This window comes from Chiloscyllium plagiosum, unplaced genomic scaffold (assembly GCF_037043375.1).
Source record: "Chiloscyllium plagiosum isolate Xiang-an unplaced genomic scaffold, Cpla_swu_hap1 HiC_scaffold_30, whole genome shotgun sequence".
NCBI classification, from domain to species: Eukaryota; Metazoa; Chordata; class Chondrichthyes; order Orectolobiformes; family Hemiscylliidae; genus Chiloscyllium; species Chiloscyllium plagiosum.
In genome coordinates, this window is record NW_028270168.1 from 3867987 (window position 1) to 4012165 (window position 144179).

Sequence of the window (144179 nt, forward strand, 5' to 3'; positions counted from 1 at the left end):
AATTTATTTCAAGCTTGCTTACAGTCAAAGGCTGAACTCCTATATCTACGTGGGGGTGGGGATTGATTTCCAGAGCTACACAATCCTTTGAGTGAATGCCTTCCTCCTCATTCCAAATGGCCAAACATCATCCTGATGCTGTTGTTTGCAGTCCTCTGTTCCCCAGCCAAGGGCAAACAGCCTCATGGAATGTGCCCGATGTACAATAAACATTTCGATGGCCTCTCGTTCTTCTAAATTCCTCAGATTACTGGCCCATTCTCCTCAATCACTCTGAAAGAAAGTGGCCCTGGAGAAAGAACATCCAGTATCCATGGTCCTGCTCATGGTCTCCTGTGATCAGTAGACACTACAATCTGCAGATATTGAATTGACACAGGCAACTTCTGATTTGAATTTATAAGTATCTTTAACTGGACTTGCTGCACAAACGGTATTAGAGATAGCTCTTTAACAGGAGACCTTTTGGATAAATATTCAGCTGGTTAATCTGGAGCAAGCCAACAGAGTCATAGAGTCAGAGAGCTGTACAGTATGGAAACCAACACTTCGGTCCAACTTGTCCATGTCGACCAGATATCCTAAGTAAATCTAGTCCCATTTGCAAGCATTTGGCCCATATCCCACAAAATCTTTCATATTCATACACCCATCAGATGCCTTTTAATTCTCATAATTGGACCAGCCTCCACCACTTCCTCTGGCAGCTCAAAGTTGCCCATAGGTCTTTTTTAAATCTTTCGCTTCTGAACCTAAACCTATGCCTTCTAGTTTTGGAATCTCCTATCCTGGGGAAAAGATCTTGTCCATTTACCTGTGCCCCTCATGATTTTATAAACCTCTTAAAGGCCATCCCTCAGCCTCTGAAATTCTAAGAAAAACAGCCTCAGCCTGTTCAGCCTCGCCCTATAGCTCAAACCCTCCAGTACTGGCAACATCCTTGTAAATCTTTTCTGAATTCTTTCAAGTTTCACAACATCTTTCCTATTGCAGAGAGGCACAAATGGTTAACAGTATTCCAAAAGTGGCCTAACCAACATCCTGTACATCCGCAACATGACCTCCCAACTAATTTCCTCAATGCATTGACCCATAAAGGCAAGCATGCCAAACACCTTCTTCACTATCATATTACCCATGACTCAATTTTCAAGGAACTATGAACCTGCACTCAAAAGTCCCTTTGTTCAGTCACACTCCCCATCACCTTACTATTACGTTTATAAGTCCTGCCCTGGTGTACCTTTCCAAAATGCAGCACCGCACAGTTATCTAAATTAAACTCCACCTGTCGCACCTTAGACAATTGGCCCATCTGATCAAAATCCTATTGTACTCTGAGGTAGCCTTTTTCAATGTCCACATCACCTCCAATTTTGATGTCACCTGCAAACTTACTAACTATACCTTGTATGTTCACATCCAAAATACTTATATAAATGACGAAAAGCACTGATCCTTGTGACAGTCCACTGGTCACAGCCCTCCAGTCTGAAAAGCAACCCTCCACCAACACCCTGTGTCTTTTACCTTTGAGCCAATTCTGCATCTAAATGGATAGTTCTTTCTGTATTCCATGTGATCTAATTTTGCTAACTGGTCTACCATGCATTTACTCCATCCTGAATGTCAGGAATATCAGCTGATTAGGGAAAAAAAATCTCATGATGAACTGCTGTTAGTCACCAGACAGAAACCAATTACAGTCCCCATCATTTAAGTTTCACTGTCCAAAACACAACCGAATAATTCTGAACTGTTTATTAATACACACCAACATGTAAAATAACAGCACATATAGTGGGGGAAGACCCCATTCGGCCCCTTGAGCCTGATCCTTGAGTTAATAAGATCACATTGCTGATGTGTTTGTGTTTTGAATTTCACGCTCCCATCTATTCCCAGTAAGCTCTCATTCCGTTGCATGCCAAGATTATCTGTCTGATGTAATACTACTCATCTTAAATAATGTTGATGAAACTAGTTAAAATTTTAAAATATTTATCTTCTTACTTGTTACTCATAAGTGATTAATCATGAGTCATAAAAACAGAGAAGATAAGAGAAGAAAATCAGGTGACCCTGTGAAACTGTTTTGCCAGTGATCTAGTTTGATGTATTTTACTGTAGTTACATGTATCTAGGTAAAGCACTTTGCAAGAGTTTCAGGCAGATAATAGTAAACAGGGACACATCCAGTCATTCCTCTGTTCCACTCTCCCACTGGATCCTCTTGTTATCAATTCTAAAATGCAATTTATTTCAAGCTTGCTTACAGTCAAAGGCTGAACTCCTATATCCATGTGGGGGTGGGGATTGATTTCCAGAGCTACACAATCCTTTGAGTGAATGCCTTCCTCCTCATTCCAAATGGCCAAACATCATCCTGATGCTGTTGTTTGCAGTCCTCTGTTCCCCAGCCAAGGGCAAACAGCCTCATGGAATGTGCCCAATGTACAATAAACATTTCGATGGCCTCTCGTTCTTCTTATTCAGCTGGTTAATCAGGAGCAAGCCAACAGAGTCATAGAGTCAGAGAGCTGTACAGTATGGAAACCAACCCTTTGGTCCAACTTGTCCATGTGACCAGATATCCTAAATAAATCTAGTCCCATTTTCCAGCATTTAGCCCATATCCCTTGAAAGCTTTCATATTCATGTACCCATCCAGATGCCTTTTAAATGTCATAATTGTACCAGCCTCCACCACTTTCTTTAGCAACTCAAAGTTGCCCCTTAGCACCCTTTTAAATCTTTTCCCTCACCTTAAATCTATGTTCTCTAGATTTGGACTCCTTGTTCATTTATCCCAGGCCTTCGTGATTTTATAAACTTATATAAGATCACCCCTCAGCTCCAACACTCCAGGGAAAAAAAGCCTCAGCCTATTCAGCCTCTCCCTATAGTTCAAGCCCTCCAACATTGGCAACATCCTTGTAAATCTTTTCTGAATTCTTTCAAGTTTCACAACATCTTTCCTTTAGGAGGGAGACCTGAACTGTACACAGTACTATATTCCAAAAGTGGCCTAACCAATTTCCTATAAAGCCTCAACATGATCTTCCAACTGGAGACTAAATGTACTGACCAATAAAGGCAAGCATGCCAAATGCCTTCTTCAGCATCCTGTTACCTGAGACTCAATTTTCAAGAAACCTATGAACCTGCATTCAAAGGTCTCTTTGTTCAGTAACACTCCCCAGCACCTAATCATTAAATATATAAGTCCTGCCCTGATGTACCTTTCCAAAATGCAGCACCTCACATTTATCTAAATTAAACTCTACCTGCTGCACCTCAGCCCATTGGCCTATCTAATCAAAATCCCATTGTAACCTCTGAGGTAACCTTCTTCGCTATCCACTACACCTCCAATTTTGATGTCATCTGCAAACTTACTAACTATACCTCTTATGCTCACTTCAAAATACTTATATAAATGATGAAAAGCAGTGAACCCACAGCAAATCTTGTAACACACCACTGGTCACAGGCCTCCAGTCTGAAAGGCAACCCTCCAGCACCAGCTTCTGCCTTCTACCTTTGAGCCAATTCTGTGTCCAAATGGCTAGTTCTCCCTTTATTTCATGTGATCTAGCCTTGCCATCCAGCCTACCATACCTTTTAAATATTGTAATTGTACCTGCCTGCACCACTTCCTCTGGCAACTCATTCCATACCCACATCCCCCTCTGCGTGGAAATGTTACCCCTTAGGTCCCTTTTAAATCTTTCCCCTCTAAAACCTCTGCCGTCTAGTTTTGAACTCCCCTTCCCTGGGGTAGAGAAACTATTTACCCCTTCCCTGGGGTAGAGAAACTATTTACCCAATCCATGCCCCTCATGATTTTATGAACCTCTATAAGGTCCCCCCTAGCATCCGACACGACAGGAGAAAACAACCCCAGCCTATTCAGCTGCTTGCTATAGCTCAGACCCCCCAACCCTGGCAACCAATGTTACCCTTTATTGCTTTATTTCAAAGTAAGCAAGATCTGCCAGACCCTGATATTGTTAAATTAAGCCTTGAAGTGTAATTGTGCCTAAATTCAGGAGAAGCCAGATCCCTGTCCTGCTATTTGCTCCCCCTACATCCCTCGCTTTGAAGAAATCCTTTAATTATTTAATTTTCTTCACTGAACAAAGTTAAAACTCACACAACACCAGGTTATAGTCCAACAGGTTTACTTGGAAATACCAGCTTTCAGAGCGCCGAAAGCTAGTGCTTCCAAATAAACCTGTTGGACTATAACCTGGTGTTGTGTGATTTGTATCTCTGTCCACCCCTGTCCAATATCAGTACCTCCACATCTTCACTGATCAAGTCAGCCATCTATCACTGGTAATGTTCAGGAACACCCTGTGCCAAAAATTGCTGGGGGCCAACACTCAATTCTGCCCAGCGGGATGGGAGGAGCTAATTGCAAGCTTTCCAATAGTTCACTCGGGGGTAGGGGTGGGTGTCATTGAACAGCAGTTCAAAAGATTGCAGACGGGGATGGGAAGTCAGTCTGTGAAGGAGGTAGGGAGTAGACTCCATGGGCAGAACTTTCCCAGCCCCTGAACAATGTGGACAATGATGAGTCAGTTGGAAAAATATGGTGAGATTGGTCAAATTAGGTTTGTGATATCTAGAAAAGAGATTCCTTGCATTACCTGCATGCTGGCTTTGTGAAATAAAACAAAGAACTCTAAATGCTGGAAATCTGAAACCAAAACAGATATTGGTAGAGAAACTCAGCAAGACCAGTTGCATCTGTGGAGAGAAATCAGAGTCAGTATTTCAGGCCCTGTGACCGTTCTTCAGAACTGAATGCTTTGTGCAGGTCTTCAGTGCAGGTTACTGTTTCTGGGGTGGGAGATGAATGATTTTACAACAGTTTGGATCATTGGTGAGAGGACGTAATGTTGTTTGTACAATTCTTGTACAACTAAGAGTGTCAGTTGTTGACACAATGAAGAATTTGTTTCGCTTATACGCTAGAGGTGGGGTGACACCTGATGCACTGCTTGTAAAACCAACAGATGAAGATAGTTTGAGTCATTTCCTAATAAAGAAATCCCTCCGAATGGAAGATGAAAAATTGTTTCTAAGAATGGACTTCAGTGGTTAGGTCATGAGGAGGGATATACAATGAGGCCTGCTTTTGTTAGACATTGGAAGGTTAAGGGGTAATCTGGTCAAAGTCTTCAAGGTATTAACTAGATAGTTAAGCCATTTTCCATTGTTTGGAGATTCTAGAACTCGGAGGCACAGTCTGAGAATTAGGGCCAGAACGGTCAGGAGATGTTAGGAAACAGTTTTACACACAAAGGGTGGGAGGGGTTTGGAACTCTCTTCCAGAAATTGCAGTGGATGCTGGATCAGTTGCTAATATTAAATCTTAGAGAGATGTGTTTTGTAAAGCAAAGATATAAAGGGATATGGGCTAAAGGCAGGTATATGGAGAGTTAGACCACAGAGTGACCATGTTTCTCATTGACATTGAAACAGACTCAAGGAACATTCTCCTGTTCCTATGTTCCTACATTGAAGGAATTGTTCTGTGGCACAGTATTGGCCTGACTTCAGTGGTACAATCCCTCTGAGATGCAGATCAACATAACATCTCTTCAGAAACAGAAGAATGTGCATGAACTAACAACTTTCAAAGGAGCATACACCCGAGATAAGACATTTCTGAGTTCCCTTTGTTGTTGGTTAAGCATTCATAAAATCGATCTATTTGATTCATAAATCTTGGTGGTTGCAGGTCAAGTATATGGAGGACCCCACTGAGTTTTTAAGGAAAAACATTTCATACCTCCCTTTATTTTAAAATTATGCCACACTCTCCGTCTATTTCTGGAGTATACAACTGGGCCATTGCAAAATGCACCTGGTTCAATTTTCTAATTGGAGTGGCTGTTTCATTCCCTTAGTGTCCCAGGCTGGCATAGGAATAAGTCAAGAGAAAAAAATACTCTTGTTTTTCAACGCTCCGCAGATGCTTTCTGTTTTCATTTTTGATTTCCAGGATTTGCAGCACTTTCCTTGTATTACTAAGGAATCTGAGCCTGGTTTGAGCTACCCAGTGACTATGGAGAGTTAATATTCCACCCAACAGCTCTGCTCACAGTTTCTAAACAAACAGCTTCTGCTGCTGCCCCACCCCCCTCCCAGCCCTGGAATGAGGCCATGTAGGAAAAGGAGAGGGTGGATCCTGTTGGTTGGTTCCCTGAGCAGACTGTCAAAGTCCTTTGGCAGAATGCCTCATCACCAGAACTTTCCAACAAGCTCCAAGACATTGCTTGGCTGGTGGTGAGAAGGGCACTGCCCGCACGCTGCCCTCATAGCAGCTGTGGGATGGGGGTAGACTATGTGACACATTCCTTCTGGAATGTGCTCTTGAAAAGGGAATCTGAAGGAAGATGCAGTGGTTTATTTATCGAGGTCCATCCCGAGCAGCTCCATGACACGGGACCTCATGCTCCACATTCCCCGAGATGCACATTGGGACAAACATCAACTGCACCTGGAGGACCATCAACTCGGTGAAAGACATTTTTTGTGTACAGTTCTGGTCACCATGCTACCAGAAGGATGTGGACGTTTTGGAGAGGGTACAGAAAAGGTTTGCCAGGATGTTGCCTGGTATTGGGGATTTTAGCTCTAAAGAAAGTTGAATAGACTGTGTTTGTTTTCATTGGAACGCAGGAGTTGGGTGGTGGAGGGGGGTGATCTGATAGAAGCTTATAAGATTGCGAATGGTATGGATAGAGTGGAATGTGTTAGGCCTTTTCAAGGTGGAGGGGTCAATTACTAAGAATGTGAATTCAAGGTGCGAGGTGGGGGAGATGTTTAAAAGAGATGTGCGTGGCAAATTTTTCACACAAAAGGTGGAATACACTGCCAGTGAAGGTGCCAAAGAGAGACAAAAAATACTGCAGATGCTGGAATCCAAAATAGGCAGGAGGCTGGAAGAACACAGCAAGCCAGGCAGCATCAGGAGATGGAGAAGTCAATGTTTTGGGTGTAACCCTTCTTCTGGTGATGGAAAGCAGACACAAAAGCAGCATTCAAAAAACACCTGGACAAATACATGAATAGGAAGGGAATAGAGGGATACAGATCCTGTAAGTGAAGGCAGTTTTAGTATGGAAGGGTAAAATGTGTCAGCGCAGGCTTGGAGGGCCAAAGGGCCTGTTCCTGTGCTGTATTGTTCTTTGTTCTGCCCAAAATCTGTTGGTCTTTCAGAACAAAGAGTTGAACTCAATTGAATGTTGCAGACTGGCACATTCCAAGGTCCAGGACTATGTGCTGAAGGACCCACTAAAGCTTGGGGCAATTAATTGAGGGCCCATTCTGTTATCAGACCCACATGTAAATATAGTCTTGTATATGTAAGGGAGATCTTTAGTTTGTTTGAATTGTCAATTTCAGTACTTATTTCTTTTCTTGATAGGCTACTGTATGGGATCGAACGGCATTTGTGACTGTGAAGATTTTTTTATGAATAAAGTATATTCTTGAAATAAAAAAAATGTCATCAATGAGCCAACAGATGAAAGATCGAGCCTATTGATGGCTATAATGCACTGCAGGCAGCTAAAGTAATGTAGAGTGGGATTTCTGCCCCTCAGTCATGGGACATTCACTCTGTAGATTGGCCAGGGAGGAGACCTAATGGGAGCCCAAGCTCAGTTGATCAGGGGCTTTGTGAAAGGATGTTTTGCCTGCCTTTGGGAATAAGCAAGGGGGCAGGTAGCAACAAAGGTAATGTTCTATCTTTTCAATGAGCAAAGGACATCCTCTGAAAATAGTACCTCATTTTCATGGAGTCATAGAGATGCACAGCATAGAAACAGATGCTTCAGTCCAACTCGTCCATGTTGACCAGATATCCCAATCTAGTCTTATTTGCCCCATATCCATCAAAACCCTTCTTATACATGTACACATCCAGAAGCCTTTTAAATGTTTAAATATCAAAAAAGGCTCCAACCTGACTGTTGATGCTAACCATGTGATGATGTAGGCAGTGTAATATGGTGCACAGTTGAGCTTTTAACCCGCTCCATTGACGTTAACTATTTATCTCCGCTGGTGGGGCAGACTGCTAGCTTCAGCACCTACCCAACCCCACCCCATAATCACAAGGGGTTGTGAAAAATCTGTCACTTTAAAAAAGCTCACTTTATCCTAGATTTTTTTTTACCAAAAGGTATAAAGGCAGAGGGGCCAAAGTGGCAACTGGAGACAGCTTGAGTCAATGACTTTGATGTTCTTTAATTTTGTTTACAGAGTTCTAACAACTGAAGGGGATTGGCCAGTTCACCCAGATCAGGCTTTCTCATTTTTTTTAAGCTGTAGCAGACAGAAGTTCTTTGGGTCCCAGAAGAGGAGGATCTTTTGTCAATGATTCCTAGCTGCTGCGTGTGAGAATCTGTGTCTGAATTTACCTTTTTGCCAAGGGTGTGTTTATGGGATGTCACTATACTGGAACAGTTCATTAGTAATAGGTACTGTATCTATTATTCAGTTAAGTTTTCCAGTAGTTACATTATTCTAAATTCCACTTTCTTTTGTTTGTATTTTATCTATGGTCTTTAAATAAATTGCGTTTTGCTTAACGTCAAGTAGTTTGAATAGACACATCACATCTGGAGCACAGCACTTCACATCTATCTTTAAAATAAGAAAATAATTTAGGGTCTAGGCTATCTTCTTAAAATATTCTAAGGGGATCTGGTCTGGTCCATAACAGGGTGAGTGAGAAGCTGGTGGGATAGCCACACATCCAATTTTAGCAGCCCTAGCCAAAACAAAAAGCACCCAGTAATATAAATATACAGGAATGTAATCCCCAGCCAGCAGATTTACTTAAGAAGCATGGTTTCCAAAACCAAGGCAGCTGGGTAGAAGGAGATCATGCTCAGTTTAAAGCACTAGGCACACAAAGCACTACATTAACAACAGTACAGTTGTGGATTGTAATAACATTTTATTACATTTTATCAGAAGGTACTTATTATGCTCATATATAATTCCTTTAATTGGAATAAAATTTTAAGGCATTTCAATAAATCCATTTGAGCATCCCTTATTCAAAATCTCAAATCTGTGATTCTCCACTGTCTACCTCTTTTACCATCAGCTCCTGAGTACAACATTTCTTGCCTACCTTACTAAATCCATCAATCGCATACTCCTATGTCAAATTTCTCCTCAGTCTTGTGTGTCCCAAAGGGATCAACTCTCAGTTCAACCTTACTGATAAAATCCCCTTTCCTGGAATTGCTGGCATCTGTTGAAAAGCTGTTTAAAGAGTTAAAAATGATGTCCAAAAATCTAGAAATGCAGCTATTCCATTGACTTTTAGGGCTGCGTGAGCCGAGCAGAAACTTTGCACATTCTCTTCCTGAATATTCCATCATTTCACGCAGCAGAATTGTTTTTGTTCGATTTTCAACTGAAGGTGTTTTTGATACACAACTGTCACCAGAATTAAAATAACTATAAATTCAGTCAGAAGGAGAGAGACTGTAATCCACCATCGGGTTCTTGTACAAACTTCAGCAGTTTTCGTTTCTGTAAAAGAATGAAAGATAACCACTGAACATTGTAGCAGTAGTTTCAGTGCTAGTTTGTTTTTTCATTTGCTAATATTTTAAAATACACCCCATCATACCAAATTGATCATATTGATGGGTTTAGTTTAAGGTATTGTTTATAGATACTACAATACTTAAAAGGCATCTGGGGAGGTATATGAATAGGAAGGTTTAGAGCAATACAGGTCAAAATGCTGGCAAATAGGACTAGATTATGTTGGGATATCTGGGCGGCATGGATGAGTTGGACCAAAGGGTCTGTTTCTATGCTCTACATTTCTATGATTCTATGATTAAAATCAGGAACAAAGACAACTGCATTAATACAGCACCTTTAAATGTAGAAAACAAATCCCAAGGCACTTCAGATTGTACAATCAGCCAGAAAGGCACTTTGTATTTATGGTGTTTTTCATTATGAAAGCATATTTTCAGCTAACGAAGTGCTATTGATGTGCAATCACTTGTGATTTAGGAAATTCAGTGACCAATGTGCACACGGCAAGCTCCCACTAACAACGATTAGAGGATGACCAGATAACTCGTTTTTCTTAATGATGTTGTTTGAAGGATAACAACAACCAACACTTTGGGAATAACTTCCCTAGTTCCACTTCACAATAATACCATGGGATCTCATTCATCTGTAGGAGGAAACAGCCTCAAAAGGGGTTTTGGCTTAATGTCTAAATCAAAATACAACATATCTGACAACTCAGCTCAGAGTACTGTTTGGAACTATCAACGAAGATTTGCTGCTCAAAGCATTTGAGTGGATTTGAATCACAACCGTCTATCACTGAAGCATGACTGACATCTGCAAAGAAATATTCGGGCGCATGGGTAAAGGATCATTGAGAGACATTGATTTAAACAGGTAAACCTAGGGAGGGAAATCCACTAGCAGCAATGCCGTAAGGAATTCATGGGCTTCCAGGATCCGCAGCAATGCGAGCAAGGGAGGGACTTAAAACAAAGATGGAATCTTTAAATTGGAGGTACTGGGGTGACTAAAAACAGGTGAGCAAGTATAGGAGAGATGAGGACTAGCCACTAATTACCTAAACTACAGAGCACTAAAAGGAAGCTTGACATAAATGAGGAGTGCCCTCTTTTGAAAATAAAAGATAAAATTCTTGTATGATTGGCTTCAAAGTGAGTGAAGAATTTTGATAAACCAAGAATGAAAAATTGCAAAGCTAAAACTAAACAAGATGCAGCTGTTTAAGCTTCTAAAATGGAAAGCAATGTGGAACAGAAACATCTTTCCGAAATAGAACTGAAACTGCTTTTTATTTTTTAGAATGCCCCAGGGCAGTTTCTGACTAAACATCCCCCACCACCACAAACCATCTGGAACAAACTAGAAAAACTGAGGTGGCTTCCTTTCATTGGCTCAGTTAATTAGATGTAGAAGAGTTTGTGGAAAAGCCTATCTCCCAGAGCATGCTCCCGATCCTGACTCTGCAAAAAAAAGAAAAATGGCCTGGAAATGAAAAGGAGCAAATAGACTGCCAGCTGAACTATTTTTAGCTCCTGTTTATCTCTGACCCAGACCCTAGTGGGTGAGAGATATCCGACGTAGAGCACTCAAGATGGAGGGGTTCAGCATTGTGTTACAAAGGCATACAGGAGGTTGAGAGTACCAACAATAGAGGATACACAGGTTAACTTACCTACAGAAAGGCCAAATGTTCGAGAAACCGATTGATGTAGCACATCATTCGTTAACTTAAAGGTATAGTTTGAACTTCTACTGGCATCAGTTATTTCCAGAATACTGTGCAGTGAGTATAGGCCATTGTCACTTTGTTGGTAATAAGTCTCAGACTGGGTAGAAATATCTTCATTTTCTCCATTGTGCCAAGATACAGAGGCCAGAGGATAACCTTGGGATTCGAATCTCAACACTGTCCCAGATGGTTGTAGTTGGATGTAAAAGTCAGGTTCCTTGTAATATGCTGGAAAATAAAAACAACAAGTCAATCGAAACAAGAAATAGACTTGACAACATATTGTATTGATAGCTGTAATTAAACAATGCAGTGAAAACTATAAATGTTCAAAATTGTTAACTCCAAGTACAAACAGACCAGTGGCAGTAATTGCTGTTGTATTTAATTTATAACAAATATAGCTGAAGGTGGAAAATCCTACAATGTTGTTTTATTCATTTGTGGGACTTGGGCTTCACTGGCTGGCCAGCATTGATAGCCCACCTGAGAAGGTGGGAGTGAGCTGCCTTCTTGAATCGCTGCAGTCCACTTGCTGTGGGTTGACCCACAATGCTGGTAGGGAGGGAATTCCAGGATTTTGACCCGACTGTGAAGGAGCAGTGGTATATTTCCCAGTCAGGGTGGTGAGAGGCTTGGAGGGGAACTTGCAGATGGTGGTGTTCGCAAGTACCTGCTGCCCTTGACCTTCTAGAAGGAAGTGGTTGTGGTTTGGAAAGTGCTGCTTAAGGATTTCTGGTGAATTTCTGCAGTGCATCTTGTAGATAGTACACACTGCTGCTACTGAATGCTGGTGGTGGAGGGATTGAATGTTTGTTGATGTGGTGCCAATCATGTGGGTTGCAATGTCCTGGATGGTGTCGAGCTTCTTGAGTATTTTTGGAGTTGCACCCATTCGGGCAAATGGGGAGTATTCCATCACACTCCTGACTTGTGCCTTGTAGATGGTGGATAGACTTTGGGATGTCAGGAGGTGAGTTACCTGCTGTAGGATTCCTAGTCTCTGACCTGCTCTTGTAGCCACTGTGTTTAGGTGGTGAGTTCAGTTGAGTTTCTGGTCAATGGTGACCCCAAGGATGTTGACAGTGGGAGATTCAGTGATGGTAATACTGCTGAATGTCAAGGGGCGTTGGTTAGAGTATCTCTTATTGGTGATGGCCATTGTCTGGCATTGTGTGGCATAAATTGTACTTGCTACTTGTCGGCCCAAGCCTGGATATTGTCCAGCTCGTGCTGCATTTGAGCATGCACTGCTTCAGTAGCAGAGGACTGGCGAATGGTGCTGAACACTGTGCAATCATCGGCGAATAACTTCACTTTTGATCTTATGAAGGAGGGAAGGTCATTAATGAAGCAGCTGAAGATTGTTGGGCTTAGGACACTGACTGACTCTCCATAACCACAACCATCTTCCTATCTGTCAGGTACGACATTAACCACCAGAGTGTTTGGCCCCTCACACCCATTGATTCCAGTTTTGGCAGGGCACCTTGATGCCACACTCAGTCGAATGCAGCCTTGATGTCAAGGGCTGTCCCTCTCCCCTCCCCTCACCTCTGGAATTCAACTCTTTTGTCCATGTTTGAACCAAGTCTGTAATGAGGTCAGGAGCTGAGTGACTCTGGCAAAACCCAAACTGGGCATCACTGAGCAGGTTATTGCTGAGCAGGTGAGGCTTGATAACGCTGTTACTGACACCTTCCATCACTTTACTGATGATGGAGAGTAGACTGATGGGGTGGTAATTGGGTTGGATTTGTCATGCCTTTTGAGTACAGGATATACCTGAGCAGTTTTCCAGTGTTGTAACTGTACTGGAACAGCTTGGCAAGGGGAGCAGCAAGTTCTGGAGCACATGTCTTCAGTACCAATGCCGGAACGACATCAGGGCCCATTGCCTTTGTAGTATCTAGAGCCTCTAGCTGTTTCTTGATATCACATGGAATGAATTGAATTGGCTGGAGACTGGTATCTGTGAGGCTGGGGACCACTGGAGGAACCGTAATGGATCATCCATTCGGCACTTCTGACTGAAGATTGTTGCAAATGCATAAGCCTCAACTTTTGCACTGATGTGCTGGGCTCCTCCATCATTGAGGATGGGGATATTTGTGGAGCATCCCCCTCCAGTGAGTTGTTTAATTGTCCACCACCATTCAGGACTGGATGTGGAAGGACTGCAGAGCTTAGAGCTGATCCGTTGCTTGTGGGGTCACTTAGCTCTGTCTGTCACTTACTGCTTATGCTGTTTGGCAAGCAGGTAGTCCTGTTTGGTGGCTTCACCAGGTTGACACCTCATCTTCAGGGTATACCTGGTGCTACTCCTGGCATACCCTCCTGCACTCTCCATTGAGCCAAGGTTGATCCCCTGGCTTGATGGAAATGGGGAGTGGGGAATAGCAGCAGCTGTTAAACAGAGATTTACAAAAGGAGAGTAGAGTGCTGTCCAGTTATTAACATGACAGTGAATGACACCGAACATATGAATGAATTAGAGGTGGAGTATGGCACTCTTCCCCTGAATGGATTGACCATTCAATAGGGCCATGGCTGATCCAAATGCAGCTTCAACTCCATCACTCTCGCCAGCCCTGAACCTTTCGCCTCTTATTAAGAGACAATCTCAATCAAACAGAATTAAAGAACAATTCCTCATGAAATTAAAATGTTTTTGTGTGACTCAGCAGTCAGCAAGGGTCCACCCTGGGAGTCAACACTGCTGTTTTGGAAAGTGACTCAGTAACAATTTAAAGAGAGCAGCACAAAAACAAAAACTAATTTTGGATTTCACTGCTTCTCCAGAGTGTCTCTGGATTAGCACCTTCTTTCCCAGAACTATTAGCTTCTGGATTGAATTTCTAGCACAAATGGATGTGTAAATGGGGAATCATAATTGAGTTTTGGCAAATAGAACTGATCACAGAATCCACAACATTCACCAAATTTTTTATCTTGAGATTTACAACATTATTGAAGCACATACTTCCTCTCTGCTTCTTGTCATTTTTTTCTCCTCCCGCTATCCTCGTGCCCCTGGAGAAGTTCAACTTATTGCTGAGGCAACGTGCTCTGCTATCAGCTCAAATTGTCATCATTAATCAGCTTGACCCTCAATTCTTTACTAACATTGGGCTTCTCATTTATGAAGAGGTCACATTTCAGCTAGATACCGGAGATATCAAAAGACAATTGGGTTCGGGAATAGCTAACAGGAGTGGCCATCCTCATTGAGATGTGGTGAGGTCAGGAATAGAGAGGAGTTAGACCTGCATAGTCTGAGTAATCTTCCTGGTCCATACACCGTGTCTTAGATAGGTAGACTCACTCAGCCATCTGGGGAGGCCAAGAAGTGGGATTTTAAATTTACAACTTCAAAGAACTAAAATGGACGCAAATACATACCTGCAAATATTAAAGACATGGTGCCCCAGCCGCTTCCTAAATCACCACTAACAAAGCACTTGTATTGTCCAGCATCCTCTGATTTCACTTGGTCCAGCTTCAGTGAAGCATTCCCTCGTTTTAATTCCTCCATGAATAAGCTTGTTCTTCCGGAATACTGAGGGCTTTGGTGAGTCAGTTGCTCCTTTCCATAATAATAACTATACACAACGTCCTCAGTCTCAACACGTTGCCAATTGATAACCAGTCGTTCTAGAGATGGAGATCCATGCTGAATGGTAAAGTTACATCTTAGCACAACGTACTGGCCATAGACAGCAGTGACCACTGTGTCTGGGGTATGGACCTTAAACCCGACTGTGAATAAACAGAAATAGATTAGTAACAGCACGCAATAGACAATAGGTGCAAGAGTAGGCCATTTGGCCCTTCCAGCCTGCACCACCATTCATTTTGATCATGGCTGATCATCCTTAATCAGTATCCTGTTCCTGCCTTATCTCCATAACCCTTGATTCCACTATCCTTGAGAGCTCTATCCAACTCTTTCTTAAACGAATTCAGAGACTGGGCCTCCACTGCCCTCTGGGGCAGAGCATTCCACACACCCAACACTCTCTGGGTGAAGAAGTTTCTCCTCATCTCTGTCCTAAATGGCCTACCCCTTATTTTTAAGCTGTGTCCTCTGGTTCGGGACTCACCCATCAGCGGAAACATGTTTCCTGCCTCCAGAGTGTCCAATCCTTTAATAATCTTATATGTCTCAATCAGATCCCCTCTCAGTCTTCTAAACTCAAGGACATACAAGCCCAGTCGCTCCAATCTTTAAACATAAGATAGTCCCGCCATTCCAGGAATTGACCTCGTGAACCTACGCTGCACTCCTTCAATAGCCAGAATGTCTTTCCTTAAATTTGGAGACTAGAACTGCACACAATATTCCAGGTGCGGTCTCACCAGGGCCCTGTACAGCTGCAGAAGAACCTCTTTGCTTCTATACTCAATCCCTCTTGTTATGAAGGCCAGCATGCTATTAGCTTTCTTCACTGCCTTCATTAACTGGTGTCCAAGAACACCCAGATCTCTTTGTACTGCCCCTTTACCTAACTTGACTCCATTGAGGTAGTAGTCTGCCTTCCTGTTCTTGCCACTAAAGTGGATAACCATACATTTATCCATATTAAACTGCATCTGCCATGCATCTGTCCACTCACCTAACCTGTCCAGGTCACCCTGTAATCTCCTAACATCCTCCTCACATTTCACCCTGCCCCCTGCCACACAGCTTTGTATTATCAGCAAATTATCTAATGTTACAATTAATACTATCTTCTATATCATTAATATATATTGTAAAAAGCTGCTAATCCCTGCGGTACCCCACTGGTCACCGCCTGCCATTCCAAAAGGGAGCTGCTTATCACTACCCTTTGTTTCAAGATCATCTTGAATCTCATGATCAAGTATTTATTTTGATGAATGGTTCTGATTATGTAATAATAAATTATTTACAAAGTAAGAAAAAACATTGAAAGGAAATCTTGCATGTCATTATCCACAATTTCAATATCTTGAGGCTGGGGGGAGATATTGAGAGGGGAGCTTCCAGGGGAATGAAGGTAAATAGACTCAGGAGCAGCCCCTGCCCCCAGCCATGGTCCCCCTTGCTCAGGTTGGCCCCTTCCCCAAGAGCAGTGCTGTCAGTGAGGACAGCCCCTGCCACTAAGTGGGGGAAGCTCCACTTCACCAGCCAGCTGAAGTCACAGGTCACTTCTGACCATATGTGGGAACCTTTTTTGGCCCCCGGACAATTAATCCATTGTCAAAACTTTAAAAATTACAACAGCGAGGCAAGAGAGGACAATAGGGAGGGTAACCTCAACCACGTGCTAAAGCCATTTTTAAATAGGATGCCCAAAGCTGAAAGTCAATAAATCCACAAGCCTTAAGGCAGTAACTATACATGCTCTAATACCACTGGGAGGAAAACCCAGCAATTCTTCAAAAGGGATATTGGGCAGTGAAGTTGCTTAAACACAGACTTTTCAATTCTGGGATCTATTTTATGAATCCAACCCAAGCTGAGAGAACGAGACAGTCTCCTCTGTAAAGACATTTTGTGACCAGCTTGGAGACTCTCACTCCAGTTCCCACTGGGCGTGGAAACATAATACAAAGTTGTCCCTAAATTGGCAGTCTCACTTAAAAACCCATAATATGACTGAGGTCATTGCGAGAAGGACATCAGTCATCCACGAGTGAAGGATTGTGAGATTAGGCTGGAGGCCCATCACTGGGGCAACAATTCACTTGTGAAGCTGGTTTTATCCTGTCAAAGTGTTCTGTACTGATTGCATTGAAATCAAAATGTTTTTTAAAAAACTAGAAAAAGTCAGCAGGTCTGGGATTTTTTTGTCAGCAACGTTTGGCTGTTTCACTTCCAAAGATGTTAACTGACTTGCTGAGTTATTTTCTCCCCCAGCAGTTCTGTTTCACTGCTGATTTCTCACATCCATGGTACTTTGCTTTTATGTTGAACAGAAAAACTGTACTTAAAAATGTACCCCCACAAAATCCAAAACTGATAACAAATTAACAATGGAATTGATCCAGATACTTCTCTCAAATATTTTGTACTTTTCAGTTTCATGCCTGTTGTTGGTCAGGGGAAAACCCTATTAAAATCACCAAACTTTACAAATAAAACTTATTGTTTTGATGCTTTGCTAACTGATGAAAAGAACACTTTAAATTGCACAGATTATTTATTAAAATGGAAAACAGTTTGTTTGAAAATCTTACCAACAGCTGTACTGTATCCAATTGTAAGAAAAATACCAAGCAGTCTTCTCAAAATACTTTGATCACTTCTCATAATACTTTTTGAACTCCTTCTCCTGGAACCTGCTGAAACACAAGAACATCAACATTAGTGGAAACTCACCTATCACAACAAGACAACTTGATTACAACTAAAAAGAAGCAGTTTACATTAATTGCCAAAACTGTTTTCACAGATGATTCTACTCCAATATCAACTGGGTTGAAAATACAATTCAAAATCCAGTGGACCATCAGTGGCTTGAGGGATAACTTGAAGTTAAATCAGTTTCAATACTTCTTGATGACAGCAGGTCAGGCAGCATCCATGGAGAGAGAGCAAGCTAATGTATCAAGTCTAGATGGCTCTTCGTCAGACTTCATCTCATGAAAAGTCTACATTAGACTGGTGCCGGAAAAGCACAGCAGGTCAGGCATCATCCGAGGTGCAGGAAAATTGACGATTTGTGCAAAAGCCCTTCATCTTGCCCAAAACGTCAATTTTCCTGCTCCTTGGATGCTGCCTGACCTACTGTGCTTTTCCAGCACCACTCTAATCTTGACTCTAATCTTCAGCATCTGCATTACCCACTTCCACCTAGTTCATCTCATGAAGAGTCATCTGGACTCGAAATGTTATCTTGCTCTCTCTCCCTGGATGCTGCCTGACCTGCTGTGATCTCCAGCATTTGTTGTTTTCGGTATAGATTCCAACATCTGTGGTAATTTGTTCCTTCAAATACTTCTTGGATTTGCTCAGGCACATCCCTGTCAATTCATTTGGATCAAAATGACCAAAATAACAACCACAACTTAAGGAGCTTGATCTTGCTAGAGAAGATGCAGGCAAAATATCAGAGGTCCATATTAAATCACTATCCCCAAAACAGTATGACATTAGTAAATACCTAGCCTTTTGGAATTTATCGTACTGACAACATATTACATGTAATAAGGCATGATACTTCGCAAAATGCCAATAGCTTCTGTGTCCATTTCTAGCTCATTAGTTTGCAGAACAACAAAACACACTGCACAAATTGGACATTGAAATTAGTTAGTTTTGTGAGGATTTGTAGCTCAGGTTGAGGTCCTGGATGTAAGTTTGGTCACTGAACTGGAAGGTCCGTTTTCAAAAATTTCATTACCATACCAGGTAACATCATCAGTGAGCCTCTGGTGAAGCACTGGTGTTATGACCCTGATTTGGAAATATATCACTGTTCCTCCTGTGTTGTTTGGAACTTCTTCCCTAAGGGTAGTTAGTGTGTGTCTACCTACAGCACATGGACTGCAGTGGTTCAAGAGGGCAGCTCATCCCCACCGTCTCAAGGGGCAACTAAGATGGGCAACAAATACTGACCCAGCCAGACACCCACAACTCACGTGAATAAACAAAACATATTAGTCAACAAGGTGGAATTTACAATGATTCATTGCCATATGATATAATACTCACCCGTGGGTGGTAAATGCCATGTAACAGTCACCATCCCCAATATTAACCAAGGAATGAGTCACCCTCTATCTATTATGTCTCCCGGGTCAGCTAGCGTTCCCCATTCCACAAAACGAAACACAGAGGAACAGGTCTATTCTCACCAGGACCAGCAAACCTTTCCTCCGCCCCAATGCCCCCCTTCTCCAGGCTGTCCCCCACCCCTAGCCTCTCTGTGCCGGTACTGGACCCCGCCTCCGGCTCAACCCGCAACAACTTCGCATCCCCGGAGAGACAGAGCCGTGTGCCCAGAGATGGGCTTTCCCGAGCCGCTCACCACAGTCCCTACCCTCCGGGTCTTACCTTTCGCCCCCACCGTCTCTGTCTCTGGGTCCGCCTTTCCCCTGGGTCACCCTCACACTGAGCTTTGCCTTTGCTCTCCCTCGCTGTCATATACCACATTGACAATGACGTTTTATCTGGGCGGGACTGGAACCTTCCGGAATTAATGCGGTTGTCATAGTTTCAGCAGAATGTTGTTATTCCAGTTTATCTTTTTGCCCAGAACTGTATATGGTCACACCGAATGGAGCAAGACGTCATGGACTTAGTTGCCAATCTGTGGGTTTATGGTCTTACAGAACCCTGACAATATGGTCATAAGGTCCCCCCTCAGAAACTGAAACTGGACTTTGAGTGGAACTCTATTTGTGGAGAGAAAGAGAGAGAGTTCATGTGCACAGTGGCAACACCATTTACTATCTACAAGAGACAGTCACTCACCAGAGACTCCTCAATCAGCACCTTCCGAACACACTGTCTCTATCACCCACACAATCTGCTCAAAGATACTGCCATCCCCATTTGGAATGATCCCCCCGTCCCACTATTATTACAGTGAGATTCTTTCTGTTGGGGAAGGTCACTGGATAACACATATTTTGACAGGAATGTTATCTGGCCCTTCTCAGCCCAATCGACATTTTGGGCAAAAGCCTTTCATCAGGAATGAGACCTCAGATGCTGCCTGTCCTGCTGTGCTTTTCCAGCACCACTCTAATCAAGCCTGGATATTGTCCATGTCTTGTTGCTTTTGAACATGGACTGCTTCAGTAGCTGAAGCGTTGAGAATGGTGCTGAACATTGTGCAATCATCCGTGAACATCCCCATGTCTGACCTTATGGTGGTGAGAAGTCCATTGATGAAGCAGCTGAAGATGGTTGGGCCGAGGGTACTACTCAGAGGAACTCCTGCAGAGGAACTCCTGGAGCTGAGACAACTACAACCACCTTCCTTTGTTCCAGGTGTGATCCAACCAGTGGAAAGATTTCAATTGGATTCCCACTGAGTTGCAATGAGCTCCTTGATACAGTACCTGGCCATGTGCAAACTTGATAGTGAGTGCAGTCACTCTGATCTCAGCTCTTGAGTGAGTTGGTTTCAGGTGAATAACCCTTTTATTAGAAATGGGAAAGGTTACAGCTTTCAGAGGATGGACCAATCACTGTAAAGCCACTAAGGGAAAGAGTATTGAGGATCAGAATTTTAAACTCAAAACTAATATCATGGTCTACTGGACAGCAGTGATGTTCATACCTGAGTCAAAGAGGTCTAAGGTACAGAAAGAGACCCTTCCATCCATCAAGTCTGTGTCGGTCAACAACAACTACTCCTATGATTCTAGGAATTCTAATCCCATTCCCTGCATTTGGGATACAAGTGCACATCTAAATAGATCTTAAATGTTATGAGTATTTCTGCCTCTACTCTCCTTACAGGCAGTGAGTTCCAGATCCCTGTCACCCTCTAGGTGAAAAAATAATTCTCACATCCCATGTAGACCTCCTGCTCATTGATCCTTCCATCAAAGGGTCAGTTACCTCCTGTCTTCTGTGTTTTTCTCCTTTGAAGGTTATACATCTCAATCATGCTCCCCTCTGCTCCAAGGGAAATAACTCCAGTCCATCCAATCTCTCTCCATAACTAAAACTCTTCAGCCCAGGCAGCATCCTGGTATTACTTCCATATGCTTTGGAGATTTAGACCAGCTACAGCAGGCACCTTCAAAGGAATGGAAGAGTCCCATTGTGGTGCCTTCATGAGATTCTCCATGTCCAGTTCGAGCATTCAAACAGTAACTTCTCTCCCAAGCTAACATATCTTCCACTGAGCCGCTAATCACCCAATATCAATTTGACTGGGCAGGAAATGTCCCCCCTGTGGTTGACACCAGATTCCAAAAGTAAATTGTCTACTCAGAGCTTTGATTACAACTTGGTCTCCATTTAGTAGTTGTCTTAGAACCCGTCTGATGGAGCACAAAAAAATCAATCCTCAATCTTGGGGACTGCCCCAAGGGGCCATAATAATATCATTGTCTCTCATAGAGTCTCAGAATTCTATTCTCCTCTCATTTTGTTGATTCAATTGAGCAGCATCAGCTCCCCATGAGCTTCTGAGCTAATGTTGCAAAAGCTTGGAGTGTGTATCAATGTTTTATATTGACAGTTTTATTTGCCAATAATTGGGCTGAAATAGATCTTGCTTGTAATCATTGGTCAAAACATTGAGGAGAGGTTTTGGGATGTCATGTTGTGGGTGCACAGACATTGATTAGGCCACTTGCAGAATACTGCATGCAATTCTGGTCTCTCATCTACAGGAAATATGACTTTAAACTTGAGAGGGGGCAGAAAGGATTTCCAAGGATGTTGCCGTTGGAGGGTTTGAGCTCATTTCCACCCATCAGGTCTGTGTTGGTCAAAAGCAACCACTTCAATGATTCGTTGATTCTAAGTATTCCACTCAGAACTTATTTCCAATTGATCTCCACTTATTGTCTGTCTTCAAACCCATCCAATGGAATGGAAGCAAGCCAGCCTCAATCCTGAGGAACTGCCTAAGGCGGTGGATTAGTAAACTCATTGGCTTTCACAGTGACTTTGACTATCCTTCCTGACCTCCCACCTCCAGTGTTTCCGCCTTGGTCCCATCTGCTCAAGCATGCAAGTTCCAACAATAACCCTCCCTTTCTTTATCAATCAAAGATTCCATTCCCAATCTATCCCCACACATCCAATCTATCTCGAATAAAGTCAGGATTTTGCAGATATTGGAAATGTGAAACAAATTAGAGAATGTTTGGATTGTACCGGACTTGGAATGTTAACCCTGTTTCTCTCTGCACAGATACTGCCAGATCTGCTAAGTTTCTCCAACATTCTCTGAGTTTGTCCCGGTCTATCTCTGCACTTCTACTCTCAACCCACTGCCTCCCACTCAGAACTGGGATACAGTTCCCCTTTCAGCACCTTCTCCCCCACCCCCTTCCAATCAGGCTCCATATTCAACACAGTACCCTTCACCATTTCCACTCCTTCCAGCGTGATATCATTGCATTTCCTTCCCAATCTCTACAGCTTCCTGCAACCCTCTGCCCTCATGGCCTTAGAACCCCCGAGCCTACATCCCTGTCCCTCTGCCTTTTGACGTTGAGCGTCCAGAAGAGAAGAATAATATTGGGGAATGAGGCACACTCAGTTCAAATGGAGGGCCAGTGTGACTCGTGTATTCATTTCCAAGTGTTCCTTTGTACTGCTCTGTCAGTTTGTGGATGATTTAACAAAGTTTTAGGAAGTTCTGTCTTTTTTGTTTTACAGTGGGATACCGGAGAGGTGTCAGTACAATTATCCGCCTCCTTCCATCTGACAAAGCTAAATAAACACCAGCGCCTGTTAACCATAGAATTGGCCTGGTAAGCAAGCAGTAAAACGTGTATTTATTCAGTGAATACAATCTAACCCGGAACAAACAACCCCACCCTCTAGCTTATCTCTCCACGCTTCAGCCCCCCCACCCTCCTCTAGTTTATCTCTCCACGCTTCAGCCCCCCCACCCTCCTCTAGTTTATCTCTCCACGCTTCAGCCCCCCCACCCTCCTCTAGTTTATCTCTCCACGCTTCAGCCCCCCACCCTCCTCTAGCTTATCTCTCCACGCTTCAGACTCTCTGCCTTTATTCCTGATGAAGGGCTTTTGCCCAAAACGTCGATTTCGCTGCTCCTTGGATGCTGCCTGAACTGCTGTGCTCTTCCAGCACCACTGATCCAGAATCTGGTTTCCAGCATCTGCAGTCATTGTTTTTACCCCGGAACAAACATCAGGTTGCTATGTAAAAGAACGGACATTACGTCAGAAACGATGTTAACTTCAGAACTGTGATCTGCAAAGTGAGCAGTAAATCAGTAGCTGAGTGAGGGGACACGACTGTAATCCCACAGTCTCCTTCCTTGGATTGTTATGGGCCGAAGCGACAGCGCAAGCGGAAACTCAAATTCAAATCCCTGGAGCCAGGAAAGAGAATGTTTTAATGAGCTTCATTGTGAGCAGATATCTTAATTAATAATGAAGCGATGCTGCCTTGTTCCTCCCTAGCTTTGCAATCTCCCACAACACCGTGAGATCTCTCTCTCATTCTGGCTTCTTGATCCGTAAGAATATTTGATTTGGTCGAAGCCCAATTAACGTTGAAGTTAGTGTCATAGAATCACAAGATGTTTTTCAATAGTTGAATGACCTGTCACCTACTTAACAGAAACAAGCTGACTCAGTAAAATGTTCCCGATAGTGTTTGCAGCGTTGAAGTTTGAAAGTTTGGAAAAGCTAGCTCAAACGTGTAGAGGTCTCATGTGGTACAATGGTAGTGTCCTACCTTTGGACCAGGAACCCAGGTTTGGATAGTGAAGAATATGCTAAGTGTGTTTAAGAAAATTTTCTTTATCAATATGTAAATGTTTGTACTAGAGAAGGAGCAAAACTTGACCTCTTGGGTAATAAGGCTGGGCAAGTGACTGAAGACTTAGTGGGGAAACACTTTGGGTGGAGTGATCATAATGCTTTATGTTTAAAAATAGTTAGGGTTTGGAGAGATATGGGCTGGGTGCTGGCAAATGGCACTAGATTTATTTGGGATATCTGGTCACCATGAATGAGTCGGACCAAAGGGTCTGTTTCTGTACTATACATCTCTATGACTCTTTAACTTTCAAAAATTGATTGGAGTCGACTGTTCGCATGTAAAGGGACATCTGATTAGTGGGAGGCTTTCAAAAGTGAGATAACAAGAGTTGAGAGGCATTATGTTCTTGTTAGAATGAAAGGTAAAGCTGGTAGATTAGAGAACAATGGATGAATAAAGATATTGAGGGTTCTAGTCAAGAAGTAAAAAGAATCATAATAAACAACTGTTTAAATGAATCACTTGTACAGTAGAAAGAGTATAGGACATTCTTAAGAGGGAGATCAGGAAGGCTAACAGAGGATATGAGATAGTGTTGGCAAATAAAGTTAAGGATAATCCAAAGAGATTCTACAAGTACACCAAGAGCAAGTGAGCAACTAGAGAGAGAATGGGCACCTTAAAGATCAACAAGCTCATCTTTGTGTTGAACCTCAGGAGGTGGGAGAGATATTAAATAGATATTTCATGTCAGTTTTTACTGTGGAGAAAGATATGGAGGCTACAGTACACAGGGGAATAAATATTGATGTTTTGAAACAGTTCACACTGGAGAAAAGGAATTGCTGGAGGTCTTAGAAAATATGAAGGTGGAAAAATCTTTGGGACCAGATCTAGTGTATCTCAAGACTTTGTAGAAAGTTGGGGAGGAAATTGCAGTATTGCTTGCAAAAATATTTGAACCATCAATAACCAGGGGTGAGGTACTGGAGGGTGACTAACATTGTGCCTTTGCTTAAGGGATGGAAGGAGAAGCCTGGGAACTGTAGACCTGTGAGTTTGACTTTGGTGGTGGCTACATTGTTGGAAGTGATTCTGAAAGATAGGAATTGGAAAGGCAAGAAATGGTTAGGGATAGTCAGAATGGTTTGTGCTAGGGAAGTCCTGTCTCACAAGCTTAATTGAGTTTTTGAGGAAGTAACTAGGAAGATTGATGAGGGCAGAATAGCGGATATTATTTACTTGGACTTTAGTAAAGCCTCTGACAAGATTCCACATGGGTGACTAATTAGTAAAGTTAAACCACGTGGGGTTCAGGGTGAGATTGCCAATTGGATAGGTAATTGGCTTATACACAGCAGACAGAGTGATGGTGAAGGCTATGACCAGAGGTGTTCCACAGGGATTGGCTCAGAGTCCTCTTTTATTTGTCATTGTATAAATAACTTAGAGGAGAATATAGAAAGAATGGCTAGTAAACTTGTGAAAGACACCAAGATTGGTGATATAGTGGATAGTGAAGAAGGTTATCTCAGATTACAAAGAGATCTTAATCAATTGGGTCAATGAGCTGATGGAGTTTAATTTGAATAAAGATGAGGTATTGCGTTCAGGAAAAGTAGATAAAGGCAATACTTTCACAATTAAAAGCAGTGTCTTGGGTAGTGTTAGAGTCATAGAGATGTACAGCACGGAAACATACCCTTCGGTCCAACCCATCCGTGCCGACCAGATATCCCAACCCAATCTAGTCCCACCTCCAGCACCAGGCCCATATCCCTCCAAACCCTTCCTATTCATATACCCATCCAAATGCCTCTTAAATGTTGCAATTGTACCAGCCTCCACCACTTCCTCTGGCAGCTCACTCCATACGCGTACCATCCTCTGAGTGAAAAAGTTGTTCCTTAGGTCTCTTCTATATTTTCCCCCTCTCACCCTAAACCTATGCCCGCTAGTTCTGGACTCCCCCACCCGAGGGAAAAGACCTTGTCTATTTATCCTATACATGCCCCTCGTGATTTATGAACCTCTATAAGGTCACCCCTCAGCCTCCGACGCTCCAGAGAAAACAGACCTAGCCTATTCAACCTCTCCCTATAGTTCAAATCCTCCAACCCTAGTAACATCCTTGTAAATCTTTTCTGAACCCTTTTAAGTTTCACAACATCTTTCCAATAGGAAGCAGACCAGAATTGCATGCAATATTCCAACCAATATCCTGTACAGTCAGAGCAAGACCTCCCAACTCCTGTACTCAATACTCTGACCAATAAAGGAAAGTATACCAAACATCTTCTTCACTATCCTATCTACCTGTGATTCCACTTTCAAGGAGCTATGAATCTGCACTCCAGGATCTCTTTGTTCAGCAACACTCCCTATGACCTTACCATTTAGTGTATAAGTCCTGTGAAGGTTTGCTTTCCCAAAATGCAGCACCTCACATTTATCTAAATTAAACTCCATCCGCCACTTCTCAGCTCATTGGCCCATCTGATCAAGATTCCATTGTAATCTGAGGTAACCTTCTTTGCTGTCCACTACACCTCCAACTTTGGTGTCATCAGCAAACTTTCTAACTGTACCTCTTATGCTCACATCCAAATCCTTTATATAAATGATGAAAAGTAGTGGACCCAGCACTGATCCTTGTGGCACTTTACTCACCACAGGCCTCCAGTCTGAAAACAACCCTCCACTGTCACCCTCTGTCTTCTACCTTTGAGCCAGTTCTGTATCCAAATGGCAAGTTCTCCCTGTACTCCATGAGATCTAACCTTGCTAACCAATCTCCCATGGGGAACCTTGTCGAATGCCTTACCGATGTCCATACAGATCACATCTACCGCTCTGCCCTCATCAATCCTCTTTGTTACTTATTCAATAAACTTAATCAAATTTGTGAGACATGATTTCCCATGCATAAAATCATGTTGACTATCCCTAACCAGTCCTTGCTTTTCCAAATACATATACATCCTGTCCCTCAGGATTCCAACAACTTGCCCACCACCGATGTCAGGCTCACCGGTCTATAGTTCCCCGCTTGTCCTTACCACCTTTCTTAAACAGTGGCACCGGTATTCTGGCACCTCACCTGTGACTATCGATGATACAAATATCTCAGTAAGAGGCCCAGCAATCACTTCCCAAGCTTTCTACAGGGTACACCTGATCAGATCGTGGGGTGTTGTAGAACAGAGAGACTTAGAGGTTCAGGTGTATAATTCTTTGAGGTTTACAACACAAATAGATAAGGTGGTTAAGATGGCATTTAGAACTCTTGCTTCTGTTGCTCAGTCTTTTGAATATGGGAGTTGGGATGTTATATTGAAGTTGTACAGGATGTTGGTGAGACCTCTTCTGGAGCACTGTGTCCAGTTCTGGCCTCCCTGTCACAGGAAGAACATTTTTAAGCTGGAGAGGGTTCAGAAGAGATTTACCAGGATAATGCCTGGAATGGGCAATTTGAGTTATAAGGACTTTTCACTGGAATGTAGAAGGTTGAGAGGTGACCTTGTCGAGGTTAATAAAATAACAAGGGCTATAGACAAGGTGAATGGCAAGTGTCTTTTTCCAAAGGGAGGAAATTTCAAGATGAGCGAGCATACTTTTATGGTAAGAGGAGAAATACTTGAAAAAAGACAGGAGGGGAAATTCTTTTTACACAGAGAGTCGTTCGTGTGTGAAACGAACTTCCAGAGGAAATGGTGAATGGGGTTACAGTTACAGTGTTTAAAAGACATTTGGATAAGTACATGAATAAGAAATGGTGGGAGGGATATAGGTCAGGAGCAGGCAGGTGGAACTAGTTTAGTTTGGGAACATGGTCAGCATGGACTGGTTGAACTGTCTGACTATGACTCGGTCGCACCGTCTCTAGATCTGTGTAATAATATCGCTGACCAGCTTGATAAGAAAAATAGGTTAATTAAAGGAAGCTCTACTTTCACAAAGTAGATGGTGCTTTACCCTATATTTACCCCTGTGCTGTACCTATCTGGGGATTGTTTGAAGGGGGCAGTGGAGTGGAAGCTTTACTTTCAATTTAAAACAGTAGCGGGAGCTTTGCTCTGTATCTAAACCCCTGCTGTCCCTGTCCCAGCAGGTTTAGAAGGGGAAAGTTTATAGGAAGGTTTAAATCACTTTAAAAGAGTCAAGAAAGCTTTACTTTTTGTTTAAAAGAGCAAAACAAACCCAAGTGACTCCTGTGGGGGGCAAACCTCCAGGAAAGGGCAGAATGAGGAAGGGGAAGCAATTCTCCCTTGTGATCCCTTGATAAATTAATTATTTTTCATTTTACGTACCTCTGTTCCTTTTATGTAATTCTGTTTGTCCTGGTCATATTACACTCTCTGATTACACAATGTAATGGCTACGGGATTACAGGAATCCTATCTGGGATCATTCCTCACTGAGCTCAGTAAGTACATACATGCAATAGCTTCAATTATTGTCCTTTTTAATCACAGAAATGTTACTGCACTGACTTATTAAATGTGAGTCATTATCTCATGCCTACCTCCTGCTGTTTTCTCATGACATGTTATTTCTGTCAAAATAACCACCCAATTCCCTCTCAAATCTGTCAGTTGAACCCACCCCATCACCTTCCAAACAATGCATTCCATAACTCTCTGTTTTCCCCACTTTACCCTTCTTCTTTTATAGATTGCTTTAAATCTATGCCCCCTTGACCATAAGACATAGGAGCAGATGTAGGCCATTCAGCCCATCAAATCTACTCTGCCATTCAATGAAATCAAAGTTGATCTGAGAATTCTCTGTTCCACTTACCTGCCTTTTGCCCATAACTCTGCATTCCCATACAGAATAACAACCTGTCTATCTCTGCCTCGCATGTACCTATCAACCCAGCCTCGACGGGCCTCTGCAATAAAAAATTCTACAGATTCACTGCCCTTTGAGAAAAGAAATTCCTCCTCATCTGTTTCAAGCGTTGGCTCTTATTGAAAATGTAAAAACAACAGGGTTTTATGGTAGGTGTTTTTAAGTTCCCCTATATTGACTGCAACTCCCTTAGTGCCAGGGGCTTGGTTGGGAAGAATTTCGGAGGTGTGTCATTGAGTCATACAGCATGAAAACAGACCCTTTGGTTCAACTATCCACGCCATCTGGACTTTTTTTTAAACAATAGGTAAATAATCCAACGCGGGCCTTTCTAGAGCTAGTATTGGGGAATGAGCCAAGCCAGGTGATTGAAGTTTCAGTGGTGGAGCATTTTGGGAAGAGTGATCATAATTCTGAAGCTTTTCAGTTATTTATGGATAAGGTTCAGAGTAATCTCTGGGTGAAAGTACTGAACTGGGGGAGATCTAACTATGACAATATTAGGCAGGAACTGGACAATGTAGATTGGGAGCTACTGTTTGAGGGTAAATCCATATCTGGCATGTGGGAATCTTTTAAAAGCCAGTTGGTTAGAGTTCAGGATCAGCATATTCCTGTGACAATGAAGGATAAGTATGGCAAGTTTCAGGAACCCTGGATGAGAAGAGAAATTAAGATTTTAATCAAAAAAAGGAGGCATACATAAGGTTAAGAAACTGAAGGTGGACAGATCCCTCAAAGAACACAAAGGTAGCAGGAAAGGACTCAAGCAAGGAATTAGGAGGACTAAAAGGTTCCTTGAAATATCTTTGTCAAGCAGGAAAATCCCAAGGTGTTTAAATGTATCTAAGGAGCAAGAGGGTAGCGAAGGAAAGGGCAGTTCCATTCAAGGAGAGAGGAGAGTATTTATGTTTGATACCCCCGGAGAAAGTGGATGAGGTCCTGAAGGAATACTTTGCCTTGGTATTTACTAAGGCGAGGGACAGAGTGGATGGTGAGTCTGGGGAGGACTATGTTGATATTCTAGGACATGTCAAATTGAAAAAAGAGGAGGTGTTGTGTGTTTTGAAAAGCATGAAGGTAGATGAGTCCCAGCATCCTATGGGATATATCCCAGAATGCTGAGGGAGATAGGTGAGGACATGTCTTGTATTCAAAGTTTGTGAGAAGATTTGTAGCTTGGGTGCTCGTTGTTGTGGTTCTGTTCGCCGAGCTGGGAATTTGTGTTGCAAACGTTTCGTCCCCTGTCTAGGTGACATCCTCAGTGCTTGGAAGCCTCCTGTGAAGCGCTTCTGTGTTGTTTCCTCTGGCATTTATAGTGGTTTGTTTCTGCCGCTTCCGGTTGTCAGTTCCAGCTGTCCGCTGCAGTGGCCAGTATATTGGGTCCAGGTCAATGTGTTTGTTGATAGAATCTGTGGATGAGTGCCATACCTCTAGGAATTCCCTGGCTGTTCTCTGTTTGGCTTGACCTAAAATAGTAGTGTTATCCCAGTCGAACTCATGTTGCTTGTCATCTGCGTGTGTGACTACTAAGGATAGCTGGTCGTGTCGTTTTGTGGCTAGTTGGTGTTCATGGATACAGATCGTTAGCTGTCTTTCTGTTTGTCCTATGTAGTGTTTTGTGCAGTCCTTGCATGGAATTTTGTACACTACATTGGTTTTGCTCATGCTGGGTATCGGGTCCTTTGTCCTGGTGAGTTGTTGTCCGAGAGTGGCTGTTGGTTTGTGTGCTGTTCTGAGTCCTAGTGTTCGCAGTAGTCTGGCTGTCAGTTCAGAAATGTTCTTGATGTATGGTAACGTAGCTAGTCCTTTGAGTTGCGGCATGTCCTCGTTCTGTTGTCTTTCCCTTAGGCATCTGTTGATGAAATTGCGGGGGTATCCATTTTTGGCGAATACATTGTATAGGTGTTTTTCTTCCTCTCTTTGCAGTTCTGGTGTACTGCAGTGTGTTGTGGCCCTTTTGAACAGTGTCTTGATGCAACTTCTTTTGTGTGTGTTGGGGTGGTTGCTTTTGTAGTTCAGGACTTGGTCTGTGTGTGTGGCTTTCCTGTATACCCTTGTGGTGAATTCTCCATTCGGTGTTCTCTGTACCAACACATCTAAGAATGGGAGTGGGTTGTCCCTTTCTTCCTCTCTCGTGAATCGGATTCCTGTGAGTGTGGCGTTGATGATCCGGTGTGTGTTACCAGCATTTGCACTTATTTAGGAAGTACTGCCACTCCCGCCCCTCTCCCCCCCACAACTCCATGTTACAGCAATATCAAGCTGTAACAACAAAACCTACAGACACACCAATGGAACACCCATGGGATCTCCGATATCAGGGTTCTTAGCAGAGACAGTAATGCAGAGACTCGAACAAACAGCTCTGCCAACCATCCAACCCAAACTTTGGGTCTGCTACATGGATGACACCTTTGTCATCACTAAACAAAATAAATTAGAGGAAACCTTCAAGACCATCAATAATATCCTTACTGGCATAAAATTCACTAAAGAGGAGAAAAGAACAACAACAAACTGCCATTCCTAGATGTCACAGTAGAGTGAAAAGCCAACGGTGAACTTCAAACCAGCGTCTACAGGAAAACAACACACACGGACCAAATACTGAACTACAGAAGGAATCATCCCAACATCCACAAACGAATCTGCATTCAGACATTATTTTAACAAGCCACCACACACTGAAGCACAGAGGAACTACAAAGAGCAGAAGAAAATCATCTATACTGCGTATTCAAAAAGAATGGGTGCCCAATGAACACAAACCACTGATTTCTCAGCAACAAACCCAAACAAGTAGACAAAACACATCCAGTAACCCTAGCCACTCTCCCCTACATCAAAGACATCTTGGAAATGACTGGCAGACTACTCAGACCCCTTGGCATCATGGTAGTCCACAAACCCACCAACATACTAAAACAGCAGCTAATGAACTTGAAAGACCCTAAACAGACAACAAGCAAAACTAACGTCATTTACAAAATACCATGCAAGAACTGTAACAAACACTACATTGGACAAACAGGCTGAAAACTAGCCACCAGGATACATGAACATCATCTAGCCACAAAAAGGCATGACCCCCTCTCACTAGTATCCTCACACACAGACGAGAAAGGACTCCACTTTGACTGGATAATGCATCCATCCTCGGAGACTCCAAACAGAGAGACGCACGAGATTTCCTAGAAGCATGGCATTCCAACCGGAACTCTATCAACAAACACATCAACTTGGACCCCATTTACCACCCTCTGAGAAAAAGAACAGGAAATGATAAGCTCAGAACCTCAACCTGAGCTACAAATCTTCTCAAAACTCAATAAGAAGCAGAGCACTGGAACTTGGTACAAGAAGTTCTGAAGAAGGGTTACACCTGAAATATTGACTTCTCCACCTCCTAAAGCTGCCTGGCTTGCCGTGTTCTTCCAGCCTTCTGCCTGTCTACACAAGCAGTTCATGGCAATGTTCCCTCTGCTGGTTAAGTGTGAAACAGCATCTGCAGGAAACAAATTCTGGGACAAAAACTGAAAATACTGAAGAAGCACAATGGATTAAACAATGGATTTATTTCAGAAATCCTGGTAATAGACTGACTTCTTTTCCCGGGTTGGGACAGAATCCCTGAATATCCTGGATAGACATTACCAGAAAAACCATTAGCTCCATGAAAAATTACAATTGAAACGTGCAACACTCAGAGAACAAGGTGGGAGAGTGATCCTGTTTTGTTTTGTTTTAAACTATATGCTGTAAATTTCTTACATTTTCTTTAAAAAATGGACACTTTACTGGGCTGGTGACATAAATGTCAGTACACCATAATCTCTATGAAGTTGTGACCAGAGGATAAACTTGGACGTTACCCTCGGGGATTGTGACAGCTCTTGTATTGGATAGAAATTCAAACCACACAAAGGACAAGGAGGTGAAAGGTCAACTTCAGCCACGGACAAAAGAAACTATTAAAACCCATTTTGCCCGGACTGGGTCGAGGTGAACTTATTGTTTTCTGTTCTAAAACAGGCCAGCATGGCAAACCCACCTTGTTCTTTTTTTTTATTATCCAGAAGTTCTCTTACACACAACTGAAAGGTCTTTAGTTCCCTATCAACAAACCATCCCTGGTATTTTATCCAACCACTAACCACCACCAGTAACTCACCCATCTTTCCAATTGGCTAATTTACATGCAAAGCCCCATAAGGGCAATGGGAACTATGAAAGGTGAGAGAGAGGAACGGAGAGGGCGAGGTATTAAATCAAAATGACGTTGGAACGGGTGATCAAGTATTCTGCACCCTACAGTGCCCACCTCTTTCTAAAGGCAACCAGTGTATTAATGGACACTGCATGCTCCCAATCCAAGGACCCTCAGATAGGAAGAAAGGCAGACAGTCATTAGCTATGACCCCCTTCCGCAGCCCGCTGCATGGACCTGTTAAAAACCAAATTAGGCAGGTCCAGGAGCAGACCCACAATGAGGATACTTGTCCACAGCCCTCCACACCAGATGGGGAACCTCATTAACTCTGTGGCTAAACCTGAAACTCCAGTCATATAACTCTTGTTTAAATTATCCCTAACTGTACATTTTTGAGTATTGTTCACTGATCTGCTGGAAACATCTGTAGAGTAAGCAGCTCTAGCCTTACCTAAATTCTGCAACCTCATAAAAGACTGATTACTGGGAAGAGACGCGTCAGTTGTGAAATGAATCAATTCCCAGTTTACATTTCGTCCACCTTCACCAGCATGCAAGAGTTTCTACAAAAGGGAATTCTGTGCACAACCAACTGACAACTGACTTAGTGGATTCAGATTCATGTGCACTCATCCTGACCTTTCTCCTTTCACTCATTTACAAGATACGGAGGTGCTGGTGTTGAACTGGAGTGGACAAAGTTAAAAATCATGCAACACCAGTTTATAATCCACAGATTTATTTGGAAGTACAGCTTTCAGAGTGCTGCTCCTTCATCAGGTAGCTAGTTACCTGACGAAAGGTTTTTACAAATACATTAAGGATAAAAGGGTAAGGAGGGAGAGAATAGGGCCGCTCAAAGATCAGCAAGGAGGCAGCCTTTATGTGGAGCTGCAGGAGATGGGGGAGATATTTTGAGTGGGAGCAGCGTCGAAGTAAAAGCGAACCCGGGAGACTACAGCAAAGGTAAGACAGTTTGTTTTAAAATTGCTTACCTGTAGCGGGCAGCGGTGTGTTTTTTTTACTCTCTCTCCACAGAAAGAGCGGGAGCAGCAGAGGAAGTGACGGCAAGCAGAGGGGCAGCCGGGAAGGAAAAGTGAGTATATAAGTCAGGAAGGCGGCTAAACCCGAGATTCTACACCTGTAGTATCTCCCACCCACCCTCCTCCTCTAACCTTCTTAACTACTCTGCTTTTTCTTTTAAGGTAAGGATTTTTATTTCTTTACCAGGGACTAGTTAAAAATTTACTTCGTTTTTTTTTGTGTGTGTTTACATCAAGTCCTTATTTAGGGTAAAAAAAAACTATAGCAGAGAGGTATCAGAAGGTATTCTAACTCATACTTGTACAAAGTAAGTAATTAACTAACTAAGCAGAGATGGCTGGGCAGGTGATGTGCTGTAGCTGTATGATGTGGGAGCTGGCTGATCCCATTGTGAACGGCAGTGACCACATCTGCAGCAAGTGTTGGTTGCTGGAAGAACTCCGGATCAGAGTTGATGATCTGGAATCTGAGCTTCAAACACTGCGGCGCATCCGGGAGGGGCAGAGTTACCTGGATGCTTTGTTTCAGGAGGCAGTCACACCTGGGAGATTAAGTAATTCACATCCAGTTAGTGATCAGGCACAAAAGAGTGTGGCTGTGAGTGAGGCAGGTAGGGGGAACCGGAGTTCAGGAGTGCAGGAGCCTCGACCCTTGACCTTGTCCAACAGGTATGAGATTCTTGCTCCCTGTTCGGATGAGGAAAAGGGCTCTGGACAGGATGAGCCAGCTGACCACGGCACCATGGCCCAGAAGGCCATTCAAGAGGGGGGAGCTAATAGACAAGTAGTTGTTATAGGGGATTCTATAATTAGGGGGACAGATAGTATCCTTTGCAAGCCGGATCGGGAGTCTCGCATGGTGTGCTGCCTGCCCGGTGCCAGGGTGCGAGACATCTCCGACCGGCTTGAAAGGATATTGGAGCGGGAGGGGGAGGATCCAATTGTTGTGGTCCACGTTGGTACCAACAACATAGGCAAGACTAGGGTGGAGGACCTGTTTAGGCATTACGAAGCACTAGGCAGGAAATTGAAGCACAGGTCCTCAAGGGTCATAATCTCCGGATTACTGCCCGAGCCACGTGCCAATTGGCATAGGGACAAGAAAATTAGGGAAGTAAACACGTGGCTAAGGGATTGGTGTGGGAAAGAGGGATTCCACTTCATGGGGCATTGGCATCAGTTTTGGAACAGGGGGGATCTGTACCGTTGGGACGGTCTCCACCTGAACCGATCAGGTACCAATGTTCTATCGAAGAGGATAAATAGGGTGGTCAGTAGGACTTTAAACTTCTGAGTTGGGGGGAAGGGAAAGTGAAAGCGACAGGGAGTATGGAGGTAAATGGCAAGATAAGCAGCAGGATAGCATGTTTCCAGGCGGATTTAAAATTGAGGCAGACTGAGAATACAGTAAAAAGCAAGGATAATTTAGGACATATGACTTCCAACATCTCTAATGATAAGGAAGTTAGCATTAAGGCACTTTACCTGAATGCTCGTAGCATTCATAACAAAGCCGATGAACTAATGGCACAGATAATAGTGAATGATTGATGTAGTAGGCATCACAGAGACTTGGTTACAGGGGGGTCAGGACTGGCAGTTAAACCTCCATGGTTTTTCAACTTATCGAAAAGACAGAGAGGTGGGCAGAGGGGGTGGGGTTGCCTTGTTAGTTAAGAACAAAATTAAATCTATGGTATTGAATGATGATGTGGAGTCGGTGTGGGTGGAATTGAGGAACCACAAAGGCAAAAAAAACATAATTGGAGTTGTGTATAGACCTCCTAACAGTGGTCAGGACCAGGGACGCAACATGTACCGGGAAATAGAGAAGGCATGTCAGAAAGGTAAGGTTACATTGATCATGGGAGACTTCAATATGCAGGTGGACTGGGTAAATAATGTTGCTAGTGGATCTAAAGAAAGGGAATTCATGGAATGCTTACAGGATGGCTTTTTGGAACAGCTTGTCATGGAGCCCACAAGAGAGCAGGCTATTCTGGACCTAGTGCTTTGCAATGAACCAGACCCTATAAAAGATCTTAAAGTAAGGGAACCCTTAGGAAGTAGCGACCATAATATGGTAGAGTTCAGTCTGGAGTTTGAAAGGGAGAAGGCAAAATCGGATGTAATGGTGTTACAGTTGAATAAAGGTAATTATGAGGGCATGAGAGAGGAACTGACTAAAATAGACTGGAAGCAGAGGCTAACCAGGAAGACAGGAGAGCAAAAATGGCAGGAGTTTGTAGGTATAATTGAGGACACTGTACAGAGGTTCATTCCCAAGAAAAGAAAGATTAACCGGGGAGGGATTAGACAACCTTGGCTGACAAAGGAAGTCAGGAAATGTATTAAAGAAAAAGAGAGATCCTATAAAGTGGCTAAGAACAGTGGGAAATCAGAAGATTGGGAAGGATACAAAAGCAAACAGAGGATAACAGAGTGTAATAAGAAATGAGAGGATCAAATATGAAGGTAGGCTAGCCAGTAATATTAGAAATAATAGTAAAAGTTTCTTTCAGTACATAAGAAACAAATGACAGGCAAAAGTAGACATTGGGCCACTTCAAACTGATGCAGGAAGCCTAGTGATGGGAGATAAGGAAATAGCAGGAGAACTTAACAAGTACTTTGCGTCAGTTTTCACAGTGGAAGACATGAGTAATATCCCAAAAATTAAAGGGTGTCACGGGGCTGAGTTGAGTATGGCTGCCATTACGAAAGAGATAGTGCTAGAAAAGTTAAAAAGTCTTAAAATTGATAAATCTCCTGGCCCCGATGGGATACACCCTAGAGTTCTGAGAGAGGTGGCTGAGGAAATAGCAGAGGCATTGGTTGAGATCTTTCAAGAGTCACTGGAGTCAGGAAAGGTCCCGGATGATTGGAAGATGGCTGTTGTAACCCCCTTGTTCAAGAAAGGATCAAGGCAAAAGATGGAAAATTATAGGCCAATCAGCTTAACCTCGGTTGTTGGTAAAATTCTAGAATCCATCATTAAGGATGAGGTTTCTAAATTCTTGGAAGAGCAGAGTCTGATTAGAACAAGTCAACATGGATTTAGTAAAGGGAGGTCATGCCTGACAAACCTGTTGGAATTTTTTGAAGAGGTAACAAGTAGGTTAGACCAGGGAAACCCAGTGGATGTGGTCTATCTAGACTTTCAAAAGGCCTTTGATAAGGTGCCACAAAGGAGGCTGCTGAGCAAGGTGAGGGCCCATGGTGTTCGAGGTGAGCTGCTGGGATGGATTGAGGATTGGTTGTCTAACAGAAGGCAGAGAGTTTGGATAAAAGGTTCTTTTTCAGAATGGCAGCCGGTGACGAGCGGTGTCCCGCAGGGTTCGGTGCTGGGGCCACAGCTGTTCGCATTATATATTAATGATTTGGATGAGGGAACCGGGGGCATTCTAGCGAAGTTTGCCGATGATACGAAGTTAGGTGGACAGGCAGGTAGTACTGAGGAAGTGGGGAGGCTACAGAAGGATCTAGACAGGTTGGGAGAGTGGTCCAGGAAATGGCTGATGGAATTTAACGTGAGCAAGTGCGAGGTCTTGCACTTTGGCAAAAAGAATAAAAGCATAGACTACTTTCTAAATGGTGAGAAAATTAATAAAGCCAAAGCACAAAGGGATCTGGGAGTGCTAGTCGAGGATTCTCTAAAGGTAAACATGCAGGTTGAGTCCGTAATTAAGAAAGCGAATGCAATGTTGTCTCTTATCTCAAGAGGGTTGGAATATAAAAGCAGAGATGTACTACTAAGACTTTATAAAGCTCTGGTTAGGCCCCATTTGGAGTACTGTGTCCAGTTTTGGTCCCCACACCTCAGGAAGGACATACTGGCACTGGAACGTGTCCAGCGGAGATTCACACGGATGATCCCTGGAATGACAGGTCTAACATATGAGGAACGGCTGAGGATACTGGGATTGTATTCGTTGGAGTTTAGAAGATTAAGGGGAGACTTAATAGAGACGTACAAAATAATACATGGCTTGGAAAAGGTGGATGCTAGGAAATTGTTTCTGTTAGACGAGGAGACTAGGACCCGTGGACACAGCCTTAGAATTAGAGGGGGTCATTTCAGAACAGAAATGCGGAGACATTTCTTCAGCCAGAGAGTGGTGGGCCTGTGGAAGCCGGGACACTAAATGTCTTCAAGGCCGAGATTGATAGATTCTTGTTGTCTAGAGGAATTAAGGGCTACGGGGAGAACGCTGGTAAGTGGAGCTGATAAGTGGAGCATCAGCCGTGATTGAATGGTGGAGTGGACTCGATGGGCCGAATGGCCTTACTTCCACTCCTATGTCTTATGGTCTTATTAATTGAGTATTTTGCATCAGTGTTTTTACTCTGGAAAAGGACTTGGAAGATATAGAATGAAGGGAAATAGATGGTGACATCTTGAAAAGTGTCCATATCACAGAGGAAGAAGTGCTGGATGTCTTGAAATGCATGAAAGTGGATAAATCCCCAAGACCTGATCAGGTGTACCCTAGAACTCTGTGGGAAGCTAGGGAAGTGATTGCTGGGCCCCTTGCTGAGATATTTGTATCATCGATAGTCACAGGTGAAGTGCTGGAAGACTGGAGTTTGGCTAACATGGTGCCACTGTTTAAGAAGGGTGGTAAGGACAAGCCAGGTAACTATACACCCAATGAGCCTGACCTCGGTAGTGGGCAAGTTGTTGGAGGGAGTCCTGAGGGACAGGATGTAAATATATTTGGAAAGGCAAGGACTGATTGAGGATAGTCAACATGGCTTTGTGCGTGGGAAATTATGTCTCACAAACGTGTTTGAGCTTTTTGAAGAAGTAACAAAGAGGATTGAGGAGGACAGAGCAGTACACGTGATCCATACGGACTTCAGTAAGGCGTTTGACAAAGTTCCCCATTGGAGACTGGTTAGCAAGGTTGGATTGCACTACTAGAAAGCTGTTTTGAACCATGTGTCTATCACAGATTCAGCTCCACTTGCTTTGATTTTTAAAAATGTGAATATGAAATGAGTGTATATAGTTTATTTTAAATGGGTGTAAGTTTTGAATAAAAACACTCCTTTCCATTTTAACACTGAATTTTAACTAAATAGAAGAACAAACTGGTGAAAGGATACATACTCACAAATGTACATATCTGAATTTGTAGAACATTTGTGTAAATGGCAAAGGAAAGAAATGCCAACAACACTCGAAGGGATACAGAAGTACAGAAGCAGCCTCGCAATGGAACTCTTGTGGCTGCAACAGGCCATTGCTAGTCGTAAAAATGTAAGTATTGAGTTGGAATGTGATTGAAGGAATGTATTGTATCTCTATGCTACAATATGACTCTAATTCATCGAGAGAAGGACTCAGAGCAACTGTCAGTACGTTTAAAGGCTGTGAAAATAACAGAATAACAATCCTCACACAAAGCAAAAGCAGCTGAAAAAGTTATGGGTCAGCTTTCCTTTCATGGGTCAGGAGATATAAGCATAACAGTGGAAGCACTATATTAATTGGGTCCAACTCTCCTCAGGAGAAAGTGAGGTCTGCAGATGCTGGAGATCAGAGCTGGAAATGTGTTGCTGGAAAAGCGCAGCAGGTCAGGCAGCATCCAGGGAACAGGAGAATCGACGTTTCGGGCATAAGCCTGAAGAAGGGCTTATGCCCGAAACGTCGATTCTCCTGTTCCCTGGATGCTGCCTGACCTGCTGCGCTTTTCCAGCAACACATTTCCAGCTCCAACTCTCCTCAGCTCTGGAGGATTTGAGCTGTAGGGAGAGGCTGAACAGGCTGGGGCTGTTTTTTCCTGGAGTATCGGAGGCTGAGGGGTGACCTTATAGAGGTTTACAAAATTATGAGGGGCATGGATAGAGTAAATAAGCAAAGTCTTTTCCCTGGGGTCGGGGAGGCCAGAACTAGAGGGCATAGGTTTAGGGTGAGAGGGGAAAGATATAAAAGAGACCTAAGGAGCAACTTTTTCACACAGAGGATGGTACATGTATGGAATGAGCTGACAGAGGATGTGGTGGAGGCTGGTACAATTGTAGCATTTAAAAGGCATTTGGACGGGTATATGAATAGGAAGGGTTTGGAGGGATATGGGCCAGGTGCTGGCAGGTGGGACTAGATTGGGTTGGGATATCTGGTCGGCATGGACGGGTTGGACCGAAGGGTCTGTTTCCATGCTGTACATTTCTATGACTATGACTCTATGACTATCTCATGGCATAACAGGGAGAACTAGCCATTTGGATACAGAACTAGCTCAAAGGTAGAAGACAGAGGGTGGTGGTGGAGGGCTGCTTTTCAGACTAGAGGCCTGTGACCAGTGGAGTGCCACAAGGATCGGTGCTGGGTCCATAACTTTTTGTTATTTATGTAAATGATATGGATGTGAGCATAAGAGGTACAGTTAGTAAGTTTGCAGATGGCACCAAAATTGGAGGTGTAGTGGACAGCGAAGAAGGTTACCTCAGATTACAACGGGATCTTGACCAGATGGGCCAATGGGTCGAGGAGTGGCAGATGGAGTTTAATTCAGATAAATGCAAAGTGCTGCATCTTAGGAAAGCAAATTTTAACAGGACTTTAAACATTTAATGGTAAGGTCCTAGGGAGTGTTGCTGAACAAAGAGACCTTGGAGTGCAGGCTCATAGCTCCATGAAAGTGGAGTCACAGGTAGATAGGATAGTGAAGGCAGCGTTTGGTATGCTTTCCTTTATTAGTCAGAGTATTGAGTACAGGAGTTGGGAGGTCATGTTGCGGCTGTACAGGACATTGGTTCAGCCATTTTGGAATATTGCATGAAACTGTGATCTCCTTCCAATCGGAAGGATGTTGTGAAACTTGAAAGGGTTGCGAAAAGATTTACAAGGATGTTCTAGGGTTGGAGGATTTTTGCTATAGGGAGAGGTTGAATAGGCTCGGGCTGTTTTCCTTGGAGCATCGGAGGCTAAGGGGTGACCTTATAGAGGTTTATAAAATCATGAGGGCATGTACAGGGTAAATAGGCAAAGTCTTTTCCCCAGTGTAGGGGAGCCTAGAACTAGAGGGCATAGGTTTAGGGTGAGAGGGGAAAGATTTAAAAGAGACCTAAGGGGCAACTTTTTCACTTAGAGGGTGGTACGTGTATGGAATGAGCTGCCAGAGGAAGTGGTGGAGACTGGTACAATTGTAGCATTTAAAAGGCGTCTGGATGGATATATGAATAAGAAGGGTTTGGAGGGATATGGGCCGGGTGCTGGCAGGTGGGACTAGATTGGGTTGGGATATCTGGTTGGCCTGGACGGGTTAGACCGAAGGGTCTGTTTCTATGCTGTACATCTCTATGACTCTCTGACTGACTGATTCTCATGAACTATTCCCCGCATATCTGCACAATTACTTTTAAAACCAACCCATCACATTCCAGATCTCTTTATTGTTCATGACAAATGGAAAACATAGGGAAAGTTCACTGAAGACAATGTAAGAAGATCGACTTTGTCAGGAAAGTAATTAAAATGATAGGAAGTTAAGCATTTTGGTGAATTTGTTTGTTTTACATCTTGCCATGGAGAAAGTGAGGACTGTAGATGCTGGAGATCAGAGCTGACAAATGTGTTGCTGGAAAAGTTCAGCAGGTCTGGCAGCATCCAAGGAGCAGGAGAATCGACATTTTGGGCATAAGCCCGAAGAAGGGCTTATGCCTGAAACGTCGATTCTCCTGCTCCTTGGATGCTGCCTGACCTGCTGAACTTTTCCAGCAACACATTTTTCAGCTTACATCTTGCCATGTTTGATGAACAACAACCTCAATGTATCTCACATTGTTACCACAATGAACTATCCCAGACCATCGGGATAGAAACCTGTCACATTGGATATCAGAACAGAAAGATGGTCAGAGAGAGATTTTAGGATTGTCTTCAAAGAGGAAATGGAGCCATACTGAAAAGGAGAGAATTTTGAATTTAAAATCTCAGCAGTTGAAGGCACAGCCCCCACTGGTGGAATAATTAAGCAAATACTGCTGGTGGTCAAATAACTCCACAGAGGCCAGCTTCCTGTCACAGGAACTGTCCTTGTCTCCAGTACAGTCTCCTTCAGAGTCAGCTCTCAGAGTGACAGTATCTCTGACACTCCCTTTTTTATCCGTCAGCCAGGACTCCCTGATGGGACCAGGTCAACAGCCCCAGTCAGGGAACTTGTATTCTATGATGTCCAGCGCTGGCTGACCACATTCCGGTTTTCCTGAGCCCTATCCACAGCATTTAGATCCACATATTGGCTCCCAGGATTTCTGACTCTCAACTGCTCTGACCTTCTACAGCAGCACCATTTTCGGGATTGCTTCTCCAATCCCTACTCATCGAGTCATACAGAATGGAAAAAGACCATTCAGTCCAACCCATCCATGCTGACCATAATCCCAAATTAAACCAGGCCCATTTGCCTGCATTTGACCCATATCCTCTAAACCCTTCCTATTCCAGTACTTGTCCAAATGTGTTTTAAATGTTGCAATTGTACCTGCAGTGACCACATCCTTCGGCAGTGCATTTCACAAACAAACTATCCTCTGTGTGAAAAAGTTGTCCCTTACGTCCCGTTTAAGTCTTTTCCCTCTCACCCTAAAATTCTGCCATCTAGTTCTGAACTCCCCTACCCAAGGGAAAAGACCTTTGCTGTTTACCTTATCTGTGCCCTGCACGAGTGTATAAACCACTCCTCAGTCAGTGACTGACGTGTAGCCTGAAGGGAGCAAACTTCACCTTAGTCTGTGCCCACCCAAAAACTCTCTGCTCTGTGACTCTTGAACTGTGTGGAATGACCAACTGAAAGCCTTGTTGAAAGCCCCATCAATGTGCAGAGGCAGAATGCATGTAGCTGCGCTTGTAACACAATGTTCCCTGAATGTTATACTGTGTATCCCCAGCTGACATCCTCACCACAGCCACCAACTCTGTATCCATTGGTGCTCTGTGTTCTATCACTAGGGCTGCAATTTTAAACTAAAACTATTGATTCCCCATGGACACAAACTGCACAGGGCCCAAAGCAGCTTCCGAGATCATTAGACATAGGAGCAGAATGAGGCTATTCAGCCCATTGTGTTTGCTTCACCATTCAATCATGGCTGTTATGTTTCTCAATCGCCGTTGAAGAGTGTGGTGCTGGAAGAGCACAACCGGTCAGGCAGCATGCAAGGAGCAGGAGAATCGACATTTCAAGCATGAGCCCTTCATTCCTTCAGCACCACACTCTTTGACTCTGCAGTCCTCACTTTCTTCTGATATGTTTCTCAACCCCATTCTCCTGCCTTCTGCCCATCACCCTTACTCCCCTTAGTAATGAAGAACCTGTCTATCTCTCTCTGTCGTTATAAGACCGTAAGAGATAGCAGCAGCTGGTTAGGAGGAGCTCTGATTGACGGTTGACACAAAAAGTGGCTGATGAAGGACATACGCAGAAACCAAAGTAAAATTCAAACTCATTCGCGCCTGTAGGGTAAACAGGAAAGCTGAAAACCAGGACTTTGGAACCTCTTGAGGAAATGGTCAGAACACCAGGGTGTTTAATCAAATGTATCAGTAGCTGGTCACATTCCTTTACCCAGCCATTCCCCGTCTGCTGCCAAATATCCAAAGACCTCTTTTGTACCTGACCTTGATGATGACAATGATTGGAGCTTGAAGATACCCAGGACAGTGCCAGCTTGAAGCAAGCTCTCTACAGACAAGCTGCAATTGTGGCCAGGAGGAGGTGGTAGAAGGCATATTCAGGAAAGAGTGTGTGATCTACCAGCCGTAGAGGTAGTGTGTGACACAGCAGCTGTTTGTTAGCAATGGAGTTCTGAAGCTAGGTCTTTCCCAATGAAGATTTAGAATCCCTGACAAAATTAAAATTACTTCCATTGAAACTTTGAAATAAATTGTATTTGTATGACTGACATGATATTAGGAATGGCTGTGAATTGAAATGAATTGAATTAGCTTTATTGTCACATAGGGTCATGGAGAATTACAGCATGGAAACAGTCTCTTCAGTCCAAGTGGGCCATGCCGACCAGATATCCTAAATTAATCCAGTCCCATCGGCCAACATTTGGCTGATATTCCTGGAAAACTTTCCTGTTCATATACCAATCCAGATGCCTTTTAAACATAGTACAATTACAATCCTACGCCACTTCCTCTAGCAGCTCATTCCATACACGCACCATGTAATCTTATGAGTACGGCGAAAGGATCACAAGTCAGTACTTACAACCTCATCTTAGGTACAAGGTACCTGGGTACAACTTCTTCAGTACAAGTTCTTAGGACAAAAACTATAGAAAAATAAAGAAATAAAAAGCCCAGCGGTATGGATCATAGGAATAAATTAGAAAATAGAGAAATAAAAGATTCCGAACAACAGTCCTTCCAACCCAGTCCATGCTGACACCTAGCCTCCAGATTACACTGGCCTTGACTCCAGTCCATGCCAGGCCTTGACCCCAGACAACACTGGGCCTTGACTCCAGACCACACCAGGCTTCTCCTCAAAGGCTGTTGAAGTTGGGAGACTACTCTGGAATCACAAGAGACCAGACGCCAACGCTGAGGCCAAGCCGGGTGAAAGACCACCCCACTGGGCTGAGAGGACAACTCGCCAAGTACACGCTGAGGTTGGGAGTCCGAGGCCAAGTAGAAAGAAAGAAGAGACAGATGGGGAAAGAAAAAATACAAAAGGGAAAAAACAAGGAAATTAAATAGATGGAGCGAACAAGCACAAATTGAAGAGATATTCTCCACCAACATTTTACGCTGCAAGGTGCGAGATTTGTCTTGACCACATTTCCTATTGAAGTACCATATGGGCTTTTAAACGCTGTCTGGATCTTTACCTCATTGTCTTACTGTTCTAACCTTGCTATCTATTCAACAGTATTTATACCATAATATCCAGAATGAACAAAGTTTATTTTGGTTTGTTCAAGATGTGGAATCTTGCAGCTTTAAAGCATTAAATATCTGAGGTCTCACACTTGTCCACTGTCTTTTATAAAAAAAGTGGTAAAATGCCTGGGTCAGATTGAAACATAACATTGCTGATCTGGTCCCAGTACCTACACACCTTCACATTTCTGATGCCAGTTCCCTCAGAGCAGGAAGAGGAAAAAAATCAATGCAAAGTTCCCACCAGGAGGCAGCAATCCACATTCCACATTCCAATCTTTCAGGTAGGAGTCCAAAATGCAGCTTCAAATTAATTTCCAGAAATACATGTAGAGGATACAGGTTCAAGCTAGTTAGGGAAAGCTCATCTTCATTAGGAATGATCTACACATGAAATAAAATACGGCAAACAAAAAACAACTTTGGAAACAGGATGGAATGACATGAGTGTTTCAGAAACAACGTTTAACAAATTCAAGCATGCGAGTCAGTGGTACATGGAAATGTTTATGGATACTCACAAGGGCAATAAAGAGAAGTGATAAACATGTACATATTCACTGGGTGTTAATTAGCTCAGTTGGCTGGAGGGCTGGTTGTAATACAGAGTGATTGTAACAGCATTAGTTTAATCCTGTACTGGTGAGGTCACTTTCCAGTTCCTGCCTCCTCAACCAAGGCATGGTAACCTCAGGTTAAACTCTCCACCAATCATCTCTCTCTAATGAGAGGGTAGTCCTCTGAGACCATGGTGATTTTACATTATATACTCATGTTAAAGCCCACTTGAGACCCATATACTGTAAACAGCACTGGAGACTGCAGTGCAGGTACTCCACTTTCATTATAGTCACCTGTGGGCTACTGTGTTATGAGCTCTCTTTATAAAGAGACTCACCAGCTTGCTATATTAATTAATACCAGGTTCCCGTTCATTCATTCATAACCCTTGACTAACCTGTTATGTATAATAACATGGTTTCTTTCATTACTTCATAAAACTATAGTTCTGTAGTGTCCAGGTTTCAAAGCAGCCCTTTCAAATCCATCACTGCATTCCCACACCTTCTCAGCCCCTGTTACAAGCAGTGTTTACCTCAGCATACAGAACAATACCATCCCCATCAAGTCTCCACTAAACACTACCTGTTAAATACCTTTGAATTGGGCCATTATCCCTTTAAAAAACTAACTGACAAAACAGCGTTTGCATGAAGTTGCATGAATGAACCTCATATCGGCAAATTTTACTGCTCCTCGGACACTGCCTGAACTGCTGTGCTTTCCAGCACCACTAATCCAGAATCTGGTTTCCAGCAACTGCAGTCATTGTTTTCACCGAGTAAATAAATCTCATCACACAGCTGCAGTTATCAGTTTCATATCCTTTATTCTTTTATTACAATTTCTAACTTAGAGCATATAGACAGTATTTTTATTAATATTTACTAACTCAAAAGACAATGAACTAACCCCTCCAATTATTCAAGCAGACCAGATGGACATCCCATTAGGAGTAGCAGCCAGCAGCACATTTTTAACCCATCTCCTGTCTCCAAGGACAGAAGCCCTCCAAATCCTTCGGTACTACAGACAAAAACTGTAACACGACAGTAATGATATGTAAGAACTGTGTATAATGAGGCTTTTGTAAGATCTGTATTTCAGGATTCTATGACTGTCTCAGACTTGTAGTGTGATTGCTGAATAAAGAGGCGATTTTCACCACTCACCGATTTGGGACGTTATTTGAACACAATCCCACACTACAAACAGTGACACAGGTTGGTGAATAGTGTAGCTGAAGTTGATTGAGAGTCTTTGAATTTTCCAGTCAACTGCTACCTTTTCCATCATGATTCTGGGGCTGTAGGGTATGGTTGATTTTGTTCACTTATTAGCTCCTCTTTAGCTCGTTTTATTTGTGTTCATGAATTCACCAGTATACTTTTCCTTTTATTCCTTAAATAGGCAACTCTACAGTCAGTTTAGCAATTTTCAATGCTGTGGACCCTTATGTCAAGTGACCATTCGAAATGAAACTCCAGATAATATGCTTCATGTCAGTGTTTCCTTGAAATTATTTTATTCCTTATTACCTGCAAATTCTCTGGCAGTCAAACACCCTCTATCACTATTGTACTGAAACCAAGAATTGTTTCACCACTTTCCAACGATAAATGCATTTGATTTTTAACTTTTTCTTACCTGGAGAAGATGCAAACTGCATCCCTGATATAAACCAATCCGCAGAGTCGCAACAGGACAGAGAGCAGTGAACAGGTCCCTTCCTGTCCTTCTGGTCTGGAAATCCACAAGGTAACAGTAATTCGCACTATTTTCATCTTTCCCCATGTGCAAATTCCATCAAACAGAAGCAGTATTAAAAGTATTTGGTGTGCAACAATATATATTGAACTGATCTCAAATAACCCTGCGAGTCTTTCACCCTGTTTTATTTCCATATTCACAACAAGGAAGTCAGACTGAACGGGAGCTCGGACACATGGTGAAAGCTGTTGCATTTTAGTCACAATTCTCACACTCCACTTTTCAACAAACTGAGATCTTTCGAGTATTTTTCATCATCTCAGCTGCTTACAGGAGTGTTAACAGCCACTCACTCCTACCTGACAGAAATGTATTTGCTTGTGGAAATATGGAAGTGCTGTCCCTCCATACGCAGTTGCTCAAAGGCTGGCAGCTCGTGTAATGTCATTGTGCTGGTGAAATGGATTTCTTGCTAATCAAAATTCCTATAATTACAAATCCAGCTACCATGAGAAGGACAGTAAATAAAATCCATTGGTGTCTTTTTTCAATTCCATTGTCAGTATCTGTTGAAAACATATTTATATCGTAGTTCAGTGAAGTTTGGATTTTTTTTGCCAACACATTTCAAATCAACAATTGGACTTCAGAATGCTCATTGTGTGATGCACCAAATGTGGCAATGAACACAGTGCAATCAACGAGAACTTTAAAAATGTGGAAAAGCATCAAATGTAACTTGTGGGATATTTATTTGCATGTCAAGTGCAAAACATTTAGGTGAGAGTTTTGCTCTATTGCTCTGGAGTGGAGTTATAAATGGAGGTAATCAACTGCTGTTCCAGATATGTTCCTCTGGCATTCTCCTGGACATGGTGCCAGAGCAATGATGCTCTTAGGTTTTCTACAAAATCTCATTTACAAGAGGAGAATTACTCTTGACAAGGTCAGCATTTATTATTCACACTCATCTGCCCTTGAGAAAGTGACACTGCGCCACCGTTTCAAACTGACTGATAAACGGACACGATTGTGACCCAATCTCATTGAAGGAATGATGATAGACTTTCAGGACAGGATGGGGAGTGGCTTGGAGAGGGACTTGCAGTTTATGAGGTTCCATCAGTTTTCTCCACTTGACCAGCTAGATGGCAGAGGTCATGAGTTTGGAAGGTGCTGTTGAAGGAGCCTTACAGAGATTTAGAGAGTTGCTAACCGAGCTAAACCAACAGCTGGTGTGTGATTCAAAGTAATGCCATCGGCAGGGATTCAATCACCATGCCAGATGAAGAGTTCTCATTCTCAACCTCTCCCCTCACCTGAGAGGTGGTCACCCTCAGGTTAAAACCATCATCAGCTGTCTCTCTCTGTCTCGTGAGAACTTAGACTTCTGGTCTGGTAAAGACAATGGTGACTTTACCCTTAGCAAGTTGCTGCAGTGCATCTGTGTATTACACAGCTGCCACAGTGGAAGGAATGATGTTTGAAAGAGTGAATTCGGTGCCAATTCAGCAGGCTGATGAATCAGGTGCAAGCTGTGTGTCTGTGCAATTCAAAGGGTTTACATTGAAGCTTGATACCATTCAGGGCAAAGCAGTCCACGTTATTGGTTGTGGATGTGGTGCCATTCAGTCACTCCACTATCGATGCTCAGTCCACACTGTTGCTACTAACAACAAGATGCGCTGCAGATATTTACCAAATCCCTCAGACAACATATTCCAAACCCACAACCACTTCCAGCTAGAAGGACAAGGACACGGTGGGTGGCACAGTGGTTAGCCTCACAGCGCCTGAGACCCGGGTTCAATTCCCACCTCAGGCGACTGACAGTGTGGAGTTTCCACATTCTCCCCGTGTCTGCGTGGGTTTCCTCCGGGTGCTCTGGTTTCCTCCCACAGTCCAAAGATGTGCAGGTCAGGTGAATTGGCCAGGCTAAATTGCCCGTAGTGTTAGGTAAAGGGGTAAGTGTAGGGGAATGGGTGGTTTGTGGGTCGGTGTGGACTTGTTGGGCCGAAGGGCCTATTTCCACACTGTAAGTAATCTAATCTAATCTAATCTAATCTGACAGCAAATACATGGGAACATTACCACCTGCAAATTCCCCTCCAGGTCATATTACCATCCAAACTTGGAATATATCACTGGACTAAATTCTGGAATGCCCTCCCCAAGGGCATTGTGGGTCTACCTATGGCACATGGACTGCAGCAGTTGAAGTGGGCAGCCCACCACCACCTTCTCCATGGCAACTAGGGACATCCAATAAACATTGGCCCAGCCAGCAACACCCACATACCAGGAATGAATAAAAAATGCCAAGGTGCAACAGTTTCTGTTCTCGGTCAAGAGTGTGGTGCTGGAAAAGCAGCGCAGGTCGGGAACATCCGAGTAGCAGGAGAACAGACGTTTTGAGCATAGGCCCTTCATCAGGAATCTTGCCTGAAATGTCGATTCTCCTGCTCCTCAGATGCTGCCTGACCTGCTGTGCTTTTCCAGCACCACACTCTTCTCTAATCTCCACCATCTGCAGTCCTCACTTTCTCCTCGTTTTCTGTTCAGCTGCTTTTAAAATTCACTTTTAACTGTATTAAAAATCTACCAGCCCCTTTATATTTCAAAACAATCACCCACAGTGTTTTGCTTATGATAAACACTGCACGGTGGCACAGTGGTTAGCACTGCTGCCTCACAGCGCCAGAGACCCGGGTTCAATTCCCGCCTCAGGCGACTGACTGTGTGGAGTTTGCACATTCTCCCTGTGTCTGCGTGGGTTTCCTCCGGGTGCTCCGGTTTCCTCCCACTGTCCAAAGATGTGCAGGTCAGATGAATTGGCCATGCTAAATTGCCCGTAGTGTTAGGTAAGGGGTAAATGTAGGGGTATGGGTGGGTTGCGCTTTGGCGGGTCGGTGTGGACTTGTTGGGCCGAAGGGCCTGTTTCCACACTGTAATGTAATCTAATGCAATCAAATCTAATCAACCCCACTCTGTAAAATGTGATGCTGCCGAAGGAGCTGGAAAAGGAAGTGTTTAAAGTGATTTGAGTAGGGCCGGTAAAAGAATGTTTCTCTGTAAACCAAAGGAGGAAAATGTCGGCCAATTTGTCCTACGTTTTCACTTGAGAAAATAAATTCAGTCTATAAACACTCAGATCAATTAACTTACCAGAAGATAGCTCAAAAGTCCAAGAAAGGGACTGCTGTAAAACCTTGTTCATTAATGTAAATATGAACTTTGAATTCATACCGCTACCATTGATTAGCAGACTGCTCTGTATTGAATACAGTCCATCTTCACCAGGTTGGCATAGAGTCACAGATAGTGCAGAGATATCCTGGAGTTTATCTTTTAACCAGGAAACAGCAGATTTCAGGAAGCCACGAGACTCAAAGATAAAGTTTATTCCATTTGATGTTTGTTTGATTCTTAGGCTGGGCTCGGTGTAGTGTGCTGAGGAATGTTTGAAAACTCATCAATAGATATTGAAAATACAAACTTCAGTTTAAATCCCTGTTGTCTCTATGTCAGGTGGGTGGGGGAGAAACTGATAAGCAATACATTTGAAGGCAATAACACAGCACAACACGGTTCCACAAAACAGTTTAGATCAGCCATGCTGTTACTTCCTTCATTACCTTCAATGATATGTTTACAAGCCCATGGATCACAGAGGGATAACTCAGGAATAAAATTAGCTAAAGCCAAACTTGATACTCTGATTATATTAGATACGTTCATTGACAAATGTTATTAATTAGTAGTTCTGTCGATAACAAGATCCTACAGTGCAGTGAATACCATTCCTGGCCTGGATCTAGATGCTCTGGTTCAACCAGGTCTTGATGACCAAGAAAGGAGAATACATAACAGGGCCTAACAGGTTGAGTATTGACCTTCAATTCCATTCAATACATTCCAAAGACAATGCCAGATGGTAAACGCAGGACAGATTCCTGTTCAGCCATGTGAAGGAAATAAATGAGAGCCTCTACCATCACTACCCATAGCTACAGGTTACACAGAGTGCATACTCGAGTACAGGATGCCACAGAAGGTTGGATTCCTTGGCAGGGCCAGATGATTAGATGGCTGCTGTGGGTCCAATTGATGCCAACAGCACAGGGTTTGATCACTGATTCAGCATGGTGAATTCCAAACTATTCTCTTTGTCCTACTCATGGTCAAGGCTGTGGCAGTGTGGGTCAGATCCACAGAATGTCAGAACTGGAGGAAGTCTGTTTTAAGTGAAAGTAAGGGGTGGCATGGGGCCTAGCACTGCTGCCTTACAGCACAAAGCACTTGATTTGATTCCAGCCTCCACTGACAGTATGGAGCTTACACATTCTCCATGTCTGCAGGAGTTTCTTCTGGGTGTTCCACAGTGCAAAGATGAGCAAGTTAGGAGGATTGGTCATGCGAGTTTGCTCAGTGTTGAGGAATGTACATGCTAGGTGGATTAGCATGGAAAAATGCAGGAATGAGGTGGTCTTCAAAGGTTCAATGTGGACTTGATGAGCTAAATGACCTCATTCTGCATTAATGGGATTTCATAATTAAAATATTTTAAGAAAAACAATATTTCACTCCTGCCTTTTCTTGAGATGCATTGGTTACATGCACACATGTTCTACATGTCAGCGTGTGGAGATGAACAGGTTGGTGGATGGAATCTTAAGGCAGTATTCAGAATTCCAGCTGCACCCATTTGCACCGGTGTACTCAATTTCGACACCCTATAATAATCCTCATCCTTGTTTCTCTGCAGCCGGGAGAGAATCCACATGACTGTGTAGCCTGCCTGGTGCCTGGTGCCTGGCTTAGGGACATCTGCTCGGAGTTTTGAGATGAAACTAGTAACACCAGCTGGGAGACTCTTTTTTTGATTTTTAAGGACACATTGCTTGGTGTGTAGCAGCACTTAGTTATTATTCTTTCATTTCCCTGAAGCTAGCTTGTCCGTTATAATTTATGTTTTTTCTTTGATTCATACTCATAGATAGAAATTCATGTCATAAACTAATCCTCACTAAAGTGTTAAATGTGATACATATCAGTATTGCCCAAAAATGCATACACGCATACTCACACACATACATTACAATCTCAAATAAATGAAATACTTTTGTAAGTCTAATCCCTGTTCACTTGGGAATCTTGGGTTAACAACTCATCTGAAGGACAGGACATTGACCAGTGCAGTATTGAAGAATACTGCACTAAGTTCTGAACCATGGAATTTTACAGTTTTGCGGAGGCGTAGATCTAGATAATGTTTGTAATGAACACTAAGCAATTTCAAATGTGTGGAAAGCAGCTATCCCCATTCTAGCTCATTATACGGATAAACTAGATCAACACTGAAATTCTACACAAAATAGGATCATACCTGCAATTTGAAGGGAGAGAATTCCTGTGCTATTTTCCAGTGGAGTTCTGACAGAGCACATGTACTTTCCAGTATCATTTAGCTTCACATTTTCTAATTTCAGGGAAGCATTTCCCCTTTTCAACTCCTCTGGGAAGAGGCTCACTCTGCCTGAATATTCAAGACTCTGCTGATTTAATTGGTTTTCTCCGTGGTAATAACTCCATAGAATCTCTTTGGTTTCGACACGTTGCCACAAGATGATAATCTGGTTGGATAAGAAGCCACCAAAGAATTGACATGGCAGTATGGCGTTTCCATTATGGATGGCCAGTACAGATCCATCCCAAACACTGATTTGCAATTGATCTGTAAAATTGGAGATAATTAATGTTTTTCATACACAAGAAGCATTTTAATAGATCACAATTAAACATCATGGGGCCAGGTATTCCTACCACATTTATTTGTCCAAAACATGTTCGAATGGAACTTGTATCCATTCCAAACTCTCGCAGTTAATTGGCCAACAGGAACAAGCCAATATTTCAAGATATACAAATTCTGTCCAAGGGTAAAACAATCACTTGTATTATGGTCCCGTGGATTTTATTACTCCTTTAGCAAAATGAGCAGTATCAATTAATTGAAAACAGTCTTGAGTTTATTCTTTGTTCTATACTTGACAAGAAAACTTCATTCACTTTAAAAAAGGGAGAAACAAACAAGTTAACTATAGGCCAGTTAGTTTTGCATCTATTATTGGGAAAAGGTTTGAGTGTTATTAAGGACGTGATAGCAGTGCATTTAGAAATACATATGTAGTATGATCAAGCTTGTCTTCCTGAAGGGGAAGTCATGCCTAACAGATTTACTAGAATTCTGAGGAGGCAACAAGCAGAACAGCAAACACGAAGTAGTGAATGTAACATGCTTGGATTTTCAGAAAGAATTTGATATGGTTTCACATTATCGGCTACTTTATAAGATAAGAGTCTAGGGTGCTGGAGGTAGCATATTAGCATGAAAAGATGATTGGACAACTGTTAGAAGACAATTAGGAAAAGTGGGACATTATCAGATGTCAACCTGCAACTGGGAGAGTGCTGGGTCACATTTTATTTCCAATATAAATTAATGACTTAGATGAAGGACACAAATGTACAATTGCAAAGTCTGAAGTTAAAATAATTATTGGTAAGGCAGTTGGTGAGGACAACAGTCTGCAAATAGATACATAGGCATGCTAAACAAGTGGGCAAAACCTTGCAGATGGAGGAAAATTTGCAAAAGTCTGAGAGATTATGCACTTTGACAAGAGTAAAGAAGCTGAACATGATTCAAGTACAGAAAGACTTCAGAAATCTCCAGAAGAGGGATTTGACAGACCTTGTGGGCAAACATTTTAAAGATTTATGCACAAGTGCTGTAGATATTAGGGACAGTAAATGGAATATTGGCCTTTATTTCAAAAGTTACTATAATTCCCTATTAAAAAAAATGTACTACAAAAATAATGATGCCTTCCAACATTCTACAGGGCATTAGTCGGACCAGAGCTGAAATGTCGAATAGGTGTGGGCCCCTTATCAAAAGAAAAATACTGGCATTGGAGACAGTCCAAAGAAGATCCTCTAGGCTGATCCCAGATGTGGAGTTACTATACTTGGAGTAGTAATAGGTTGGAACTGTATCACTGGCATTTGGAAAAATGAGAAGTAACATTATTAAAACACAAGGCTCTTTGGGGAATTGACCGTGGTTAAGGATGTCAATATTCAACTCAAAATCATGCAAATAAAGTGCACTGATAGGATGATAAGTGAAGTTTTGAGTTATTAAAATTGTTTTAAATCTTAAACATTCTGAAGGAATGAAGAAGAACTACATCTGTAAACCTTACTACTCAGGGCTTTAATATAGTCAAGATTGAATACAGCAGTGGTTAGCACTGCTGCCTCACAGCACCAGAGACTCGGGTTCAATTCCTACTTCAGGCAACTGACTGTGTGGAGTTTGCACATTCTCTGCATGGGTTTGCTCCGGTTTCCTCCCACAGATCAAAAATGTGTAGGTCAGGTGAATTGGCCATGCTAAATTGCCAATAGTGTTAGGTGAAGGGATAAGTGTAGGAGAATGGGTCTGGGTGGATCAGTGTGGACTTGTTGGGCTGAAGGGCCTGTTTCCACACTGTAAGTAATCTAATCTAAAATACACTGGCCTAATCCTTTTCTGGGGTGTTCAGCAGGTTGGTCAAAGAGTTTGCACCAATGTAACATTATACTCCAGCTTACATGGCACTATAATCTCCTGATATCAGAATTTAAAAACATGTATAGAATGCAGAAGTTGCTGTGAAACTTATCCCATAATAAAGATAATTGTCTCACATTGTTTCTACCACAAAGTCGAGACGAATATCTATAAAACCAAGAAAGATCCAAAATAGTCACAGAAATTTACTTCAACAAATTACAGAAAATAACTCATCAACTTTATAGAAAAAGATGTTTTAAAAACTTACCAGAAAATAAAATCATATTCAAAACCATCATGATCACAAAGGACAAATGTTGAAACATCTTGTCAATCTAATTCTGTGGGAAAAAAAAATGTTTATCTGTCATTTTATGACAATTTGCTTTTTTTTTTCTTCTGAGGTGATGACTATTCCTCAATGGACTTAATCCAAAACTTTACAAAGTCTTTAATATTCATGCATGAATAGCAACAGTTAATGTTACCAGACTATCAAACAGTAAAATCCAATCACACTCCTCTCCTCAGTCAGCACCCATCAACCACTGTAGTTCAGTAGTCAGAAGGAAACTATGTCCCAGAAAATATTGATGTCTCTCCTTCCTAGGTTAGCCAATGTCACAAAGCTTTTTTTTCTAAAGGCATTCCTTGGCTCAAGGATACTCTTGTCCTTGATTTTTTTCGGAGCGGTATTTGATCAGTCTGGTTTGGTGCAGAGATGTTGAGGTACCTTTTGTTTATATGTAAACATGTTTTAGAAGTGACTTGTATCAAGAAAGGGGAGTGGTCAGCTCTCTAGCTGAGCTAAGCAGTTTAGTTCAGTCTTGAACTGGTGAGGAGTTCAACAGTGAGTTGTGTGGAAACAAGCTCTCTCTTTTTTCTGCCCTTCAACATCAACCTGTAAGCATTTGTTCCATTGATACTGGGTTTTAAAGGGAGTTTGCTTATTGATACTGTGGTGTATATTCAGAACAGCATAATTAAGTCCAGTTTGGATAGATTGAGTACTGTAAAGGTTCTTTATTCTGTTCTTTGTGTTTCATTGTGTAATCTTTTGAATACATTTTTGTCGATTTCAAAATCTAGTGGTCAACCTAGCGAACTTCGGGTAATTTTCACTGTGCACTTACTGAAACAAAGTGGAAAGTTATGGTCTGGGGCTGCCTGCTTAAGAATGTTTTGAGTGGTCTGGCCTAGTCCATAACACCGAGAATTGAAGGAAATCCATTTTTTGGGCTGTACGACTCAGCAATGGAGACTTTACAAAGTCAGCATTTTGGTGAAATTAAACTTTAATGAAAGTGGTAATTCTCTAAAACAGAACTATGAAAATATTAGCCACATAACCTTCTTGTTTCCTGTTGATGTTACTAACAAAGAACTCTCTGGTCTCACCTGGTCCAGCTTCACTGAGGCATTCTCTTGTTTTAATTGTTCAGGGGAAGCTAGTCATCCCTGATTACAGAAGGCTTTAGTGGCTCTGTTCCATAATTAATTATTAACAACCTCATCCAAATTGCCATGTTGCCAATTGGGTGACCACTCATTCCAGTGACATTTCATCCTGTACTGAAAGGCTTCATCTCAACAGTGTATTGGCTGTAGACACCAGTGATCGTGCTTCCAGGATGTGGACCTTGGTCTTGCCTGTGAATAAAGAAAGATATAGATTAGGCTCAGCACTGACACAAGCTCAAGGATATTAATCACTGAGTCCAGATTGCATATGCTGTTCTTCAAAAAAAAAACAGGCAAAGTGACAATAACAAGACCTACTGAAGAGGATGGCGCCGTAGGTAACTGTCGATTTCAGGAACCAGTTAGGCAAAAGTGGCATCTGTCAGTGTCCTTCACCCTCAAAAGCCAGTAAGAGATTGGTCATGCATCCTTTAAACTGTTTAGCAACAAGTCTTACTTACATTAGGCCAATCAGAATGTGCTGCTACAATTAATGATGCTGTAGGTAATGGCTTAGGAAGAATGAATAAGCAGCATCTTTCGGTGACCAAGTGGCGATGTGAATGTTTCAAGTTCCCCTGCTTCCAGTCGGGAGTGGAAGGCACTCAAGGCTTTGGTGAGCAATTGAAAAACCAAGTGTCAACCTTCATCCTTGGTGAAACTGTAAAACAAATGCTGTAGTACACCATTAAAGTCAATCCCCTCACTCAATGGGCATTACTGAAAACCTGGATAAGATTTCCAGGGTTACTGCACTCAACTTTTCTCCTTTTGCCTAATTGGTTAAAGTCTCAAATGAACAAATTAATTTGGGATTTTGATTTTAAATTAAAGATGACCCCTAAGATTGACAACACTAATTATAAAACTTTTCACTGTACTCCTAAAGTTGAGTACACGTGACCATAAAGAATATTCTATTCTAATTAATCAAAGGAAACTGCATTAACTTTGTACAGTCTCTTCTGGTTTTGTATCCTGCATCTTTTACATTTTAGACCCTTTCTTCCCTTCAGTAGATAAGCAGGACAGTTGGAGGTGGGGCAGAATCAGTTTTCCTTGCTCTAATACATTTTGAAGCCTTTTATGATGCTGCGAATTGGATTGCATTTTGAGATTTTGAGTTGTTAACATAGAACTTGTTGCTCGCAATGTAGTCTCCTCTACATTGGGGAAATGAAGCAGAGACACAAGGTGACCACTGTGCAGAACACCTACATTCTGCACACAAGACCCTGAGCTTCCAGTTGCTGCCACTTCAACACACTGTTCTCAGGCCAACATCTGTTTCCGCTTGGGAACGCTGCAACTTTCAAGACTCAATATCAAATCCAATAAGTTTTGAGCTTGAGCACTTTCTGCCACATCCCTACACGCACCCCCCCCCCCCCCCCACCAAGCCCAACACACCAGGCCTTTTCATCACATGGACTGCCACTACACACAATAACAGCCAATAACAATCCCCATTAGCAGCTATTCATTCTCCCAGGCTGATTGTTACCTTTCCCCTTTGCCTTGTCGTGTGTTCTCTCTCGTTGGACTGTATCTCCACTTATCATTTACTCCACCCACCCCCCATCTTCTGCACAAGAACCAAGCCATATCCCAGGTACTTTCGGTTCTGAAGAAGGGTCGCTGGATCTGAACCATTAACAGATTACTTTCCACAGAGCTCTGTTTTCTGCCAGTCCTGCTGAAATTCTTTCCAGTAATTTATGTTTATGTTTATGTTTAAGTTTCAGACTTTAAACATCTGCAGTTCTTTTGGTGTTTCATTCACCTTTCATCCTTTAAAACTGGAACTGGATTTCCATCAGTACACATATTCCCTGGGAATATGTTCTACACAAAGCCAGGTATCAGGGATCGGGTTCCAACAAATTCCAGATGGAAAGTTGTGCGGCACTGGACAGTGAATGTCTCAGCAGCAGAAACCGAGGAAGCAGAATAATTTAAATTAGATTAGATTCCCTACAGTGTGGAAACAGGCCCTTCGGCCCAATAGGTCCACAATGAACCTCCGAAGAGTAACCACCCACACCCATTTCCCTCTGACTAATGCACCTAATGAGAAAGTGTGTAGCTGTAAATGTGACACATTTGCTGCAAAGAATGTGGGAAAGGGCTTGTACAAAAGAATTAGGGATATCTATTCTTAGTGTCAATGTGTCGGAGTAAATAAGGTGATAATATTTGTTCACTTGTGGAATGTGCGGCAGTACTTCCTACTCATGCCAGAGGCACATATTTCACAATAGGATGTAGAATAACTAAATTGTTGGATTATATCAAAGACTCTTAACAAAACTCATAGGAAAAGAACTTATAATTCAATAAGCTGAGTGGAATATGCACATATTAGAACAATGATACATTTTCATGCATACCACATTGAGCAGATTTGAATTTGTGAAGCTCAGTTCCCTCATCTTGAGGGTGTTGGAATATGAATGCCTCATTACCCTTACAGGTTAGGGAAAGACTGACATAGTAAGGAAGTTGGAAGATGTTTATGTGTAAAGGAAAAAAGGATTGGCAAGCTTTAACTATTTGTGGTCTGATTTGAGTCAACACTGGCTTGTCATGGATTGAATATTTGTGTGGAATGTTATGAATTTAATTTGCATTCTGGGAATCTAAGATGATTTTAAAAGAAAAGAAACAGCCATTTGGTAGAACAATGATACTTGACATGTTAGCTGAGCAAGGTGACCCCATGACCTTTTTCACATTGTTTAGACTAGTCCCTCCTTGCTTTGGCTAGTACATCACAATCAGCCATTCGACCTGGCTGGATCAAGGTTTCCCCTTTGATGTGCTGTAGCTTAATTCGTCAAGTGTACACCGACCTGTCAATGAGTTTCTCTTCTTCTACAAACTTCTGTTGTTTTATTGCTGCTTATCAGATTAAGGACATGTGGTGTTTTTGTAACTTTAATACCAATTTCTGTATAGAGACAGCTTGTTTGCAGCAATAAGGAGACTAGCCTGAGAGCTCTTAGTGGTAAGAGCTGGCACTGCTTCTGCTGATGGTTTTAGAACCTTAGCTCAAGTTGGGCTTGTAGGTATCTATGTTATCGTATAATAGTGATGCTATTGGTAAATAAAGGTAATTAATTTAAACTAATTGTCTATAAGAGTTTTATATTCCAGACTGCCACAGAGTATGATCTCCAGGACAAACCAAGAGAGGCCACAGGTAGAGTCCATCAGGGATTCCCTGAGCCATTTGGAATAGGTACTTTAACACTATCACTGCAGGCAATTGAGCATGGCCAATTCACCTCACCTGCACATCTTTTGGACTGTGGGAGGAAAGCCACGCCGTCGCAGGGAGAATGTGCAAACTGCAAACAGGCAGTCGCCCGAGGCTGGAATCGAACCGGGACCCCTGAGGTAGCAGCGAAAGTGAGGACTGTAGATGCTGGAGATCAGAGTGGAGAGTGTGGTGCTGGAAAAGCACAGCAGGTCAAGCAGCATCCGAGGAGCAGGAGAATCGACATTTCGGGTAAATGCCCTTCATCAGGATGAATAAGCCCCCGGTGAACAGCTTTTGCCCGAACCATCGATTCTCCTGCTCCTCGGATACAACACACACTCGACTCTGAGCCACCGTGTCGCCCCAATCACTGACATAACCACAGTTTTTGGATTAGTGGTGCTGGAAGAGCACAGCAGGTCAGGCAGCATCCAAGGAGTTTCACAGGACAGTTCCCCATTCCACAAAACACAGAGGGACAGGTCTATTCTCACCAGGACCAGCAAACCCTTCCTCCGCCCCAATGCCCCCCTTCTCCAGGCTGTCCCCCACCCCTAGCCTCTCTGTGCCGGTACTGGACCCCGCCTCCGGCTCAACCCGCAACAACTTCGCATCCCCGGAGAGACAGAGCCGTGTGCCCAGAGATGGGCTTTCCCGAGCCGCTCACCACAGTCCCTACCCTCCGGGTCTTACCTTTCGCCCCCACCGTCTCTGTCTCTGGGTCCGCCTTTCCCCTGGGTCACCCTCACACTGAGCTTTGCCTTTGCTCTCCCTCGCTGTCATATACCACACTGACAATGACGTTTTATCTGGGCGGGACTGGAACCTTCCGGAATTAATGCGGTTGTCATAGTTTCATCAGAAATGTTGTTATTCCAGTTTATCTTTTTGCCCAGAACTGTATATGGTCACACCGAATGGAGCAAGACGTCATGGACTTAGTTGCCAATCTGTGGGTTTATGGTCTTACAGAACCCTGACAATATGGTCATAAGGTCCCCCCTCAGAAACTGAAACTGGACTTTGAGTGGAATTCTATCTGTGGAGAGAAAGAGAGAGAGTTCATGTGCACAGTGGCAACACCATTTACTATCTACAAGAGACAGTCACTCATCAGAGACTCCTCAATCAGCACCTTCCGAACACACTGTCTCTATCACCCACACAATCTGCTCAAAGATACTGCCATCCCCATTTGGAATGATCCCCCCCCCCCCCCCCCCCCCGTCCCACTATTATTACAGTGAGATTCTTTCTGTTGGGGAAGGTCACTGGATAATACATATTTTGACAGGAATGTTATCTGTCCCTTCTCAGCCCAATCAACATTTTGGGCAAAAGCCTTTCATCAGGAATGAGACCTCAGATGCTGACTGTCCTGCTGTGCTTTTCCAGCACCACTCTAATCAAGCCTGGATATTGTCCATGTCTTGTGGCTTTTGAACATGGACTACTTCAGTATCTGAAGCGTTGAGAATGGTGCTGAACATTGTGCAATCATCCGTGAACATCCCCATGTCTGACCTTATGGTGGTGAGAAGTCCATTGATGAAGCAGCTGAAGATGGTTGGGCCGAGGGTACTACTCAGAGGAACTCCTGCAGAGGAACTCCTGGAGCTGAGACAACTACAACCACCTTCCTTTGTTCCAGGTGTGATCCAACCAGTGGAAAGATTTCAATTGGATTCCCACTGAGTTGCAATGAGCTCCTTGATACAGTACCTGGCCATGTGCAAACTTGATAGTGAGTGCAATCACTCTGATCTCAGCTCTTGAGTGAGTTGGTTTCAGGTGAATAACCCTTTTATTAGAAATGGGAAAGGTTACAGCTTTCAGAGGATGGACCAATCACTGTAAAGCCACTAAGGGAAAGAGTATTGAGGATCAGAATCTTAAACTCAAAACTAATATCATGGTCTACTGGACAGCAGTGATGTTCATACCTGAGTCAAAGAGGTCTAAGGTACAGAAAGAGACCCTTCCATCCATCAAGTCTGTGTCGGTCAACAACAACTACTCCTATGATTCTAGGAATTCTAATCCCATTCCCTGCATTTGGGATGCCAAGACATACAAGTGCACATCTAAATAGATCTTAAATGTTATGAGTATTTCTGCCTCTACTCTCCTTACAGGCAGTGAGTTCCAGATCCCTGTCACCCTCTAGATGAAAAAATAATTCTCACATCCCATGTAGACCTCCTGCTCATTGATCCCTCCATCAAAGGGTCAGTTACCTCCTGTCTTCTGTGTTTTTCTCCTTTGAAGGTTATACATCTCAATCATGCTCCCCTCTGCTCCAAGGGAAATAACTCCAGTCCATCCAATCTCTCTCCATAACTAAAACTCTTCAGCCCAGGCAGCATCCTGGTATTACTTCCATATGCTTTGGAGATTTAGACCAGCTACAGCAGGCACCTTCAAAGGAATGGAAGAGTCCCATTGTGGTGCCTTCATGAGATTCTCCATGTCCAGTTCGAGCATTCAAACAGTAACTTCTCTCCTAAGGTAACATATCTTCCACTGAGCCGCTAATCACCCAATATCAATTTGACTGGGCAAGAAATGTCCCCCCTGTGGTTGACACCAGATTCCAAAAGCAAATTGTCTACTCAGAGCTTTGATTACAACTTGGTCTCCATTTAGTAGTTGTCTTAGAACCCGTCTGATGGAGCACAAAAAAACCAATCCTCAATCCTGGGGGACTGCCCTAAGGGGCCATAATAATATCATTGTCTCTCATAGAGTCACAGAATTCTACTCTCCTCTCATTTTATTGATTCAAATGAGCAGCATCAGTTCCCCATGAGCTTCTGAGCTAATGTTGCAAAAGCTTGGAGTGTGTATCAATGTTTTATATTGACAGTTTTATTTGCCAATAATTGGGCTGAAATAGATCTTGCTTGTAATCATTGGTCAAAACATTGAGGAGAGGTTTTGGGATGTCATGTTGTGGGTGCACAGACATTGATTAGGCCACTTGCAGAATACTGCATGCAATTCTGGTCTCTCATCTACAGGAAATATGTTGTTAAACTTGAGAGGGGGCAGAAAGGATTTCCAAGGATGTTGCCGTTGGAGGGTTTGAGCTCATTTCCACCCATCAGGTCTGTGTTGGTCAAAAGCAACCACTTCAATGATTCGTTGATTCTAAGTATTCCACTCAGAACTTATTTCCAATTGATCTCCACTTATTGTCTGTCTTCAAACCCATCCAATGGAATGGAAGCAAGCCAGCCTCAATCCTGAGGAACTGCCTAAGGTGGTGGGATAGTAAACTCATTGGCTTTCACACTGACTTTGACTATCCTTCCTGACCTCCCACCTCCAGTGTTTCCGCCTTGGTCCCATCTGTTCAAGCATGCAAGTTCCAACAATAACCCTCCCTTTCTTTATCAATCAAAGATTCCATTCCCAATCTATCCCCACACATCCAATCTATCTCGAATAAAGTCAGGATTTTGCGGATGTTGGAAATGTGAAACAAATTAGAGAATGTTTGGATTGTACCGGACTTGGAATGTTAACCCTGTTTCTCTCTGCACAGATACTGCCAGATCTGCTAAGTTTCTCCAACATTCTCTGAGTTTGTCCCGGTCTATCTCAGCACTTCTACTCTCATTTCCCCTTTCAGCACCTTCTCCCCCACCCCCTTCCAATCAGGCTCCATATTCAACACAGTACCCTTCACCATTTCCACTCTTTCCAGCGTGATATCATTGCATTTCCTTCCCAATCTCTACAGCTTCCTGCAACCCTCTGCCCTCATGACCTTAGAACCCCAAAGCCCACGTCCCTGTCCCTCTGCCTTTTGATGTTGAGGCACACTCAATTCAAATGGAGGGCCAGTGTGACCCGTGTATTCATTTCCAAGTGTTACTGTGTACTGCTCTGCCAGTTTGTGGCTGATCTAACAAAGTTTCAGGAAGTTCTGTTTTACAGTGATATACTGGGGGGTGGGAGGGTGGTGGGGATGTCAGTACAATTATCCATCTCCTTCCATCTGACAAAGCTAAAGCTAACTAACCCAGAACAAACATCAGATTGCTCTGTAAAAGGATGGACATTACGTCAGAAATGATCGTATCTTCAGAACTGTGATCTGCAAAGTGAGTAGTACACTTTGGTCAGTGAAAGTATTTAATTTTGTATGAGGCACGATAGCTCAGTAGTTAGCACTGCTGCCATGCAGAGCAGGGACCTGGTTTCAATTCTGTCTGTCTGACCCTCTGTGTAGAGTATGCACATTCTTCCCGTGTCTGTATGGGTTTCCTCCCACAGTCCAAAGATGTGCAGGCTCGGGTGGATTGGCCATGCGAAATGTATGGCTATGGGGATGGGGTGGGTCTGGGTGGGAAACCCTTTGAAGGTTTGGTGTGGGCTGAATGGCCTACCCTCATACTGTAGGGATTTTATGAAATAAACGATGAGGTCATTTCATTGAATCAGTATAAAAGAGGAACAAGATAAAATTATTTTTCATTGTTGAATGACCTGTCCCCTACTTAATAGAAACAAGCTGATCCAGTAAAATGTCCCAGAAAATGTTTGTAGTGTTGAAGTTAAATTTAAAAGCTTAGAAAAGCAAGCTCAAAAGTGTAGATGTCTCTTGTGGTACAATGGTATCGTCACTACTTTGGATCAGGAACCTGGGTTCAAGTCCCACCTGCATTAGATGTGTGTAATAACCTCACTGAACACGTTGATTAGAAAAATAGGTTAATTAGAGGAAGTGTAGAGGGACCTTCACCCTGTATCTAATCTGTACTGTAGCTGTCCTGGCAGTGCTTGATGGGGTCAGTCTAGTGGGAAATTTATTTCCAATTTAAAAGAGTAGAGTGAACCGTACTCTGTATCTAAGCCTTTGTCCCTGCTGAAGGAGGTAGGTGAGGAAATTGCTGGGGCCTTGTATGAAATCTTTAGTTGCAGGAAAGGTTCCAGAGGACTGGAAAGCAGCCCACGATGTTCCTTTGTTTAAGAAGGGCACCAGGGATAAACAGGTATGGAAATTATTGGAGATTATTCTTAAGGATAGGATTCATTCACATTTGGAAAAATATTGACTTATTAGCAATAGGCAGCATGGTTTTGTGTGGGGATGTCAGTCTCACAAACTTGGTTGAGTTTTTTGAGGAAGTGCCAAAGATGATTGCTGAGGGGAGGGCGGTACATGTTAAGACCATAAGAGACATTTGCAGAATTAGGCCATTTGGCCTGCCAAGTCTGCTTCACTATTCGGTCATGGCTTATATGATTCTCAATCTCATTCTCCTGTCTCCATCTCCTCTATGTAAGTAAAATGTTGTTCATTTACTGTTTCTTCTGTCAACCTCTCATTCCGGTCTATTCACTTCTACTTCATTTGGAGGTCAAAATATTTGCATAGAAGTTTGAGACCATCAGGGGAAAACAGGCCATGTTATTGGTTGTGGATGTGGTCCAATTCAGTCACCCCACTATTGACACTCAGTAATTACTGCTGCTAATGTCTACAAAATGCACTGCAGAAATTCACCAAAGACCCTTAACATTTGTCTTAATTTTTTACTTGGGGAAGAAATTCAGTCTATAAACACTCAGATCAATTAACTTACCAGAAGATAGATCCAAGAAAGGGACTGCTGGAATACATTGATCATTAATGTAAATGTGAACTTTGAACTCATACTGGTGCCATTTATTTGTGTTTGCAAGCTAATTGACCACAGAGAGATAACTCAGGAACAAATTAGCTAAAACTAAACCTGATACTCTCTCTGATTATATTAGATATGTTCATTGACAAATGTTATTAATTAGTAGTTCTGTCGATAACAAGATCCTACAGTGCAGTGAATACCATTCCTGGCCTGGATCTAGATGCTCTGGTTCAACCAGGTCTTGATGACCAAGAAAGGAGAATACATAACAGGGCCTAACAGGTTGAGTATTGACCTTCAATTCCATTCAATACATTCCAAAGACAATGCCAGATGGTAAACGCAGGACAGATTCCTGTTCAGCCATGTGAAGGAAATAAATGAGAGCCTCTACCATCACTACCCATAGCTACAGGTTACACAGAGTGCATACTCGAGTACAGGATGCCACAGAAGGTTGGATTCCTTGGCAGGGCCAGATGATTAGATGGCTGCTGTGGGTCCAATTGATGCCAACAGCACAGGGTTTGATCACTGATTCAGCATGGTGAATTCCAAACTATTCTCTTTGTCCTACTCATGGTCAAGGCTGTAGCAGTGTGGGTCAGATCCACAGAATGTCAGAACTTGAGGCCTGTGACCAGTGGAGTGCCACAAGGATCAGTCATTTACATAAATGATTCGGATGTGAACATAGGAGGTATAGTTAGTAAGTTTGCAGATGACACCAAAATTGGAGGTGTAGTGGACAGCGAAGAGGGTTACCTCAGATTACAACAGGATCTTGATCAGATGGGCCAATGGGCTGATGGGTTGCAGATGGAGTTTAATTCAGATAAATGTGAGGTGCTGCATTTTGGGAAAACAAATCTTAGCAGGACTTATACACTTAATGGTAAGGTCCTAGGGAGTGTTGCTGAACAAAGAGACGTTGGAGTGCAGGCTCATAGCTCCTTGAAAGTGGAGTCAGAGATAGATAGGATAGTGAAGAAGGCGTTTGGTATGCTTTCCTTTATTGGTCAGAGTACTGAGCACAGGAGTTGGGAAGTCATGTGGCGGCTGTACAGGATGTTGGTTAAGGCACTTTTGGAATATTGCGTGCAGTTCTGGTCTTCTTTCTATCGGAAGGATATTGTGAAACTTGAAAGGGTTCAGACAAGATTTACAAGGATGTTGCCAGGTTTGGAGAATTGAGCAATAGGGAGAGGCTGAACAGGCTGGGGCTGTTTTCCCTGGAGTGTCGTTGGCCGAGGAGTGACCTCATAGAGGTTTATAACATCACAGAAACAGACCCTTCGGTCCAACCCGTCCATGCCGACCAGATATCCCAAACTAATCTAGTCCCACCTGCCAGCACTCAGCCCATATCCCTCCAAACCCTTTCTATTCATAAACCCTCTTAAATGGATGCCTCTTAAATGTTGTAATTGTACCAGCCTCCACCACTTCCTCTGGCAGCTCATTCCACACACATACCACCCTCTGCGTGAAAAAGTTGTCCCTTAGTTCCCTTTTATATCTTTCCCCTCTCACTCTGAACCTATGCCCTCGAGTTCTGGACTCCCCCACCCCAGGGAAGAGACTTTGTCTAGTTATCCTATCCATGCCCCTCATGATTTATAAAGCTCAGCCTCTGACATTCCAGGGAAAAACAGCCCAAGCCTATTCAACCTCTCCCTGTAGCTCAAATCCTCCAACCCTGGCAACATTCTTGTAAATCTTTTCTGAACCCTTTCAAGTCTCACAACATCTTTCAATAGGAAAGAGACCAGAATTGCATGCAATATTCCAGCAGTGGCCTAACCAATGTCCTGTACAGCTGCAAAATGACCTTCCAACTCCTGTGCTCAATACTCTGACCAATAAAGGAAAGCATACCAAACGCCTTCTTCACTATCCTATCTACCTGCGACTCTAATTTGAAGGAGCTATGAACCTGCACTGTAAGGTCTCTTTGTTCAGTAACATTCCCTAGGACCTTACCGTTAAGTGTATAAGTCCTGCTAAGATTTGCTTTATGCAGTACCTCACATTTATCTGAATTAAACTCCATGTGCCGCTTCTCAGCCCATTGGCCCACCTGATCAAGATCCTGTTGTAATCTGAGGTAAACTTCTTCGCTGTCCACTACACTTCCAATTTTGGTGTCATCTGCAAACTTACTAACTATACCTCTTATGCTTACATCCAACATAATCCCTACAGGCCAATCAGCCCATCGAATTCAGACCGACCTTCCAAACAGCATCACACCCAGACTAACCTGTTTCCCATATAGCCCTACAGTTCCCCATGGCTTACCCACCCTAAACTGCACGTCCCTTGATATTTCAGCATGGATGATCCATCCTAAGTTGCAGATCTTTGGACTGTGGGAGGAAACAGGAGCACTCAGAGGTAACCCACACAGACACAAGGGGGAGAGAACATGCCAAAGTCCACACAGACAGTCGCCTGAGGCTGGAATCAAACCCAGATCCCTGGCGCTGTGAGGCAGCGGTACTGACCACTGAGCCACTGTGCCACCCTTGATTCCACCTTTCCGAAAGTGAGAACTGCAGATGCAGGAGATTACAGTCGAGTGTGTGGTGCTGGAAAAGCACAGCAGGTCAGGCATCATCCAAGAAGCAGGAGAAACCATGATTCCACCTTTCGACGACTGTTTGCGCATTCTCCATGTGTCTGCATGGGTTTCCTCTGGGTAGTCTCAGAGTCCAAAGACATGCAGGCTAGATGGATTAACCATGGGAAATATAGGGCTCGGATGGTATTCAGAAATTCAGTGTGGACTCCATGAACTGAATGAATTTACTCTGCACTGTTGGGATTTTATAATTAAAATATTTTAAGCAACACAACACAATGGGTGGCACAGTGGCACAGTGGTTAGCACTGCTGCCTCACAGCGCCAGAGATCCGGGTTCAATTCCCGCCTCAGGCGACTGACTGTGTGGAGTTTGCACATTGTCTGCGTGGGTTACCTCTGGGTGCTCCGGTTTCCTCCCACAGTCCAAAGATGTGCAGGTCAGGTGAATTGGCCATGCTAAATTACCCGTAGTGTTAGGTAAGGGGTAAATGCAGGGGTATGGGTGGGTTGTGCTTCGGCGGGTCGGTGTGGACTTGTTGGGCCAAAGGGCCTGTTTCTACACTGTAAGTAATCTAATCTAATCTAATATTTAACTCCTGCTTTTTCTTGATGATCCATTAATTAAATGCAGGACAAAGTGAGGACTACAGATACTGGAGTTATCAGAGTCGAGAGTGCAGTGCTGCAAAAGCACAGCAGGTCAGACAGCAGCTGAGGAGCAGGAGAATTGACGTTTCGGGCATAAGCACTTTATCAGGATGCCTTCAATAAGGAAACTTAATGCACACATGTTCTGCATGTCAGTGTATGAAGATGAACAGGTTGGTGGATGGAATCTTAAGGCAGTATTCAGAATTCTAGCTGCACACATTTGCACCGGTGTACTCAATTTTGACACCCTATAATAATCCTCATCCTTGTTTCTCGGCAGCCGGGAGAGAATCCACATGGCTGTGTAGCCTGCCTGGTGCCTGGTGCCTGGCTTAGGGACATCTGCTCGGAGTTTTGAGATGAAACTAGTAACACCAGCTGGGAGACTCTTTTTTTGATTTTTAAGGACACATTGCTTGGTGTGTAGCAGCACTTACGTTATTAATTTTTCATTTCCCTGAAGCTAGCTTGTCCGTTATAATTTATGTCATTTCTTTGATTCATACTCATAGATAGAAATTCATGTCATAAACTAATCCTCACTAAAGTGTTAAATGTGATACATGTCAGCATTGCCTAAAAATGCATTTATACACACATGGTGCAATGTATTTTATATAAACTACAATCACAGGTAACAAAGTACATTTGGAAATCTCATCCCTGTTCACCCAGGAACTCTGGGTTAACAACTCACCTGAAGGACAGAATCTTGAACAGGGCAGTATTCTTCAATACTGTACTAAAAGGAGTCATGATTTGGAGATGCCGGTGTTGGACTGGGGTGTACAAAGTTAAAAATCACACAACACCAGGTTATAGTCCAACAGGTTTAATTGGAAGCACACTAGCTTTCGGAGCGACGCTCCTTCATCAGGTGATTGTGGAGGACTCGATTGTAACACAGAATTTATAGCAAAAATTTACAGTGTGATGTAACTGAAATTATACATTGAAAGCTTGATTGTTTGTTAAGCCTTTCACCTGTTAGAATACAGTGATAGTTTCACTTCTTTCATGTGTAAATCACAAAACCTTTTTTTAAAAGTTGCTTTCTCGGGCTCATGCCCGAAACGTCGATTCTCCTGCTCCTTGGATGCTGCCTGACCTGCTGCGCTTTTCCAGCAACACATTTTCAGCTCTGATCTCCAGCATCTGCAGTCCTCACTTTCTCATCGATGAGTGCCCCACAGAATCCCAACAGTAAACTGTTCATGTACTTCTTCCCGGGGAAATATATACAAAATGTTGAGAAAGCAGCAGACTATGACCTGGAATATACAGCCTGAAAAACAGCCGGAAGCAGATTCAACGTTAACTTCCAGAGAGAACTCGGCGCACGCAGAAGAAGTACACAGAGTTATAGGCGAAGAATGGGGATGTGGGATGAACAAAGTGCCTCCTTCAAAGAACCAGCACACACTCGATGGATCAAGTGGCCTTCTTCTGTTTAAGTGGATTGTTTGAATGTCGATAACATTTGTAATAAACACTGAAAAACAATTTCAATTGCGTGGGAAGTAGTGATCCCCTTTTTAACTCGTTATACTGTTAAACCACATCAACACTGAAATTCTGCACAAAAACAGCATTTGTTATTTGTGCCGTATCCAAATGGGATTGTATCTGCAATTATAGAGTCATAGAGTCATAGAGATGTACAGCATGGAAACAGACCCTTCGGTCCAACCCGTCCATGCCGACCAGATATCCCAACCTAATCTAGTCCCACCTGCCAGCACCCGGCCCATATCCCTCCAAACCCTTCCTATTCATATACCCATCCAAATGCCTCTTAAATGTTGCAATTGTACCAGCCTCCACCACTTCCCAGCATGAGCAAAACCAACGTAGAGTACAAAATCCCATGCAAGGACTGCACAAAACACTACATAGGACAAACAGGAAGACAGCTAACGATCTGTATCCATGAACACCAACTAGCCACGAAATGACACGACCAGCTATCCTTAGTCGCCACACACGCAGATGACAAGCAACATGAGTTCGACTGGGACAACACTACTATTATAGGACAAGCCAAACAGAGAACAGCCAGGGAATTCCTAGAGGCATGGCACTCATCCACAGATTCTATCAACAAACACATCGACCTGGACCCAATATACCGACCACTGCAGCGGACAGCTGGAACTGACAGCCAGAAGCGGCAGATTCAAACCACTACAAATGCCGGAGGCAAGATCACAGAAGCGCTTCACAGGAGGCTCCCAAGTACTGAGGATGTCACCTAGACAGGGGACGAAATGTCTGCAACACAAATTCCCAGCTCAGCGAACAGAACCATAACAAACTTCTTTACTACCCTATCTACCTGTGACTCCACTTTCTAGGAACTATGAACCTGCAGTCCAAGGTCCTTTTGTTGATAAAACCAAACATAATAAATCAAGCCATTGAAATTTGGGAATCAAGTTCTACCCTGGAGCATAGCCATTGTGCAGATCTTTTAAAATATATAAAAAAGAGAGAGGGGTCAAAATGAATGTAGGTTACTGAGAGAACAAAGCTAGGGAAATAAAAATGGGGAACCAGGAAATGGGAGAAGTGAATACACACTTTGCGTCAGTTTTCACAGTAAGAAGGCACTAATCGCATTCTGAAATTACTAAATAAAATCAAAGAGCAAAAGGCGGAGAGGAAATAGGTACAAGAACTATTACTGGAGAAAAAGTATTCGGAGATCTAATGGGACCAAAAGTTGATGAGTCCCCTAGACCTGATGGATTGCATCTTAGGATGTGATAAAGATGTAGCTACAGAGATAGTGCACGCACTAGTTGTAATCCTCAGATTCTCTCTCTCTCTCTCTATGCTAAGATATTGGAATAGGCAGTTTTCAGGCTGTAAGCCCAGGGCATGTCCAGGTGTAGAAAATAATCAAGAGGCTAATGGAATGCTGGCCTTCATGTTTAAATGACTGGAGAACAGGGATGCAGACATTACGCTGCAGTTGTACAAAACCCTAGTTAGCCCCCACTTAGAGTATCGGGAGCAGATGTGGGTGCACACATTGGGAAGGATGTTTTGGCCCTGGAGGGAGTTCAACAAAGATAAGGCCTGGACTTCAGGGGTTAAACTATGAGGAGAGATTCGACAAATTAGGCCTTTTTTCTCTAGAATGCAGAAGGTTAACGGATGATTTAAACAAGGTCCTCAGGATATTAACAGAAAAAGACACCACTCCCTCACCACCCGATGCCTGGAGAAAGAACGCCTTATCTTCTGTCTCAGGACCCTTCAACTCCAGGGCATCAATGTGGCCTTCACTATTTTAATAATTTCCCCTACCCCCACCTTACCCCAGTCCCAATTCTCCAGCTCAGCACTGTCCTCATGACCTGTCCTACCTGCCAATCTTCCTTCTTACCTGTCTGCTCCACCCTCCTCTCCGACCTATCATTACCCGCACCTCCACCCATCCAATGCACTCTCAGTTACGTTCTTCTAAGCCCCATCCCCCTCCCATTTATCTCTCCTCCCCCGAGGCTTATTCCTGATGAAGGGCTCCTGCCTGAAATGTCGATTTTCCTGCTCCTCAGATGCTGCCTGACCTGCTGTGCTTTTCCGGCACCACGCTCTCAACTCTGACCTCCAGAATCTGTAGACCTCACTGTCTCCAGGTTAGATAAAGAACCAGGGGCAGAGTCTAAGAATTAGGGCCAAGTCATTCTGGGGAGATGTTAGAAAGCATTTTGACATGCACAGAGTGGTGGAGGTTCAGAACTCTTAAATGGCGATCAATACTAATTCAACTGGCAAATCTGAATCTGATATAGATAAAATTTTATTCAACAATGGATATCAGGCCCAAAGCTAGGCCACAGGTCTTACTGAATGTTGTCTCTATATTCCTATATTACTTTAAACCAAGTAAGAAGATGCTTGCAAGTTTGGAAAAAAAAGACCCACGTAGTGGGTTGTATATACCATATTACTTAATTAGTGCTGTGAGGCAGAGGTCTAAATAGATTGACACCAACTGTATGTTCTGGGCAATTCTGCCCATGGACAATTTTAGAGTGGCTTCTGAATTGGCACCAGTTATGGGGGGTTTAAGAGAGCTCAGCAATCGATCGTTAGTCTAATCTTAGAATAGGATAAATGTTCGGCGCGACATCGAGGGCCAAAGGGCCTGTACTGATATCTGTTCTATGATTGGTCCCTGACAGGACACTCCCGGCCTTGTGTATGTACCTACAGTAGGAACATCTAACCTGCAAAAAGAAAGCCTCCAACTATCTTTCTCTTCCTTCTGTTATGGGGATGGAAAATAAAATTCCTAGCAACCAACTATTCTTCTTTAGCTGCTCTGTCTAGGAATCCCCAGTTGAAAGGAAAAGGGTGTGTCTGAAAAGGTGACGAAGGAGGTTGATGAGGGGAAAGCGGTAGATGTGGTATATATGGATTTTAGTAAGGCGTTTGATAAGGTTCCCCATGGTAGGCTACTGCAGAAAATACGGAGATATGGCATTGAGGGTGAGTTGGAGGTTTGGATTAGGAATTGGCTGGATGGAAGAAGACAGAGGGTAGTAGTTGATGGCAAAGTTTCTTCATGGAGTGCCGTCACTAGCGGTGTTCCGCAAGGATCTGTTTTGGGACCATTGCTGTTTGTCATTTTTATAAATGACCTGGTAGAGGGGTTAGGTTGGGTGAGCAAGTTTGCGGATGATACGAAAGTCGGAGGAGTTGTTGACAGTGAGGAAGGATGTGGCAGGTTACAGCAGGATATAGAGAAGCTGCAGAGCTGGGCAGAAAGGTGGCAAATGGAATTCAATGTAGCTAAGTGTGAGGTGATTCACTTTGGGAAGAATAACAAAAAGATGGGGTACTGGGCTAATGGTCGGATACTTGGTAGTGTGGATGAGCAGAGGGATCTTGGTGTCCATGTACACAGATCTCTGAAAGTTGCCACCCAGGTAAATAGTGCGGTGAGGAAGGCATATGGCGTACTGGCTTTTATTGGTAGAGGAATTGAGTTCCGGAGTCCTGAGGTCATGATGCAGTTGTATAAGACTCTGGTGCGGCCGCATCTGGAATATTGTGTGCAGTTTTGGTCGCCATACTATAGGAAGGATGTGGAGGCACTGGAACGGGTGCAGAGGAGGTTTACCAGGATGTTGCCTGGTATGGAAGGAAGATCGTATGAGGAAAGACTGAGACACTTGGGGCTGTTTTCATTAGAGAAAAGAAGGTTTAGGGGTGACTTGATTGAGGTGTACAAGATGATTAGGGGGTTAGATAGGGTTGACAGTGTGAACCTTTTCCCGCGTATGGAGTCGGGTATTACAAGGGGGCATAGCTTTAAATTAAGGGGGGGTAGATATAGGACTGAAGTTAGGGGTAGGTTCTTCACTCAGCGAGTCGTAAGTTCATGGAATGCCCTGCCAGTAGCAGTGGTGGACTCTCCCTCTTTATGGGCATTTAAGCGGGCATTGGATAGGTATATGGAGGATAGTGGGTTAGTATAGGTTAGGTGGGCTTGGATCGGCGCAACATCGAGGGCCAAAGGGCCTGTACTGTGCTGTATTCTTCTATGTTCTACGTTCTATGTTCTATGGTAAACCATAATCAGAGAAACTGCAAAGGTGAGTTCTCAATCAATGAATGAAAGACTGAGGCTGGGTGTAGAATGGAGAGTGTGGAGAGGAAAAGCACAGCAGGTCAGGCAGCATCCGAGGAGCAGGGGAATCGACATTTCAGCCCTTCATCAAGAATTCATCAGACTGGGTGTATCCACAATGTCAGCATAAAGTCGGAAGGAATTGCTGCATAATTCTCACCATTCAGAGAAATCTGGCACGCATCTTATTGGATTTCTGTTTGAGGATTTGCAGGACAGTTGTTGATTTTTTTTTGCTCCTGTTTGTTTTTTTACACCTTCCCGTCTTTCTTGATCTCAGCCTTTGTTGACATATAAAGAATCTTTGAGGAGAAAGTGAGGTCTGCAGATGCTGGAGATCAGAGCTGAAAATGTGTTGCTGGAAAAGCGCAGCAGGTCAGGCAGCATCCAAGGAGCAGGAGAATCGACGTTTCGGGTATAAGCCCTTCTTCAGGAATATAAAGAATCTTCCCTACCTTTGATTTCTTACATTTGCCTCATGTAATTTGTTAGAAGTGCTGTATAAATATGTTCTTGTCGTTGTTTCAAAAAGCTTCTGGTCAATCCATGTTAGTATTACCAATTCAGACCAGAACCAGATGCAAATCTTTCTGCAGGTTGACAGGAAAGGCAGCAAGCGGCCCTGATTTGGGAAACGGGGAAAAGATCTCCAGTTAATGAGCCCAGGAAAGGGAGAAATGAGAAAATACGCGCATATATAAATAAACACCGATGGGAAATGTTTTTAAATAAAGCTGGTGCAGCAACATGGATTGTAACGCTTCGTCCTACCGCTTCCTGACTCAAACACAAGGCTGTCAGTTAGACCCGTGCTATTTCAGGGATTCCTATAAATAATCAATTCGGACAGCTGACAGCTACAAGAAATGTTGCGTTTTTAGGCGGATCCTGTGTCCAGCATGTTTTAGATAGTATGACCTGGAAATGAACAAATTGAAGGAATAGAATCATAGAATCACTACTCCCCTCGTGTCTGCGTGGGTTTTCTCCGGTTTCCTCCCACAGTCCAAAGATGTGCAGGTTAGGTGAACTGGCCATGCTAAATTGCCCGTAGTGTTCAGGGATGTGTAGGCTAGGTACATTAGGGATAAATATAGGGTCGAGGGTCTGGATGGATCAGCGTAGACTTGTTGGGCCAGGGATTCTAAAGACTGCAGCCTGCAAATTGTTTCGACGTCTCGTTGTTTGAACTGCAGATTCAAAAGAGATTATTTTGTTTTCCTTCATACACCACTAACAGTTTCTTGAAGTGAGTCGATGAGACCAAAACTGCGCACAGTACTTACATTTTTGGTTACAGGTTATCAATGAAGTGAGCACTGATTTATTTTAAATACGCGATTGCTATTTATAGTGGCAATTGGGTGGTTCGTTTATAAGTGAAAAAAAGACAGCTATAACGGAATCCAAAGGAAAAAAAACCCTGCTTGCGTAATTTTGCAACAATATTATGAATAAACCAAGTATCTTGTTGTGGATTCTCATTCTTTAATAAGGCTGTAATACTTGACTTCATAACCACCTTGGTACACTGCAATAAATAATAAGTAGGAGAAAGTGAGGACTGCAGATGCTGGAGGTCAGAGCTGAAAAATGTGTTCCTGAAGAAGGGCTCATGCCCGAAATGTCGATTCTCCTGCTCCTTGGATGCTGCCTGACCTGCTGCGCTTTTCCAGCAACACATTTTTCAGCAATAAATAATAAGTAGTGGGCTATGCTGAGGATGTGAAAACGATAATAAAGTGCAAGTTCATAATTGCCTGGTAATGCAGCAAAGTCTCTCACTGACAGGAAGTGCCCTGCAGGGAATGTTCCATTCTTACAGCTCACGTCTGACACGGTCTTAACGTTTGTGGTTTCCGCTGATTGGTGGCGGTTTAATGAGATGCTGTTTATATTTTAAACTAACCAATGAGATTGAACAGGCTAAAATAAATGCAAAAGCTCGGTCAATAAGGAGAAGAGCCATTTTGGATCGTGAAAAGGATATCGCGAAAGAACCTAAGGAGCAGCCTGATGGTAAGAATGATCATAAAATAATATGATAAATAACTCAAATACCAGCGGCCGCCGCTCCAGCCCGGGAACGGATTGGCCACCGTGATGTCTCCGTTAGTGGCTCGGGCGCTGATTGGTTAGGGCGGTGTATCCGTTGGTAGCTACGTGCGCGGTGATTGGATGGGACGGTGTAGCGAATCGAAGCTGGAGCGGTTCTGATTGGCTGCCAGGCGGCTGCTTGTCGCCAGGTTCCATTTTCTGCTACATCGAGGGGGCGGAGTTTGGGGCAGTTTCACTGTCGGCAACTGATGGGCAGAGTGACCGGGGACATAGCTCCATGTGTGGGTTTTCAAGTTAGACAGTGCCGAGGATTGTGTGAGCACCAAGTGGGTGAGAGTTGGTGTCTGGGAGGGTTGGTGCTGGGTAGGAAAGAGGAGGGTTAATGATCCTCTTTATCTCCCTCTGCCCCAGATCTAGGTTCTGTCTTTTGTTTTCTCTCTCTCTCTTTCGTCCAACCTACCCGTTTGTCTCGATCGGGGAAATTTTCTTCTGTTCTGGTCGCCTGGCTTGACTGGGACCAGAACAGAATGTTGCTTGCTCCACTTGTCAGGAGCTCAAATCCCCCTCAAAAGTAGGAAAGAATTCGGTGATGTTAAATGGCCGTTTTCTAGTCCCGTGATCAGGAAATTCCGCCGCAAAACGGGGAGGGGAATGTTGAAACCTGTACGCAGTTATCAGTATTTTTAAAAAAATCTGTTTCTTGGTCGAATATTTCCTGTAGCTTTGTTGTTTTTTTTTGTTCAGTGCTTTGTTTTCTAAGCTTTCTTCTTGCTTCCGAAGGGTGTGACTTACACTGAGCCTTGTGTGCCGAGCAGACCCATGTTGTGCTTGGCTGCACCATCTTCTGTCGGAGTTCTGCTCATGCAAATTCCTGGTTGGGAAAAATCAGCGAGATTCACCAGAAGTGAGAGGTTTCCGATACCCTGGAGCCGAAGTTTCCTGAAAACTTTTGACAAGATCGACGAGTTTTGGGATTTTTCAACGAAGAGGTAGGTGAGAGTCTGAGGTCGGGTGGGAAGGGGAGGAAACACGCCTGCACAGAGGCAAGGACTGAATAAACTCAACGTTCCTGTTAAAAGTTGTTAATCTGTTAACTTCAACTCTTCGAAGTAATCCTTTCTCTAGCTTGAATGGTAGTTTCTATTCCATTTTTGACAATCAGATGGTTACATTCGTTAGTGGCCTTCAATCTTTCACAGGATATGGAAGTAATTGGAGAAATGAGTTTGTATTTTTCAGTTTGTTCTCATTTGAAATTCATTGTTCCAACAGTACTAATGTTTTTGTCTGGGAAATCTTACCTTGGAATTGCAGTTGGAATCTTTTAGACTTTGTAGTGTATTCATAACAACACGTTTTAAAATCAATTTTGGTGCCTTAATTGTCTCAAGTCCAATGGCTGTAAACCTTCAGTTGTTTCATGGGCTTTACGTTGTCAGTTTAAAGAACATTATTCCAAAACACGACTTATAAAGTTACATCTCCCTTTCGAAACCCAGAGACTTTAGTTTAATTATATCTGAACACTGGGTGACTAAGGATTAATTTAATTTTTTTTTGAGGAAAGGACAATAGTGCCATTTTTACTGATCACAATTGCAGCAATGCAAGGTTCTGTGTCCTAGTATGTGGTTAATGTACAATTGATGCAGTTTGTAGTCTAAAAACTGCATCGTTTCAAGTATTTTAAAATATACAAAAATTATGTCTAGGCCCACATTGAAATATTGTGGTATCAGTTTTTCCCTCCAGGGTACCCATTTTAATTCTAAATTTGGTGAACTTAAGAGCTGGAATTAAAATTGACCTTTTTTTTTCTTTGTACAGGTGATAGTCCATTTGGAAAAGAGAAATGGGAGGTGTGGAAAGATTAAACATCCCAATATCCCAACCAAGCCATGGGACTCCAAAGAGGAACCAGCACTTAAACAATAGCAGACAAAGAAACAAGGATGATGATCTCTCTCATGTGAAGACAATATACAAGAAAGGGCATGGACGATATCCATTTATTTCTGAAACGTGTCAGGTTGTACAGAAAGAAGGAAAAAATGTTATGCACTTTACTGCAAACGAACAGAGTTGGGAGGCAGTTCTGTGCAGCTCAAATACACTGTTAAGGTCTGATCAAAATTATGCTGGAGCCAAGTTCAGTGAGCCACCATCACCAAGTGTACTACCCAAGCCTCCAAGCCATTGGGTACACATGCCCCTAGAGTCTTCTGACCCCAGTGAAATGGCCTTTCAGTTGAAGACCATGCTAAAAGTGCAGGCATAGATGTCTGTAGGCTTAAAATATGAAAGGACCACACAGCTGGAAACAACAAAGTTTCTAATTCTACTATAAAAACAATTCAAAGCTTTTTTTATAAAAGCACTGCCTTTGATATCCTTCCAAGCCGGATGTATGTTTGGTTTTTATTGGACCAGTTTTGTGACTAGCAGTTGCCTATTGGAAATTTGTTTCCTCTTTCTGTTCTTTTTCCTTTTCCTGTGAATAGGAAAAAGTTCAATTCTAGTATAATTCTGTACAGTCAGTTCTGCTATAACATGGTAGTTCCATTCTCATAAAATCCTGTTATAAGAAAATTGCTTAATAGCAGCACCATTTAAACTAATGGGGCCAGAATCTCACTATAATCAATATAAGCTTCATGCTTTAGGAAGTATCCAATTGGTCAATTGTGTTGTACCAAATTCTCATTAATGACACCTGCATTATAGCAGAATGACCTGTGTATTTGAGTGAAGGATATTCCTGTCTTTAGATGTCTTTGGTTCTACCCAAAAAGTGTTGAATCAGAAATTATGTTGACCACCTTGTATTTGCCCAAGCAGTTGGGCATATTCAGCAATGTGTTTCTTCCTGTTTAGAAAAAAAGTTTCATTGCCTTTTGTTTTTGAACTTCTGATATGAAATTGGTTTTGCCTTGGTTATAAAGGACAACTCTTATGATGCCGTACCCTATGAAGAATGTTTTTTAAAAGATGAAATCACAACTGCTGGTGGTACATATGTTACCATATTGTTAGGAGGCTTTGTTTTAATCTTTGAAGCAAAACCAACTTGTGTACTGTAAAGGCAACCATTTAATACTCAGTTTTATTTAAAAATTGAGCATACATTGCCTGCTACTGAGATTAAAATGAGACTTTTTAAATCATTGTACTCTTCACCCAGTTTTAATGTAAAACTGGAATACAAAACTCATTTGGCTTAATTATTGTCTTCAAGAAAAAAACTTCTGTGCAGAAGACAAAGGTCTGGTTGAATTTCAGATTATGTAATTAAGCTATTTAAAATTGATGTGCAAGTTATGAACTCTTGGCCAGTTTTTAAAAAATAACCTTTTTAACCTGTAGAAAGAGCCACAAGTGTAAAACTTGTGGCATATGTATATTAAAGCAGGACATACCTGCTGAAGAAAGTATTTTAGTACAATAGCTAAATGTATAAATACCACCTGTTTCTTGGTGTGTCAAACCTAAGAATATTTTTTCTTAAAAAGAAAAAGCACAAGTATTTCAAGATGCTACGTGTTGCAGTGAGCTTACATGTTTTAAAGGAATGACTGATTTTTCATTGTTTGGTGTAAGGGGATAAAAGCTATAGAAAGTGTCTTTTCTATGTAAAGAATTTTATGGTTGCTCCATATCCTGAAATGGTCATACCATTTCATTTTAAATGAACAGAAATGAGCAATCTAATAGTACTGCTGTTTGCACTTAATCCAGTTCCCCCCCACTGATGTCTTGTAACCTTGTAATATTAGGATTGTGGCTAACCTGATAACTGACAGCATTCTGATGTTGGCACACTTATACTGACTGCACTGTGTAACATGCTTTTAAGAACACCATCTCATCTGTAAAGTTTGTTTTGGCAGTGGTGGTCCAGAAAGTGGTGTTTATTCTGTTACCAATGTCCCTTTTTTTTCCCCCCTCACGTACCAGGCTTGGTTAATAGCAATCATGATAAATTAAGGTGAATTGACTTATGCATTCTTATGGCTATCACTTCTATATGGTAATCACAATTTTGTTGGGGAGGAATGTACAGCCATTTGGACCTCAATTGATTAAGCTATTGAAACAAATAAGTATGATTCTTGGTTATAAATTTTGTTCTCGTCTCAGGTAACATATGAAGAGTAAAGATTCACCTGAATAAATCTATAATGTTGTATTGCCCTAGAAATATGTGCTGTTTAATTTAGCAGCCCTATGTATTCAACAAAATTACATCCTAATACAACTGTGGCTTTGAATTGTTTAACAGCTAAAGTTGTGAAATGATTACTTAAGTGTTTTTTTTTTAACAAATTCCCAAATAAATTGACTTAAATCTGCATTTGTGTTGTAAATTGATTTTTACCCCCTCTTCACTTCACCCATCAAAAATTGTACTTTTACAATTCTTTGTCCCTGTAAGTGGTTTTGTTAAAATATAACTTCAGTGGCAGCTGAGATATGGAACAACTCAACTGAAAAGTAAACTGCACAACCTCTAATTTGTCAAGACCTTTTTGATATGCTGGTGATAAACCTTCAGCTGCTGCTATGTCTACTCATACATAGAGGAATTTGGAAATCCAGTGCAAAATGTGCAACTTCAAGAAAAGTTGAACTTTGGATATAGATAGACTGACACTATAACCCATTCTTCAGTGCAGACAATAGAGATGCTAAATATAAACCAAGTTGTAATTTGCATCTAGGAACACTTGTTTTATTTCTGTTGCTCCATTTAGGAGCTACAGTGCTGAAATCATTCTGGACTATTAACAACAATTTAGTTTATTGACTTGCTTCCCTTGCCTAACTTTCCCCCCCACCTTTTTACTGAAGTTTGAACTGAATCAATTGAGTACCCTGTTGCAAAGATGTCATTAAGTTAATGGGTGAGATTTTTGACAGCCTGAGAAACTACAATGAGCTCAAGAACTAAGTATCCATTCTTATGCCTGAAATGTCAATTCTCCTCCATCTCAGGTGCTGACCTACTTTGCTCTGATCTGCAGTCTTCAGTTTCTCCTAATCCATCTTTAACCAAAACATTTGCTCAGTTGTAGATTTAACTCCTGTTGACACATTTCTTTTAACCACTTCAATGTCAGATTCAGATGTGACACTGATACAAGCTGAAATTTAGACTTCCTTTAGAGACATGCTCCTAACCTAGTCTTTACCCAGGTAAAAGTGAACAAGATAGTCCATGATTTTTTTTTTTAGATAGAGTATCACTGGGGTGGGAAACCTTGCATTCATTTGCCTGTTTTGCAATTAAGCTAATTCAAAAGGAAAACCCAATACTTAAAAGATTAAGTGCACATTGATTGGCACAAATGTTGCCAGTACATGCAAGTAAGCCCCATTGACACACTGAAGTTAGTAGTCAATGTAATTCTTTGCATGTGAAGCAAATGTCCAAATACAGAAACACATTTAACATTAAGACACTTGCAAGCTGAGACTGGTTGAATATGATTAGTATCTTGCTTTATGCAAACAGTTGAAGAAAGTTTATGGGTGACTGCTTCACTGAACACCTTTATTCTGCCTAAGTGAGCTTTTAGTTGCTTGCCACTTAGTGTTGTCTGGCTAAATCTGTGTCTTGGTTATTACTAGTGTGCTCTGGCAAAACTCAGCACAAGCTAGAAGAACACCTCATTGTCCATTTAGGAACCCCTGTTTGTGGATGGCACAGTGGTTAGCACTGCTGCCTCACAGTGCCAGAGACCCGGGTTCAATTCCCGCCTCAGGCGACTGACTGTGTGGAGTTTGCACGTTCTCCCCCATGTCTGCATGGGTTTCCTCCGGGTGCTCCGGTTTCCTCCCACAGTCCAAAGATGTGCAGGTCAGGTGAATTGGCTATGCCAAATTGCCCGTAGTGTTAGGCAAGGGGTAAATGTAGGGGTATGGGTGGGTTGTGTTTCGGCGGGTCGGTGTGGACTTGTTGGGCCGAAGGGCCTGTTTCCAGGCTGTAATGTAATGTAATCTAATCTGTTATCCTTCTGAACTATATCAACTGTTTTAGGGCATAAGCACCTTTCCCCTGCTGTGGTTCTGTTCGCCGAGCTGGAAGTTTTTGTTGCAAACGTTTCGTCCCCTGGCTAGGCGACATCATCAGTGCTTGGGAGCCTCCTGCAAAGCGCTTCTTTGATGTTTCCTCCGGTGTTTATAGTGGTCTGTCCCTGCCGCTTCCGTTTGTCAGTTTCAGCTGTCCGCTGTAGTGGTTGGTATATTGGGTCCAGGTCGATGTGTTTGTTGATGGAGTTTGTGGATGAGTGCCATGCCTCTAGGAATTCCCTGGCTGTTCTCTGTCTGGCTTGCCCTATGATGGTAGTATTGTCCCAGTCGAATTCATGTTGCTTGTTGTCTGCGTGTGTGGCTACTAAGGATAGCTGGTCGTGTCTTTTCGTGGCTAGTTGATGTTCATGTATGCGGATTGTTAGCTGTCTTCCTGTTTGTCCTATATAGTGTTTTGTGCAGTCCTTGCATGGTATTTTGTACACTACATTAGTTTAGTCCACTACAGCGGACAGCTGAAACTGACAACCGGAAGCGGCAGGGACAGACCACTATAAACACCGGAGGAAACATCAAAGAAGCGCTTCGCAGGAGGTTCCCAAGCACTGATGATGTCGCCTAGCCAGGGGACGAAACGTTTGCAACAAAAACTTCCAGCTCGGCGAACAGAACCACAGCAACGAGCACCCGAGCTACAAATCTTCGCACAAACTTTGAACCTTTCCCCTCTCACACACACCAGGACTTGTCACCACACTGGCTGCTACCACACACTACCCATTGTCAATCTCTAATAGTTCCCATTAGTAGCTAGTCATTCCCTAGACTAACCATTTCCCATCCTTTGTTTGTTCAACTGTTTCTTTTTGGGCTCTATCTTCACCTTACAGATGATGAGGGAGGAGAGAAAAGTATGAAAATATTTTAACTACCATCTGTTCTGAAAAAGAGTTACACCAAAACATTGATTTCTCCATTGATGCTGCTAAAATGTTGGGAGATTTTCCAGCAATTTGTTTTTGTTGAAGGAATTGCAGCTTGATACAAACTGCCATTTTTGCACAGTTCAGTTACACAACTAGTATCACAATGGCACAAATCAGGTAACATTTGAGATAGGGGGTCTTCTTGGCTTGACAGCAGCATATGGTGGTGGTAAATGTCACTCATTACTATGGCATAGTAGCAGCGTGAAACAGCTAGCTTCACCTGTTGCTCAAACATGAAGACATTTTACCTTCACAGGGAATTGGAGACAAACTCATGAAAGACATTAAAGCAGTCTATGCTATATACAAGTGATGAGGGTAGCCATTCCAGAAAATAGCACTGATGCACCCTATCTCAGTATATTTGTATAGCGAACAAACAGCATGGGATTTATTGAGATAGTTTCTGATCAGAATCTTTTAGATGTGTAGTATTTTTTCCTGCTAAATCTCTATTAGATGTGATTCTGAATTGGATAATCTTGCTGGAATTATTTTGACAACTAATTTAGGATTGTCAAAGAAACAAAGAGCGTATATAGTAAGTTACTTCCTTGTTCATTTCTTAGGTCCAGAGTCAATCTGTTTCATTCAACATTGAGCACAACTTGGCTGTATATCAGTCAGCATTAATGGATGCCTTCTCCATGGTAATGTCTTGAACAGAGTTCACTTGCCAATCAATGAGCAGTCTCCTCATGCAACATAAATGTTGCTTTTCTCTAATTTCTACTCTGAGAATGTACTCGACATGAAAAAAGTTAATGTCATTTGGTTATTGGCATATCAGTATGACTAAAAGCCAGAACAACAATATCCCTGAAACCTTGACTCAGCAACATCAGGAAAAAACTAGCAAGTAACTTATACCATGAGCACTGAACAACTGCACATTACTTTTGAAATACAGTAAGTCTTGACAAAACTACAATTTGTCAACAAGTGGGAGAAAAATTATACTGTCATCAGTCACTAAGCATGATGTCACTTACAGGCTGCCCTACCTTATGCAGGACCCAGAATAACATATCTTACAAAAGGAATTTAGTTAAATGGGAAAAAATACAGGGGAACAAGATTAAGTGGATTGTTCTTTGAAGGAACCAATACAGATTCGACAACCAAATGGGCTTTTGTGCTGTTTTAACTAGCAGAGGAACCTCGATTATCCAAAGGACATGGGGAGGGAATATTTCATTTGGTTAATTGAATTCCGGATAACAATCTAGCCGAACATCGGTTCATTGTGATCTTGCCGGATAGTCCGATATTCAGATAATCTGTTTCCTCTGTATAACACAGATATAATTCAGCTTATACCCTTTGGTGTTAGTGCACATAGGGTTCTGACTGAAAAGTAAGTCATTCCTTTAAGAAAACACACCTGAGATGCTTCATTTTACAGCACAGATTTATTTACAAGTATGAAGTTACAATCAGCTATCATGAACAAAAAGGATGAACACAACATCCATATTTGACTGAAAAAAACCCAAATGATATAGATTTAGTTGATAACTGGTGCTAAGTCTGCAAGTGTTTGTTTGCACTGCATATCTTGAACTGAATCCTGCAAAAGTTATGAAAAGGCATACCCTGTATACATTGTTAAGTGAAGAATCTTAATCACTTTTGAGGAAAAGCAAGAAACAAACTGGACTGTAAAACCAAGACACACTGAACCTACCCTGGCTCAAACACAGTAGGCAAGACCGAAAACTGGCAAGAATTAAAATAAGTTTAAGCAAGACTTGTCACATAACCCTAATGTGATTGAACACAGTTAATTAAGTCACTTACATCAGATTACAGACAATTTTATTCCCAGTTCTGCTTATCCAAATTCACAAGATGAATGGCTAAATATGACCACTCTAGGGGCCAATGTTCTTTATCTTCAGAATATACTATTATTACTTGATTTCAAACGTCACATTTTTCTAGTCATGCAAAGACCTAGACAACTTAGCATTTTGAAGCTTAAACTGAAAACATTTCTAATATAGATGAACTTTTACAAACAGCTTTTATTAAAAAGACGCGGTATAAAAATCCCTTTTGTTTTTACAAGCTTCTACATGAAAAAATGTTTCAGCACGAGATAAATCTGTTTTGGAAAAACGTCCAATTTCTGCATAAGATACAAGTTCCTGCATTTATCTTACAATAAAAAAAATGCAGGTAGTTTGTCTAACAGCATTAGCAAATTATATCTTTACAGCCAAGAATGAAAAGAAATATTCATGCAAAATGCACAAATCAATACTACGGAAAGCATGCCAGACTACTGCATTGCATAAACACACATGAAAAGAACATAAGGTTGTGGGCAACAAATTGCCAATACTTTTTGATTGTGCTTAATGTGACCAGTTGGGTAAAATAAGGAGAATTTCTATAAACCAATCCCCCAAGCAGAGTGTTTCAGGCAATTATGAATTATGTAAAACCCCACACTGAAGTTATGTTAATACAGCACTGCATTGATGACATGTTCTTTGTTAACAGTAGAATATACAAAGTTTGAATTCACACAGTTTTGATTTGTACCAGCAGCTTTATTAATCCATCAGAATATTAAACTGGGAAAACAATTTAGTATCTATTTGGACAATTAGTATAGAGGGCACTGCTTTATAAAAGAATTACTAACAGTAACATAGCCGCGAATCAAATATACCTTTCTAAATTTGCCTAAAAACAATAGTGAACAAGTTGACTTTCAATGAACCAATGAGTAACATTAATGTTAATGGCACTTTGAACCTTATTAACTGGTCAGTTGTAGTTACTGCATCATTCAGTTTAAAATCTTTCAAGCACCATCAACAAATTATTCTCGCACACTAAGTTTTCCTGTAGTCATAAAACAGTACCCACCTTCTCTTAACTACAAGACCCCAAAAACAAAAAGAAAAGCACAAATGGAAGCTGCAAGTTGATGAACGACCATCCATCGCTTCAGTCCTCATGGTGACTATCAGACTTGTGGCCACTCAGTGACCTGGATTTAGATCTAGATCTGGACCTTGAATGGCTGCATGACCTCGATTGTGAACGTGTCTTAGAATCCTTTCTGGATGCTGATTTTGATCTTGATACGGATTTTGATCTGGATCTTGATCGGGATCGAGATCGTGACCTGGATCTTGATCTAGAATAGGAACGATGGCGACGTCTGTGCCTATAAATAATTGCAAATGTAATTAAGACGAGCACGAGATTACATTTAAGGAAAACAAATCAAATCAATTTCCCAGGAAATAAAAAGGCATCTCTTCATTCTGCTTTCCGTCTATCTTTTGCTGGTTTGTGTATAATTTATCATTGTAAAAAGCACCTTACCTGAGTATTTAAAAACCAAAAAAACAAGATGGAGAAAAATAAGAATGGCGGAAGAGGCAAGAGTATATAATAAAGCATGCAGGAATATGGGACAGAGAACGTATGGTAAACAGCTTAACTGTTAAGTGCACAAACAGCTGTACAAGTCAGGATAAAGCCACTTGGTGCCTCAAACCTGCATCATAATTGAAGGTGGTCATGGGTGATCAAATTGTAACCACAACTTCAACAACTGTAAGTCAATGTGCCACTTATCCTTGTATTAATTACAACAACATGTAAGGAGCAGGGAATCAAGAATAATTAACAAATTAAATAAAACAAGATATGGCAGAACAGATGGTATGTCCCTGCTGCAGCACGTCAGAGCTGCTGGACACCAAGGTGATCCAGGGAGAATGTATTTGTAGTGTGTATTCACAGCTCATCAAACTTTTGGTCAGAGTTGAGATGCCAGAGTCTTGGGTGTAGACCTCCTGTACACTGGAGGTTTTGGAGAGGGGGGTGGGGGGGCGGGCTACCTGGACACTTCACTTCAGGGAGTACTCACATCTATTATATTAGGTAATTCAAATTTGGCCATGATCAGGGACAGGAATGTGAGATTTCAGGTGACATAGGTACGGTGACTCGGGGTGTCAGGCTATTTTGGATTGGGGTTGCATAATGAAGCAAAAATAAACAGAGTAAAAGATTGCTTTGGGAACAGTGACCATACATGGGAGAATTTAACATTCAACCTGATTGCGAGAAATTTGGGTCAGAAATAACTACACTAAAAGTAATTACATAAAGATGAGGGCTGAGTCAACTGGACAGGACCTGGAAAAGAGTTCAGCAGAAAAGGCAGCTGTTGAACAATAACAGACATTTAAGAAACTAGGTCATGGCTCACAAAGCTATATAAAGGAAGGATTCTTGTAAGAAGGTAAACCAACTAAAGCTAACCAAAGAGGCTAAGGATGTCAAATTGAATGAGAAAACACATACAAAGTGGCAAATATTAGTGGTAACCCAGAGGATGGGAAAGCCTTAGAAGTTGAAAGATGAGTAAAATGGGGAGAAAACAAACTTTGAGGATAAGCTAGCAAGTAGCATCAAAACAGACAGCATGTGGCTGTTTAAAAAGGAAGACAGAGGGAGGCCAAAGTGAACAAAAGCCCCATAGCAAATGAAGCTAGAGATATAATAATGAGGAGCCAGAAAATCACATTAATCTTCACAAGACATTAGTAGCATTCCAAAAATACTAAATGACTCAAGGGACAAAAGGAGTAGAGAAAATAAATACAACTATCACTAGAATAAAAGTGCTAGGAAAGCAAATGGGGTTAAAGGCATATAACTCCCATGGACTTGATGGATTCCATTCTAGGATAAATAGATATAGAGATAGTGGATCGATTGGTAATAATCTTTCAAGAAATCTTAGTCTAGAAATCCTCCAGAATCTAAAAGGATGTACTGACAGAGCATTTAGAAATACATAATATTAATCAAGCAGAATCAACATGGCTACACGAAAGGGAAACTTTCATGCTCAACAAACTTATTAGAATTCTTTCAGAAGGTAACAAGCAGGATATATAGGGAAATATTAGATGGAATATATCTGGGCTTCCAGCAGACAAGTGAGGTTATATGTTAGCATGGAGAAAGGAATGCTTAACTCATAGAAGACATTTGGGACTACAGGGCAATTTCAGGATGGCAACTTGTAGCTAGTGGAGTGCATAGGGATCAGTGCTGCAGCCACAACAATTTGCAATATATTAAAAATGATTTTGGTGAGGAAAGTGAATGCTTTATTGCCAACTTTGCACAAAAAACAAATACATGGGAAGTGAGTGGCAAGAATGACAGGAATACTATTAGGTTCTGTGAATGGACAAAAACTTGGCAGATGGACTATAATGTGGGAAAATAGGTGATCATGCATTTGGCAGGAGGAGGAGAATATTATGAAAATGGAGAAACATTGCTAAAAACTGCAACACATGGATTCCTTCTGCACAACTAAAAAGAGCTAGTATCAAAGTTCAACAGGTAAGTCTTGTTAAAATAATACAAGATACTAGTTAGCCCACTTTGAAAATATAGTGAATAGTTTGGATACTTCATCTAAGGAAACATATACAAACATTGGGGGCATCCATAGAAAGTTCAATAGGCTGATCACAGATATGGATTGACTTTCTAGTGAGAGGTCAAGTAGGTTGGGCCTGTACTCACTGGAATTTGGAAGAATGAGAGACGGCCTTACTGAAACATACAAGATTGTTAGATGGCTTGATAGGGTAGGTAGAATTTATTTCCCTGTGAGGGAAGAGTACATAATCAAAGAGGAGAACCTGAGAACAGAGAACATGTAGTCAGCTCTTTAAAACAGAGATGAGTAGGAATTTCTTCTGAGGTTGATGACTTATGACACTACTCAAAGGGTTGAAGCGGCTGGGCAATTAGGTTTATTCAAGGCTGAGAAACTTCTAATCAACAAGGCAATCAACGGTTATGAGGAAAAGGCTGGAAAGTGATGTTCAGAATTATTACATCAGCTATGATCTCCATGAATGGCTAAGACTTGATTAGCCAAATGGTCTACTTCTGCTTCTATGTCATAATCACTTCAAATATGTAATTGTGTTTTCATTTCTTTCTTATAAATGAATAATATAAATGGGTTGTGGAGGAGGTCTGCGTGTTGAATTATTTCCAGGGTGGTGGAAATGAACGGTGAAGAAATGTAACTCTCGCTGAAGAAATGCATGTGGAGTCAGAACAGGAAGACAGCATGGGTAAACATTGTTCAGGGAAATCTTACTGAAGTTTGCCAAGTAATGTTTAAACTGTGCTGGAGCTAAGCAAACTGTGGCCATAAAAATATCTCATTCACTGATATGAGTTTTGAAGATAATAACCTAGACAATTGCTTATGTTTCTTCAAACAAAACTTTGAGGGGGACTTAGCGAACATATATCCAACAACAGCTATGGAGGCGATGATGTAATTTTAAAAAAACTAAATGGGTCAAATGTAGGAATGGCAAACAAACAAACAGTCATTAAGAAAAAAAAGGCATACAAGAGAGAAAAAAAAATTAGTAGAAAAGCTCAGCAGGTCTGATTGCATCTGTGGAGAGAAATCAGAGTTAATCTTTTGGGTCAAGTGACCTTCCGAACTGATTTCCTTTCAAAGATACTGCCAGACCTGCTACATTTTTCCAGCAGTTTTTATATTTGTTTCTGATTTACAGCGTACAGCTCTTTTGGTTTTTATTAGGTATACAAGAGAATGGAGACAACTCACTACAGAAAAGTAGAACAATTGGGTCTCCTCCGAAGATAATCTGGGAGTTTTACAAAACATTCATTTAAAGGATGAAGGCATTGCTGGCTGGCCAGCATTTATTGCCCATCCCAGAGAGTAGTTAAGTGTCAATCATAATGTTGTGGGTCTGCAGTCACAAGTAATCCAGCCCAGGTAAAGATCCGCTTTGTTACCTAAAGGACATTACTGAATCAAATGGGTTTTTCCTGACACTCAATGGTTTCATGGTCATGAGACAGTGAATTCCAGGTTTTTATTGAATTCAATTCCCACTCTCTGCCTTGCCAGTTTCAAATCCAGGACCTTAGAGCATTACCTGGGTCTCTGGATTAGCAGTCCAGCAATAATATTACTAGGCCACAGTGTTCCCTCAGAGGATTAGCTACCTGAGACAAAGCCGGACTCTCAGGACCCTCTGAGCAACCAGTGCAATAAGGAAGCACTCTTGCTTAGTATTTTAATAAAGGCATGTCACAGTTAGCGGAATAGAATCTAGGTTGGTATATGTCAAAGTCGTTTGACTAAATTAGTGTCTTATTGCACCCATTGCTTATCAGGGCTACAAAGTAATGAAGAACCTAACTTTGCTTTAAAAAAGTATTCAAAGACTCTTCTTCAACCACTTTTTCCACAGAGAGCTTCAAATACTTAGACCCTCAAAACAAAATGTAGCTTCTAGAGTTAAATTGGTGACCCTTTATTTTTAAATCTTTAGTGCTAGATTCTCCCACAAGAAAATATCCTGATCACATGCACCTTGTTAAAATCCCTCAGGATCTTGTATTTCAATTAAATCACCTTTTACTCTTCTAAACTCCAGTGAATACAAATCTAATACATCCAACGTTTTCTTATAAAGCAATCTGTCCATTCTAGGTAGCAGTCTAGTAAACCTTCTCTGAACTGCCTCAAACACATTTACAATCTTTCTTAAATAAGCTGACCAATGCTGTACATGGTATTCCAGATGTGGTCTTACTAGTACCTTATTTAACTAAAGCATACATAACTTCTGGAAGTTTGTATTCCATGGCCTCGCAATAGATGATAATATTTTAAAGGCAAAAAGTTAGCTTTCCTAATCACTTCTTGTACCAAAATGCCTTTTGTGATTGATGCCTCAAATTCCTCTGCAATCTCTCACCATTTAGACTCAGTCTCATACCAAAGAGGTCAATATCCCACTATATACTCCATTTACTATACCACTGCCCACTCAATCTATCCATAACCCCTTATATTCTCTTCATACCTTATGTTTCTATTCTGTGTTAATTGCAAATTTAGCAACCATAACATGAGATGACAAAGGCAGCAAAGTGGAATGCCTTTGATTATAAAGAGAATTCAAAGCATCATTCATAGGCATTTAACTACAGTTGAACTGGGGAAGGCAACAATCAGAACTGCAGTTTCAGTGAATGCAAACTCTAAAATCAGAGGATATCTTTCCTTGCTGGATAGCATACTCTGTAGACATGTGAAAAAGAGTCAAACTCATCAACTTATCAAAAATACATCCTATAACTAGGTATTCCAAGTTAACAATTCTATCACGCTATCTGCACATTTTTCTATTACTTAGAAAACTCCCACAGCATTCCCTTCAATTTCAGAAACTTCACGCTGATGATTGAATATGAATGACAGCCAATGCATTCTGCTTGGCCCTACCTGTCATTGAAAGAGTTGCTACGGCTACGTCTACGCTTTCCACTTGATCTGCTCCGTGAACTGCACAAAAAATAAAAGACCAGTGAAATAAAATTCACTGAACTGGAGAACAAAATGCATTGTAGATGCCAGTGTTACATACTTTTTGGGGCTATCAGATCTCCTGCGACTTCGATCGTAAGAACGACTTCTTGATCTCCTCCGATCATAACTTCGACTCCTGGACCTTCTCCTCCTATCATAGTCATCATACCGGTCATATCGTGGGGAACTTCGTGAAGATCTTCGTTCCTTTGATTTCATCTGACCAGGTGCTGCAATTACAAAGACAAAAATATCACACCATCATCCGGAACATCGATCGTTTATTGAATATATCATTTTTTTCTACCAGTGACTTCCAAAACCTAGCTTCACACGAAACAAACAATTTTGCGAAAACTCTAGCAGCTTTCAGTGAGCACATACTGTTAGTTTTATGTTGCCCCTGCACCAAAGCCAGCACCCCTCAAACATATTCTAGAATGTATCAATCCCATATGGAAAGTTTCACTCACAGAAAACTTCACATTCAATATATTTGCTTAGCTATAAATGTCTGTCATTAAATTTTTCAACTTAAATATGGTTAATACCTCAGTATAAAGAACAGCATGTGTAAATTCAATAGGTATAAAAGCACTGGCTTCTATCACATTCACTACGCTCCATGCACAAAACAGACCATTTCCACGAGTATACAATTTAATTTAGATTAATTATACTTACTTTTTCGATCACCTTGAGCGAACTGGATTTCGATCTGGCGGCCACAGACCCATTTCCGGTCCAGGTTGTGGAGTGCATCTTCTGCGTCACGAACATCTTCAAACATGCTAAGCTGTTAAGGGGGCTTTTCACTTTCACAGGTTTCGAACACATCCTACAATCTTCAATACACATTTTCAACCACAACATTGTTTTGCCAAAACTTAGAAAATTTGTTTGTGTGTTATATTAAATTGCATAAGATGTCAAAAATACATCAAATAGCTTATTACAAAAACTATGCAGGTTTCTTAATATTAATAAAATAGGGTTTTCATTCAAATTTTCTAAGTGAATCATAATGCAAGTAATAAATGCAGAACAGCAATAAAGACAGTATTAAATCCTGATGCAAAATATTATTAGGTCGTAACTACCCCATTACCACATGAAATTCAATCTAGAATTATTTCGGATCTCAGTCTGGTCCCATTCATTAATAAAATCATATTTAACAAAATGCTGCAAACAATTCAATAGTGACTTGTAAATTAACATAAATAAATGTCACGTTGCTCGTCAAAAAACAAAATAACATTCAAGTGTATCACTCCAGTAGGATGTATTCTACCATGGAGGAGTAAATTATAATAATGTGCTACAAGAGTAGCCACTGGACAAGGACAGAACATAGGCCTGCTCATTTGGCAAGTGCCTTCCCACAGCTTGCAGGCATCCTTTAATGAATGTCAAGCCCTGTTTTAATTCACTAAAATAAGACACCCAGTAGTGCCTGCAACTATACATCTGCAGCATCTAATTGAAATCATGAAGGAAGACAAATATGGGACTTTTTGTGCAAAAAGTGACAGATGACCTCGACAGAAGTGACAAGAAAAAGTTGAATAAAATATAAAAGTATTCTAAACCTTAAAAAAAAGTATTTCTGTACTGGTCTTCTGTTGAGTCAGCAACTGGAAACAAAAAAAATCAAAAACACCAGACTCAAAACCAATTTTTGAAAAGAAATAAAAGGAATGAATTTATCTGCAGCACAGACTACAATTTCAGTCATAACCGTTTTAATATATACTTGTATTATATATGGATCATTTAAGTTTGTAAAATCACAGTTAATAACAATATTTAAGAGCAAAATGAACTGTTTCACTATGGTAGGATACAATATCAGGACTTTGCTGGTTACCTTAAATTTGGCTGTAAACTTGACCTTGCACCGTCAGCTTGACCTTTAACTCTTTAAGTGCTTGCCAGAAGGACTTGACATGAGGCGCTGGCCCAAATAAGACACTTGGCTTTGACTTTGACAAAACAACCTTTTTTCCAATTGCAGACAAATCGAAGCCTTGACTTTTTCCCTCTTCAAGCTTTAATCTTTTTCACCCTCCCTCTCTTTTCTTCAAGCCTGATCCTTAAGAGGTCTTTGGCTTGTCTGCTTGTCTTATGCTTGGGTTCTATCTAAAAGGCTCTTTCATACTTTCTTTGTGGGTTCGCCAGTTACAGCGGATTGCTTTAAATTTTCTGAGGCAACAACAACAAAAAGGTTATGTCAGGGGATGAGTATAAAAAGACAAACATGCAGGGTTTGAAATCACTTTTTTGACTACCACCAAAATTAGCCAAAAAAGACACCAGCAAGTATTTTTTTTAAAAACAGCTAAAAATTGTGTGTCACATTTTCCATTTAGATGAACTTGTGATCAGACAAGAAATACATACCTTACAGCAGAATATAAAAAGGAAAAAAAAAGTTAGACGAGCAACAGTGGGGTGCACTATATGAACCCAGAACCAGCAAATCCCTGCAGCAACCAACTCAAACAGCACATTAATTAAACAAAGCAGAGCAGTAGGTCTTTTTTCTACTGGAAGCAAATAGCAGCATTTTATTCAGTAAGCTTCCTCGTCCTGCCAACATGCATTCGTATTAACAGGAATATTAGAGTACACCAACTCTGTGTCAATGTTTACAGTTAATAGCCAGATTATACCAAAATACTTACCAGGTAACACATATTTAGTTATGCACTGGAGCACACAAGCTTCAATTTAAATATTAATGTAACTTGAGCTTATAGTTTTCACATAAAGGAATATTATGCACAGTTCATGAAGTCATAAGTAAAACGAGAATTCATTCCAGATTAGATGACCTTGTGGTCACAAATTTGGTTAAATATGGGACCTAAATTTTCTGAAAATTACATTTGTCATAGTAGCTTTCCTTAGACAAATTTGCAGGTCTCAGACCATCAAGTTTCAAAAATAAGCAAATTATATAAAAATTGAGGGGAAGGAGGAATGAAAACTACATTTAAATTTTCAGCTCAAAATATGCGTTTGCGCAAGCCTCAAGTGACCTAAATGTGCAGAGTGCAGAAGATCAGCATTCCAAAGTTAAACTGCACAAGTAAAATTGATAAAAATATTAAATTTGAATTTTAAAATTTGCTATGTGCAAATTTGAATTGCAAACTAATAATTTATTACTGGTGTACATTAACTAAACCCATAAAAAATGATGACAGCTTGCGTCTGGGCAACATAGATGTTTGAGTCAGGTAATGAGAAGAGTTGCGATTATTTAATTCAGACCAGTAGCTGTAATACAATATAGTATCAGATCATCCAAACTAATTTTACAATATCATATCAAAATTCAGCAAGAATAAACTATTCAGCCCTTAAACCTGCTCCACTATTTTGAGAAGATCTGATTGTGGCTTTAACTACTCATTTCTAACTATTCCCCAACGAGTGCAGCATTAATTCTACCTATCTACCCATACCTTAAAAATATTCAATGATCCCACCACCACTGAGGAAGAGAATTTCACAGACCCAACAGGAATAAATTCTCATCTCTGCATGAAATGGGAGATGTCTTCTGTTTAAACTATGCCCCTAATTCTAATTTCTTGTGGAGAAGGAAGCATCCTTTCAGTATTAACTCAGCTAAGTTGCCTCATGTTTCAATAAGATCACCTAATTCTTCTAAACTCCAATGAGTAGAGGCCCAACCTTTTGCTATAAGGCAACTTCTTCATCCCTGGAGTCAATTAAGGAAATCTATTTGAGACTATTTTGGCACTTTTGCACAACGCACCCAGAAAGAAATGAAACTTTTGCAGAGAGAGATAGGGATAGTACCATTGCACAAGACCCAGCACAACAAAAAGGACAAGTAAACCTAGCCAATTAAGATGCAGCAAATCTTTTAATCACTTGAATTTAATTATCAGTTTTATCAATTGGCAAATGCTCACCAATAACACACTCACTCAGGCTCAGGTTAGGTTTATTTGAAATTCTCACACTTTTGGTGTGCTGCTCCCTTCGCCAGGTCTTTTTTCAGACACCTGATGAAAGAGAGCGCTCCAAAAGCTTGTGATTTCAAATAAACCTGTTGGACTATAACCTGGTGTTGTGAGATTTCTGACTTCGACCTCATTGCAGCCTTGGTCCAAAGTGGACATGAGCGAAAATCTAATATCACATCCAAGCATTATTCAAACAAGCATGGAACCAAGCTGCCCCACTAAAATTCAAGTTAATGGGCTCAGAGGAAAATTCTTCAAAGGCTAATGTTATATCTGGCACAAAAGAAGGTAATTGCACTTGTTTGGAGATCAATCAACACAGCTTCAGATAATCATTGCAAGGTTCCTTGGAGCTGTGTATTAGATGTTATCATATTGAACTGTTACATAAAATGTGCCATTTTTAAAAAAAAACAGGAAATAGGCCTGACAATTGCAATGTTCATCTCCAAATTCCTCAGATAGTGAATCAGTAAAGGTCTGAATGCTGCTGAATTACCAGTTAGCAATCAATATGCTTGGGGGAAACCATGCATGAGTAAATCAAGGGTGATCAGTCACAGAAGTGTTGATTGCTACAGGTCTGATGCTGGAGACTGTGGCAAGTATCATCACAAGGTAGGAATCAATGTGATGCACTGATCCCATTAGCCCAAGAAGGATTAAACTGCAAGAGCCAAGAACATTGACAACTTCCAGTTTAATTGGCACCTAATCAACTAATCTAAACATTCACTGTTTGCAATATTGGCTGCAGTGTGTACTAACAGGATGTGCTAAAGAAACTCACTGTGGATTAATGCCAACACTTTCAACTCCACTACTCAGGGCAAGGACAACAGGTGCAGTACATGGAGATATTGCTGCTAACTTGCACACCCCCCCTGACTAGACATCTACTGCTGGAAATTTGGGTTCCAACTGCTCAGACATTCACTGGTTTTTAAATCCCCATTTGAAATATTCAGACTTTCTGCTTATTCTAAATTTAAATGTTTAGATGTTAGGAAATTATTACAAATATGCATATAACTAGCCATGCAGTATCAGTCAGATGAACTTTCCAAAGAAGCATTTATTAAAGCTAGCTCAGTTTAGGTCACTGAGTGAAAATTTGCTGTTAGACTCAGCACATCAATGTCCAATCAATAAAACATGCAATATAGCCAACCTTGGTACAGGTTCTCTAATAGATGTGCAATGCTCCCTCAGGAAATTTGTTTCCAATATGTACACATGCTGGCTGTCAAAGCATATTAGATTTAATTCTAATCAATTTTGTGATGCAACATTCAGTAAACAATATTTTCAGGATTAATGCTGTTCAAGCAAAGAGATCACAGTATTTTTAATGCTTTAGAAAGTATGCAGCCCATTACTGAAATCTAGCTTTCTCATATAGCCAGAAGAGTAAAGCTGTTTTAATTCAGATATCACAGCCACATGCCAATGCCTGATATTTGTGCTGCAGAATCAGCTTTCTTCACTTGACAACTGATAAACCCGTAAAAGCTTGCCTCTGCAATAGTAAATGTGAAAAGGTTTTTAACTGAAAGAATCTGGGAACCGTAACATAGTGATAAAATTACCCAGCATACATCCAGAGGCCAGGATTAATGTCTCAGAGGCTCAAATTAAAAATCACAATAAACCAAGTAGAGAAATTTAAAATCAATTAATCAATGATCATGAAACCAGCAGATTATCATTAAAAATCCACTTGGCCTTAATGTCCTTCAGGGGAGCAAATCTGCTATCCTTACCCTATCTGGCTTACTTATGATAGTCAGGCCCAAGCAATGTGGTTGACTTTCACTTCTTATATTCAAACCTTTAGGCAGATCACCACCATCTTACTCAAGGGGTAACTGGAGATGGGCAATAAATGCTAGCCTCATCAGCAGCATGCATCAAGGATTTTGAGGTATATATAAAAAAGAACAGCGGATGCTGAAATTTTGAAAACAGAAATTGCTGGAGAACTCAGCAGGTCTGGCAGCATCATGTGGACAAAAAGCAGAATTAGTGTTTCAAGCCCAGGTGACCCTGAAGATCTGAGTTTCTCCAGCAACCTGTCTTGAGAGATATTTACATTGGTACTCAATGCAAGATACATCAGGTCCATCCATTTGGACCCAGACACTTTTAGAGTGAGGAAGTCCAAACAACCTTTCTCTTTAATTCAGTCTGTAGCACTCACTGAGTCAGATGATTGTGGATCACTGTCCATCCCAAGAACTGAATAAAACAATCTAAGCGATTCCAGTGCAGCATTACATGTATTTCACAGTCAGGGGTGCTATATTACCATCGAGTCGTTAAACCAAGACTCTATCTGCCCCCTCAGACGGACATAAAACATCCCATGGAATTATTTGACATGGAGCACGGAGCTATCCCTGGTGTTGTGGCCCATGTTGTCCCTCAAAACAACAAAAACCTGATCTAGTCATCAGCACATTGTTGTCCGCAAGTGTTTTGCAAATCGATTGCTGTATTTCCTACAACACACGTCTACAAGTGTCCACATTTTAAAAAGGAACTCATTAACTGAACTGCTTATAACGTTTGGTGGTTATGAAGGGTAAAAGTCACGTCTTTTTAACGGTTTGATTACACTGGATTTCTACAAAGTATCTTTCATTCTGACAACCTGCTTGAATTCCAGACATTTCAGGGTACTGAAATTACTCATAGATGGCAAAATGAAATGTAGCACTCTATATTTAATGTAGGACATTTTGAAAATTAGGAACAAACAATGATACCATGAATTTTGCATGATCAAATAACATTTCATGCTAAAATTCAGAATGTCAATCTGACATCTCAGGGAACGAAGCTGAAAAATCAAAATTACATGGACACCACATAATACATAGCATGTGTTTTTCCCATAAAGCACTTTTAAAAGCTAGATCAAGTGGTGATGCAAGCTATGAAGGGTGTTTTACTTTTATTTACAAATGTCTGCTTTAAAAAGTTACTAATTTTGATGTTATGTTAGGTATGTGCTAAAAAACAAATTAAATGTGCTGATGCAAAAGACATCAGAATGATTGGTTATGTGCAAAAAGCGCTGCAATATGTACTCTAATGAATAGTTTTCTTCTATATTATAATTAAATACAATTACAATGGAAATCAAACCTGATGAAATTACTTTATTCGCAATTAAGTTTTTGGTATTTACTCCTGGTAAATTGGGAGTGTAAAAGAAAAATCGACTCCATCACTGTGGTACAGCATTTAAAACTCCAATTGCTCAGCAGCCGTATGATATTACACTGCTGCAAATTTGTGCTAAATTTTTTGCCAGTATTCACATGCTAATTGTCATGTATATTCACCCTCGTGTTTCATTTGGCTCTAGTTCAAACTGCTATTCTCAAAAGCTTTCAGATTTTCCAAATGTAATTGTTGTTTGGTAGCACAGACTTTGAATATTGCTGAAGAGAGACATTAACAACAAATTTAATATAATCATTACTTGTAGCATGGTTTATCTATACCTGCTAAAAGCAATCACCTACAAGGGCCCAATCTCTGCCAAAAGGAATACATCCAAGACCTTAGCCCTTTTTTGTGAATTTCCAGAAGTGTTTGGAAGGCCATAAATTCCCATTGCTTTCTCCACAGCAATGACTCAGCCAATCAGTAACCTTTTCTCCTGTAGTATAAATGGTGATTGTTTTAGATTTGCCAATCTTGCATTTGGCCTGATCGAACTGGGTACAAACTGAGAAGCTTTGATTATTATGCATCTTTTCAGTAATATTCAACAAACTGTCATCTTATCCAGTAAGGCTGAAGCTTATAATTTCATAACAATTTTTCACACATGCAAGTCCCCAGCACAGTCCCCACCACTTAAAATGTCCACATTTCAAACACGATTCAAAATGTGAAAACTATTTATTTGCACCGTCAATTTTAAAATTGTCGGTCACAGCATCAAGTGCTCCATTTACTTTATGCACAGACACTGTATAAAGGGTCTCTAATGACTTTTTTTGGATAATGATCATTGTGGAGATTTATTCCACTAAAACAGATTACATCAATTTAACTTAAGCAGACTCCATGTCTTAAGGGATTGAATCAGTTTCTCTACAGTGAGAACAACTTTAACTATTTGATCTGTGAAGTTATTAATCATGGTACTTGGGTGATGAAGGTGGAGGAGCTTATCAATTTGAGAGTAATCATGATCTAAACCACTCAACTGTTAATACACAAACAGGTTAACGGATTAAAGTGGACCAGTGCTCCTGTGTTACAATATTCATACTTTAATTAAACTAATTAAGTAGATTAACATCAACCAAAAATTCAATGCTTTTTCCTCATTAATTCTTCAGTGAGAGCTTAGTTAAAATTGTCACCAAGCAAACGAAAAGGGACCTTTACAACCATATGAAAGCACCATCTGTTATAGCCACTAAGTATAACAGGTAAATCATGTGGAAATGTGTGACCGCTATAAGAGGTGGGGACTGTATTTAGCAACATTAAGGAGTTATACCTTAAATATCATCCCTGCCCTCAAGCAGTAATTTCTAAAAATATAGAGCCACAATGAACCAGATTGAACTTGACATTCAAATGCATCATAGGATGAAAAGACCTTGGTATGTCTGCTTCACTTGTTTAGGAGAACTGCTGAAGAAAGGATATTGTATATATGCAAATCCTCTTGGACGACGAGTGTAGAAGTCAAGGGGAACGTAAACATCTACTATTGGGCCATAGCGACCAAACTCACGACGTAAATCCTCAGGCCTAAAGTACCATAAAAACGATACAGGTGATTTGAAACACAAACTTCCCACTGTGCATGTGAAGAGTCCAAATTATCGACATTAAACCATCTGAAAAGGAGATTCTATAACCATCAAGATTTTGCTCTGCAACATCAAATCAACTTGTAAACTGTCCACAGGATGTCAGGAATAGGATCAGTCAAGTTGGTGGTACTCAGGTGAGCGAAATGGCTAGATGCATCCCATTTTAAGAAATGGATGACTTAGTTATGCCTCAATTTTAGTAAAAATTTACAGTTCTTCAACTCTCCCCAATTATTTAAAATATTATCCAGAATAAATATTCCAGTGAAAATGAATTTATAACCCAAAATATTTGGCTTCATATTCTTCTGAACTAAATATGAAGATGCATCCAATGTAACCTAGACAAGTTTCTCAAATTGCCTCTTCAGTGTTTTACAATTGACTCTTTCTAGCCACTCGGTTCCTGCTGCCTCTCCCGGAATTTCCAGCCTGTCCACAGTTTAGCATCTTGTGTCACTGATGTGTACTTTAAAAGAATTGAACTGAATTAGATTAGTTGCTATAAAACTAATTAATTTTAAGTCTATATATCATTTCCTGGACCCTTCAACCCATATCCATTTTATTTCAATCAATCAATTTTCTATTCCCAATTTAAGGAGCATTTATAGCATACAAAGCATTTCCATCTGATTCAAAGTAAATGCCTCCAAATTTGAAGAAGTCCAAATCATTCATTACTGCAAATGTAAGAAGAGTTGCACAATTAAATTCATTATAGCCTTTGGTCTAATTTAGTTCAAATCAAAAAGCAATAACACTGAATATTAAACAGAATAATTTAGCTTACCATCTTACTTATCCCTATTTTCCAAGTAGAAAGTGACATATTTAGCTAAAAAAACTAACATTCTAAAACTGTATTGTATTCCTTTGTGCCAAAGATTTAGTAATAAGACTTCACTTTACAATATTAGGGTTCTATTCAGCGTTTTTCAAAGGCTGACACATTGCTCCTCATTCATTAGTCAGGTTCTTTGGAGATGGGAGATAATACTTGCGCATATTATAAATATTCAAGTTATTAAGTGATTACATAAATGTACAAATTGCTCTGAACATACCAAATGATTTTACCCAATATTATTTTTGTTTTACAAAGCATTCCTATGTTTTTAGGAGCAACATTCAACACATTCATTTCTGGCTAAAATTATTTGTTGAAATACTATTGCATTATATTTCAGTATGGTACTATGCTGTTTCCAGGTTGAATCAAACACCAAAGGGCTCCCATAATAACAATACAAAAACTGTCATAGAGCAGTACTATAAAGGCTAGTTTAACCTTTACATCTGCATTTAGTCAATAAACATTAGCTGGGCAGCAAGCAAGCAGCTGGTATGTTTCAGACTATGGTTCAACTCAAATCACCATTGCTGGTTGCCATGGAGAACACGTGTGCAAATGTCAGTTAAATACAGGAATGGCTTAACAGAGTTAAGTATTTGTGTCACAGCAGTTGAATCTGAACAGTTTGCTCTCAGAAACAGACAGACAGACAATACCAATTTAACAAGTCATACAACTAAAATGAAGATCACATAAACCCTCAATAAGAAACATAATATTAAAGCCTTGTGTGAATTATTTGTGCAATTAGAATCAGTCATATGGCATACAAATCGACCCTTCGTCCAACTAGTCCACGCTCAAACTAAATTAGCCCCACTTGCCTGCATTTGGAATGTACTTATTCAGATGTCTTTTAAATGTTGTAACTGTACCTGCACCCACAACTTCCTCTGGCAGTTCATTTCACACACAAGCCCACCTTGTTTAAAAAAAGTTGGGCCCCCCCGTGTCCTTTTTAAAGCTTTCTCATCTTAAAAACATGTCCTATAGTTTTGAATTCCCCCACCTGGGGAAAATACCTTGTTTTGCGTCATATCTATGCCCCTCGTGATTTTATAAACCTCTATAAAGTCACCCCTTCAACCTCCTATGCTCCAGTGAAAAATTCCCAGCCTATTTTTACAAGTCAAACCTGCCATTCCTGGCAACATTCTGGTAAATCTTTTCTGAACCCCCTAATTTAATAATATTGCCCCTATACCAGCGTGACCAGAACTGAACAAAATACTCCAGAAGAGGTCTCACTCATGACCTCTACAACCTCAAAATGACATTACATGTAAATAGTTTGGTGGCACTGGACATCAGATACATTTAGCTTGATGTGAATACATAGAATATTCCTACAAATTCAGAGAAGACAATTCAACCTCAGTCTTTGGAAATTAATTAAACAGATGAATACATATTAATTATAACTACTCAATTTGTCAATCTTGCAATCTTTACAGCACTATATTTACGCATTTACACACTCATGGCATCTCAAAACGTGTTTTCTAACATTTCAAGTTAACATCACATAACCTTTGGTGCAAATAAGTTCAATAACAATTCTGTGGTATGGAAAACTTAACAGGCTCTTACTAACTCAGTAATTAGTGATTTATACTTCTGTTTTGTGACAATGAACAGAAGACACTTGTGTTTAAGGAATCGACATTACCCAAAACCCAACATTAAAAAACATTGAATGGCAGAGCCCAATTATAATGATCAATAACACCAGTCATTAATCAGAAGCCTAAAAATTAATCCATTCCTCTTTCCATAGGCTGATACTTTCAGCAAGTTTACTGACCCTCACTGCATTAAATTTCTAAAAAAACTTCAAGCACAAATTGCTTATTTTCAAGAACATTGCAAAAGTATCACAAACCAAGCAAAGTTTTAAAACCCATGAAGCATATTAGTTTAATTTTTCAACAGCGTGAGATCTTAGGAATTTTTGCTCGAGTTATAGATGTATATAGTCAAGAGATGTACAGCACAGAAACAGACCCATTGGTCCAACTTGTCCATGCCAACCAGATGCCCTAAATTAATCTAGTCCCATTTGGCCCATATCCTTCTAAACCTTTCCTTAGTTATATATCCATCCATTGCCTTTTAAATGGAATTGTACCAGCCTCCACCTCTTCCTCTGGCAGCTCATTCCATACACACACCATCCTTTGCATGAAAAAGCTGCCCCTTAGGTTTCTTTTAAATCTTGCCCTTCTCACCCTAAACCTATGCCCCTAGTTCTGGACTCCCCCAGCCCAGGTAAAAGACAGTCTATTACCCTATCCATGTCCCTCATGGTTTTATAGATGTTTATAAGGTCACTCCTCAGCCTCTGACACTGCCAAAAATGTTTACATGCACTGTAAACTCAAATCTATTGCAAATATTTTGATGGATAAATCGGTCCTGACTACACAACAGATTTAATTAAATGAGCAACATTAAATGCTTAACATAAAAATCATAACTTTTCAAAGCATCTCAAGATCCATTCACTTAGTACCTATACACTCAATTTTTCTGACGCACTCCTGGCTGCCTCCCACATTCTACACACTGCAAACTTTAAACCATCTGAAATTCTGCTGTGTCCTTAACTTTGACATCAAGTCCTGCCACCTTGCATTTGATGACCTGCATAAACTCAACTGTAAAAATTCTCATGTTCAATTCATCCACGGCCTCACCCCCTTCCGCTTCATTAAACTCTTCCGACTCCGCAACCCTGCAAGATTTCTGCACTCCTCTAATCCTGGCCTCTTCCTAATCCCAATTGACTTTGCTCCAGCTTTGGCGGACATGTCTAGTGTTACGCCTCATTCGTAAACTGCAGAATTTCTCTCTCCCTTTCCTTAAAAAAAACATGCTTTAAAATCCACCTCATTAGTCAAAGTTTTCGTCAACTACCCTAATGCCCCTGAATGAGGCGCGGTGTCAAATTTTGCTTTATAATCCTATTATGAAAAATCTTTATTAGGGCACATTGAAAGCACCTTTAAGTGTTTCTTCTTTGTTTTAAGCGTTTGCAATTTCTTTGCCTTTTACTTGTAATTACCCAAGTGTGGAGCGAGGAGGCTTTTAGAAAAGCGCGGCCTAAGTTGTCCCACGTTACTTGAAGCAAATATAAACCGCATTAAGCCCTAGCGACGACTGGAATAACTTCAGCATCTTCCGTGACCCAGTTACTTTTCCAAAAGCGGGAAAGATCTGGGGCTAAGCAGTCACTCGGTGAGAAGCTGCTCCCGGATCTCCGGCCCGGCCATCAGGAATTTTACTGAGTCCGGCCAAGGTGGTGGAAATCAAGGAGGCCCGCCGGTCGAAGTCGCCGCGGGCTCCCTCTCCCCGCACCACCCGAGGCTGGCGCGCTGTCTGTCAGGGGCCGAGGCCCGCGGCCTTCACGCGGAGGCAGATCCCCGCGCCCGAGCAAAATAAATCCCCGAATCCGGCCCTCGGTTGGTTTAGCATCCTCACCACACTGTCTCACCTGGTGCAATCGCCGACATTCCTGACGAAGAGAGAGCTGTTGGGCGGGCGAGCGTACCGAGACATGGCGGCGGCAGCACCGAGAGAAAGAGGCGGGCTGCGACGCCGCGCGACCAGTGCGCAGGCGCGAGGATGTGGACCCCGCCCATAGAACCCACTAGAATCCGCGTCACAAGGGCACGTTGACCAATGGGGGCGCGGCTCCTTGCCGCCATGTTGGTGCAGGCGCGGGGATGGGGATGGGGCTAGACGGCGCGGCCGCCATTTGGTGAGAGCTCCAGAGATAGCCGAGTGTCTGAGAGAAACCGGTAACTAACTCTTTCCTCAGCTCTCTTCACTTTCGCTTCCCCTCAGACCCAGTAAGCAAAACATACTTTCCACCCGCTTCAAAGTGGAATGAGGTGACTCAGTGAGTTGTCCCACGCAGGTTCTAGATTATATTAATTATTGTCACATGTACTGAAGTACAGTGAAAAATATTGTTTTGCGTGTTATTCGCTGATCCGCTGGCGCCATTTTGGATCTCTGTTTATATTACTGCAATAGCTTTAGTATTTTGGTCCAGCAGTCCATCATTTTATTTTTCTTCTCTGTGACAAGTTGTTTTTATTTATTTTTCTTCTTCCTCCTCTCGTTCCTCACCTAATGCTCCTCCAGGTGCTGCTGCTGTTGGATATCAGCCAAAGTTTTGGTTCAGGGTTACATCACCTCCTCCCCTGCAGCCACCTTGTCCGAGCTGGAGTGGGTATAGCCCTGGGCCAGCATGGGCACCGGCCTCTTAAACAAGCAACTCCAGGTGATCGTTGATCCTTACTGGTGATTACACCTTTCCATTTGCTCTTCTGGGCAGCGATACTGCAATTGTGTTCAAAGAAAGGGTCACTGGACCAGAAACATTAACTCTCATTTCTCTCCACAGATGCTGCCAGATCTGCTGAGCTTTTCCAGCAATTTCTATTTTTGTTTCTAATTCACAGCATCTGCAGTTCTTTTAGTTTTTATACTCCAAATCATTTCTATATCGGTTCATAAATCCTAGCTGAGCATTGGAAAGGATTAGAGGGAGCACTTTCAGGCAGCCATTTGTTAGAAATCATAGTCTGGACTCCATGTGGCGCTTCAACAAACGTACACATAACATCTCCCCATACAGTTGGATGACATCTTGTTCGTTCTTCTGTTATAGTCATTCTACCTTTTTAAACCTCAATTCTAAGTCTGTCAGAATTACTAACAATCTTCTGTTAAATCTACTTTTAGGTCTGGAGGTCCTCCGACTGATGGAGCCCAACAGCCAACATTGGAACTGTTACCGCAAGCCCAGAGGGGCCAGACATTTACCGGCTTCTCGAAGATCCGAGTTACTGGACCACGTGCAGAACAGACATCAAGGCCCAGCCAGCCTGGGAATAAGACCTGGCGACACGGAAAGCCGAATTCAAGGAGGCCCAACCAGTTCAGGGTCAAGACTTGACCTCACGAGGACCCGACATAAAGCAGACCCGACCAGCCTGGGAACAACATCTGACCTTGCAGTGACCCGAGGGACCAGATACTTACCGGTTTCTCAAAGGCCGAACCTACCCAACCGAATAGAGAACCATCACCAAAGCCTGACCAGTCCGGGAGCAAGACCTGACCTCATGGTGACTCGAGGGACCAGACACCTACAGGCATGTCGGAGGCCCAAGCAACTCGACTGTGTGGAAAACAGATACCGAGGCCTGACCACTTCGGGAACAAGACATGACCTCACAGAGACCCAACATGGAGGAAACCTGACCAGACAAACTGCAAGGCCCCCTGGAACACTAGCGGCTGCGACCAATTCCCAGGACCCCACCAAATGCACCCACTTACCTTCTGGAATGGTAGACAGCCCTCACCAATTCCCAGACTTGACCAGAAGCAGCCACCAACCCAGGAAACGGGGAAGACGTGCTGGTCTACAGGTGAGACTGAAACAACGTGGTTTCAAGTCTCCCCTCCCCAGTATATTCCTGACAAATATCCAAGCTATTGAAAGCAAGCTAGATGAACTTAAAGCTAGACTCATCTACCAAAGAGAATTGAGAGACTGCTGTGTGCTCTGTTTCACAGAGACATGGCTCAGTCCTGCTATATCTGACTGTGCCTTACAACCTGAGGGTTTCTCAGTTCACCGGATGGACCGCAAGATGTCCTCTGGCAAGGCAAGGGGCGGAGGAGTCTGCCTCCTAATTAATAATTCTTGGTGCTCAGATGTGGCGACCCTGGCGAGTTACTGCTCCCCAGACTTGGAATATCTAACGGTGAAGTGCCGTCCCTACTACCTGCCACGGGAGTTCACCTGTGCTATCCTGACAGCAGTTTACATCCCACCCCATGCAGAAGTGCAGAGTGCACTTCATGAAATATACACCGTTACAAATAGACTTAGCACGAAATACCCCGAGGCCTTGTTCATCATAGCTGGTGACTTCAACCAGGCCAATCTCAAAAGTGTCCTACCAAAATACCACCAACACGTCTCCTGTCCCACCAAAGGTCCAAACATCCTTGACCATTGCTACACAAACATCAAAGATGCTTACCGTTCCATACCCCGCCCACATTTTGGAAAATCAGACCGTACTGCTGTGTTCCTTCTCCCAGCTTACAAGCAGAAACTGAAGCGTGAAGACCCAGTGCAGAAAGTCGTACAGTGCTGGTCTGATGGGACGGATGAGCTCTTACAGGACTGCTTCGAATCAGTGGACTGGTCCATATTCAAGAACTCAGCGACCAACCTAAATGAGTATGCCACTACTGTTACAGACTTCATCAGTAAGTGTGTAGAAGACTGCGTGCCAAAGAAGTTAATCCGAGTGTTCCCCAATCAGAAACCATGGATGAACTCGGAGATCCACTCTCTACTGAAGTCCAGGTCTGAGGCGTTCAAATCTGGTGACCCTGACCTATACAAGAAATCAAGGTATGACCTTCGTAAAGCCATCAGAGATGCCAAGAGACAGTATCAGACTAAGCTAGAGTCCCAAACTAACCACATGAACAGTTCACATTTGTGGCCATGCCTACATGACTTAATAGGCTACAAAGCAAAGTCAAATAGAATTGCTAGCAGCAATACACCCCTTTCCAATGAACATAATGCATTTTATGCTTGTTCTGAACAGAAGATCTGTGAAACACTGTCCACTGCACCGATAGTCTCGGGTGCATCTGTACCCACAATCACTGCTGCTGACGTTAGATCGGCCTTTTTAAAAGTGAACCCACAGAAAGTGACTGGCCCCAATGGAATCCCTGGCCGTGCACTCACATCTTGTGCAGACCAACTTGCGGGAGTATTCGCAGACATCTTTAACCTTTCCTTGCTACAATCTGAAGTCCCCATCTGCTTCAAGAAGACTACTGACACCCCGATGCCAAAGGAAAATGAAGCAGCATGTGTCAATGACTACCACCCGGTGACACTGACATCCATAATTATGAAGTGCTTTGAGAGGTTAGTCATGGCTCACATCAACTCCAGCCTCCCAGATTGCCGTGATCCTTTACAATTCATCTATCGTCGCAACAGGCCCACGGCAGATGCCGCCTCCTTGGGCCTACACTCACCCCTTGAATGTCTGGATAACTACATCAGACTTATTGACTACAGGCCAGCCTTCAACACCATAATTCCAATCAAACTCCTGTCTAAACTCTGAGACCTAGCACTCTGTTCCTCCCTCTAATTGGATCTTCGACTTCGTCACCCACAGACCGCAATCAGTAAAGGATAGGCAATGATTCTCTTCCATAATCTTCAACATCAGTACCTCACAAGGCTGTGTACTCAGCCCCTTACTATACTTATATGCTCATGACTGTGTGGTCAAATTCTGCTTTACCTCCATTTACAAGTTTGCTGATGACATGATCATTTTAGGTTAGATCTCAAATAACGAGACAGAGTACAGGAAAGCAAGTGCTTAGTGACATGGTCTAAAGACAACAATCTCCCTGTCAATGTTAGCAAAATGAAGGGGCTACTCATTGAATTCAGGAAACGGAGTGGAAGATACTCCCCTGTCTGCGTCAGTGGAGCCGAGGTGGAGATGGTTGAGAGTGTCACGTTCCTGAGTGACGGTCTTATTGTGTCGTGAAGGCACAACAACACCTCAACCTCCTCAGAAGGCTAAGGAAATTCAGCATCTCTGAAAGGACTCTAATTTTATAGATGTGCCATAGAAAGCATCCTTTCTGGATGCATCACCACATGGTACAGCAACTGCTCTTCTCCAAGACCACAAGAAATTAGAGTTGTGAACGTAGCCCAGTTCATCACATAAACCAGCCTTCCATCCATTGACTCTGTCTATACATGCTGCTGCCTCAGGAAGGGAGCCAATATAATTAAAGACAGGTCCCACTCCTGTTACATTTGCTTCCACCTTTTCTGTCAGAGAGAAAAACAAAAGTTTTAAAACATGTACCAACAGATTCAAAAATAACTTCTTCCCTGTTGTTATCCTTTGAATGGACCACTGCAATACTTACATTCATCTCTCTCTGCAGCTGTAATACTGTATTCTGTTAAATTATCTGATTATGAATAGCACGCAAAATAATACCCTCACTGTATCTCGGTGCATATGACAGTAATAAATAATCCAACCTGTCCCATCTCAGACTCTGGGGAAAATTTATAATAAAAGGAACTGCTGAGGCTGAAGGTCTTAAATAAAAACAGAAATTACTGGAAACTCAGCAGGTTTGGCAGTATCTGTGGGGAGAGAAAACACAGTTTGTGAGATATTGAGAATTAGGAGTAGACTGTTCAACCCCTCGAGCCTGCTGTGCCATTCAATAGGATCATGGCTGATTCAGCATTCCTCACTTCAGTTTTCCTGCCATTTTTGCATACTGCTTGATTCCCCTTCTGATCAAGAATCTATCTATCTCAGCCTTAAATATACACAAGATCTCTATCTCCACAGCTGTCTGTGACAAGGAGATCCAAAGAGAAGAAATTCCTCCTCCTAGTTTTAAATTGGTGCCCTTTTTATTCTGAGAATGTCCTCTGGTCCTCAATTCTCCCATGAGGGGAAACATCCTCTCATTATTTACCCTGTCAAGATCCTTAAGAATCCTATTAGTTTCAATGAGAACTCTTATTCTTTTAAACTCTTTCTGGAGGATCATTACTCTGTTTACTTACAGTTTTCCTTTTCAAATAGATGTTGAAAGTTATTGCATATGTATTATGAGTTAGTTTTCTCTCATACTTTAATTTCTCCCTTTTTTTTAGCTGAATTCACACTGCAATTTTATGTATTCAAGGTTTGTGTAAAGATTTGTAGCTCCATACCGGTTGCAATTGTTGGTATGTTCACCGAGCTGGGACTGAATTTCTGGTTGAAATGCTGCCTGATATTCTAAAGTTACTGCAGGCAGAACTTATTTTTGTTCTCATGCTGATTTTAAATTTTGTAAGGGCAAAATCCATTGAAAGATATGGGTTGGGTACTTTTTTTTAGTGTCTGTTACGAGAACAGTAAATTATTTTTAAAACATCATTTGCAGAGCTATTAATATAGAAATTTGAAATTTGTCATCGCAAAACATGAGATATCCCACAAATGTGATATTTTCAATAGCAATATACATTATGTTCTATTTTTAATTCTAAAAAGGCAGTTGTTACTGTGTTGTCAACTTCCACTGTTTTTCCTTGTTTTCTCATAATGGCATGATGCTTGTTTTTTTTTCTCTCCTTGAATTGCATTGTTCTTGCTGTTTTGTTTTCTATCATTACTTAGTATCATTCAATAATTTCAATAAGCCCAGCATGGACTCAGTGGGCTCTTGGCCATGAGGAAGCAGAGTGTGCACTCCCTGCTTTAGAACTTTAGGACTGAAATGAACTTTTACTTTTATTTTTCTAATTTATGCCTAAGATTTTGTACCTAGGTATAATGCTGATCTTTTAACTGTATTTTTCATTTTTTAAAATTTATACCTAAGATGTTGCACCCAGGTATCTTTGTACCTAAAATGGCGCCGGAAATGGCGACTTTTGACACTTTTCGCTTTACTCATGTATCGTGTGTGACAATAAACATAATTTCTTCATTAGTGTCCAGTCCATGTTTAATATGTGATGATCATGGTGTCACTTGACTTTTTTAAATATCATGGAAAACTTTGTTCATTTTTTTGCCTTAATGTATTTTTTACCAAATCATGCCCATGCTATTACAGTTGGTTAGCCATGAAAAAAAATTCAGAAAATAGTTTCCTGCACTTCATACCGTGTAAGATAATCTCAGTGCTCTAACTAAACTAGGCTTTAATGTCAGGATTACAGATGCAGCATTACCGTAATTAAGTATTTTGTAAGACCAAACCAATAGATTTTGGTTTCCTTCATCTTAAACTCTGATACTTGGCTTTCTGTTCCATCTCCCTCCTAGCCAGTGTTTTAGGCAGAACCAGAGTGATCAGAGCCTCAGCTGAAACAAGATTTTAAAACTTCATATTCCGAAAGCATCTACTCGCAACTCTGACCTATCACTCACCAAAACCCCAGCCTATCTGCTGTGGAAATCTTCAACAATGCTTTTGTTATCTCCAAACTCAATTCTATCAATGTTTGCCTTCTCATCCAATTCATTCAAAATATTTTGCTTGTGTCTTGTATAAATTCTCATTCACCCAGCACCCTTGTTCTAACTGATATGCATTGACTGCAATTTTAAAGTAAGTATTTAAAATTGCTCCATGGCATTGTCCTTCATTATCTCTCACCTACAAGATTCATAGCTCTGAAAGTGGAGTCAGGTACACAGAGTGGTGAAGAAGGCTTTCAGTGTGCTTGCTTTCAACAGTCAGAGCATTGGGTGTGGGAGTCAGGATGTCTGTTGCAGCTGTACATGATGTTGATAAGGCCGTATTTGGAGTACTGCATGCAGTTCCGGTTGTCCGATTATAGAAAGGGTATTATTAAACAAGAAAGAATGCAGAAAAGATTTACCATTATGCTACCTGGATTGGAAGGTTTAAGTTATAAGGAGAGGTTGGATAGGCTGGGATATTTTTCCTTGGAGTGTAGGAGACTGAGATGTGACATTATAGAAGTCTATAAAATCATGAGAGGCATAGATAAGGTAGATAACTAACAGCTTTTCCCCATGGTAGGGCAGTCTAAAACTAGAGGGCATAGGTTTAAGAGGAGAGATGTAAAAGGGTCCAGAGAGGCAATTTTTTTCACACAGAGGGTGGTGATTGTCTGGAACAGGCTGCCAGAGGTGGCGGTGGAGACAAATACAATTTTATAATTTAAGGAACTTGGACAGATACATGGATGGGCTAGGTATGGAAGGATATGACCAAATACAGGAAAATGGGACTAGATTAATTGTCAAAACTGGGCACACTGGACAAGTTGGACCAAACTGCCTGTTCCATGCTGTAAACCTCTATGATTATATAAGTTGACAGTCAAGCTGGAACCAGTAGAGTTAAATGGAGCCAATTGATGTGTGGTTTTAGATGCTTTACCTGGAAATGGTATCAGTATGATTTGTGTCAAAATATTATCTGAGTAAGTCTGCAAGGTAGTGGCTTGTCAGTACACATTGTGTTTGCATCATGCTTGAGTACAATGGTATTTATTTCCACACTTCACATTTTTCACTACATTACAAGTTTACTAGTGCTGTGCATTCACTTACAGGTTTGGGTACAGCGATAGTCTCAGGGTTACACAGTGGAAAAAGAAAGTATTATATTGAAAAACCTCTCAGGATGAGATAAACAGATCAAAGTCATGTTTTCATCAAGAAGCACCATGAATGCCATTATAGGATTAACCATTCCGTTCAGATGCTGTGATACGTCAGTCAGAACTCAACAGCACTGTTCCTTTGAACTTCTGGAAAGTGTTCAAGAATTTTTTCACTTTCTCTAAATAGTCCTGTTAGGAATGAAAAATCGATAGAAAAACCTGCATGGACATAACAGCTTGAGCTGAGAAAATTGGTAGATGCATATAGAATAAAACTAAAATAAATGAACAATATAAATGAAAGGAGGAAGAAGTTAGTGCAGATGCTGAAATTTGTACTGAAAAGAGAAAAGGGCTGGAAATCACAGCAGGTCAGGCAACATCCATGGAGGGAGTAAGCTAACATTTGGAGTCTAGATGACTTCATCGGAGCTAAATACAAGAAATATGCAAATTAACAATATTCCTTTGTTGCCTGAATAGCTTTCCCTGTGTGGACCATCCTGGATGTTCCCGCTCTCCACTATGGTAGCATTCCTGTCACTCCCATTTTACCTGCTCGTGCTTCTTGATGCTTAATGTCTCTCTCCACTCCTGCTCAAACCCAGAAGCCTCTCTCCTGCTGCAAGCTGACCCCCCTCCTGTTTGGTGAATCTCTTGTTGCATTCCTTGCAATCACACTTCTCTTTACCTGCTTCCTTGCAGCAAGGCCTCTGGAGACAGACAAGCAGAAGCATGGCAAGTAAAGCAACAAGAGGCTCACCCACCTGGAGGTTGGGTAAAGGCAGAAGGCAGGCACTGGTGATCGAGTGGGAACTCAGTAGATGAATTGTAATGCCAGTTTATGATCCTGTTTGTTTTGGGGAGTGGAAAAAATCATATTGGGGAGTGGGAGGATAGCAACATCAGGTCTGTGAAGCTGCTAGGAGGCAGTCCCATTCCTGTGGAATTGGAGGGAGTGAGGTAGCCACATGGCAGTAGCAAGTGAGAATGAGAGAGTATGAAGGTGGAGGAAGTTCTGTCCCTTAGCACCTAATTATTGTCTTTAGAGAAAATTGCTCATTGATTGTCACTGGCTCTAATGTCTGGTTCATCGATTTGGAGCTAACACTTGGCTCTTTATGCTCCTGTGAAGCTTCATGGGACGCTTTGGTACACTGAAGTACTACATCATTGAAAATAGATTTTGCTATTATCTCACACATGGATTGATAACTTTTCTTGAACTGATTATTGTTAATGTGTAAGCTTTTTCTTCTGTCTTGAGACCATGATCATACATCTTAGGCAATATGCAAGCAATCAGAGCAAATAACTTCATCTTGTTATTTATCAGCTGAAGAAACGTCATGCTTTGTGATACAGGTATTAGCATTGACATAGCATGCCAATCGAACACTAGGTGTCACTGTTCATTAATATAGTACAAAAGAATATAAGACAAACAGGATCATAAACAGGCATTACAATTCATCTACGGAGTTCCAATACCTCGGAAATGTCATAGGATATGTCCTATACTCTTGATATATCCCAATGAATAATCAATCAACTTCTGCCTTCCTGGACTCCATTTCATACGTTTTTCTATGTAAAGTTTTGATCATGGAACAAAATCAATTATTGCACCCGATCATTTTCTAACTGGCTCCAGATGCCATGCCATTAGCTGGGTCTTTTTACTTGAAAAAGAAACAATGCAGAAGCATGACCTAATAGATAGAGGTCTAAATTGAGGTTAAACATAGAACAATACAGCACAGAACAGGCCCTTCGGCCCACGATGTTGTGCCGAACATTTGTCCTAGCTTAAGCACCTATCCATGTACCTATCCAATTGCCGCTTAGAGGTCACCAATGATTCTGACTCTGTCACTCCCACAGGCAGCGCATTCCATGCCCCCACCACTCTCTGGGTAAAGAACCTACCACTGACATCCCCCCTATACCTTCCACCCTTCACCTTAAATTTATGTCCCCTTGTAACACTCTGTTGTACCCGAGGAAAAAGTCTCTGACTGTCTACTCTATCTATTCCCCCGATCATCTTATAAACCTCTATCAAGTCACCCCTCATCCTTCTCCGATGAGAAAAGGCCTAGCACTCTCAACCTATCCTCGTACGACCTATTCTCCATTCCAGGCAACATCCTGGTAAATCTCCTCTGCACCCTCTCCAAAGCTTCCACATCTTTCCTGAAGTGAGGCGACCAGAACTGCACACAGTACTCCAAATGTGGCCTTACCAAGGTCCTGTACAGCTGCAACATCACCTCACTACTCTTGAATTCAATCCCTCTGCTAATGAATGCTAATACACCATCGGCCTTCTTACAAGCTCTATCCACCTGAGTGGTAACTTTCAAAGATCTATGAACATAGACCCCAAGATCCCTCTGCTCCTCTACCTTACTAAGAACCCTACCGTTAACCCTGTATTCCACATTCTTATTTGTCCTTCCAAAATGGACAACCTCACACTTGACAGGGTTGAACTCCATCTGCTACTCCTCAGCCCAGCTCTGCATCATATCTAAGTCCCTTTGCAGCCGACAACAGCCCTCCTCACTATCCACAACTCCACCAATCTTCGTATCATCTGCAAATTTACTGACCCACCCTTCGACTCCCTCTTCCAAGTCATTAATAAAAATTACAAACAGCCGAGGACCCAGAACTGATCCCTGCGGAACTCCACTTGTAACTGGGCTCCAGGCTGAATATTTACCATCTACCACCACTCTCTGACTTCAACCAGTTCGCCAGTTCTCTATCCAACTGGCCAAACGTCCCACTATCCCATGCCTCCTGACTTTCCGCATAAGCCTACCATGGGGAACCTTATCAAATGCCTTACTAAAGTCCATGTACACTACATCCACTGCTCTACCCTCATCCACATGCTTCGTCACCTCCTCAAAGAATTCAATAAGACTTGTAAGGCAAGACCTACCCCTCACAAATCCGTGCTGGCTATCCCTAATCAAGCAGTGTCTTTCCAGATACTCATAAATCCTATCCCTCAGTACCTTTTCCATTACTTTGCCTATCACCAAAGTAAGGGGAGAAAGTGAGTACTGCAGATGCTGGAGATCAGAGCTGAAAATGTGTTGCTGGAAAAGCGCAGCAGGTCAGGCAGCATCCAAGGAGCAGGAGAATTGACATTTCGGGCATGAGCCCTTCTTCAGGACCATAGCAACACGACGGTTGGAGGAAGAGCGCCTCATCTTCCGCCTAGGAACCCTCCAACCACAAGGGATGAACTCAGATTTCTCCAGTTTCCTCATTTCCCCTCCCCCCACCTTGTCTCAGTCAAATCCCTCGAACTCAGCATCCCCTTCCTAACCTGCAATCTTCTTCCTGACCTCTCCGCGCCCACCCCCACTCCGGCCTATCACCCTCACCTTGACCTCCTTCCACCTATCGCATTTCCAACGCCCCTCCCCCAAGTCCCTCCTCCCTACCTTTTATCTTAGCCTGCTGGACACACTTTCCTCATTCCTGAAGAAGGGCTCATGCCCGAAAAGTCGATTCTCCTGCTCCTTGGATGCTGTCTGACCTGCTGCGCTTTTCCAGCAACACATTTTCAGCTATCACCAAAGTAATTCCCAGGGTTATCCCTATTCCCTTTTTTAAACAGGGGCACAACATTCGCCATTTTCCAGTCCTCTGGCACCACCCCCATTGACAGTGAAGACGAAAAGATCATTGCCAACGGTTCTGCAATTTCCTCTCTTGCTTCCCACATAATCCTAGGATATATCCTGTCAGGCCCGGGGGACTTGTCTACCCTCAAGTTTTTCAAAATGCCCAACACATCTTCCTTCCTAACAAGTATCTCCTCTAGCTTACAAGTCCGTTTCATACTCTCCTCTTCAACAATACAGTCCCTCTCATTTGTAAATACTGAAGGAAAGTACTCATTCAAGTATCTCTTCCGACTCAATACACAGTCTCCCACTACTGTCCTTGATCAGACCTACCCTCGTTCTCGTCATTCTCATGTTTCTCACATACGCATAAAAGGTCTTGGGGTTATCCTTGATCCTACCCGCCAAAGATTTTTCATGCCCTCTCTTAGCTCTCCTAATCCCTTTCTTCAGCTCCCTCCTGGCTATCCTGTATCTCTCCAACGGTCTGTCTGAACCTTGTTTCCTCAATCTTATGTAAGCCTCCTTCTTCCTCCTTACAAGACATTCAACCTCCCTCATCAACCAAGGTTCCCTCACATGACCATCTCTTTCCTGCCTGACAGGTACATACATATCAAGGACACGTCGTATCTGTTCCTTGAAAAAGTTCCACATTTCAACGACATCCTTCCCTTACAGCCTATGCTCCCAATTTATGCTCCTCAGATCCTGTCTTGAAGCATCGTATTTACCCTTCCCCCAATTGTAAACCCTGCCCTGTTGCACGCACCTATCTCTCTCCATAACCAAGGTCACAGAATTGTGGTCACCATCACCAAAATGCTCACCCACTAACAAGCCTGGTTTGTCCCGGTTTGTTACCAAGTACCAAATCCAATATTGCCTCCCCCCCAACAGTATCCAAAGCGGTATACCTATTGTTGAGGGGAACGACCACAGGGGATCCCTGCACTGCCTGCTTCCTCCCCTTCTCACCTCTAACTGTTACCCAGCTACCTCTGTTCTCTGGCGTAACTACTCTACTGTACTAGACCAAGTAGGCATAGACACCAGGTGTTTAAGTATTCCATTCAGCCCATCGAGTCTGCTCTGCCATTCAATGAAATCATGGCCTATATGATGATCCTCAACTCCACTTTCTTGCGTGAGTTTATGGAAAGGAAATATTGATGAAAGTTTATTGGAAAGCTTTTTAAGAACATAACAGAGCAGAGGAAGAGGAACAAGGAGCTGTAGTGCACTTAGTTTTCCAAAAGTCATTTAAAAGATGGCATCAATCAGAAATGAGTGTTGATGGGGTTGAGGATGATATATTAGCATGGACAGCTTTCCTACTTCACTGCCAATTCATGTTCATATGTGAGTATTTATTGCCTGATTAAGAGTAGACTACTGCAGATAGTGTTAACCAAGCGCCAGGCAAAGGGCTTGGCAGGTGGGGCATAACCAGCACGCAAAAATCTAAAGCTTGTCAATATCTGTTTGAGGAACACAGCATCGGGAATTGTGAGGCCGCAGGGTATAGTCCCAGTCCTTGGTACAGCCAAGAATTCCCATGGTGCCTTTGCATTGTTTTCAGTCCTTGGAGAGAAAGAGCTATGAAGGCAATATCCAAAATTAACTGTGGACAATAAAGGAGGTAAAAACAATGACTGCATATGCTGGAAACCAGATTCTGGATTAGTGGTGCTGGAAGAGCACAGCAGTTCAGGCAGCATCCAAGGAGCAGCGAAATCGACATTTCGGGCAAAAGCCCTTCATCAGGAATAAAGCCCTTCATCAGGAATAAAGGTCATTTCCTCTGCCCTGAAGCTCTTATGCTACTTTCTCCCCACCCCCACCCTCCTCTAGCTTATCTCTCCACGCTTAAGGCTCTCTGCCTTTATTCCTGACGAAGGGCTTATGCCCGAAACGTCGATTCTCCTGTTCCTTGGATGCTGCCTGACCTGCTGCGCTTTTCCAGCAACAAATTTTCAGCCTAGATATTTTACAATCTAACAGTTTCATGGTCATTTCAATCGAAACCAACATTTTTATTTACTGGTTTCTGAGACTCACGTCCTCTAAATTATTACTTGAGGAAACTGAATTTCTTGGTCAGTAACTTAATCACTATCCACTAAAATTAAGGGTCGATTGAGAGTTGAGCTCAGATTGCTGGATTCAAAGCCCACAATACTAACCATTACACCATAGAACCACATGCCATTATGTAGCAGGATTATCAATCAAATATTTACTTGGAGCTTTGTATCAGGTTTGGCATTAATCTAAAAACTAAAAGATTGATGTTTGTATTATGTTCCAAAACTCTTGACTATCCTTTTAAAATAACTTGTTGGTAATCACTCACTCTTAGTGCAAACAAATTCTGCTCAGTCTGTTCCTCTGCTTGATTCTATCCTTTACCATTCATGATTTGATTTAAAATTAAAATGTATGATTCTGATGTATTTCAATGGTTACATATTAAAATACAGACTATTTCTATATAACATTTTGTCACTATAAATAGAAAATAACAATTTCTCAGAGTCCCCACTTGTATCAGTGATGGGGGGTTGATTTTGAGAGTGGAGGTCTGTGACCAGCAGTGTTCCGCAGGGCTTGGTACCAACTCCAGTTTGTTTGTAATTTATATAAACGATTTGGATGAGAATTTAGGAGGCTTGGTTAGTAAGTCTGCGGATGACATCAAAATTGGTGGCATAATCGACAGCGAAGAATGTTATAAGTTTGCAAAGGGATCTTGATCAATTAGGCCAAGGGCTGAGGAGTGGCAGATGAAAGTTAATTTGGATAAACGTGAGGTATTGCATTTTGGTGAAATAACCTAGGATTTATGTAGTTAATGGTAGGGCCCTGGGAAGTGTTGTTGAACAGGGAGACCTCGGGGTTGAGCTATGTAGTTCTTTGAAAGTTGTATCACATTTATACAGAGTGGTTATGAAGGTTTGCCTTTATTATTCAGACCTTTGAGTGTAAGTGTTGGGACATCATGTTGAAGTTATACAGTACGTTGGTGAGACCTCTTTTGGAGTACTGTGTGCAGTTCTGATCATCTTGCTGTAGGAAGGATATTATTCAATTGGAGAGAGTTCAGAAAAGATTTACCAGGATGTTGTGAGAACTGGAGGGATTGAGTTACAATGAAAGGTTGGTTAGGCTGAGACATTTTACACTAGAACATAGGAGGTTGAAGGCTGACCTTATAGAGGTTTATAAACTCATAAGGGCCATGGCTAAGGTGAAGAGAAGAGTCTTTACCCTTGGATTGGGGGAGTTCAAAACCATGGGAATATTTTTAGGATGAGAAAGGGACCTGAGGGGTAACGTTTCACACAGAGCATGGTTCATATGTAAAATAAACTGCCAGAGGAAGTGGTTGTTGCAGGTAAGTTACAATATTTAAAAGACATGAATAGGAGCAGTTTAGATGGATACATGCCAAATACTGGCAAATGGGACTTGTTTCGTTTGGGAAACTTGGCCAGCATGTACAGGTTGGACTAAAGCATCTGTTTCTGAGCTGTATGGCTCTGCGACTCCACTTTAAAGGAGGTAGAGAGAAAACAGAATTATAGATCGGTTAGCCTAACATTGGCTAACAATGGGGGAAAGGACTATAATTCACTATAAAAGATTTAATAGCACAGCACTTGGAAAATACCGAAAGAATTGAACAGAGCCAGAATGAATTTACAATTCGGAAATCGTGCTTGACACATCTAGTTTTTTGAAGAAGTAACAAAAAGGATTGATGAGGCCTGTGACCAGTGGTGTGACACAAGGATCCATGCTGGGTCCACTACTTCTCATCATTTACATAAATGATTTGGATGTAGCATAGGAGGTATAGTTAGTAAGTTTGCAGATGACACCAAATTGAAGGTGTAGTGGACAGCGAGAAGGTTACCTCAAATTACAACAGGATCTTGATCAGATGGCAAAAGTGAGGACTGCAGATGCTGGAGATCAGATTCAAGATTAGAGTGGTGCTGGAAAATTATAGCAGGTCAGGCAGCATCTGAGAGCTCCTGCCCGAATCGTCAATTTTCCTGATCCTCGGATGCTGCCTGACCTGCTGTGTTTTTCCAGCACCACTCTAATCTTGACTATTGATCAGGTGTACCAATGGGTAAAGAGTGGCAGATGGAGTTTTTTGAGATAAATGCAAGGTGCTGCATTTTGGGAAAACAAATCAGAACAGGACTTTTTCACTTAATGGTAAGGTCCAAGGGAGTGTTGCTGAACAAAGAGACATTTAAGTGCAGGATCATAGCTCCTTGAGAGTTGCAGGTAGATAGGATAGTGAAGAAGGCGTTTGGTATGCTTCATGTTATTGGTTAGAGCATTGAGTATAGGAGTTGGGAGGTCATATTGCGGCTGTACAGGACATTGGTGAGGCCTCTTTTGGAATATTGTGTGCAATTCTGGTCTCCTTCCAATCGGAAGGATATTGTGAAACTTGATAGGGTTCAGAAAAGATTTACAAGGATGTTGCCAAGGTTGGAAGATTTGAACTACAGAGAGAGAGGCTGAATAGGCTGAGGCTGTTTTCCCTGGAGTATCAGAGGCTGAGGAGTGACTTTATAGAGGTTTATAAAATCATGAGGAGCATGGATAGGATAAATAGACAAAGTCTTTTCGCTGGGGTGGGGGTGTCCAGACCTGGAGGGCATAGTTTTAGGGTGAGAAGGGAAAGATATAAAAGAGAGAGACCTTAGGGAGCAACGCTTTCACACAGAGGGTGGTATGTGTATGGAATGAGCTGCCAGAGGAAGTGGTTGAGGCTGGTACAATTACAACCTTTAAAAGGCATTTGGATAGGTATATGAAAAGGAAAGGTTTAGAGGGATATGGGCCAAGTGCTGGCAAATGGAACTCGATTAGATTAGGATATCTGGTCACCATGGACTAGTTGCACCAAAGGATCTGTTTCCATGATGTACATCTCTATGAATATGACTCTGTATGGATCATAATGGAATAGTGTAGGTTAGATAGGCTTCAGATTGGTTTCACAGGTCAGTACAATATTGAGGGCTGAAGGGCCTGCACTGTGCTGTAATGTTCTAGAACATAGAACATAGAACAATACAGCACAGAACAGGCCCTTCGGCCCACGATGTTGTGCCGAACATTTGTCCTAGCTTAAGCACCCATCCATGTACCTATCCAATTGCCGCTTAAAGGTCACCAAAGATTCTGACTCTACCATTCCCACAGGCAGCGCATTCCATGCCCCCACCACTCTCTGGGTAAAGAACCCACCCCTGACATCTCCCCTATACCTTCCACCCTTCACCTTAAATTTATGTGCCCTTGTAACACTCTCTTGTACCCGGGGAAAAAGTTTCTGACTGTCTACTCTATCTAGTCCTCTGATCATCTTATACACCTCTATCAAGTCACCCCTCATCCTTCACCGTTCCTACGAGAAAAGGCCTAGCACTCTCAATCTATCCTTGTACGACCTATTCTCCATTCCAGGCAACATCCTGGTAAATCTTCTCTGCACCCTCTCCAAAGCTTCCACATCTTTCCTGAAGTGAGGCGACCAGAACTGCACACAGTACTCCAAATGTGGCCTAACCAAAGTCCTGTACAGTTGCAACATCACTTCACGACTCTTGAATTCAATCCCTCTGCTAATGAAAGCTAATACACCATAGGCCTTCTTACAAGCTCTATCCACCTGAGTGGCAACTTTCAAAGACCCTATGAACATAGACCCCAAGATCCCTCTGTTCCTCCACCACACTAAGAACCCTACCATTAACCCTGTATTCCGCATTCTTATTTGTCCTTCCAAAATGGACAACCTCACACTTGGCAGGGTTGAACTCCATCTGCCACTCCTCAGCCCAGCTCTGCATCATATCGAAGTCCCTTTGCAGCCGACAAGAGCCCTCCTCACTATCCACAGCTCCACCAATCTTCGTATCATCTGCAAATTTACTGACCCACCCTTCGACTCCCTCATCCAAGTCATTAATAAAAATTACGAACAGCAGAGGACCCAGAACTGATCCCTGCGGAACTCCACTTGTAACTGGGCTCCAGGCTGAATATTTACCATCTACCACCACTCTCTGACTTCGACCGGTTAGCCAGTTTTCTATCCACTTGGCCAAATTTCCCACTATCCCATGCCTCCTGACTTTCCGCATAAGCCTACCATGGGGAACCTTATCAAATGCCTTACTAAAATCCATGTATACTACATCCACTGCTCTACCCTCATCCACATGCTTGGTCACCTCCTCAAAGAATTCAATCAGACTTGTAAGGCAAGACCGACCCTTCACAAATCCGTGCTGGCTGTCCCTAATCAAGCGGTGCCTTTCCAGATACTCATAAATCCTATCCCTCAGTACCCTTTCCATTACTTTACCTACCACCGAAGTAAGACTAACTGGCCTGTAATTCCCGGGGTTATCTCTATTCCCTTTTTTGAACAGGGGCACAACATTCGCCACTCTCCAGTCCCCTGGTACCACCCCCGTTGACAGTGAAGATGAAAAGATCATTGCCAACGGTACTGCAGTTTCCTCTCTTGTTTCCCACATAATCCTAGGATATATCCCATCAGGCCCGGGGGACTTGTCTATCCTCAAGTTGTTCAAAATGTCCAACACATCTTCCTTCCTAACATGTATCTCCTCTAGCTTACCAGTCCGTTTCACACTCACCTCTTCAACAATACGGTTCCTCTCATTCGTAAATACTGAAGAAAAGTACTCATTCAAGACCTCTCCTATCTCTTCCGACTCAATACACAGTCTCCCACTACTGTCCTTGATCGGACCTACCCTCATTCTCGTTCTGTATTCTATGTTCTACTGGAATTTTTTGAGGATGTAATTAGTAGAGTTGATCATGGGGAACTGGTGGATGTGAAGATAGTGAGGACTGCAGCTGCTGGAAGTCAGAGTTGATAAAATGTGGAGCTGGATAAAGCACAGCAGGTCAGGCAGCATCAGAAGAGCAGGAGAGTCGATGTTTCAGACAGGACCCTTCATCAGGTGTAATGGATGTGCTTTACTTGGACTTTCAGAAAACTTTTGATAAGGTTCCACATAAAACATCAGTGTGTAAAATTAAAGCAAATGGAATTGAGGTAGTGTACTGACATTGATAGAGAACTGGTTATCAAATAGGATACAGATTAGGAATAAACAGTAATTTTCTGATTGGCAGCCAGCGACTAGTGGGGTGCTGCAGGGATCAGTGTGATATATATTCATAGAAAGTAAACATCCTCATCTTGCAGACACCACAAAGCTGGGTGGGAAGATGAGCTGTGGTGAGGAGACAGAGAAGCTTCAATCTGATTTGGACAAGTTTAGTGAGTGAGCAAACACATGGCAGTTGCAGTATAATGTGGATAAATGTGAAGTTATCTATTTGAGTAGCAAAAAAGGGAAGGCTGAATATTATCAGGAAAGGGTGAGGTGTCCTTTTACACCAGTCATTGAAAGTAAGCATGCACTGCAGTAGGTGGTAAAGAATGCAAATGGTATGCTGTCCTTCATAGTGAGAGGATCTGTGTAGAGGAGCAGGGATGTCTTGCTGCAACTGCACAGGACCTTAGTAAGACCACACCTGGAGTATTGTGTACAGTTTTGATCTCCTTATCAGAGGAAGGATGTCCTGGTTTTGGAATGACTGCAATGAAGGCTTGCCAGACTGATTCCTGTCAAGACTAGCATATGACGAGAGACTGGGTTGGTTAACACTATATCCCCTGTTTAGAGTTTAGAAGAATGAGGGAAATCTTATTAAAATGATAACATTCCAACAGGGCTCTACCAGGGGCAGAGTTTAAGGATAAAGGGTAGGCCATTTAAGACGGAAATAGGGAGGACTTTCTTCACACAAAGCGCAAGGAGCTTGTGAAATTCTCTGCCATTGAATGAAGTTAGTGCCAAAGCATTGAATGTTTTCAAGGAGAAGCGAGATATCGTTCTTAGGATGAAAGGGATCAAAGGGTATGGGAGAAAGCAGGGACAGGGGACCTAGTTGGAGGATAAGCCATGATCATGTTGAATGACAAAACAGGCTCGAAGGGCCAAATGGACTAGTCATAGAATCATAAAATCTCTGCAGTATGGAAGTAGGTCATTTGGCCCATCAAGTCCAAATCAACCCTCCAAAGAGCATCCCACCCAGACTCAATCCCCTACACTATCCCTGTAACGCTGCATTCCTGCTCCCATTTTCTATGTTTCTCATTATGTATGTTAAAGATCAGCAGATTGATGTAAAACATGTCAAATTACAACAGGGACTATACTTCCAAAACACTTAATTGGCTATTTGAGACAAATAGTTTTGAAGTGACAAGGAATTTCAGTCCGGGGTTATATTGCTGTTTGGTAACTTTTGAATGATAACACTGTGGGAGAGACTTCACTTTGCTGACATTCATAAATTGAATACTTATGACTCACAAATGCTGTAAACAAACATTCTAACATTTTTGTTGTGATTCAATATTATTTCCAATGCTTTGGCCATGTCTGAGTATGTCTAAAACATTTTGGTTAAACAAACACACTGAGACCTGAACAACAATATTGGATCAGCTCTCATCTAGGCTAATGGTCTAGACCACTTCACCTTCAAATTATTTATGCTTTGTGAGGAGAAAGCTGGAAGAATTGTGCTTGGTGAATTACTCATTCAGAGATCTACTGCGAATACACTGTGCTGTAAGAATTCTGTAATTCCCTGTGATCTGATTGTAAAATTTATCCATTAATAAATGCACTGATAAGGAAAGAACCCAGGACAACTTGCCTTTGGATAAATTCATGTTATCCTGTCAGTGTCTTTTGAGAAGCAAGTTGAAGTTTATATTTACTCTGATTGTTTGGGAATATAGTATTAAAGCAGTTGGCTATAAAGCTTCCCCTTCGGTACATGAGAACAGAGCTCCAGGAGATGAACACGAACCTGCCATGGTTCCATGTATAATGGCCACCTCCTTTGGAAAGCCATTATACTTGTTCTATTTGGGGAGTCAAGGAGGACAATTAGCAAGAAGTGCTGGTTGTCAGGGGAGTGAGGCAGCTTCATAGAGGAAACTTCCTACCAAGAGGTGTCACTAATGGGTTGTTGAATTTGGCAAAACTAAACAGAGCCTGAGAGGGTTACGGTGCATAGAGCCAAGATATTGAATGAACCTACTGCCTAAATTCTGAATTAGAGATGGGCATGTATTTGCAAGATAACTGATTTATAGTTGGCACAAATGTCACAACAAGAATCAAAAAATTAATGTGCACATTTTAAAGAGGAAGCTCACATGCCTCAATGGGTGTGCTTGCCTAACTCTTAGTAGATGGAACATTTGTCAGGAGAGCCAACTTTGTTACGTGCCAGTTGAAAGAGGAGAAGGAGGACAATGGTCATAAATTGCGAGTAAAGATGCCGAAAATGAATTGAACTCATGGCGAAAAATATTTTCAAGGTGATTGGAACAATGACAAGGTCGTTCTACGAGTAACAATGATAGTCTTATTTAATTGTGTTTTGTTTTCCTGATCTTTGATATTCCATTTGTATATTCCATTGGATTCTTGAGAATTCATATTTGCATATATATTTCCTGAAGCTATTAGTTCTTCATTCCATTTAAGTTCACCAACTGTTTACAGGAATAGTATAAACTACTGACGAATACTATTGAATATTATGCCAATAAAACTGGTGTTTTTGAGTACTGTCCCTTTAATAGAACATTAGGAGCAGGAGGAGGCCATTCAGCCCCTCGAGCCTGCTCTGCCACTCACTGAGATCATGGATGATCTGTGGCCAAATTCTATATACATACCTTTGGCCCATATCCCTTAATACCTTTGCTTAACAAAAATTGTCTAAGATTTAAAATACAGATCCAGAATCCATGGTCATTTGTGGAAGAGAGTTCCAAACCTCTCCCACCCTTTGTGTGTGGAAGAGCTTCCTAGCATCCCTCCTGAATGGTCTGGCCCTAATTCTTGGACTATATCTCTAGTTCTAGAATCTCTAACCAGTGGAAATAGTTTATCTTTATATACCCTGCTTTTCCTGGTAATAGTTTGAAGATTTCATTCAGATCACCCCTGCAACCTTCTAAATTCTAGAGAAGATAGGCCTAATTTGGATAATCTCTCCATAATGTAAATCCAGAAGTCCAGGTATCATTCTTGCAAACCTACGTTGTATTCCCTCCAAGGCTAACCTATCCTTCCTGAGGGGTGCTACCCGGATCTGCTCCCAGTGCTCCCAGTGTGGTCTAACCAGGGTTTTCTATAACTCCAATCCTCTGTAGGTAAAGGCCAGCACTCCATTAGCTTTCCTCATTATTTTCTGTTCATAGCATTTTAAAGATCAATGCACCTGAACCCCACCAAGCCTCTTTTCTTTGATAGTTACATGCAGCTGAGAAAAGTTAATGAGATCAATGGACCAGCTTATGCAGCTAAAGCTTTTACAATGTCCACACTATTACTTACTTGTATATTTCTATCCATTTCCTTCTTGATATATCATTACTTGGTAAAAATGGTTGTTGCCTTAATTTTGGGAGTTCCCTAAATCGTAAGAGCAATCCAGGTAATTTCCCCTCTGATTTTTCCTTCCTTATAAGCAGGAAGTATTTAACTTCCAGTCAATTACTTCCCCTGTTTATGCAGATAAGAATCAAATGCAACATGAGTATTAAATTGCCCAGATTATCTGGTTATCTAGAATTGTTGGAGACAGAATGTATGCCGCACGATGTGGGACAGGACCTTGCAAAATGCTATACTCTGTGGGCATTGTTGGTGAAGTTTGAACTTCAAGACAAGTCATTCCTCAGCTTCCCAAAGTATTTCACTTTGAGCTAATGCTGAAGACTGGACAGTTTCATTATTGGCCTGAATAATTACCATGGAAATGTTGGCCAGGTGACAACCTGGTGTAACTCTTGGGTTACTGCAGAATGCATATGGATATTTGCACATACTGAACATCACAACTCCACCACCAGCACTTACTCTCTGACCCAATCTGACCTGGCTGCCCCCAACCCAACCTAACTACCTCTCATAACTATGCTAACTACCCCCTCCACCACTGACCTGACCTGATTAATTCCCCCAGCTGTCCACTCTCTCATCTATCTTCCTTCCACACCCACCTACCCACTTACTTCATCCCCTTACTCATGCAGTCACTAACATTCAAAATGGACACTTCTACTTTCCTTACAGTAGCATTTTACATTGAGAGTGAGATGTCTACTTCCCCTTGCCCTGACACTCCAACACTGTGATGCAGCTTGTAGTGATTGTAACGAGGTCAGCTAGCTGGACCTTGTAGAATATGAGTTCCCTCATTGGGGCGATTAATCTGGTCCAATCAGGAAGTCCTGGCTAATATTTAAAAAGGAGATTGTCAAAGATGTTGACACTTTGAGAGCTGACTCTGAATGAGGCAGTCGAAAGTGCGGTGCTGCAAAAGCTGCCAGACCCCTGATGGGCGAGCAGCTCTTGAAGACAGAATACTTAGCCTTGAGATGGTGAAAACCATGATCTCAGGCAACTTATGACTGAGGACTGAAAATAATGGTCTGAGTTTGCTCCTGACTTTTGTTAGCTGATGGTTGAGACTACCACCTCCAGAGTGGAAATTACCTGGATTGCTCTTACAATTTAGGCCAATGTTTGGCAAAAAGTATAACACATCACATTGCTATATATTTACTTACACCTGAATACAAAAGCTCTGATAGAACCATAGAGAAATACAGCACAGAAAACAATGGCCCTTTCACCCATCATGTCCAAACTGATCAAAAACAAGCAGCCAACCACTCTAATCTCTTTTCCATCACCTATTCCATAATCTTGTCTGCATTGGTATGACAAGTGCACATTGAAGTGTTTCTTAAATGTTTTGTGGTGTTGTGCCTCTGCCATTACAGATAGAGAGTTCCAGATTCCCACCATCTTCTGGGTGAACAACATTTTTCTCACATCCCTTCTAAACCCCCTGCCTGTTACCTTAAATCTAAATGTTTTGCATGTTTATTGGATAAGTCCTCTACCTTCCTATCCTTGCATTGATTTGAACACTGTATCTATCATAGTGCAGCCTGCAGAGAGTTGCAGGTTACTAGGTTAACACGGTTCACCAACAAACACCATGATTGCTGATTCTGGGATCTTGATAAGTGCAAATTGGTTACTATGGTTTCGACAGCGACCTCTCTCATTCCTCTCTCCCTCCCTTGACAAATTAACAACAAATACTATACTGCAAATTTGGGTTGTAGAGAACTACACGTTGTCTCGATGTGGGGGATGGACTTGTTTCAGGCAATCGATATGTTCTTGCAGACATGGATTGTACACTACAGTGACATAAATCGTGCTAATCAAGAAAGATCAACAGACCATAAAGATTAAGTTTTATTTATTCTTTCATGGAATGGGGCCATCACTGGAAAGGCCAACATTATTTACATAAATTCCAAATTTCCATTCCTGGGGGCAGTTAAGAGTCAGCCACATTGCTGTAAATCTCAAGTCACATCTGGGCCAGACCAGATAAGGATGGCAGATTTCCTTCCCTCAAGTTTATTACTGAACCAGATGAGTTTTACAACAATGGATCTGCTTTATTGAAACTAACTTTCATTCTAATCTAATAATCAACTAATTGGTTGAATTTAAATTCAACCAGTTGTCTGGCAGGTTCTGTGTATGACACTGGGCCTCAGTGTCATCATTACAATGTCAGCACCTTCCCAAGTCATAACACTGAGGTTGTCAACTGGGGATGGAATCTATTCCCAAAGGTTTCACCTCATGATCTGTCTCCATGCTCTAACCATTAGTTGGCCAAAGCATCCATTCTTGTGACACATGACCTTCCTACTCCAATTGATTTGATTTCGCAGTGATTGGACCGATGTCAGCCAGATGGATTTCATAGAATATGAGTTCCCTGATTGGGAACCTGATCCAATCAGGGAGCCCAGGCTGACAGATAGAAACAGGAGTATCAGGGGTTCTGTTCACACTTGGAGCTGGCTGGGCCAGTGTCATGTACTATGTGATTTAGTGACAGGACACTGACCTTCATGGAGTTATTTCAGGTTTGATTTGTTTATTTATAGCCACTTGTGTTTTGTTACAAAATTTGGAAAGCAGAAAGTGTCATTATCTAATTGCACAACATCTGACTGTTAGCCAAACAACACGTTCACCCATTTTCCAATATGCTTATATCTGGTAAGGAGAAATGTTCAAGGAAGATGACAAAAAAGTCTTTTTGAAAATCCCTGTGATTTTCCTCCAGGGTTACCTACAGCAGGGTCCAGAAGATTGACTTTCATTTCCTGAGGTCAATCCTCGAGAGAGACAATTCAAATAGAATCATTATTATGCAATGGCTCCAATGGATGAAGCCAGAAGTCGCACAACACCAGGTTATAGTCCAACAGGTTTATTTAAAGTGCACTGCACCTGAAGAAGGAGCAGTGCTCTGAAAGCTTGTGATTTTAAATAAACCTGTTGGACTATAACCTGGTGTTGTGTGACTTCAGTTTTTTGTCCACCCCAGTCCAACACCAGCATCTCCACATCACGGGTTCCAATGGATGAATGGCAGACAGGAAAAATATAGCTCATTCTCTCACCATCATAAATGTTGTTACCCATTGCTTCAGAACTATTTTAGTAAGAAATCTGTGATGAGGCAAGGGCACTCATACAGGATGTCATCCAATTCAACAAGAATAAAAACTGAAAGATAAATCAGGAAATTAGAGCAAATTACTTCAGATGTTGGAATCTGGACTGAAGACAACAATTGCTGAAGATCATAGCAGGTCAGGCAGTATTCATGGAGAGAGAGCAAGCTAACGTTTTGAGTCTAGATTACTATGATAAAGAATCATCTAGACTTAAAATGTTATCTTGCTCTCTCTCCGCGGATGCTGCCTGACCCGCTGTGATCTCCAGCAATTGTTGTTTTCCATCAGGTTATAGTGTTGAGGTCTGCAATTCTCCCCGTGTCTGTGTGGGTTTCCTCCCACAGTCCAAAGATGTGCAGGTTAGGGTGGATTGGCCATGCGAAATTATCCATAATGTTCAGGATGTGTAGGCTAAGTGGGTTAGCAAATGTGGTCAGGGTTATGGGGATAGGGTGGGAGGTGGTAGGTCACAGTGGGATGATCTTCAGCAAGTCCATACAGACCTGATGGGCCAAATAGCCTCCTTCTGTACTGTGCGAATCTAGGTAGATTAAACTTTAGTAAAAGTTTTAAGCCTGTGGAAGAAGGAAACACTGACTGAGCAATTCCTTTAAATAGAATTACCTCTTCCTTGTGGTGATAAGCAACAATACAATGTTTATACTCATTCCTCCGGCGCAGATACCTTTTATGAGTAAGCTATTGTTAGAGTATTGACAGACTTTTGTTACGTGACTATGGGCCATAGTCATGTAATGATTAATGATTACAAGATAAAAATGGATAAAGTCACCTTTAAACTATATGCATGCTTTACTGCTGAAAAAGATCCTCTCTTATAAGAAGACAAACTTGCTTTGTCAGAATGTTAGTACAGCAAAAAAAATGTAGTAAATATTTTTCAGGCACAGCTGATACTAATATTAAATATTCTTATCAAATTGACATGTTTGACTACAAGGCAAAAGTGAGGACTGCAAATGCTGGAAACCAGAGTTTAGATTAGAGCGGTGCTGGAAAAGCACAGTAGTCAGGCAGCATCCGAGGAACAGGAAAATCGACGTTTCGGGCAAAAGCCCTTCATCATGAAGGGTTTTTGCCCAACAAACATCGATTTTCCTGCTCCTCAGACAATGTTTGACTGCAACGTGACCCAGTACATAAATCTGAGTGCATATTAATGCATTCAACCATCTAGAAATTGCCTTACATGGGTGATACAAAGTAGGCCTGGGCTGAATCCCTGCACTGGAACAGGTAGCCCTGAGGTATATCTGAACCTCATGACACCAGTATCTACAGATACTGACAAAAAGGTTGAGATGTCAGGCCACTGCATTGCCAGAGCATCTTTTGGGTATGACAAGGAGGAGTTGGGATGATTAAGAGTGAGAGGTGCTGGAAGTAACTATGAAGGTTAAGAGAGTGTTGAGATAATGGTGTGGCATGATGGCTCAGTGGTTAGCACTGCTGCCTTACAGCATCAGGGCCCTGGGTTTGACTGTGTGGAGTTTGCACATTCTCTCCGTGTCTGTGTGGGTTTTTTTTGGGTGGTCCAGTCTCCTCCCACAGTCCAAAGCTGTGTAAAGTAGGTGGATTAGCCATGTGAAATATAGAGGTTAGGTTGGGGAGGTGAGTCTGGATAGAATGCTTGGTGTGGATTTGTTGGGCTGAATGGCCTGTTTTCACACTGGAGGGATTCTATGCGCAGTGAATGGTCTTCAGTCATCTACATTCAGGTTATTTTTAGATGGATCCCCTCTGATAGTTTTCACATTTGCTGTATTCAAGTCATGTCCAATTTTACAAAAAGGCTGATGACTAGATGTTAGGTTGCCCTATTTGCGTATGCAAATATTTCCATGTTTCAGGAATGGTTACTGAAAGCAACAAATGCTGGAGATAACAGCGGGTCAGGCAGCATCCATGGAGAGAGAGCAAGCCAACTTTTCGAGTCTAGATGACTCTTCATCAGAACTGAAGTGAAGTGGGGAGGGGGCAGCATTTATGTTATAATGGGCGGGGGGGGGGGGTGGAGTGCTTGGGAGAGGAAGGCTGCTGATAGACTAAGTGATCAGAATGTGAGAATAGCAGAATAATGGTGTGTCCAACTGACAAACAGAATAGTTAAACCCATTGGGGGGAGGGGAGAGTAGAAATAGTGACAGAGATTTCAACAAGTAAAGCTAAAAGAAAGGGGAGGAACAGGAGTGGGTTCACAATCTGAAGGTGTTGAACTCAATATAGAGTCCAGAAGGTTGTCCTGGGTGAATCAGTTAGCTTACCATTTCACTGCTGGTATTCAACAAGGTGTTTGCCAAAACTTGCTTTCATAGCCATATTTCCTTTCTCTGCAACTCAGATGTAGTCCACGTGAATTTCACCTCACATTTTATCCTTCAGGTTTCAACCACCTATCCGGTAGTTAGATACACCATTGTTCTGTCATTCTCACATTCTGATCACTCAATCTACACTGTCAGCAGTCTTACTCTCCCAGCACTCCACACCTGCCACCCCCAGCCACTGTAGCACAAATGCTGCTCCCTCCACACTTATTACCAGCTCTAAAGAGTCATGTAGACTTGAAACATTAGCTTGCTCTCTCCCCATGGATGCTGCCTGACCTGCTGTGATCTCCAGCATTTTTTGTTTTCCGTACAGATTCCAGCATCTGCAGGAATTTGCTTCTGTTTCAGGATTGGGCTCTGGATACCATTTCCTCTGCCTTTACTTTGATAATGAGCACCGAATGCCCACTTTATAACAAACACTTGTCTCTGTTGTATTGTCTTAGGTTGTGTCTAAAAGTGACTGTCTAACAGCCATTACAGTTAATGTCCAGACCAATAAGTCTGAATGTAATACTATTTATATCATAGCCAATGCCAGAAGGGAGCATTGTTATTACAGATAGGTGTTCAACAACACTTTACATTTATTTACAAAATGCAACTTTTTTTTAGATTAGATACAGTGTGGAAGCAGGCCTTTCGGCCCAACAAGTCCACACTGATCCGCCGAAGCACAACCCACTCAGGCCCCATTCTCCTACATTTACCCCTACACCTAACACTATGGGCAATTTAGCTTGGCCAATTCACCCAGCCTGCACATTTTTGGACTGTGGGAGGCAACCAGAGCACACCCACGCAGACACGGGGAGAATGTGCAAACTCCATACAGTCAGTCGTCTGAGGCGGGAATTGAACCCAGGTCTCTGGTGCTGTGAGGCAGCAATGCTAACCACTGTGCCACCATGCTGCCCACTTTTTTTTTTATTAAAATAAAAATTGAAAGAAATTACAAATGGTGATGTAATTTGTGTCACTTGTTATTTTGTGCAACATCCATCCAAAACTGCTCTCATCTATCGTCACCGTTCCCAGACAGAATAACTTCCTTCAATTTATAAAAGTGGCTTCCACCATGGCGGCATATTAATGATTCTTCATCCTATTATTTTATATTGTTATCATTTCTGACATTTAACTATGTTTCTAGTCTTGCGTACTGCCATAGTGTTAAAGGTTTAGATGGAGAGAAATTTCTTAAGTGTGTACAAGACAATTTTCTGATTCAGTACGTGGATGTACCTACTAGAGAAGTTGCAAAACTTAACCTACTCTTGGGAAATAAGGCAGGGCAGGTGACTGAGGTATCAGTGGGGGAGCACTTTGGGGCCAGCAACCATAATTCTATTCATTTTAAAATAGTGATGGAAAAGGATAGACCAGATCTAAAAGTTGAAGTTCTAAATTGGAGAAAGGCCAATTTTGACGGTATTAGGCAAGAACTTTCGAAAACTGATTGGAGGCAGATGTTTGCAGGTAAAGGGACGGCTGGAAAATGGGAAGCCTTCAGAAATGAGATAAGAATCCAGAGAAAGTATATTCCTGTCAGGGTGAAAGGGAAGGCTGGTAGGTATAGGGAATGCTGGATGACTAAAGAAATTGAGGGTTTGGTAAAGAAAAAGAAGGAAGCATATGTCAGGTATAGACAGGATAGATCGAGTGTATCCTTAGAAGAGTATAAAGGAAGTAGGAGTAAACTTAAGAGGGAAATCAGGAGGGCAAAATGGGGACATGAGATAGCTTTGGCAAATAGAATTAAGGAGAATCCAAAGTGTTTTTACAAATATATTAAGGACAAAAGGGTAACTAGGGAGAGACTAGGGCCCCTCAAAGATCAGCAAGGCGGCCTTTGTGTGGAGCCACAGAAAATGGAGGAGATATTAAATGAATATTTTGCATTAGTATTTACTGTGGAAAAGAATATGGAAGATATAGACAGTAGGGAGATAGATGGTGACATCTTGCAAAATGTCCAGATTACAGACGAGGATGTGCTGGATGTCTTGAAACGGTTAAAGGTGGATAAATTCCCAGGCCCTGATCAGGTGTACCCAAGAACACTGTGGGAAGCGAGAGAAGTGATTGCTGGGCCTCTTGCTGAGATATCTGTATCATCGATAGTCACAGGAGAGGTGCCGGAAGACTGGAGGTTGGCTAATGTGGTGCCACTGTTTAAGAAGGGTGGTAAGGACAAGCCAGGGAACTATAGACCGGTGAGCCTGACCTCAGTGGTGGGCAAGTTGTTGGAAGGAATCCTGAAGGACAGGATGTACATGTATTTGGAAAGACAAGGACTGATTAGGGATAGTCAACATGGCTTTGTGCGTGGAAAATCATGTCTCACAAACTTGATTGAGTTTTTTGAAGAAGTAACAAAGAAGATTGATGAGGGCAGACCAGTAGATATGACCTATATGGACTTCAGTAAGGCGTTCAACAAGGTTCCCCATGGAAGACTGATTAGCAAGGTTAGATCTCATGAAGTACAGGAAGAACTAGCCATTTGGTTACAGAACTGGCTCAAAGGTAGAAGAGGGTGGTGGCGGAGGGTTGTTTTTCAGACTGGAGGCCTGTGACCAGTGGAGTGCCACAAAGATCGGTGCTGGGCCCTCTACTTTTTGTCATTTACATAAATGATTTGGATGCGAGCATAAGAGGTACAGTTAATAAGTTTGCAGATGACATCAAAATTGGAGGTGTAGTGGACAGCGAAGAGGGTTACCTCAGATTACAACAGGATCTGGACCAGATGGGCCAATGAGCTGAGAAGTGGCAGATGGAGTTTAATTCAGATAAATGTGAGGTGCCACATTTTAGGAAAGCAAATCTTAGCAGGACTTATACACTTAATGGTAAGGTCCGAGGGAGAGTTGCTGAACAAAGAGACCTTGGAGTGCAGGTTCATAGCTCCTTGAAAGTGGAGTCGCAGGTAGATAGGATGCTTTCCTTTATTGGTATGCTTTCCTTTATTGGTCAGAGTATTGAGTACAGGAGTTGGGAGGTCATGTTGCGGCTGTACAGGACATTGGTTAGGCCATTTTTGGAATATTGCGTGCAATCCTGGTCTCCTTCCTATCGGAAAGATGTTGGAAACTTGAAAGGGTTCAGAAAAGATTTACAAGGATGTTGCCAGGGTTGGAGGATCTGAGCTATGGGGAGAGGCTGAACAGGCTGGGGCTGTTTTCCCTGGAGCGCGGAGGCTGAGGGGTGACCTTATAGAGATTTACAAAATTATGAGGGGCATGGATAGCATAAATAGACAAAATCCTTTCCCTGGGATCGGGGAGTCCAGAACTAGAGGGAATAGGTTTAGGGTGAGAGGGGAAAGATATAAAAGAGACATAAGGGGCAACTTTTTCACACAGAGGATGGTACTTGTATGGAATGAGCTGCCAGAGGATGTGGTGGAGGCTGTACAATTGCAACATTTAAAAGGCATTTAGATGGGTATATGAATAGGAAGTGTTTGGAGGGATGTGGACCGGGTGCTGGCAGGTGGGACTAGATTGGGTTAGGATATCTGGTTGGCATGGACGGGTTAGGCCAAAGGGTCTGTTTCCATGCTGTACACCTCTATGACTCTATGTATTTGCTCTGTATTTCCATTCGTGTGTGTATGTTTTTGAGATATGTTTTCTGTATACATGTGTGACCATATGTATATGTCCATATGAGTAGTTCTTTGTGCTGTGTTTGTGTATATGTGTGCATGTGAGTCCTTCTGTGCGTTCAGGTCTGAGTGACATCCATGTGTGTGTTTGTGAGCTTGTGTTCACGTATGTATCTGTTTGAGAGGATCTGACTGCAACTGTGTTTCTGTATGCGTGTCCATTTCTGTGTTTGCACTTGTACTACCGGTTTGTTTATATGTATTTGTGTAAATTCACCAAGCATCCTGAGACAGCACTTTCCAAACCCATGACTACTTCTGTAATACAGGACTGCAGACATGTTGGAACACCACCGTCTTCAAGTTCGCCTCTGAGCCACACACCATCCTGACTTGGAAATATATTGCTGTTCCTTCACTGTTGCTGGGTTAAAATCCCGAAATTCCCTCCGTAAGGGCATTGTGAATCAACCCACTGCAGGGGAACTGCAGCAGTTCAAGAAGGCAGCTCACCCCATCTTCTCAAGGGCAACTAGGGATGGGCAATAAATGTTGGCCCAGCCAGCGACACCCACATCCCACAAATGAATAAATAAAAAAAAAGTATCTCTGTGAGTGTTGTTCTCACCTCTGTTTGGTCTGTTCCTTTTTAAATTGTGTTCATCTGTAATATTCTGTTTGTATCTCATTACTGCTCTTATCCATCTCTTTACTGAGGAATGGCATCCCCCTTGTTCCTCCTCTCTGGGTATATTATCATTCCTCTTTATCTCCTTTGTATTACTATGCCTAACCAGACAATTACGATTTAGAATTGTGTAAAAAATACCTTTTCCTGTATTTTTAGTTGTGATTGAAATGAGAAAATGACCTCTAAAAACAAGGGTCGTCAAATGTTTTCAAAGCAAGTCAACTGATGCTCATTGTAAACATTCATTGCACATCGACATCACAAAAAAAGGATGATCTGATTGACCCTGGAGAACTGGGAAATTGGCAGCTGTCTTCCAAGGAGGTGTTTAAATGATATATATTAAAATAAAAGACAAGGTAATGAGATTTTGTTAGGAGCTAATATCTTCATAGATATGTGTAAAATAGCCCTCCCCCATACTTCAATTTTTATTTCTAAACTTTCTAGTTTTCACTAGTGTCAGAGGCTGAGGACAAACTTATAGAAGTAAAATTATGAGGGACATGGATGGTTGGAGTCTTTTTCCCAAGGTGAAAATGTCAAATACTAAAGTTTAAGGTGAGAGGTAGAAAGTTTAAAGGAGATATATGAGGCAAGTGATTTTTCCACAGAGGCTGGTAGGTGCCTGGAGTCTGCTACCAGGGGAGGTGATAGAAGCAAAGATGATGCTAAGTTTTAGACAGACATGTGATCAGGCAGGGAATAGAGGGATACAGACCATGTGCAGGCAGATGGGATTATTTAACAATGGTGTCATGCTTGGCATGGACATAGTGGGCCGAAGGGCCTGACCCTGAACTCTAATGTTCTATGATATGACCATGGAGCATTCTTTCAGAGGTGGGCAATGGAGTTCCGTGTGAGAGAACTCACTAGAACTCACAGAGAGAAACACTCCATGGAGATGCCCGAAACTGACACTCAGCTGATTTTTGTCAAAACTCAAGCCTATAAAGTTGATGTGAAAACATACCTTTTGGTAATTTTAATCTGCTATGCACTAAAATTGTAGTGATACTGCAATAATCACTAACTGATAATGTTTGTGCATTAACAGCAATGATGTTTGGTTTGCTGTGGTACCTGACCAAGAGATGAAGAACATTTTCTTTCTCTTCAGCTATATGATTGAATCTTGGTGCATGCTGCAGTTAGGCTGCAGGTCCTTTTTAATCCACTACATTAACATTTAGGAACCTGTAAACAGACAATCACCCAGGACCTCCATTACAATCTTTGTTGAGGTTTGCAGCCTGTTCATCTCAGATGAATGAAATCACATGAAAATATCCTTCCCATAATTATCTCACATCAACAAATGCAAAACCGTCCAGTATATCATTTGAACTTGACACTGAGGCTTGGCTCATAAAGGATCAGCCGACAGAGGACTTCAGAATGCCCAGAAAGCTGTGCAGAGTTGACAGCTATAAAGATTATACAGTGAGCAGGGCAAGTCTCGTGGCTGATCACATGAGCTGGCAAGCAAAATTCTATTCAAAATCCACCTCTGTGATGAACTTTTGGCCGGGAGTCCTTTGCCCTGGTTACTGATCTTACTAGTGATTACGCCTCTGGAGAGCCGTGTGATGTTTTTTGATGTTAAAGGAAATTTAGATTTGTATATTACTGTCATTCTGTAAGAATCAGTGCTAATCACAGCAAAAGGTATGAACAGTAGACAGGGTCTGACCCCAGGCAAAGTAGAATCCGTAAAATTTGTTACTTTGATAGGCATTAGAGAGGTTTTCAAGACTCATCGTTTGTATGTCACTTGTCTTTCCAATGACCATCATCACCTTTAAGCTAAAGCAACTGTGACCATCAACACAGGCATAACTGATCCAAGGTGAATAATTTGCTCACTTTAGTGAAACTCTCCTTTAAAACAATTTTGTACCTTACATTATTCTGGTTCTGATTTTCTAGGGAAACCACCTCAATGAGTCTAAACCTTGAAATGCATCAGTCTTTGTCTTAAAATCCACTAAAGGTCACTGTTTGTCTTCCAGTTCCCCCCAAAACCCTCTAATATCACCATGGGGTATTACCTTGGTCTCGTATCAGGAGAGGTTAATGCAAAACACAGCACGGCACCAGTACCAAGCTCTGTGGGAAGTTGAATCTCGTAACTAGAGATATGCTAAATCAAGTAATTTTGTGTTTTGAAGTGTATTCAACAGATATTTGAAGGTTGTTTTGTGATTGGATACCAGGTTCCTATTATAACTCTTATCTGAACCATTGGCTTCTGAGACATCATCCAGGGAAAGTCTATGGTTTCAGAAGGAAGGGTTTCTGTAATTGGTGACTTTCTTTATTATTGTAGCTCTCATTTTCTCTTCTTCATATTTCTGTGACCCCCACCCCTGCCCCACCATCCTCCCAACATGCGTGAGAACATTGATTCACAGCCCTACATTATACACATGGTTCAAGGAGGGTGGAGACGAGGAGTTTCCTGTCTGAGATTGATGAAAGACTTTTGGATATTTAACCTTCTTGGTTATGCAACTGAAGAAATATTTTTCTAATTGCTTCAGCCAAAGCCTGGCAAACCTTTCTGGTTTGACAAGTCCTGCGGGTGATTCACTGTTTAGCGCAAGCTTAAAATTTCACGAGCTTAAAATAAGAATTTTAGGAATTGCACCATTTGTTTCCATCATTCTAGTATTTCTTTCCTTCTACCATTGCCCTGTTTTAAGTCAGCCATCTATTTGAGCAGAACTTACTGTTCACCTTTAGATGTATGAATCAAAATGATGTTCCCGTATGCCAGAAATACCTGCTTTTGCACCAAATGGGGGGTGGAATCCGGACACACATCAGTTTGATTTTCCAGGTGTCTGTCCTTTTCCATTTGGACAGCAGCAGAAATCTCTCAATGTAGGTACAGGTCATAGGGTCACAGAGCTGTACAGCATAGAAACAGACCCTTTGGTCCAACTTGTTCATGCTAACCAGATATCCTAATCTCACCCTAAACCTATGCCCTCTAGTTGTGGACTCCCCTACCCCAGGGAAAAGACCTTGTCTATTTATCCTACCCATGCTCCTCATGATTTTATAAACCTCTATAAGGTCACCCCTCAGCCTCCGACGCTCCAGGGAAAACAGCCCCAGCCTATTCAACCTCTCCCAATAGCTCTAATCCTCCAACCTTGGCAACCTCCTTGTAAATCTTTTCTGAACCCTTTCAAGTTTCACAACATCCTTCTGATAGAAAAGAGACCAGAACTGCACGCAATAACACATGCTTCATTAACACATATTTGCTGTAACATGAATACATCACCAACGCTTTAAGTGCTGTTTCTAAAGTGTGATTTTTCTACAACATGGGGTTGCACAAGAATACAACCATCGTGTTATAGAAGAACTACTTGTATTTAAATAATGAATTTGAACAGTTGAACTCACTTGATAGGATAAATATTAACTGTACAAATTAATCTTAACAATCCAGCGAGATGGTATTTATTGGATAATTACTTGAGCACACGCCCCAAAATGGTATTTTAATTTGATAGGTTTTCTTTAAAGCTTATTTTTGTTCTAGCGCCCTTTAAGTGGCTGTCAATTGGTTAATTTTATTCTTGTTTACGCAAAGAAGTATAAAGGGGCACTTATGGACAATGGTATTCGCAAGTCGAAATAGGAGCTCCACACTCGTGATGTTTCCACTTCGTGAATACAATCAAAAACAGTTAAAAATTGACGACTGGTCTCTTCCTTCTCCAACTGGCTGCCAGGAGTCAAACAATAAAGTTCTATGTCTTTATTAATAATTATTGTGATTGAATATCAACTGCACAGTATCCTGATAGTCTATTTTCATCCATGTCAAAACAGAAACTTTGAAGTTGCCAACAGGAAATTTTCCATTCACATTATTGGGTACAGTGTGGGGTTGCTACGCCACTCCCAAAAATGTTCTTACATCAGCAGTCCTGGTCATTCCTTACTCTGCATTTAAAAGAATGTGCAATCCATCCAAACATCTTAGTAATATTTACACTCCAGTATCAAAATATCACAAAGATGTGTTTGTGATATCAAAGGTACTGATGCTTTTTCAAATTTATTCTGAGCCATGTTCAAAATCTATCACAACATCAGAAGAAGAAATTGAATTGTTCACAGCTGGTCGATCTACATTCTTCCTTCGTGGATGCCTCTTTTTGTTTTTATTTCACCTGGATCTGCTGCTGATTACAGCCACAAGATGAAAATCTCTCTAGTTTCAGTCGAGATATCAGCCTGGGATAATTTAGAGAGGATTTCCATGTATTACTTTCCACAGTGAAATTGTCATTCTAAACATAGAACAAGGTAAGTTGAACTTATCTTACATCCTTGTGCTTTCTGGATTAAAAATGCAATTCATAGTTGAAGGAAAATTGATTTTCCCACAAAATTTTGCCTTTAATTTTCTTTGAAAGAACTGAGAGGTTAAAACTATAAGGAAGGATTGAATACACTGGCATAGCAACAGAAAGTGTTGGAGGAACTCAGCAGGGTCTGGTAGCATCTGTGGAGAGAGAAACTGAGTTAACTTCTGAGTCTGATTTAAATCTTCATTGGACTAGAAACATTAACTCTCTTTCTCTCTAGACAGAGGTTGCCAGACCTGCTGAGTTTCTGTTATTGTTTCAGAGTTCCAGCATCCACAGTATTTTGCGTCTGTTTGAACAGCTGGTGTTCTTAACCTGAGTAAAATGGAAGCGAAGGATATTTAAAGTTAAGGAAATGTTTCTTATAAATATGGAGAAGTTACTTAGGGACTGGCCAAATGTATGAATCGAAAATATAAGATAGTTACTAATAAATCAAAAAGAAATTATTTATAAAAGGAATTGTAGAATCACAGAATCCCTATAGTCTGGAAGTACGCTATTTGGCCCATCGAGTTCACTCTGACCCTCTGAAGAGCATCCCACCCAGACCCAGCCCCCTACCACATCTCTGTAACCCTGCACTTCCTATGGCTAATCCGTCTAGTCTACACATTTGGGCAATTTAGCATGGCCAATCCACCCAACCTGCACATCTTTGGACTGTGGGAGGAAACCAGTCCACCTGGAGTCAACCCATGCAGACACCAGTGGGGGATGTGCAAGCTCCATACAGACAATCACCCGAGGATGGACTTCAAGGCTGGAGGTATTCACCCGAGGGAATAGTGAGACTATGGAATGCACCATCACAGGGAGCAGTTAAGACAAATTGTGTGGAATTATTTAAAGGAAAGCTGGATAGACACAAAAGGGAGAAAGGAACAGCATGTAACACTGATAGGATTAGGTGAAGATTTGTGGGAGGAGACTCATGTGGAGTATAAACACTCACCTCGGTCAGAATTGAAGTTGAGAGATCTTAGCAAAGAGATGTCATAGGTTTGATTGTTGAAAATATGTATGCGAGATACATGAATAGTGGAGGAATATAAAGAATTCTGTAACATCAAGCTCTTGTGTAAGCATTGGTGTCAGAGACAAATTTGGAGTTTATACAGTGGGAATGCAGGGAAGAGGAAGTTAGTGTAGAATGATGTCTTTGTCACTCTAGAGGAACAATAGAAGACCATTTAGTGAAACAATGTCCCTTTATAGCCAGTCCACCTACATTCTTCATTTGTCCTTGCCACTTTGTGTTTTATTTCAAACTGTTTCTGCCTCTGATTATAGGCACATTGGAGAAAAACTGCCTGATTGTGGTCTAATTATCAATCTGGATATCGCAGACAGCACTTCACCTTCAACAGTGAATGTATAATTCTAAATATACAACAAGGTAAGCAGAATTTATTTTATGTTCTGTGTGTTTTATAGATTCAAGATACATTTCATCTTGTTTTAGAAAGAGATATTTCTCATGTATTTTGCTTTTAATTACCTGTTAGAAATGATTTGCATGTTTGTATTGGTAGGGAGAGTTTATAACCAGATTTACTGAGCTGAAATAAAAACAGAATTGCCGAGAATACACAACAGGTCAGGCAGCATCTTTGGTTTCATTCAGGAACAAGTCAGATTTCTTTTCTCTCTAATTTAAAATCTAACATTGATCTTCCTATGCAGCTGCCAGCTTGTATGCCTCACTCTGTCTAAGCACCCTTAGATCTATATGTCCTTTTTTGGTATGATCTGCTTGCATTGCTCACAAAACAAAGTTTTTCACTGTACTTAGGCACATCTGATGACAATAAGTCAAATCAAATCACCAGGGAAGGGTAGACTGAGGGATGGCTTGAGTGAGGTATTTAAAATGAAGGTGGTTTGATAGGGTAGACACAGAAAACATAACTCCACTTGTTGGCAACCCAACAGTGGGAATCATAAATAAAAATAATCAGTAATAAATCCAATAGGGAATTGAAAGGAAACACTTTTACCCAGAGTGTGGGGAGAATGTGAAACTCACCACCACAGAACTATTTCCATTAAAGTTGTCAAAATGTGGAAAGACATTTAGAAGAGAGCTTTAATAGACAAAATGCAGTTAAAAGATGTTCTAGTATTTGTTTTATTTAACTGATTATTGTCAGTCATCTGACTTTTTTCTTTGTTTTTCTTAATTCAGAGGTTTTTTTTACTTCTGTGATTATTGTTTGTTACCTCTCATTATATTGTTCTCAAACTACAGCTTTCAGTACAGTCTTGGCAATGCCAAATACTCCACCCCCCACTTTGTGATCAGTGTGATGAGGTGGGAGAAGGATGCCCTTCTATGGGTTAAAAAAACAAAAGAACTGCAGGTGCTGAAAATCTGAAACCAAAACAGAAATTGCTAGAAAAATCTCAGCAGGTCTGGAAGCATCTGTGGAGAGAAATCAGAATTAACGTTTTGGGTCCAATTGACTCTTCTTCAGGTGTAATGGTAGCTAGAAAAAAAATTGTTTTTTTTTGCAGAAGATAGGATGGGGGTAGAGGGATAAGGACTAAATGATATGTGGAGGTAGAGAGCAAGGATAGGTGGATAGAAAAATGAATGGATAACGATCAGCTTGGGAGAATGAATAGCTACTAATGGGGACTATTCATGGCTACCAATGGGCTGCATGTAATAGCAGGATTAGAGTAGTGCTGGAAAAGCATAGTAGATCAGGCAGCATCCGAGGAGCAGGAAAATCGACTCCTCGGACAAAAACCTTGATGTCATTTTTCTTGCTCCTTTGATGCTGCCTCACCTGCTGTGCTTTTCCAGCACTACTCTAATCTTGACTCTAATCTCCAGCATCTGCAGTACCCACTTTCGTCTGTGTGTAATAGCAGACCATGTGATAACAAGGCCTAGTGTGTGGGGGTTGGGGTAAGAAGATGGGAGAAGATTGAACTTGATATTGAGTCCAGAAGGCTGCAGGGTCCCCCAAGCAGAAAATGAGGTCCTATTCTTCCATCTTACGCTGAGCTTCAGTGGAGCACTGCAGCAAGCCTGAGACAGAGATATTGGCCAGGGAACAGGGTGGGAAGTTAAAGTGGCAGGCAACTGGAAGATTAGGGTTTTTTCGTGGAACAGAATGTAGATGGTCTGGGAAGCAGTCACCCAGTTCCATGCTTTGACTCCTCAATGTAGAGGACACCACATTGTGAGCAGTGAATACAGTCGGCTAGATTGTGGGAAGTGCAGGGGAAGTGCTGCTTCATCTGGGAAGTGTGTTTGGGCCCATGGATACAGAGGAGGGAGGAAGTAAATGGGCAGATGTTACACCTTCTGCAGTTATAGGGGCAAGTGCCATGGGCTGTGGGGCGATGTTGGGAGTGAGGAGGAGTTGACCAGTGTGTCCCAGAGGGAATGGTCC

General features: G+C 41.8%; 6 protein-coding genes and 1 long non-coding RNA gene across 16 annotated transcripts in view; 5 read left to right on the forward strand and 2 right to left on the reverse strand.

Annotated features, from left to right (window-relative positions):
- Positions 1-8963: 8963 nt before the first annotated feature.
- Positions 8964-57094, reverse strand: LOC122547698 (CD276 antigen-like). Of its 4 annotated transcripts, XM_087976663.1 has the most exons (8): positions 56551-57094; positions 56027-56278; positions 54897-54969; positions 52394-52741; positions 17531-17635; positions 14729-15085; positions 11270-11554; positions 8964-9570 (listed from the first exon to the last, which is right to left on the reverse strand). In XM_087976663.1, the coding sequence occupies exons 3-8, from the start codon at positions 54952-54954 to the stop codon at positions 9413-9415; spliced, it is 1311 nt and encodes a 436-aa protein (XP_087832789.1). In that variant the 5' UTR covers positions 54955-54969; positions 56027-56278; positions 56551-57094; the 3' UTR covers positions 8964-9412. The 4 variants fall into 4 exon arrangements, with proteins under 4 accessions (XP_087832789.1, XP_087832790.1, XP_087832791.1 ...); XM_087976664.1 differs by having other exon boundaries at positions 17531-17632; positions 56027-57093; XM_087976665.1 differs by lacking the exons at positions 52394-52741; positions 54897-54969; positions 56027-56278; positions 56551-57094 and adding an exon at positions 19350-19480.
- LOC122563463 (uncharacterized) lies at positions 23020-54860 on the forward strand. 2 transcript variants are annotated; one of them, XR_015752112.1, is made up of 4 exons: positions 23020-33886; positions 38975-39096; positions 51773-51911; positions 53913-54860. It is a non-coding gene; the product is annotated as an uncharacterized LOC122563463 (long non-coding RNA). The 2 variants fall into 2 exon arrangements; XR_015752111.1 differs by lacking the exons at positions 51773-51911; positions 53913-54860 and adding an exon at positions 46230-46673.
- Positions 57095-76143: 19049 nt separating the features above from the next.
- Positions 76144-80279, forward strand: pnrc2 (proline-rich nuclear receptor coactivator 2). 3 transcript variants are annotated; one of them, XM_087976667.1, is made up of 3 exons: positions 76144-76256; positions 76711-76919; positions 77758-80279. In XM_087976667.1, exon 3 carries the CDS (start codon positions 77783-77785, stop codon positions 78206-78208), a length of 426 nt encoding a protein of 141 aa, XP_087832793.1. In that variant the 5' UTR covers positions 76144-76256; positions 76711-76919; positions 77758-77782; the 3' UTR covers positions 78209-80279. The 3 variants fall into 3 exon arrangements, with proteins under 3 accessions (XP_087832793.1, XP_087832794.1, XP_087832795.1); XM_087976668.1 differs by having other exon boundaries at positions 76146-76260; XM_087976669.1 differs by lacking the exon at positions 76144-76256 and adding an exon at positions 76315-76593.
- A 4063-nt stretch (positions 80280-84342) lies between these two features.
- Positions 84343-104679, reverse strand: srsf10b (serine and arginine rich splicing factor 10b). Of its 2 annotated transcripts, XM_043717212.2 has the most exons (6): positions 104581-104679; positions 100062-100166; positions 92065-92168; positions 91439-91610; positions 91297-91356; positions 84343-86133 (listed from the first exon to the last, which is right to left on the reverse strand). In XM_043717212.2, exons 1-6 carry the CDS (start codon positions 104643-104645, stop codon positions 85911-85913), a joined length of 729 nt encoding a protein of 242 aa, XP_043573147.1. In that variant the 5' UTR covers positions 104646-104679; the 3' UTR covers positions 84343-85910. The 2 variants fall into 2 exon arrangements, with proteins under 2 accessions (XP_043573147.1, XP_043573148.1); XM_043717213.2 differs by lacking the exon at positions 91297-91356.
- A 147-nt stretch (positions 104680-104826) lies between these two features.
- On the forward strand, positions 104827-108689 carry LOC122563464 (uncharacterized). Its single transcript, XM_087976670.1, has 2 exons — positions 104827-104887; positions 105840-108689. Exon 2 carries the CDS (start codon positions 105860-105862, stop codon positions 108269-108271), a length of 2412 nt encoding a protein of 803 aa, XP_087832796.1. The 5' UTR covers positions 104827-104887; positions 105840-105859; the 3' UTR covers positions 108272-108689.
- A 31988-nt stretch (positions 108690-140677) lies between these two features.
- Positions 140678-144179, forward strand: part of LOC122563466 (gap junction beta-2 protein-like) — a 10360-nt gene continuing 6858 nt past the window's right edge. The window contains exons 1-2 of one of the 2 annotated variants that reach the window (XM_043717215.2): positions 140678-140710; positions 142066-142171. The gene's annotated coding sequence lies outside the window, so the exon portion shown is untranslated. Of the gene's footprint in view, positions 140711-141797; positions 141854-142065; positions 142172-144179 lie in introns of those variants that run through there. The other variant, XM_087976671.1, reaches the window with a different exon arrangement.
- LOC122563467 (gap junction beta-2 protein-like) overlaps positions 142064-144179 on the forward strand; it is a 13651-nt gene continuing 11535 nt past the window's right edge. Inside the window, exon 1 of one of the 2 annotated variants that reach the window (XM_043717216.2) lies at positions 142064-142171. The gene's annotated coding sequence lies outside the window, so the exon portion shown is untranslated. The remainder of the gene's footprint in view (positions 142172-144179) is intronic. The other variant, XM_087976672.1, reaches the window with a different exon arrangement.

Bases quoted from the DNA above. Each gene is read 5' to 3' on its own strand.
- srsf10b (XM_043717212.2), bottom strand. From the start codon at position 104,645: ATGTCTCGGTACGCTCGCCCGCCCAACAGCTCTCTCTTCGTCAGGAAT. The intron at 92,169-100,061 runs ATATCCTTTCTT...ACAGCTTAGCAT, and splicing joins AGAGGATTTGCATATATACA to GTTTGAAGATGTTCGTGACG. The intron at 86,134-91,296 runs GTAGGGCCAAGC...AATTATTTATAG, and splicing joins AGCAACTCTTTCAATGACAG to GCACAGACGTCGCCATCGTT.
- LOC122547698 (XM_087976663.1), bottom strand. From the start codon at position 54,954: ATGTTTCAACATTTGTCCTTTGTGATCATGATGGTTTTGAATATGATT. The intron at 17,636-52,393 runs GTATGATCCTAT...CTTGTGTTTCAG, and splicing joins TCTCTCCCTTCAAATTGCAG to CAGGTTCCAGGAGAAGGAGT. The intron at 9,571-11,269 runs GTAAGTTAACCT...ATTCTTTTACAG, and splicing joins AACATTTGGCCTTTCTGTAG to AAACGAAAACTGCTGAAGTT.
- pnrc2 (XM_087976667.1), top strand. From the start codon at position 77,783: ATGGGAGGTGTGGAAAGATTAAACATCCCAATATCCCAACCAAGCCAT.
- LOC122563464 (XM_087976670.1), top strand. From the start codon at position 105,860: ATGGAGCCCAACAGCCAACATTGGAACTGTTACCGCAAGCCCAGAGGG.